Source organism: Somniosus microcephalus, chromosome 1 (genome assembly GCF_052327205.1).
Source record: "Somniosus microcephalus isolate GS21.2 chromosome 1, FLI_Smic_1.0, whole genome shotgun sequence".
In the NCBI taxonomy this organism is placed as follows: domain Eukaryota; kingdom Metazoa; phylum Chordata; class Chondrichthyes; order Squaliformes; family Somniosidae; genus Somniosus; species Somniosus microcephalus.
Window position 1 is genome coordinate 27,343,965 of NC_140987.1, and position 144,179 is coordinate 27,488,143.

Consider the following 144,179-nt stretch of genomic DNA (forward strand, 5'->3'; position numbering starts at 1 on the left):
CCAATTTGAGCAGAGGCGTAGGACCCTCTCCGTGCTTGGGATCATTTTGATTACATTGTGTAACTAAGATTGCAATATTTTGTAATAACTTATGATGTAAAAAAGTGATAGTAAATTTGGTTTACACTGTATAATTTTACAAGCGTGTAGGGGTATGAGACCCCTTGTTGAAAACTGAAGTATCTGTAAGATGCCTACCGTACCATGGTTTTTTATCTTGAATTTAAGGGGAATAGACGGGATGGGGATCAGTGGCAGATAGCTATTAGGTAAATACAGGGGATGGTTGTTTGTGAGGGGTCAGAAATTATTGCTCATTTCTTCAGGAGGATACTACAAGCAAGCTGGAAGTATCCAAGGGCGGACTGTAAGAATTCGCAATAATTTACAGTTCTGAAGATTCATTTTTTTGATTAAAGAATCCCTGGGTGTTGTGCTTTTAAATTTCCAGGGATAAAAATGGCTGTCACCACATGGCCGAAGACAAAAGACAATGCTTTGTTTGCAAAGCAATTGAATGCTATTAGCATTTGTTTGTATATTGAGTGGATACATCTAAACTGCAGAAGAGACTTTTGGACCTTGAATGAGAAACCGTTTAAGAATTGAATGGGTCTAAATCACCCAGCACTGGACAATAGGGCTGTTGCATTCTCTTTTGTTTCAGCCCAGGGAGCTCCGGAAGACACATTCACCCAGTCTAACCACTCTGAGTTAGCCAATCACAGCTTTCTCTTGTGTATTGGACCCTTTGGGCGGGGAATTTTGCACACAGCCCTTGCAGGGCAGAACAGCAGGGGGGAGGGGGGGGCTCACCAGATATATAAGATAGCTGCTGAGAAGCTATCTCTCTCTTTACTTCCTGGGACCATAGGTGAGCCTCTCTCTCTCTCTCTCTCTCACTTTGCTGGACCATAGGTGAGCAGGGTGTTCCGACTCCTCAACAAGGCAACCTAGTTAAAGAGTTTGGGGGATGGTGATTTAAGGGGATATTGCTAAGATTGTTTAACCAACATTGTAGTCACTTACCCCTCGTTTTTGCCATCTGCCTTACCCCATTTTAAGCAATTTTACTGTAATTACTGTGTTTGTGTGGGATAGTTTGATAGTGTGGCGTTGCCACATTGGGGAAACACTGTGTGTATGTAGATAAACCTGTATAATCCCCTTTTAACTGCTGTATTCCCCTCCCCCCGCAAGACAGTTGCAAGCTGAGAGGAATAAGGCATGTTCAGACTTGCCTGCTGCTGAGAGAAGGAAAACCAATCAGGTTCCAGCAGGTGACCAATCCGTGAGTCATCACAGGTTCGCGGGCTTTACGAATTCAGGACTGTATTGTGAGAGTTGGAGTAAAGACCTATTTCTTGTAGCTCGCTGTGTTGCCTATTTCTTTACGCGGGAGACCGTAGTCCCCCACATTGGTGACCCCGAATGTCGGCGGCCGAAGCCCCCGACTCACGCAGCCCTACAGAGGCCAGCAACGACCCGACGGCAACCAGCAGCAGCCCGATGTCGGCCGGCACCGCGTCCTTGAAGCTCCCCACCTTCTGGGAACACCAAGCATCAGCTTGGTTCGCGCACTCGGAGGCCCAATTCACCCTTCGCAGGGTTCAAGACGATGAAGAAAGGTACCTCCACGTAGTCTCAGCACTAGCAAGCTCCACCGCCCCCGAGATTCTCGACCGGCTGGGGAACCCACCACAGACCGGCAAGTACTCAACCATTAAGGGCTGCTTGCTGCAGGCTTACGGCCTGTCCAGGGAGGAGAGGGCCCGCGGGCTTCTCTCACTACCAGGCCTCGGCGACTCTACCCCGACCCAGTTGATGAGCCGGATGCTTGCGCTCCTGGGCTCTGAACCGCAGTGCTTCTTGTTTCGGGCCCTTTTCCTCAGCCTGCTTCCTCAGCAGGTACAGACTGCCCTCGCGGGATCCCCGATCACGGACTGCGTACAACTGGCAGCCGCCGCGGACAAAGTCTTCGCCGTCGCCCAACTCGGCTGTGCAGCCGCGAGGCTCCCCGACACCACCGAGCGCGCGCCGCCACGCCAGGCCGCAGAACTATGCTACTACCACGCGCGTTTCGGCCACAAGGCCCAACGCTGCAGAGCACCCTGCTCTTTCGATCAAACCAAGATGGCCGCCCGGCCCAACGCAATATTTTGATTATAGTTTCTTTTAGTTAATAAAACTTGATTTTTTTCTCTCATCCAAACTATGTGTCTGTTTTAATATCAATAATTATAAGTCCTGCAGTCAGAACTGGAAGGTGGGGTAGCGATTCGAAACCGCTGTTTTAAAATTGGTTTTATTGGAATTGGTCAGACTGCAGGCAAAGGTTGCAAGACCAGGAAAATTACTTTAATCCAGTTTAAAGAAGCCCCAGCCTTACACTCTGACCTGCTCTCATTGCCACATTATTTATGTGGCTGGTCCAGTTAAGCTTCTGGTCAATGGTGGCCCCCAGGATATTGATGGTGGGGGATTCGGTGATGGTAATACCATTGAATGTCAAGGGGAGGTAGTTAGACTCTCGCTTGTTGGAGACAGTCATTGCCTGGCACTTCTGTGGCGCGAATGTTACCTGCCACTTATCAGCCCAAACCTGAACGTTGTCCAGGTTTTGTTGCCTGCGGGCATGGACTACTTCATTATCTGAGGAGTTGTGAATGGCGCTGAACACTGTCATCAGTGAACATCCCCACTTCTGACCTTATGTTGGAGGAAAGGTCATTGATGAAGCAGCTGAAGATACTACCCGAGTACCTTAATTTTGCTCTAAAGCTCTGCTGCGCTTAACCTAACTCTCACCAAGTCCTGTTCACCCATCACCCCTTGTGCTCTCTGACTTACTTTGGCTCCCGTTCCACCAATGCCTCAATGTGTCAGCCATGGCTCAGTGGGTAACACTCCCACCTCTGAACCAGAAGGTGGCGTGGTTCAAGTCTCACTCCAGGGACTTAGGCACAAAAATCTAGGCTGACACGCCAGTGCAGTACTGAGGGAGTGCTACATTGTCGGAGGTGCCGTCTTTCGCATGAGTCGTTAGCCCGAGGCCCCTCAGGTGGACATAAAAGACCCCACGGCACTATTTCGAAGAAGAGCAGGGGAGCTCTCCCTGGTGTCCTGGTCAATATTTATCCCTCAATCAGCATCACTAAAACAGATTATCTGGTCATTATCACATTGCTGTTTGTGGGAGCTTGCTGTGTGCAAATTGGCCACTGTGTTCCCTACATTACAACAGTGACTACACACCAAATGTATTTGCAAAAACTCAGCAGGCCAGGCAGCATCCGTGGAGAGAGAAACAGAGTTAACGTTTCAGGCCTGGGACCCTTCATCAGAACTGATGAAGGGTCCCAGACCTGAAACGTTAACTCTGTTTCTCTCTCCACGGATGCTGCCCTGGCCTGTTGAGTTTTTCCAGCGTTTCCTGTTCTTATTTCAGATTTCCAGCATCCGCAGTATTTTGCTATTATACTCCAAAAGTATTTCCTTGGCTGTAAAGCTCTTTGAGACGTCCGGTGGTCGTGAAAGGTGCCATATAAATCCAAGTCTTTCTTTCTTTTAACATTCTTATCCTCATGTTCAAATCACTGCAACCTCCTCCAGCTCAACAACCCTCCGAAATATCAGCGCTCCTCCAATTCTTGCCTCTCGCGCAGCCCCCGCTTCCTTCGTCCCACCATTGGCGGCCGTGCCTTCAACAGTCTAGGCCCTAAGCTCTGGAATTCCCTCCCTAAACCTTTCCTCCTCGCCGCCTCCCTCTCCTCCATTAACACGCTGTTGAAAACCTACCTCTTTGACCAAGCTTTTGGTCACCTGTCCTAATGTATCTTCAGTGGCTCGGTGTCAATTTTTGTCTGATTTATGCTTCTGTGAAACGCCTTGGGATGTTTTACTACGTTAAAGGCGCTATATAAATGCAAGTTGTTGTTGTTTTTGTTGTGTAATAGTAATGGGGACGTTGCAGATGTTGGTTACTGGGTGGATCTGAATGCTAACAAATCACTTGCCCTAGACACAAGCGAAGGGCAATGTACCACAAAAACATACGACACATTGGTATGGCACGAGTACATAACAATGGGCCAGAAATTTGGGTCCCCACGGGTGAGTACGCGCTGGATACTCACGCATAGGCCCAACGAAAGTGCCGGTTTCGTGCATGCACTGCGCATGCGCGGGAAACCGGAACTTCCGTTCCCTTAAAGGAAGGGGTTCACAGGTCGAACGCCTGGAACTTCCGTTTTTTTTACAGGTTTCTCCGGGAGGGTAAGTCTCCAGCAGCTATGCTTTTAAAAAGCAGTCACAAGGCCTGCTTTTAACAAGGTAAGTGGTGAATTAAGTAAAATTAAAACATTTTTTCCACAGGTTTATTATGTTTAAATACTTTAAAGAAAGGTAAGTTTATTTTTAGCCCCGTTAAAAACTGTAATTAATTTTTTCAAAAATTTTAATTATTGTTTAAAGTAGTTATTTTATGTAATTTATAGTTATTTTAAAAATGTGATTAAAAAAAAAATTTATTTGAAGTTTTAGTTATGTTTTGGGGCCAAACTCGTTTCATAGATTTGACAGGTCTTCCTGTCAAATCTATGAATAGAGATTCCCTGCTACGATTGGCTCTCCATGACCCACGTGATCCCAGGGGACGCTTCGAACTAACTGCGCCCCTGGGATACGCAAGCACTGCGCGCTGGCAGTTGGAGCAGGCCCAGGATCGGAATCCCACGCGGGCTCACAGCACAACGGCCGGCACGCTAGGTAAGTGCAGGTCGAGGGCTTGCACCCGTGGGAAGCCTCCGACCTGAATTTCTGGCCCAGTACTATCAGCTTGGCTCATGTAAAAAGTTGTGGGTTCGAGACCCACTCCAGGTCTTGAGCGCATACATCTAGGCTGACACACCCAGGGCAGTGCTGAGGGGTGCCGCACTGCCGGACGTGCCATCTTTTGGATGAGACGTTAAACCGAGGCCCCATCTGCCCTCTCAGGCGGACGTAAAAGATCCCATGGTACTTTTTTTTGAAGGTGAGCATCGAGCTCTTCTGGTGTCCCGGCCAACATGCTTCCCTCAACCAACACCAAAAGAACTGCAATAACAACAGAAAATGCTGGAAATGCTCAGCAGGTCGGGCAGCATCCGTGGAGAGAGAAACAGAGTTAGCGTTTCGGATCTGTGACCCTTCGTCAGAGCTGGAAAAAGTTAGAGATGTAACAGATTTTAAGAAAGTGTAGGGGCAGGGAAAGGGGGGAGAGGAGGAAAGAACAAAACGGAAGGTCTGTGATAGGGTGGAAGGCAGGAGCGGTCAAATGTTGCAAATGGGGATGGCAGAATCATCAACAGCTGCCGCCCGAAAAAATAGGGGCAGAGGTTATGGTCTGAAACTGTTGAACTCAGTATTGAGTCCAGCAGGCTGTAAAGTGCCTAATCGAAAGATGAGGTGCTGTTCCTCGAGCTCACGTTGAGCTTCATTGGGCAACAGTGTAAGAGGCCGAGGTCAGAGAGGTCAGAGGAGGAAGAAGAAAAGAAGTGGTCATTCTTGCAATTGCTGCTTGTTGGATCGCGCTGTGCACAATTGGCTGTGGCGTTCGTGTAAAACAAAAAACCAATGGTGACTGCACTTCAGTTTTGGTTTACCAATCCAAAATAAATTCAGCCGTGGGCTATATGTACTGCCAGCGAGGTGCTTCGGGACATCTTGAGGGTGTGGAAGGCTTCATATAAATGTGAGGCTGTGGCAGAACCACTGAATGACTCTGGCTAACTGTATATAATTCTCTTTAACGATGTTCTAACACCAGCATAAACCTGTACCATTGTGTTAGGCATTACTGTGTTTTGTATATAGAGTTTGCATGTACGGGGCGTGGCCCCTTTAAGAGCGCGGGACAACGCGGGTAAACGCGATGACGTCACGTCGCAAACCACGGGGCTGCCCAGGCAGTCCTCGTGGCATCTCCGTTGAGTAAAGACCTGTTTAATTGTTCTCCTGTGTCGATCTCCGTTATTCGTAGGATTTCGTTAATTCCTACATTGGTGACCCCGTTTTTGTGAATGTTTTCACAAAAGAAGAGCACAGCATGGAAGCGAACGCCATTTCGTTAAAGCTACCGCAGTTCTGGGAGCAGCAAGCGCCCTCGTGGTTTATTCAGGTCGAGGCCCAGTTCGCCCTGAGGAACATCGATGCGGATCAGACCAAGTACCTTTATGTGGTCTCCGCACTCGACAGCTCTACCGCCTCTCGGATCGTCAGCCTCCTCGAAAACCCCCCAACGGAGCGCAAGTAGGAAACCCTCAAAGCGCGGTTACTGCAGGTTTTCGGGCTCACAAAATCGGAGCGCGCCCGTTGATTACTCACTATGCCCGGGCTCGGGGACTCCAAGCCTTCAGAGTTGATGAGCCAAATGCTCACACTCCTGGGCTCAGAACGGGAATGTTTCCTATTCCGCGAGATTTTCCTCAGCCAACTGCCTGAACAGGTACAAGCTGCCCTGGCCAGATCTGAAATTGAAGACTGCACAACACTCGCTGCGGAGGCTGACAAAATTTTCGCTGTAACTCGGCAGTACTGCGCCGCCATGAGGCACCCACCCCCCGCAGACACCGCCCCAGCTCGTCAGCCTGCTGGGCTGTGTTTCTACCACGCGCAGTTCGGCGCAAAGGCGAAGCATTGCCGCCCTCCCTGCAGTTTTCCCCAACAAACCAAACAGCAACTGACACTGCGACCACCAAGGAACGGGTCTAACGGGCACCCCGCGGCCGCGATGGCGATCGGCAACGCGGGAAAATTGCTGTTCATCACTGATACTCTCTCCGGTCGTCATTTTCTGTGCGACACCGGAGCGCAGTGCAGCATTTTACCTGCGTCCGCCCATGTTGTGCAGACGGGGAATCACGGCCCCGCCCTTGAAGCGGCCAATGGCGGCACAATTCGGACCTTCGGCAGACGGCGAGTGGAGTTGTGCCTCGGGGGGCAACGTTTTCACTGGGAGTTTGTTACGGCCAAAGTTTCCCAGCCCCTCCTCGGCGTGGATTTCCTGTGCGCCAACAGCCTCCTGGTCGACGTTAGGAACTGGCGGCTGATCAACACAGCAACTTTTAATTCTCTTCCGTGTTACCGCAGTAACACTTCGTCGCGCACCGTCTCCTGTGCGTTCCTGACTCCTGATGAGTTCGCTCGCCTGCTCGGTGAATTCCCCGACCTGACAAGACCCACGTTCTCCTCCACAGCCATGAAACATGGTGTGGAACACCACATCACCACCAACGGCCCCCCGGTCTACGCGCGGGCCCGGCGCCTGGAACCTGGCAAGCTGGCGGTCGCAAAGGCGGAGTTTGCAACCATGGAACGGTTAGGGATTATTTGCCGGTCAAATAGTCCCTGGTCTTCACCCCTCCATATCATCCTGAAGCCTGGCGGCGGATGGCGGCCATGCGGCGACTATCGACGCCTAAACGACGCCACCACTCCTGATCGGTACCCGATCCCCCACATTCAGGATTTCTCTGCCCATTTGGCCCCGGAGTGGAGAAACTACGCCATGTTCTTCGCAGCCTTCAACATGTCATCGATGACGATGAACACCTTGCTAAGGCCATCCCCACGCCTCCACTACTCGCTTTCAAACAGCCACCTAACCTCAAACAGACCATCGTTCGCAGCAAATTACCCAGCTTTCAGGAGAACAGCAACCACGACACCACACAACCCTGCCACAGCAACCTCTGCAAGACATACCAGATCATCAACACAGATACCATCATCACACGTGAGGACACCACCCACCAGGTACATGGTACATACTCATGTGACTCGGCCAATGTTGTCTACCTCATACGTTGCAGGAAAGGATGCCCCGGAGCATGGTACATCGGCGAGACCATGCAGGCACTGCGACAACGGATGAACGGACACCGCGCAACAATCACCAGGCAGGAGTGTTCCCTCCCAGTCGCGGAACACTTCAGCAGTCAAGGACATTCAGCCTCCGATCTTCGGGTAAGCAGTCTCCAAGGCGGCCTTCGAGACACACGACAACGCAAAATCGTCGAGCAGAAACTGATAGCCAAGTTCCGCACCCATGAGGACGGCCTCAACCGAGATCTTGGGTCCATGTCATGCTACATGTAACCCCACCTGATGCAGGGTCATCCAGACTCGAGTCGACATTGGCTTGTTCTCTCCACACAGATGCAGCCGGACCTGCTGTGATTTCCAGCAAAAAAAAATGTTTTTGTCTGTTTTTTTGTTTTTCATACAGACCCCAGCATCTGCAATATTAGACCCCTTGTGACCCCACCTCATTGTTCTTTTATGTAATGTTTTCCTGACTGACCTGTTTGGACACCATTCACACCTTTGATTGCTGTGATTATCTCTCTGCCGAGGTGTGATAAATGGCAGTTGGCAAGATTACCTGTAAACATCTGACATTATTCTCTGACTATATAAGCTGTGTCTTTATGCATTTCTCCACTTCACCTGACGAAGGAACAGCGCTCCGAAAGCTTGTGATTTCAAATAAAGCTGTTGGACTATAACCTGGTGTTGTGTGACTTCTTACATTTGGCAGGGAACACCGTGTTCTCAAAAGTCGACCTCGTCCGGGGCTACCACCAGGTCCCAGTTCATCCACAAGACGTCCAGAAGACCGCAGTCATCACCCCATTCGGCCTCTTCGAGTTTTTACTAATGCCGTTTGGGTTAAAAAACGCCGCCCAGGCTTTCCAACACCTGATGGACTCTGTGCTGCGGGACCTCAAATTCCTCTTCGTTTACCTAGATGATATTCCAATTGCCAGTCCTACTAAGGAAGAATATACCTGTCACCTACGCACCCTTTTTCGACGCCTCAGCCAACACGGCCTGATTATCAACCCGGCCAAGTGTCAGTTTGGCCTGCACCAAATTGACTTCCTGGGGCATCGCATCACCTCAGAGGGAGCGGTTCCTTTACCTTCGAAAGTAGAGGCGGTGACATCCTTTCCACGCCCGCAGAACATAAAGGCCCTGCAGGAATCCCTAGGCATGGTAAACTTTTACCACCGTTTCGTGCCTAAGGCGGCACTACTCATGCAGCCCCTGTACGAGGCCCTCAAGGGCAAGACTGGCAAGAACCCGGTAGACTTGACGGATGACATGGCCCGAGCGTTCGCCGACACCAAAAGCGCCTTAGCCAACGTGACTATGCTGGCACACCCGCTGCCAGGAGCCACCGTCGCCCTCACCACCGACGCGTCGGACTATGCAGTTGGTGCCGTGCAACAGCAGTGGGTGAACGGGACGTGGCAGCCGTTGGCATTCTTCAGCCGTCAACTACGGCAGAACGAGAGAGCATACAGCACGTTCGACCGGGAGTTGCTCGCCCTTTTTCTGGCCATCCGCCATTTTCGGTTCCTCCTGGAAGGACGTCCTTTCACCGCCTTTGTGGACCATAAGCCGCTAACCTTTGCAATGGCCAGGACTGCCGAACCGTGGTCAGCCCGACAGCAGCGTCAACTGACCTACATATCCGAATTCACCACAGATATACAGCACGTGACTGGTAAGGACAACCTGGTGGCAGACTGCCTCTCCTGCGCGATCGTCAATACGGTTCATTTGGGCATCGACTACGCCATCATGGCAGCGGACCAAGCCTCAGACCTGGAAGTCCAAGCTTACAGAACGGCCATCACTGGCCTCCAGTTGGCCGACGTCAAGTTCCATTCGGGAGGTACCACGCTGTTGTGTGACGTCTCCGTACAGGATCCTCGCCCTGTCGTGCCGGTCGTCTGGCGCCGCAAAGTGTTCGACGCCATACATAGGTTGTCACACCCAGGAATGAAGGCCTCTCAGAAACTGATGTCAGCAAAATTTGTATGGCATGGCATGCATAAAGATGTCCGCGACTGGGTCAACACCTGCGTGGTCTGCTAAAAGGCCAAGGTACAGCGCCACATCAAAGCTCCGTTGGCCACCTTCACAGTTCCGGAGCGACGTTTTGACCATGTCAACGTGGACCTGGTAGGACCACTCCCACCCTCCCATGGTTTTTCACACATCCTGACCATGGTTGACTGCACCACCAGATGGCTGGAGGTGGTCCCCCTGTCATCCACTACTTTGGCGGACGTGGCCAGGGCGTTCATTTCCTCCTGGATCGCCCGTTTCGGAGTGCCCGCAGATATTTCGTCAGACAGGGGACTGCAGTTTTCCTCCGAACTCTGGAATGCAGTGGCCCAAGGACTCGGTGTCAAATTGCACTGCACCACAGCCTACCACCCACAGGCGAATAGCCTTTGCGAAAGCTTCCACTGGCCAATGAAAGCAGCCCTGAGGGCCAGCCTCCAGGACGCTGGATGGGCAGACAAGCTACCATGGGTCGTGTTGGGCCTTCGCACAGCCCCCAAAGAAGACCTTCACTCTTCATCAGCGGAGCTTGTGTATGGTCAGCTGCCTTGAGTCTCGGGGGACTTCCTACCAATGTCGACGGAGCTTGCTAGTCACCAAGAGGCGGCCAGATGTTTCGCACCGGTGCCCACTTCGCACCACGGGCTGCAGAGGTCACACGTTCCCACGGAGCTTCACAAGGCTGAATACGTTTTTATTCGCCATGACGCACATAGGGATCCGCTGAAGGCCCCATATACCGGTCCCTTCCGCATGTTGGAAGCAGGGGACAAAACCTTCACGGTAGATGTCGGTGGTAAACCAGACCACATTTCGGTTGACCGCTTAAAGCCAGCACATTTAGACCTCAACCGCCCCATCGAGTCAGCACAACCGCCGAGACGGGGTCGGCCACCCATTGTCGTTACGGCAGACCAAGTGCGACTGCCCGCCAGACCGCCATCCGCCCTGCAGCCTCCGCCTCGAGAGTACAGGAGTCGTTCTGACAGGCTCGTCAGACCCCCTCACCGTTTGACTTTGTCCGTTAAAGCGAATTCTGGGGGGGCTCATGTGCCAGAACGACTGAATGACTCTGGCTAACTGTATATAATTCTCTTTAACGATGTTCTAACACCAGCCTAAACCTGTATCATTGTGTTAGGCATTACTGTGTTTTGTATATAGAGTTTGCATATACGGGGCGTGGCCCCTTTAAGAGCGCGGGTAAACGCGATGATGTCACGTCATAAACCACGGGGCTGCCCAGGCAGTCCTCCGTTGAGTAAAGACCTGTTTAATTGCTCTCCTGTGTCGATCTCCGTTATTCGTAGGAATTCGTTAATTCCTACAAGGCATTTTTTTTTGCTTTGCTCAACATGAATACAACAGTAAGTAAATACTGCAGCAAATGACCCCTGCCACATCGATACAGCACTGCAGTGACAGCATTGCAGTGTCAGTCTATTAAGAGAGCTCCATAGAAACAACACCCTTGTACTTCATACCTTAAGCCCACAGTCCCAAATACCTGGTCGGCAATCGTTAAAAGATCGGTCGTTCTCAGTACCTATTTTATGCATTGTAATCTGCCAGTTTATATCAATGCAGATAAGTTACTACTGCTGTCCACGTGCTAAATCAAACTGGAGGAAGTTAAGATCTGGCTGACTTTGCCTCTTTGCTTTTGTTTATGCTGAGCATTGCCAAAGCCCCTTAAATTGGCACGGAGTTCCAATTGGCCGGGGCCAATGCACGCAGAGTGTCAGGATGACCTAATTTTTATATGCAGCAGAATAGAGGCAACACAAAGTAGCTGCTGATCTACCGCAGCCCCAGAACAGGTATAGCTAATGCAACAAGCTCACAGTATCTGGGATTCCGGCAACAACACGACTATCAACTATCAGACCATGGGAGAGCCGCGTGAAGTGTGCGATCTTAAAGCTGAACTACTCTTTCACTTTGCGACACGTTTCCCTTGCTCTTTGTTCATTTTTCTTAATAGGCTTTTACTCTGTCACATCCCACCGCCTCCAATCCCCCCTCTCCACCCGCCACCCCGCCCCCCCCCCCACCCCCCCCAACCCTCACACTTTCTCTTCCCACAACTCTCTATCTGCCCCGAGAATTCTCCCCGGTGTCCTGGCCAATATTTAATCCTCAGTCAACTTCACTAGAATAGATTATCTGGTCATTATCACATTGCTGTTTGTGGGAGCTTGCTGTGTGCAATTTGGCTGCTGCATTTCCCACATTACATAAAAACTAGGAGCAGGAGTAGGCCATTTGGCCCTTCGAGCCTGCCCCGCCATTCAATAAGATCATGGCTGATCATCAACCTCATCTCCACTTTCCTGCACTATCCCCATATCCCTTGATTCACTTAATATTCAAAAATCTATCGATCTCTGTCTTGAATATACTCAACGACTGAGCCTCCACTGCCCTCTGGGGTAGAGAATTCCAAAGATTCACCACTCTCTGAGTGAAGAAATTTCTCCTCATCTCAGTCCTAAATGGCCGACCCCTTATTCTGAGACTGTGACCCCTGGTTCTAGATGCCCAGCCAGAGGAAACACCCACCCAACATCCACTCAATTCAATTCAATTCAAATCAAATCACTTTATTGGCATGATAAGGTACATCTTATGTTGCCAAAGCATCGAAAAACATTTATGGTTGAACACATAAACGCAGATCTATTCATACAGTGTATAAACAGATATATCCCTGAGTGTATAAATATACATTCATATAATTTGTATATACTCTTTTCTTAGGTTTACTGGTTGTCCCTCTGTTTATGGCAAGCTGTAACATAGTGTGCCGCTAAGGTTACACAATTTCTCTGTTCCCCTAGTAGGTATGGGAGTTTTTGGTCGTCATTCAAATTTCTGAATTCAGGGCATATTTTTGTGAATTTTTGGTAGAAATCCTCCCTGATGCCCTGATATTTTCCACAAGCTGTGAGGAAGTGCCTCTCTGTCTCCACCACTCCCTGACTGCAGTGAGAGCATATCCTGTCCTCTCTTGGCAGCCGGGTCTGTCTGTGTCTGCCTTTTTCGATGGCCAGGCTATGTTCATTAAGTCTGTACCTTGTCAAGGTTTTTCTCAGTTTGCTATCCTTTACCATGGTCAGGTATTCAGCCATGTTGTACTGTCTGTTTAGGGCCAAGTAGCAATTGAGTTTGTTTTGGGTTTTTGTTGTTTCTGCCCAATATGACAGGTATTTTTCCTTTTGCTTAGTGACAATTGTGTTGGGTCGAATTCTCTGTGCTACGATGTCACTGTCCTGGGGCTGGTTATTGTTAGTAGTGTTAGTAGTTAATTCACTGAGTCCCAGGACTAGTTGACTGAGGGTATTCTTCTTTATGGTCCTCTCTTGGCATTTCAGGGCTTCGTAATGATAGCAGTGGGGGTTGCTCATTTTTAGGTGTTTCCAAAATTTGGTGGCTCTTTTTTGGATAGTAATTATTAATGGATATTGGCCTAGTTCTGCCCTGCATGCATTGTTTACGGTTTTCCTTTGAGTCCGGAGGATACCTTTACAGAATTCTGCATGTAAGATCTCAATTGGGTGTTTGTCCCATTTTGCAAATTCTTGTTGTGTTAGCGGTCCCCACACCTCACTGCCATAGAGTGCAATTGGTTCAATTACTGATTTAAAATTTTTGAGCCAAATGCTAATTGGGATTTCTATTTGGATTGATTTTTTAATGGCATAGAAAGCCCTTCTAGCTTTCTCTTTCAGTTCATTCACAGCCAGATGAAAATTTCCCGTAGAGCTGATTTTTAAACCCAAGTATGTGTAGTTAGTGGTTTGTTCAATTTTAGTTGTTCCTAATGTGAAATTTATTCTGGGTCCCTGATGTCTGGATCTTTGCTGGAACACAAGGACTTTGGTTTTTTGGGGGTTTATTGTCAGGGCCCAGGTCTGACAGAATGACTCCAGCAGATCCAGGTTCTGCTGTAGACCCTCCTTAGTTGGTGACAGCAGAACCAGGTCATCTGCATAGAGGAGGAATTTAACCTTGGATTCATATAGGGTGAGGCCGGGTGCTGTAGATTGTTCAAGTAGTTTTGCCAATTCATTTATGTAAATATTAAAGAGTGTCGGTGAGATGGGCGAGCCCTGCGTCACACCACGCCCCTGTGGGAAGTATTTTGTTTGTTTGTCTCCAATTTTAACTGCACATTTATTGTTTGTATACATTGATTTAATTACATCATATGTTTTTCCCCCTACACCACTTTCAATAAGTTTCAAGAATAGACCGTCGTGCCAGATAGAATCGAAGGCCTTCTGGAAATCTATAAAGCAGGCAAAAATTTTGCTTTTGTTTTGATGAACATGTTTGTCAATTAGGGTCTGTAGGGTGAAGATATGATCTGATGTTCTATAGTTTGGAAGGAATCCAATTTGGCTTTTACTCAAGACATTGTGCTCCTCAAGGAAGTTTATAAGTCTTTTGTTTATGATACTACAGAAAACCTTCCCCAGGTTACTGTTTACACAGATGCCTCGATAGTTATTTGGGTCAATTTTGTCCCCACTTTTGTATATGGGCGTTATGAGTCCTTTGTTCCAGATATCAGGGAAGTAACCGACACTCAGAACCAAGTTGAAGAGTTTCAGTATAGCCAATTTCATTTTATCGTCCGTGTGTTTAATCATCTCGCTTAGGATGCCGTCTGCCCCGCAAGCTTTTCCTGGTCGCAGGTCCTTGAGTTTTTCAATTAGCTCTTTTTCAGATATTATGGGGTCTATCGGGTTTTGGTTATCTTTTATGGCAAATTCGAGCTTTTCCAGTTTTTCGCATATTTGGTATTGCTCTGGGCTTAGTGTGTTTTTCTGGTATAATTTTTCAAAATGGTTTTCCCATGTGTCTCCGTTTTGAATGGCCAATTTGTCGTGTTGTTTTTTGGGTAATGTATTCCAGTTGTCCCAGAAACAATTAGAATCAATGGATTCCTCAATGGAGATGAGTGTATTCTTAATATACTGCTCTTTCTTGGTTCTGAGTGTGTTTTTGTATTGTGTTAGTGCCTGACAATAAGTAAGGCGTAATTCCTCGTTTTCTGGTTGTCTGTGTTTTTGGTTTGATATTTTTCTGAGTTTTTTCCTCATGTTCTGGCAATCGGAGTCAAACCATTTTTCGTAGTTTTTTGTTTTGGGTTTGTTCTTGCGAACTTTCAAGTTTGACATTGATGCCAAATTATCAAAAATATTATTTAGGTTATTCACTGCCCGGTTTACGCCTTCTTTATTGTGTGTGTATGTGTTTTCCAGAAAGGTGTCCAAGAGAGCTTGAGTTGATTGATTGCTAATTGCTTTCTGGTATTTTTCCGTGCTGTTTTTGGCCCATCTGTAAGATTTTTTAATGTTGTACAGCTTACTGGGTTGTGTTTCTGTGTTGGTTGTTTCTGTCCTTTTAAGATATGCAGTAATTTGACTGTGATCTGACAGTGTTGTTTGTGGTTTGACTGTGAATGTTCTGAAAGAGGATGGGTCCAGATCTGTAATCATATAGTCTACGGTGCTGAAACCAAGAGGTGAGCAATAGGTGGATCTTCCTAGGTAGTCTCCCAATAACCTACCATGGACAATGTACAGACCCAGGCTTCGACAGAGCTGCAGGAGCTGTTTTCCATTAGCATTTGTCTGTTTGTCGCAGTTATGCCTGTGTGGATGGGAAGGGAGATCAAAGTGGTTATTCCCAAATATGTAGTTATTCCCCTGATTATTGGTGAAGTCTGGTTCTTCGCCAGTTCTTGAGTTGAGGTCACCACAGATCAACACATTTCCCTGGGCCTGGAATTGGATAATCTCCCTCTCTATGTTGGAGAAGCTGTCTTCTTTGAGGTACGGGGATTCTGTCGGGGGGATATAGAGTGTGCAAATGAAAACATCTTTCATGCTAGAGATGATGCCCCTCTTAATTTTGAGCCATAAGTGGTTTTCGCCCTTTTTTATAAATTTAATGTAATTCCTAAGCTCTGCTTTAATCCAAATCAGTATGCCTCCAGATTCTCTGCCCTGGGTTACTCCTGGCAATTTATTGGAGGGGACCACCAGCTCTGTGTACCCAATGGGATAGCCAGTGTGCCCTTCTCCTCTACACCAGGTTTCCTGTAAAAAGATAATATCTAGATCTTTAATCTCATCTAGGAACTCTGGGGTCTCACTCTTCATGCCAAGCATAGAAGAGCGTAGACCTTGGATATTCCAGGTTGAGATATATAAGGATTTCATGCTAAAATTGATCTTTTACTGTGATGGGTTAAAATATGATAAATAGTGATATGTGTTTGTCGTGTCTAAATGGGGAAAAAAGAACATTTCAATTGTCGCTAAATGCTGAGGATAATTGGTTACAACTCTTTCTAACAACTAGTCCTTATTTTTTTCTGATCCATAAGGCGGGAGTGGATGCTGCTGGTCGCCTGCACTCTGTCAAGCCCCTTAAGAATGTTATATATTTCAATGAGATCACCTCTCATTCTTCTAAACTCTAGAGAATATAGGCCTAGTCTACTCAATCTCTTCTCATAGGACTTTCAGTGATTTGTGTACAAGGACACCCAGGTCCCTATTCACAATATATATCAATGATTTGGATGAGGGAACCAAATGTAATATTTCCAAGTTTGCTGATGACACATAACTAGGTAGGATTGTGAGTTGTGAGGAGAGGCTTCAGGCGATTTAGACAAGTTGAGTGAGTGGGCAAATATATGGCAGATGCAGTATAACGTGGATAAATGTGAAGTTATCCACTTCGGCAGGAAAAACAGAGGTAGAGTATTATTTAAATGGTGCTAGATTGGGAAATGCTGATGTACAAAGGGACCTGTGTGTCCTTGTATACCAGTCACTGAAAGCAAACATGCAGGTGCAGCAAGCAGTTAGGAAGGCAAATGGTATGTTGGCCTTCATTGCAAGAGGATTTGAGTACAGAAGCAAGGATGTCTTACTACCGTTGTACAGGGCCTTGGTGACACCACACCTGGAGTACTGTGTGCAGTTTTGGTCTCCTTACCTAAGAAAGGATATACTTGCCATAGAGGGAGTGCAGCAAAGGTTCACCAGACTGATTCCTGGGATGGCAGGACTGTCGTATGAGGAGAGATTATGCTTGTATTCACTAGGGTTTAGAAGAATGAGAGGGGATCTCATTGAAACGTATAAAATTCTGACAGGGCTACACAGACTGGATGCAGAGAGGATGTTTCCCCTGGCTGGGGGGTCTAGAACGAGGGGTCACAGTCTCAGGATACGTGGTAGGGCATTTAGGACTGAGATGAGGAGAAATTTCTTCACTCAGAGGGTGGTGAACCTGTGGAATTCTCTACCACAGAAGGCTGTGGAGGCCAAGACACTGAATATATTTAAGAAGGAGATAGATAGATTTCTAGACACAAAAGGCATCAAAGGGTATGGGGAGAGAGCGGGAATATGGTATTGAGATAGAGGATCAGCCATGATCATATTGAATGGCGGAGCAGGCTCGAAAGGCCGAATGGCCCACTCCTGCTCCTATTTTTTAATGTTTTTTCTATGTTTCTAGGACAATCCCCCCATCCCAGGAGCCAGTCTGGTAAACCTTTGTTGCACTCTGTAATGTATATACCTTTAAGGGGGGAACTACTTTTTACAGCTCATGTATACTGTAGTACCGGCAGTGACCACACCTGTATATAGCACTGAGTAGTAATCTGTACAGGCAGTTCCACTGTGAGCCATGTTGAGTAAACACCTGTTGTACCATTTCTCCTGCAGTCTGTGTCTTATTATACACAGACACAACAATGGCGACAAGGCAAGTTCGAACCTACCTGCAACTCTGCATCACCTCCCGGGGATTCGTTCCTGGAGATCAGTGGATTGGAGGTCAAGGCCAGAGACTCGGGCGTCGACCATGGGCAACCGCCCAGTCATCCAGCAGAGACTCGAGAATTGCGGGGGAGGCTGTCGAGAGCCAGGCTTAGCTTTCCAGTCGAGGTGGTCCAGCGAAACGGGCTGGCAACAGGTAGTGTGCAGACCCTTCCCGGACAACGGCGGGCTAAAGCCCGACCGAGCGGCACAGCAAAGGGCCGAGCAGCATCGACGGGGGAGAGAGAGAGAGGGCAGAACACACAGGGCGCAGCCGGTGTTCAGGGGCCGAGCAGCATCGAAGAGAGGGAGAGAGAGACGCGCAGAAACCCGCGAGGCGCCGCCATTGCCATGAGGACCGCCGAGAGCGGCGTTGGCAGCAGCGCAGGAGAAGCGCGTGAAACCTACAGGGTGCCGCCATTGCCACGAGAACCGCCGGGAGCGGCATTGGCAGCAGCGGGGGAAGAAGGAAAGCGCGGGAGACGCCATTTAAGCCATTGGGAGACGCCATTTTAAACCACACCCAAAATGCCGAAGAGTGGCAGTATCACCGCATTTGACAATGAAGTCGAAGATTGGACTACATATGTCGAATGAATAGAGGTGTACTGCAAGGCAAATGAGGTGTCAGATGACAAGAAAGCGTCGGTATTGTTAAATTTAATGGGTGCAAAGACGTATGGTTTATTACGAAATCTAGTAACCCCAACGAAGCCAATGGAAAAGAGTTTTGAAGACATAGTAACGATACTACAGGAACATTTAAACCCCACACCGCTGCTGATAGCAGAAAGATTCAAGTTTCACAAACAGAACCAGCAGAAGGATGAAAGCAATGCTGATTATTTAACAGAACTGTGCAAACTATCGAAACACTGTCAGTTTGGAGCGGGACTGGCAGATACCTTAAAGGATAAGTTTGTGTGTGGGCTTCAAAGTGAAGGAACCCAGAAACGGCTTTTATCTGAAAAGGACCTTACGCTGGAAAAGGCTTTCAGCATTGCGGTATCATATGAAGCAGCAGCACGGGGCACTGCAGAGATACAACAGAGACCGCAAGAATATGGCACAAACAAAATGTCATATGGAACAGAGAAGTGCTATCGCTGCGGCAGAACAACACACGACCAGAATGATTGCTGGTTCAAAGACATGGGGCTAGATTTTCAGTATAGACAGTTTTGGGGCGCTAACCTTAGCGCCCGCCCGAAGTTAGCGCCCGCCCCAAAGTAGCGCCCCGTTGCCGGAAATTCAGTGGCTTCGCCCTAAGAGGTTGGTGGAGCGCTAAAAGAGGCGTTCCACTACTATCTTTAGGCGCTAAGCCGGCGGTGCAGAGCGCAGCGCCCGAGTTCGGGCGCAGCGCACAGCAGACACTCTGGTGCCAGTGAGCTCTTAAAGGGGAAGGGTGCATGTGTTGTTTTCAAAGGCAGAGTCTGGGGGGAAAAGAGGAGGAGGAAGAGGAAGAAGAGGAGGAGGAGGAGGAGGAGGAGGAGGAGGAGGAGGAGGAGGAGGAGGAGGAGGAGGAGGAGGAGGAGGAGGAGGAGGAGGAGGAGGAGGTGGTGGTGGTGGTGGTGGTGGTGGTGGTGTCCGGAAACATAAATACGCCATTCAGAACAACACACTGGATCCTTCCACACAACACATGCAGACTGCAGGAGGAGTGCCCTTTAATTTGCGCTCCCCAGGGTGTGTTGCGTTCCATTTTACAAACGCTCTGGACGCCAGCCGCACAATGGGGCGGTCCGACTGAAGTTTGGATTCGGGGCGGCCAAAGGGCGTTGCACGAGGATGTGACGTCATTTTCTGCGTGCGCATCCGGGCGGCCGCTAAACTTTGCGCCGGCGCTAACGGGCAACTTAATTTGGGGCGGGGCGCAAACTGCGCTGCGCCCGGGCGCTACACGCATAGCGCCCGAAAATCACTTCTCTTAAGGCGCTAACTGCTGGCGCAAGCAACTGAAAATCTAGCCCAAAGTGTGCAGACAGTGTGGAAAAGTAGGACACATAGCATGAGTCTACAGGTCGGGAAAGAAAACCAGCAATAAGAAACCTACCAAAGGAAAGTACAAGAAGGTACATAAGATGACGGAGAATAGTTCAGACGAACAAAAGAATGATAACGACTCCGAAAGCAGGGAACTGAGTTGTCTGAAACTACATAATGTGATCACAATGGAGGATCACCGAACCATTTGGGTCACTCTCAAGATAGCAGGAGTCCAGGTAAAGATGGAATTGGACACAGGATCAGCCCTAACAGTCATAAACCGATGGGACTACGAGCGGCTATTCTCACACATACCCTTGAGAGACACAAAAATTATTTTGAAGACGTACACGGGGCAAAAAGTCTACCCCAAAGGAAAAATAAGGGTGACCGTTATATATAACGGTAAGGAAACACCAAAACTAGACCTGTATGTATCACAAGATGGAGGACCACCATTACTGGGACGTGAATGGATCCGGAAAATACAACTGGATTGGCATTCCATACAGGCACTGACTGTGGCTGACAAAAAGGATGACGACGTCACACCTGGGCGACTGTCAAAGATCCTAACTGATGCGAAAGAAGTGTTCCAGCAAGGACTCGGAATACTAAAAGGCATGACAGCGACGAATAAAATTGAAGAAAACGCAAGCCCAACATTTTTTAAGGCCAGACTGGTACCTTATGCGATCCGCCCAGCCGTCGAAGCAGAGCTGGAGAGTCTGGAACGTTCAGGTGTACTGTCCAAGGTAGACTGGAGCGAGTGGGCTACACCCATCGTCCCTGTGATGAAAAAGTCGTTGAGCAGCACGCCTGAGGAACCAAGGAAGGTTCGCATCTGTGGGGACTTTAAGGTAACAGTGAACCCGGTCCTTCACACCGTACAATATCCACTTCCGCGGATTGAAGATATTTTCGCCTCGCTATCTGCAGGGAAACGCTTCACTAAGATTGATCTGGCCCAGGCGTATCTGCAAATGGAGGTAGAAGAAGCATCAAAAAAATACCTCACAATCAACACCCATAAAGGTCTTTACCAATACAACCGGCTGGTATTCGGGGTAGCATCAGCTCTGGCTATTTGGCAGAGGGCAATGGAACAAGTCCTGCAAGGGATCCCAGGGACCCAGTGTTATTTGGACGACATCCTGGTCACGGGCGAAAATGACAGTGATCACCTTGTCAACCTGGAGCAGGTGCTCACTAGATTGCAGGAATATGGGCTCCGAGCTAACCGCCCCAAATGCGAGTTTTTTAGAAAACAGATCTCGTATTGTGGCCACGTTATCAATAAAGAGGGGTTACATAAGTCCCCAGAGAAGATTGAGGCAGTAGTCAAGGCTCCAGCACCGGAAAATGTGTCACAACTGAGGTCGTTCCTCGGGCTGGTAAACTACTACCATAAGTTCTTGCCAAATTTGTCTACAATACTACACCCACTGAACACCCTACTGCAAACTGGGGTGCCATGGAAGTGGAGTGACGAATCCAGAAGAGCAAAACACTAATCACATCGAAGGAGGTATTGGCCTATTACAACCCGGCATTACCAATTCGGTTGGCATGTGATGCGTCACCCTATGGCATTGGAGCGGTGCTGTCGCACAAATTCTCGGATGGCTCAGAGAGGCCAATAGCCTTTGCGTCACGATCACTAACCTCAGCCGAGCGTAACTACGCCCAGATTGACAGGGAGGCCCTCAGCCTAGTGTGGGGAGTGAAAAAGTTCAATCACTATCTGCATGGGCAGAAATTCACCTTGCTGACTGATCACCAGCCTCGTCTCCATTTTTAATCCGAAGAAGGGCGTTGCGGTTGTTGTGTATGTACCTTTAAGAGAATAACTGGTCTCAGACTGCAGTACCGGCAGTGACCACCCCTGTATAAAAGGCGCTAGAGAGCCTCTGTTTGTTAGTTTCGCTATTGACTTCCACCAGTAAAGATCTGTTTGTTTTAACTCCTGCTGGTCCGTGTCTGAATCATTCAGGGACTTAACACTGGCGACGAGTAAGAAACGAACTTACCTGCAACTCGGCAGCACCTCCGACGACGTTGTTGAAGGTCGGAGCCAGAAAGAAAAAAAAATAGAGTCCATTGAAACTCGAGCAACGGGCGTCGACCGTCAATCATCGGGTTAAAAACTTGCAGGAGAGACTGTCCAGAGCCAGGCTGGGTTCCTCGGTCCGTGGTTTCCCAGCTAATCGGGCTGGTGGCAGGTAGTGCTCTGATCCTTCCTGGGCTGCGGCGGGCTGAAGCTCGATCGGGTGGCTTTTCAACGGGGCTGGGCAGCGAGTCGGGAAGCAAAGAGAGAGAGAGAGGGTGGAGCACACAGGGCGCGGCCGGTGTTTCGAAGCCGGGCAGCGTTCGGACCTAAGAAGAGGGAGGGAAGTGCCCCAGAGGGTCCGCTCCACGACGGGAAAATAATAAAAGAAAAAGAATACGCGCAAGAAACCGTGGAAAGCAGTGCTAACAACAGCGGGGAAGAAGGCAAAGTGCGGGAGGCGCCATTTTGTTAAATCGGGGAAGAAGGCAAAGCGCGGGAGGCGCCATTTTAGATTTTCAAGATGCCGAAGACTGGCTGTATCACTGCTTTTGATAATACATTAGAGGACTGGACCACGTATGTGGAAAGAGTCGAGGTATATGTTGAGGCAAACGATATAGCGGAGGGGAAAAAGGCATCGATATTGCTAAACTTAATGGGCGCTAGAATGTATGGCCTATTGCAGGACCTGATTACTCCAGCCAAACCGAAGGCGAAGAGTTTTAACGAAATTGTTGCTGTCCTACAGGAACACTTAAACCCTGCACCGCTGTTGATAGCAGAAAGATTTAAATTCCACAGGAGAACTCAGCACAAAGATGAGAGCAATGCTGAGTATCTTACGGAACTACACAAGCTATCAAAGCACTGCCAGTTCGGAGCAGGACTGGCAGATACCCTACGGGACAAATTTGACTGTGGACTCCTGAGTGAAGGAACACAGAAGAAGTTACTCTCAGAAAAAGAGCTGACGCTAGATAAGGCTTTCAGCGTGGCAGTATCGTATGAAGCAGCAGCCAGGGGAGCTGCAGAAATTCAACAAAAACCACAGGAATACGGCACCCACGAAATGACACGGGGATTTGCAAAATGTTATCGCTGCGGCAGAACTAACCATGACCAGAAGGACTGCTGGTCCAAAGACAAAATATGCAGACAATGCGGGAAGATTGGACACATTGCACGAGTTTGTAGGTCTGGGAAGAAGACCAGCGACAACAAAAAGGCTACTAAGGAACCGTACAAGAAAGTACAAAAGATGACGGACAGTAGTTCCGAAGACCAGATGAGCGATAGTGAATCCGGAAACAGGAGACTAAGCTGTCTCAAACTTCACAATGTAATCGCAAAAGAGGATCACCGAACCATTTGGGTCACTCTCACGATAGCAGGGTCCCAAGTTAAAATGGAATTGGATACAGGATCAGCGCTAACCGTCATGAATCGACGAGACTACGAGCGGCTATTTTCACACATACCCTTGAGAGAGACATCCATCGTCTTGACGACGTATATGGGGCAAAAAGTATACCCCAGAGGAAAAATAAGGGTGCCTGTCGAATACAATGGCAAGAAAATACGGAAATTGTATCTCTACATACTGCCAAATGGTGGACCACCGTTATTGGGACGGGAATGGATCAAGAAGATAAACTTAGATTGGCATTCCATTCATGCAATGACGGTGGACGGTAAAAAAGATGAAGACGTCACTCCTGGACGATTGTCAACAATCTTAGCTAACGCCAGAGAGGTATTTCAACAAGAACTGGGCACGCCTAAAGGCGTAACCGCCTTGATAAAAATAGAAGAGAATGCAGTTCCCAAGTTTTTCAAAGCGAGACCGGTACCATATGCAATTCGCCCAGCAGTCGAGGCAGAGCTGGAGAATCTGGAGAAGGCGGGCATGTTGTCTAAGGTCGACTGGAGCGAGTGGGTGACACCCATCATTCCTGTCATGAAGAAAACGTTAAGCAATAAGTCTGGAGAGCCAAGGAAGATTCGCATCTGTGGGGATTTCAAGGTGACGGTGAACCCTGTCCTTCACACAGTACAATATCCTCTTCCAAGGATAGAAGACATCTTCGCCTCACTGTCTGGAGGGAAGCGTTTTACAAAAATTGACCTAGCACAAGCATATTTGCAGATGGAGGTTGAAGAGTCCTCTAGGAAGTATCTCACGATAAACACTCACAAAGGTCTTTACCAGTATCATCGATTGGTATTCGGAGTAGCATCGGCTCCGGCGATATGGCAAAGAGCGATGGAACAAGTCCTGCAAGGGATTCCGGGGACTCAGTGTTACTTGGACGACATCCTTGTAACAGGTGAAGATGACAGTGAACACCTTAACAACCTAGAACAGGTGCTCACTAGACTACGGGAACATGGGCTGCGAGCCAACCGCCCCAAGTGCGAATTTTTTAAGAAACAGATATCGTATTGTGGCCACGTGATTGATGAAGAGGGGTTACATAAGTCCCCTGACAAAATTGAAGCAGTTGTTAAGGCCCCAGCGCCTGAAAATGTGTCGCAACTGACGTAATTCCTCGGGTTGGTGAATTACTATCATAAGTTTTTGCCGAATTTGTCGACAATTTTGCACCCACTGAACGCCCTGCTACGAACGGGGGTAGCATGGAAATGGAGCGATGATTGTAAACGTGCTTTTCAGAAGAGTAAGGACTTAATCACTTCAAAGGAAGTATTGGCTCACTACAACCCAGCACTGCCAATCAGGCTGGCGTGTGATGCGTCTCCCTACGGCATTGGGGCGGTACTGTCACATAAATTCCTTGATGGTTTGGAGAGGCCGATAGCTTTTGCGTCACGCTCGTTAACTTCTGCCGAGCGTAACTACGCCCAGATTGACAGAGAGGCCCTCAGCCTAGTGTGGGGGGTGAAGAAGTTCAATCACTATCTGCACGGTCAAAAATTTACTCTACTAACCGATCATCAACTTCTTGTCTCCATTTTCAACCCTCAGAAGGGCGTACCGATAATGACAGCACAACGGCTGCAGAGATGGTCCCTTTTCCTAGGGGCACACCAATATGACATCGAGTACAAAGAAACTAAACAGCATGGAAATGCTGATGGATTGTCACGTCTACCGTTGCCGACGGTGGAAGAAGAAGACCTTGCAGTGGATCCAATGGAGTTATTCCACTCGACCATAGTCGAATGTCTCCCTGTGACGAATGCAAACATAGAAAAGGAAACACGGAATGACCCGACACTATCACGGGTCTATGATTTAACGGTGAAGGGATGGCCAGCACATGGCGAACCACTGCTGCCAGCATTCTTGCCGAGAAGAGAACAGCTGTCAGTGTGCAGAGGAACCTTGATGTGTGGATCCAGAGTAGTAATTCCACCTAAGTTGACGGATAGAGTGCTCAATGAGCTTCATGAGGGTCATCTGGGTGGGGTAAAAATGAAGAGCTTAGCCAGAGCGTTTGTGTGGTGGCCGGGGATCGATAGAGAAATCGAAGAGATGACCAAGAGCTGTGCAGGATGCCAGAAGGTCCAAAACGCTCCACCACAAGCTCCTCTGCATCCATGGGAGTGGCCCTCATCTCCATGGCAAAGGGTGCACATTGATTTTGCTGGTCCCTTCATGGACTCGATGTTTTTAATTGCGGTGGATGCACATTCAAAGTGGCCAGAGGTAATAAAAATGTCCTCAACCACCACGGAAAAAACTATCACAGTTTTATGAACCATATTCACCAGGAATGGGCTGCCTGAACAGATTTGCTCTGACAATGGACCACAGTTTGTGTCTGAAGAGTTCCGGAGGTTCTTAAAGAACAATGGTGTTAAGCATTACACATCTGCCCCATATCATCCAGCCACTAATGGATGGGCTGAGAGGCTTGTCCAAACATTCAAGAAGGCTATCAAGGCAATGTGTAATGAAGATATACCCCTACAACACAAGGTGGACAACTTCTTGTTTGCCTACCGGAATGCGACACATGCGGTTACCAACCAAACTCCAGCCATGATGTTCTTCAATCGAAGACTACGATGCCGCTTGGATTTGGTTAAGCCAAACGTCCGAAGAGATGTGGAGAACAGGCAGTTTCAGAATATGAATGAAAGGCCGACCAGGAGTTTTAAGATAGGTCAACCAGTTTTGGCCTGGGACTACCGTACTGAGAAATGGCAGCCAGGAACGATTTGTACATGACAAGGACCTCTCATGTATACCGTGGACGTTGGGGAGAGCATTGTAAGACGCCATGCTGACCAGATTCTAGAGTCACTGGAAAACGTCAACTCCACACCCAGATCTGATACACCTGGTAATGAAATCGATGTTCCAATTGCAGCTACCGCAGAACCGGTAATATTGGAAGCAGATGAACCAAACAACGACATTGATCCCGACTCAACATTGCCAGAAGAACCTGATACCCCAAAGAGGCGTTATCCAGACAGAATCAGGAAGCCTCCTCAAAGACTGAACTTATAATTGCTTAAACTTAACCAATGTATCTAGCAACCGTAATTGTGATTGTAATTCGTTATCCTTTATTTGCTAAATGAATGTTATGTACTGTTTATCTAAAAGGGGAGGAATTGTTGTGTATGTACCTTTAAGAGAATAACTGGTCTCAGACTGCAGTACCGGCAGTGACCACCCCTGTATAAAAGGCGCTAGAGAGCCTCTGTTTGTTAGTTTCGCTATTGACTTCCACCAGTAAAGATCTGTTTGTTTTCACTCCTGCTGGTCCGTGTCTCAATCATTCACGGACTTAACAGCGGTGATGACTGCGCAACGACTACAGAGATGGTCACTTTTTCTAGGGGCGCACCACTATGAGATTGAATATAAGGGCACGAAACAGCATGGAAATGCTGATGGGCTATCACGCCTGCCACTGCCTACTGCGGAGGAAGCACCAGCAGTGGATCCTGTCGAAATATTCCATTCGACTATAGTTGAATACCGACCGGTAACTAACGCTTGTATCGAAAAGGAAACCCGAAATGACCCGACACTGTCTCGGGTATATGATTTGACGGTGAAGGGATGGCCAGCACATGGCGACTCACTGTTGCCAGCATTCTCGACAAGGAGAGAACAGCTGTCAGTGTGCCGGGGGTCCTTGATGTGTGGATCCCGAGTGGTAATTCCACCCAAGTTAAGGGATAGAGTGCTCAATGAGCTTCATGAGGGTCATCTGGGAGGGGTAAAAATGAAAAGCCTAGCCAGGGCTTATGTGTGGTGGCCGGGAATCGATAAACAAATCAAGGACCTGACCAAGAGCTGCTCAGGATGCCAGAGAGTCCAAAATGCACCACCACAGGCCCCTCTACACCCATGGGAGTGGCCCTCATCTCCATGGCAACGGGTGCATATTGATTTTGCTGCTCCATTCATGGACTCAATGTTTTTAATAGCCGTGGATGCGCACTCGAAATGGCCTGAGGTCATCAAAATGTCCTCCACCACCACGGAGAAAAGTATTGCAGTCCTACGGACCATTTTTGCCAGGAATGGCTTGCCAGAACAGATTTGCTCCAACAACGGACCACAGTTTTTGTCCGAAGAGTTCCGGAGGTTCTTGAAAAAGAATGGGGTAAGGCATTACACATCCGCCCCGTATCATCCAGCCACAAATGGATTGGCTGAGAGGTTCGTACAAACCTTTAAGAAGGCTATAAAGGCTATGTACAATGACAACATTCCGCTGCAGCACAAGGTGGACAATTTCCTGTTCGCTTACCGGAATGCGACACATGCAGTCACCAACCAGGCCCCAGCCATGATGTTCTTTAACCGAAGATTAAGATCTCGCCTGGATTTGCTCAGGCCAAACGTACGAAGAGATGTTGAGAGTAAGCAATTCCAGCACATCCATGAGAAGCCAACAAGGAGCTTCAATGTAGGGCAACCAGTCTTGGCCCGTGACTACCGAACAGAAAAATGGCAGCCAGGAACGATATGCACACGGCAGGGCCCACTAATGTACACAGTGGACGTTGGGGAGAGCATCGTGAGACGCCATGCTGACCAGATCCTAGAGTCACAGGAACAAGTCAACCCCATGCCTCGTCCATACGTACCTGGTGATGAACCCGATGTACAGGTTGCATCTACCCCAGAAACAGTAGCATCGGAAGCTGATGAACCAACCGGCGACAGGGGGCCAGAATCACCTCCGCACCAAGAGCAAGACACTTGGGAAAGGCACTATCCAGAAAGGATCAGGAAGCCTCCCCGAAGACTGAATATATAAATAGACTATTTTCAGCTAATGTTGCATGTTAAAAGTGTTAATTGTAATTAGTTTGATATTTAATTGTTAAATGAGTGTTATGGTACTGTTAATCTAAAAGGGGAGGAATTGTAATGTATATACCTTTAAGGGGGGAACTACTTTTTACAGCTCATGTATACTGTAGTACCGGCAGTGACCACACCTGTATATAGCACTGAGTAGTAATCTGTACAGGCAGTTCCACTGTGAGCCACGTTGAGTAAACACCTGTTGTACCGTTTCTCCTGCAGTCTGTGTCTTATTATACACAGACACAACACACTCCCTCTATGGCAAGTATATCCTTCCTTAGGTAAGGAGACCAAAACTGTACACAATACTCCAGGTGTGGTCTCACCAAGGCCCTGTGTAATTGCAGTAAGGCGTCTTTACTCTTATACTCAAATCCTCTTGTAACAAAGGCCAACATACCATTTGCTTTCCTAATTGCTTGCTGTACCTGCATGTTAACTTTCAGTGATTCGTGTACAAGGACACCCAGGTCCCTCTGAACACCAACATTTTCCAATCTCTCACCATTTAAAAAATACTCTGCTTTTCTATTGTTCCTACCAAAGTGGATAACTTCACACTTCTCCACATTATATTCCATTTGCAACAGTGACTACCCTTCAATTGGCTGTAAAGCACTTTGGGACATCCTGAGTCATGAAAGGCGCTATATAAATACAAGTCTTTCTTTCTTTAAAAGAAGCTACCACTTTGGGATGTAAATCTCACCGTTTAATATTAGTAAACAGCACATTCCACTGCAGGAAAGCCCTCCGCCTGCTATTTCACTAGTTTCTTTTAAACGGCGAGAGAAAGAGCATTAACGTTTCAGGTCGATGACCTTTGTTTTAATCCGCAATCACCATCACGAAAACAGATTATCTGGTCATTATCACATTGCTGTTTGTGGGACCTCACTGTGCGCAACTTGCCTGCTGAGTTTCCTATATTATGACAGTACTTCATTGGCTGTAAAGCGTTTGGGGCGTGCTAAGATGGTGAAAGGTGCAACACAAAAGCTTTTCTTTCTTTCTTTCTTTCTTCGTTCTTTCTATGAGGTGGATGGACAGGCAACTCCCCACCATGTTGCAACCGCAAGTAGAAAACGCCTTTATTACAAAGCTAAAGTGCCCGAAGCTAAATTCTTGCTGTTGACACCGAGCCGAAGAGTACTCCCTTTCACAAGTTGTGTCTTGCAGCCCGTAGCCAGGAATGACAGCAACTTACATTTCAAATCATCTTACATTTACGTTGGTGTCAGCTGTGGCTCAGTGGGTAGCACTCTTGCTTGTGTTCTAATTCTGTCTTAGATTTCAGGAGATGGTTTTATTCCTGTTCCTGGCTGGGGTGGAGGTTGCCTTTACAGAAGGTAAGTACTGTAGAAAATATAGGGACAGAGTGATCTCCTGGAAGAGTTTCGATCGCCTAGATGGGTCGGAGAGGAATTTCCCAGATTTTTTCTCCCAAATTGGCCATTGGGTTTTTTATCTGGTTTTTCGCCTCTCCCGGGAGATCACATGGGTTCGGGTGGGATGGAGAGTGATAGAAGATTTGAGGTTAGGATCAGATCAGCCATGATCTTATTGAATGGTGGAGCAGGCTCGAGGGGCTGATTGGCCTACTCCTGCTCCTATTTCTTATGTTCTTATGTTCTTATGTTCTTCTGTTAGATCAAGAAGGTCGTGGGTTCAAATACCCACTCCAGAGACTTGTGCACATTGGGCTGACACTCCCCGTGCAGTACTGAGGGAGAGCTGCACGCTCCTACATTACAGCAACAACTACACTTCAAAAGTACTTCATTGGCTGTGACATGCTCTGGGACATCCTGAGGTTGTGAAAGGTGCTACAGGAAACTCTTTGGTATCCGGCACCGATGGGACCGGGATGGTGCCGGTTGATCAAAAATTCTGGATGATGGAGAGGGTTATCTACCGAGGCTATTTTTAACAAAGAAAAGTAAAACAAATCAAGAAATGTGCAGTATACAGTAATTGGGTACTCACCTGGAGAAAGTTGTGTTAAATGGATGGTAGAAGATGCTTGATTAAGTACAGTACTGCCAGTTGAGGTTAAGGCAATGCAATGACTACCAGCAGCATGGGAGACACACATTACCCCTGTAAAATGGCGGATCAGAAGAGGCTACCGGCAGCGCGGGAGAGTCAGATTCCTGTTATTGAGGTGTTCTGACTTCCGACAGCGCCAAGAAGCCGAGTAGTGGCAGATTGGAGAACTACCCCCACTGACTAACTCGGCCACCGCAGGAGATTTGGACTCGGACTCGGCAACATTGCCGGTTATTGAGGTGTTGTTTTCGGAGTGAGAATTTTGCTGGTTATTTCTTTTTTTTCCCCACTCTTGGCGGGGGGTGGGGGGGTGGAGGGGGGTGGCGCCGTCTTTCGGAAGAGATGTTAAACCGACGCGCCGTCTGCTCTCTCAGGTTGACGTAAAAGATCCCATGGCCACGATTTCGAAAAAGGGCAGGTGTCCTGGCCCTCAATCAACACATAGAGCATTGAACATTTATCTGATTGCTGTTTGTGGGACCTTGCTGTGAGCAAATCGGCTGCCACGTGTCCCTGCATTACAACAGCGACTACACTTCAAAAGTAATTCATTGGTTCTGATTCACTTTGGGACATCCTGAGGCTGTGAAAGGCGCTGAATATATGCCTGTTTTCTTCTTATCCAGCTCGGATCCACCTACTCATTGGTCTACAGGATTAGCCCAACCCAGTGATTGATCCATCCCTCAAAGTTCCATCAATAGCAGCCTTGAGTAGAGTGGGTCAGCCTTGCTCAGACAAGAACTAGAGAATTATAAACCTTCTGGCCAGGCAACTATTGCAGGCACACTATTGGAATCTATTGCAAATACAATTGGAATCTATTGCAGGAACACTAATGGAATCTATTGCAGGAACACTATTGGAATGTATTGCAGGCACAATATTGGAATCTATTGCAGGAACACTACTGGAAACTATTGCAGGAACACTATTGGAATCTATTGCAGTAACACTATTGGAATCTATTGCAGGAACACTACTGGAAACTATTGCAGGAACACTATTGGAATCTATTGCAGGAACACAATTGGAATCTATTGCAGGTACAATATTGGAATCTATTGCAGGTACAATATTGGAATCTATTGCAGGGACACTATTGGAATCTATTGCAGGAACACTATTGGAATCTATTGCAGGAATACTATTGGAATCTATTGCAGGGACACTATTGGAATCTATTGCAGGAACACTATTGGAATCTATTGCAGCAACACTATTGGAATCTATTGCAGGAACAGTATTGGAATCTATTGCAGGAACACTATTGGAATCTATTGCAGGAACACTATTGGAATCTATTGCAGGAACACTATTAGAATCTATTGCAAACACTATTGGAATCTATTGCAGGAACACTATTGGAATCTATTGCAGGAACATTATTGGAATCTATTGCAGGAACACTATTAGAATCTATTGCAAACACTATTGGAATCTATTGCAGGAACACTATTGGAATCTATTGCAGGAACACTATTGGAATCTATTGCAGGAACATTATTGGAATCTATTGCAGGAACACTATTAGAATCTATTGCAAACACTATTGGAATCTATTGCAGGAACACTATTGGAATCTATTGCAGGAACACTATTGGAATCTATTGCAGGAACACTGTTGGAATCTATTGCAGGAACACTATTGGAATCTATTGCAGGCACACTATTGGAATCTATTGCAGGAACACTATTGGAATCTATTGCAGGAACACTATTGGAATCTATTGCAGGAACACTGTTGGAATCTATTGCAGGAACACTATTGGAATCTATTGCAGGAACACTGTTGGAATCTATTGCAGGAACACTGTTGGAATCTATTGCAGGAACACTATTGGAATCTATTGCAGGAACACTATTGGAATCTATTGCAGGAACACTATTGGAATCTATTGCAAACACTATTGGAATCTATTGCAGGAACACTATTGGAATCTATTGCAGGATCACTATTGGAATCTATTGCAGGAACACTATTGGAATCTATTGCAGGATCACTATTGGAATCTATTGCAGGAACACTATTGGAATCAATTGCAGGAACACTATTAGAATCTATTGCAAACACTATTGGAATCTATTGCAAGCACACTATTGGAATCTATTGCAGGAACACTATTGGAATCTATTGCAGGAACACTATTAGAATCTATTGCAAACACTATTGGAATCTATTGTAGGAACACTATTGGAATCTATTGCAGGATCACTATTGGAATCTATTGCAGGGACACTATTGGAATCTATTGCAAACACTATTGGAATCTATTGCAAGCACACTATTGGAATCTATTGCAGGAACACTATTGGAATCTATTGCAGGAACACTATTAGAATCTATTGCAAACACTATTGGAATCTATTGCAGGAACACTATTGGAATCTATTGCAGGATCACTATTGGAATCTATTGCAGGAACACTATTAGAATCTATTGCAGGAACACTATTGGAATCTATTGTAGGAACATTATTGGAATCTATTGCAGGAACACTATTGGAATCTATTGCAGGAACACTATTAGAATCTATTGCAAACACTATTGGAATCTATTGCAGGAACACTATTGGAATCTATTGCAGGAACACTATTAGAATCTATTGCAAACACTATTGGAATCTATTGCAGGAACACTATTGGAATCTATTGCAGGATCACTATTGGAATCTATTGCAGGAACACTATTGGAACCTATTGCAGGAACACTATTGGAATCTATTGCAGGAACACTATTAGAGTCATAGAGTCATACAGCACGGATAGAGGCCCTTCGGCCCATCGTGTCCGCGCCGGCCATCAAGCCCTGTCTAATCTAATCCCATATTCCTTTGCTTTGGAGAGGGTGCAGCTACAAGGCCCGACCAGTTCGGGGGAGAGCAGCAGCGGAGGAGGAGCCCGGCTTGAAAACCGGCGGCAGCTACAAGGCCCGACCAGTTCGGGGGAGAGCAGCAGTGGAGGAGGAGCCCGGCTTGAAAACCGGCGGCAGCTACAAGGCCCGACCAGTTCGGGGGAGAGCAGCAGCGGAGGAGGAGCCCGGCTTGAAAACCGACGGCAGCTACAAGGCCCGACCAACTCAGCAGCGGGGAGAGAGGTAAAAAGTAAACAGTGTGTGACGTCACCAGGGAGCAGGTAAGTGATTGGTTGGTGAGTATTTCTCTTTTTTAAACTTTAACTCTGTAGTTTAGAGTTACTAGGGTCTTTTCTGGTGTAGCAGGGACTGTTGGTAGACTATACAAGTGCCTTAGAGATAATTTTAATTGGTGATAGTAAATTAATTTAAATTAAGTAAAGGGAAGGTCATGCCAGGTGAGCCCAGCCCCGTGATATGCTCCTCTTGCTCTATGTGGGAATTCAGGGACCCCGGTGCCCCTGATGACCACGTGTGCCAGAGATGCATCCATCTGCAGCTACTAGCAGACCGCATTGAGGCGCTGGAGCTGCGGGTGGATGGGTTGTTGAGCATTCACGATGCTGAGAGGGTCGTGGATAGCACATTTAGTGAGTTGGTCACACCGCAGGGAAGGGCTGCACAGGAAGACAGGAAATGGGTGACCACCAGGCGGAGCAATAGAAGCAGGCAGGTAGTGCAGGAGACCCCTGTGACCATTCCCCTCTCAAACAAGTATACCGCTTTGGATACTGTTGAGGGGGATGACTCACCAGGGGAAGGCAGCAGCAGCCAACTTCCTGGCACTGGGGGTGCTCCTGCTGCCCAGGAAGGGGGGAAAAAGAGTGGGAGAGCAATAGTGGTAGGGGATTCTATAGTAAGGGGAACAGACAGGCGTTTCTGTGGCCATAGACGTGAATCCAGGATGGTTTGTTGCCTCCCTGGTGCCAGGGTCAAGGATATCACTGAGCGGCTGCAGGGCATTCTGGAGGGGGAGGGTGAACAGCCAGAGGTCGTGGTCCACATTGGTACCAACGACATAGGTAAAAAGAGGGATGAGGTCCTGCAGCAAGAATTTAGGGAGCTAGGTGAAGGATTAAAGAGCAGGACCTCAAAGGTTGTAATCTCTGGATTACTCCCGGTGCCACGTGCTAGTGAGTATAGAAATAGGAAGATAGAACAGATGAATGCGTGGCTAAAGGGATGGTGCAGGAGGGAGGGCTTTAGTTTCCTGGATCACTGGGTCTGCTTCTGGGAAAGGTGGGACTTGTACAAGTCGGACGGTTTATACCTGAACCAGAGGGGAACCAATATCCTTGCGGGGAGGTTTGCTAGCACTGCTGGGGGGGGTTTAAACTAACTTGGCAGGGGGATGGGGTACAGAGTGGAGCTATAGTAGGGGGTGATTTACAGCCAAATACAGAGGAAAAAACAAGTCAGCTGGGAAGGCAGAGCAAATATGTGAAGGCAAAAGGGAATATGGCAGGGCTGGAAGGCATTTATTTTAATGCAAGGAGTCTTGCAAATAAGGTGGATGAACTGAAGTTGTTGTTGAACACATGGGAGTACGATATTGTTGCCATCACGGAGACATGGTTGAGGGAGGGTCAGGACTGGCAGCTCAATATTCCGGGGTATAGAATCTTCAGGCGAGACAGAGGGGGGTGTAAAAGGGGAGGGGGTGTTGCAATATTAATTAAGGAGTCAATTACTGCTGTAAGGAGGGATGATATATTAGCGGGTTCCTCAAATGAGGCCATATGGGTAGAACTTAAAAACAAAAAGGGGGCAAGCACTTTGCTGGGAGTGTACTATAGGCCCCCAAACAGTCAGGGGGAGATAGAGGAACAGATATGTCGGCAAATCTCAGAGAAGTGTGAAAATAATAGGGTAATAATAGTGGGGGATTTCAACTTCCCCAATATAAATTGGGATAGTCAGAGTGTGAAAGGCTTAGAGGGTGCAGAATTCTTAAAGTGCATCCAGGAGAGCTTTTTGAGCCAACATGTAGAAAGTCCTACAAGAGAGGGGGCGGTACTGGACCTAATTCTGGGGAATGTAGCCGGGCAAGTGGTGGAAGTATCAGTAGGAGAGCATTTTGGCGACAGTGACCATAATTCGGTGAAATTTAAGGTGGTCATGGAAAAAGACAAAGACAGCCCGGAAATAAGGGTTCTAAATTGGGGGAAGGCCGATTTTAATATGATAAGGCAGGATCTGGCCAAAGTGGACTGGGAGCAGCTACTTATAGGAAAATCCACATCAAAACAGTGGGAGACTTTCAGAAGGGAAATAGAGAGAGTACAGCGCCAACAAGTTCCTGTAAAGGTCAAGGGTGGGACCAACAAGCAAAGGGAACCTTGGATGACAAGGGAGATACAAAAATGCATTAGAAATAAAAGGGGGGCTTTTGGCAGTTACAAAAGACTAAAGACGGAAGAAGCCCTAGAGGAGTATAAAAAGTGCAGGGGCATACTTAAAAAAGAAATTAGGAGGGCGAGGAGGGGCCATGAAATAACACTGGCGAGCAAAATAAAGGAAAATCCTAAGATGTTTTATAAGTATATTAAGGGCAAGAGGATAACCAGGGAAAGGGTAGGGCCCATTAGGGACCAAAGTGGCAATCTGTGTGTAGAGCCAGATGATGTAGGCGGGGTTTTAAATGAATTTTTTGCATCTGTGTTCACTACGGAGAAAGACGATGCAGACATAGAAATCGGGCAAGGGGACTGTGACATACTTGAACATATTAGCATCGAGAGGGAGGAGGTGCTAGCGGTTTTAGCAGGCCAAAAAGTGGATAAATCCCCAGGCCCAGACGAGATGTATCCCAGGCTGCTGTGGGAGGCAAAGGAGGAGATTGCAGGGGCTCTGACACAAATTTTCAGAACCTCTCTGGCCACAGGGGATGTACCAGAGGACTGGAGAACAGCTAATGTAGTACCATTATACAAGAAGGGTAGCAGGGATAAACCAGGGAATTACAGGCCAGTGAGCCTAACATCTGTGGTAGGGAAATTATTGGAAAAAATTCTGAGGGACAAAATTAGTCTCCACTTGGAGAGGCAAGGATTAATCGGGGATAGTCAGCATGGCTTTGTCAAGGGTAAATCATGTCTGACAAATCTGATTGACTTTTTCGAGGGGGTGACTAGGGAGGTGGATGAGGGAAATGCTGTGGATGTGGTTTACATGGACTTCAGTAAAGCTTTTGACAAAGTCCCGCATAGGAGACTGGTCAAGAAGGTAAGAGCCCATGGGATCCAGGGTGCCTTGGCGCGTTGGATCCTAAACTGGCTGAGTGGCAGGAGGCAGAGGGTGATGGTCGAAGGTTGCTTTTGTGACTGGAAGCCTGTGTCCAGTGGGGTACCTCAGGGATCGGTGCTGGGTCCCTTGTTGTTTGTGATCTACATAAATGATTTGGATGAGAATGTAAAAGGGATGATCAGTAAGTTTGCAGATGACACGAAAATTGGTGGGGTGGTAAATTGCAAGGAGGAAAGCCTCAGGCTACAGGACGATATAGACGGGTTGATCAGTTGGGCGCAAAAGTGGCAAATGGAATTTAACCCTGAAAAGTGCGAGGTGATGCATTTTGGACGGACAAATAAGGCAAGGGAATACACAATGAGTGGTAGGACCCTAGGCAGTACAGAGGGTCAGAGGGACCTTGGTGTACATGTACATAGATCTCTGAAGGCAGCGGAACAGGTAGATAAGGTGGTTAAAAAGGATATGGGATACTTGCCTTCATTAGCCGAGGCATAGAATATAAGAGCAGGGAGGTTATGATGGAGCTGTACAAAACGCTGGTGAGGCCACAGCTGGAGTACTGTGTGCAGTTCTGGTCGCCTCACTATAGGAAGGATGTGATTGCTTTGGAGAGGGTGCAGAGAAGATTCACCAGGATGTTACCTGGGATGGAGCGCCTCAGCTATGAAGAAAGACTAAACAGGCTGGGGTTGTTTTCCTTGGAGCAAAGAAGGCTGAGGGGGGACCTGATTGAGGTGTACAAAATGATGAGGGGCATAGATAGGGTAGACAAAGAGGAACTTTTCCCCTTAGTAGGGGGTCAATAACAAGGGGGCATAGATTCAGGGTAAGGGGCAGGAGATTTAGAGGGGATTTGAGGAGGAACTTTTTCACCCAGACGGTGGTTGGAATGTGGAACTCAATGCCTAAAAGGGTGGTAGAGGCAGGAACCCTCACAACATTCAAGAAGCATTTGGATGAGCACTTGAAATGCCATTGCATACAGGGCTATGGACCAAATGCTGGAAAATGGGATTAGACTGGACAGGGATGGATGGGCGGCGCAGACACGATGGGCCAAAGGGCCTCTTTCTGTGCTGTAAAACTCTATGACTCTATGACTCTATGACTCCAGCATTTGGTCCCTAGCCTTGTATGCTATGGCATTTCAAGTGCTCATCCAAATACTTCTTGAATGTTGTGAGGGTTCCAGCCTCCACAACCCTTTCAGGCAGTGAGTTCCAGACTCCAACCACCCTCTGGGTGAAAAAGTTCTTTCTCAAATCCCCTCTAAACCTCCCGCCCTTTACCTTGAATCTATGCCCCCTAGTTATTGACCCTTCTACTAAGGGAAAAAGCTCCTTAGTATCCATCCTATCTATGCCCCTCATAATTTTGTACACCTCAATCATGTCCCCCCTCAGCCTCCTCTGCTCCAAGGAAAACAAACCCAATCTGCCCAGTCTCTCTTCATAGCTGAAGCGCTCCAGCCCTGGTAACATCCTGGTGAACCTCCTCTGCACCCTCTCCAAAGCTATCACATCCTTCCTGTAGTGTGTCGACCAGAACTGCACACAGTATTCCAGCTGTGGCCTAACCAGTGTTTTATACAGCTCCATCATAACCTCCTTGCTCTTATATTCTATGCCTCGGCTAATGAAGGCAAGTATCCCATATGCCTTTTTTACCACCTTATCCACCTGTTCCGCCGCCTTCAGGGATCTGTGTACTTGCGCACCCAGATCCCTCTGACCCTCCGTCTTGCCTCGGGTCTTTCCATTCATTGTGTATTCCCTTGCCTTGTTAGTCCCCCCAAAGTGCATCACCGCGCACTTTTCCGGGTTAAATTCCATTTGCCACTGTTCCGCCCATCTGACCAACCCATCTATATCGTCCTGCAGACTGAGACTACCCTCCTCGCTATTTGCCACCCTACCAATTTTTGTATCATCCGCGAACTTACTGATCATACCCTTTACATTCATATCCAAGTCATTAATGTAGACCACAAACAGCAAGGGACCCAGCACCGATCCCTGTGGTACCCCACTGGCCACAGGCTTCCAGTCACAAAAACAACCTTCGACCATCACCCTCTGCCTTCTGCCACTAAGCCAGTTTTGTATCCAATGTGCCAAGGCACCCTGGATTCCATGGGCTCTTACCTTCTTGACCAGTCTCCTGTGCGGGACTTTATCGAAGGCCTTACTGAAATCCATGTATACCACATCCACTGCGTTACCCTCATCCACACACCTAGTCACCCCCTCAAAAAATTCAATCAAATTAGTCAGACATGATCTTCCCTTGACAAAGCCATGTTGACTATCCCTGATTAATCCTTGCCTCTCCAAGTGGAGACTAATTTTGTCCCTCAGAATTTTTTCCAATAATTTTCCCACCACTGATGTTAGGCTCACTGGCCTGTAGTTCCCCGGTTTTTCCCTACTCCCCTTCTTGAATAATGGTACTACATTAGCGGTTCTCCAGTCCTCTGGCACATCCCCTGTGGCCAGAGAGGTTCTGAATATATGTGTTAGAGCCCCCGCAATCTCTTCCTTTGCCTCACACAGCAGCCTGGGATACATTTCGTCCGGGCCTGGGGATTTATCCATTTTTAGGCCTGCTAAAACTGCCAATACCTCCTCCCTCTCGATGTTAATATGTTCGAGCATATCACAGTCCCCCCGCCCTATTTCTATGTCTACATCGTCCCTCTCCATAGTGAAAACAGATGCAAAAAATTCATTTAGAACCCCTCCTACATCTTCCGGCTCCACACACAGATTGCCACTTTTGTCCCTAATGGGCCCTATTTTTTCCCTAGTTATCCTCTTACCCTTAATATACTTATAAAACATCTTAGGATTTTCCTTTATTTTGCTCGCCAGTGTTATTTCATGGCCCTTCCTTGATCTCCTAATTTCTTTTTTAAGTATCCCCCTGCACTTTTTGTACTCCTCTAGGGCTTCCTCCGTCTTTAGCCTTTTGTATCTGCCAAAAGCCCTCCTTTTTTTTCTAATCCATTCTCGTATATCCCCTGACATCCAAGGTTCCCTGTGGTTTTGGAACCACCCTTGACCTTTACGGGAACATGTTGCCATTGTATGATCTCAATCTCCCTTCTGAAAGCCTCCCATTGCTCCGATGCGGATTTTCCTACAAGTAGCTGATCCCAGTCCATTTTGGCCAGACCCTGCCTTATCCTATTAAAATCGGCCTTCCCCCAATTTAGAACCTTTATTTCCGGCCCATCCCTGTCCTTTTCCATGACCACCTTAACTCTCACCATATTATGGTCACTGTCACCAAAGTGCTCACCTACTAGCACTTCTTCCACTTGGCCGGCCACATTCCCTAGAATTAGGTCCAGTACCGCCCCCTCTCTTGTAGGACCTTCTACATGCTGGCTCAAAAAGCTCTCCTGGATGCACTTTAAGAATTCTACACCCTCTGTGCCTTTCACACTCTGACTATCCCAGTTAATATTGGGGAAGTTGAAATCCCCCATTATTATTACCCTATTATTTGCACATTTCTCTGAGATTTGCCTACATATCTGTCCCTCTATCTCCCCCTGACTGTTTGGAGGCCTATAGTACACTCCCAGCAACGTGCTTGTCCCCTTTTTGTTTTTAAGCTCCACCCATATGGCCTCATTAGAGGAACCTGCTAATATGTCATCCCTCCTTACTGCAGTAATTGACTCCTTAATTAATATTGCGACACCCCCTCCTCTTATACCTCCCCCTCTGTCTCGCCTGAAGATTCTGTACCCTGGAATATTGAGCTGCCAGTCTTGCCCCTCCCTCAACCATGTCTCCGTGATAGCAACAATATCATATTCCCATGTGTTTATCAACACCTTCAGTTCATCCACCTTATTTGCAAGACTCCTTGCATTAAAATAGATGCCATCCAGCCTTGCCCTTGTATATTTGCCCTGTCTACCAAGCTGACTTGTTTTTTTCTCTATAATTGGCAGCACATCCCCCCCTATTTCAGCTCCCCTCTGTATCCCATCCCCCTGCCAAGTTAGTTTAAACCCCCCCCCAACAGTGCTAGCAAACCTCCCCGCAAGGATATTTGTCCCGCTCTGGTTCAGGTGCAACCTGTCCGACTTGTACAAGTCCCACCTTTCCCAGAAGCAGGCCCAGTGATCCAGGAAACTAAAACCGTCCCTCCTGCACCAACTCTTTAGCCACACATTCATCTGTTCTATCCTCCTATTCCTATACTCACTAGCACGTGGCACTGGGAGTAATCCAGAGATTACAACCTTTGAGGTCCTGTTTTTTAATCTGCTACCTAGCTCCCTAAATTCTTGATGCAGGACCTCATCCCCCTTCCTACCTATGTCGTTGGTCCCAATGTGGACCACGACCTCTGCCTGCTCACCCTCCCCCTTAAGAATGCCCTGTAGCCGCTCAGTGACATCCATGACCCTGGCCCCAGGGAGGCAACAAACCATCCTGGAGTCACGTTTGCGGCCACAGAAACGCCTATCTGTTCCCCTTACGATAGAATCCCCTACCACTATTGCTCTCCCACTCTTTTTCCTCCCTTTGTGAGCAGCAGAAGCGTGTCTGGTGCCAGGAAGCTGGCTGCTGCTGCCTTCCCCTGGTGAGCCATCCCCCTCAACAGTATCCAACTTGGTATACCTGTTTGAAATCTATTGCAGGAACACTATTGGAATCTATTGCAGGCACACAAATTGAATCTATTGCAGGAACACTATCGGAATCTATTGTAGGAACACTATTGGAATCTATTGCAGGAACACTATTGGAATCTGTTGCAGGAAGACTATTGGAATCTATTACAGGAACACTATTGGAATCTATTGCAGGAAGACTATTGGAATCTATTGCAGGGACACTATTGGAATCTATTGCAGGAACACTATTGGAATCTATTGCAGGAACACGATTGGAATCTATTGCAGAAGACTATTGGAATCGAATGCAGGGACACTATTGGTATCTACTGCAGGAACACTATTGGAAACTATTGCAGGAACAATATTGGAATCTATTGCAGGAACACTATTTGAATCTATTGCAGGAACAGTATTGGAAACTATTGCAGGAACAATATTGGAATCTATTGCAGGCACACTATTTGAATCTATTGCAGGAACACTATTGGAATCTATTGCAGGAACACTACTGGAATCTATTGCAGGAACACTATTGGAATCTATTGCAGGAACACTATTGGAAACAATTGCAGGAACACTATTGGAATCTATTGCAGGAACACAATTGGAATCTATTGCAGGAACACTATTGGAATCTATTGCAGAAAAATTATTGTAATCTATTGCAGGCACACGATTGGAATCAATTGCAGGAACTCTATTGGAATAAGAACATAAGAACATAAGAAGTAGGAGCAGGAGTAGGCCATACGGCCCCTTGGGCCTGCTCCGCCATTCAATAGGATCATGGCTGATCCGAATCTAGACTCACGTCCACTTCCCTGCCCTCTCCCCGTAACCCCTAATTCCCTTATCTGCTAGGAAACTGTCTCTCTCCATTTTAAATTTATTTAATGTTGCAGCTTCCGCAGCTCTCTGGGGTAGCAAATTCCATAGATTTACTACCCTCTGAGTGAAGAAGTTTCTCCTCATCTCAGTTTTGAAAGGGCAGCCCCTTATTCTTAGATTATGCCCCCTAGTTCTAGTCTCACCCATCAGTGGAAATGTGGTGTATGTAACCTGTTCCACCTTAAGGGAACTTAAGCCTGTTCCACCTTAAGAGATGTACTACTTTCTCTGGCTGCTGTATACGTAATACCGGTGGTGACCACCGGTATATAAGTACTGTGTAGTGATATTGTATTTAGTATAGTCCTGACCTCCAACTAGTAAAGACCTGTTGAAATTTTATTCTTGTAGTCTGTGTCAGTAATTAATCTTAATACAACTGGAACACACAGACTTAACAGTGGCGACGAGTCCGATTCTTACCCTGCGGCAGTTTATATCCACGGCGGCTTCGTCCACAGAACGGGCGTCGAAGAGAGGCATCCACCCTCATCACCCTGCTGGAAGACACGTCGCGTGGCAGGCATCGAGAACCCGGAGTGCAGAAGACATCCTGAACTCGAAGCCTCCATCAGCGGCAGTCAGCTATCTTCTTTCTACCTCGGTGGTGGGCAAGCCGGTCAGCGACGCGAGCAGAAAGTCGGCCGCGTTGGCTGTACAGACGGGGGAGGAAGATGGAGGAATAAGGGCGGTGAGATCGATCGCGACCGGAGATAAGGGCCGGACCGCATTCGGGCCGAAAGGCGCAGCGCGGGGGCATCGATCGCGGCTGGTGATAAGGGCTGGGCCGCTTTCGCGCCAAAAAAGTGCAGCGTCTGGGGCGACTGAAGGCGCGAGAGCCACGGTGAAGGCGAACGCAGCCGGTGCTAATAACCGGGCTGCAAGAAGGGCTGCGAGGCGCGACATCGGGGAAGCGCGAATGCCCGAGGGAGCCGCGGTGAAGCGGAGACAGCGTCGGGGGAGTTACTAACTGCTGGGAAAGGGGAGCAGCAGCGGCACGCCAAACGCCATTGCAGCCAGTGGGTGAAGACCGCCAAGTGCGGGAAAACCGCCATTTTGTAGGCGGAGGACGAAGACAAGAGCGGGAAGCCACCATCTTGGGATAAAATTTAAAAAATAAAATAAATTGCAACGATGCCTAAACATGGGAACATTAATACCTTTGATAGCGACATCGAAGATTGGGCCATGTATGTAGAACGCATACAAAATTATTGTAAAGCAAATAAAATCCCAGATGCAGAGAAAGCACTAACTTTATTAAACTTAATGGGTGCGAAGGCATACGGGCAATTGAAACACCTTTTATCACCAGATGAACTGGCGGATAAGACGTTCGAGGAGATTGTTACTGTCCTGAAAAATCATCTAAACCCCACGCCGCTGATGCTAGCGGAACGATTTAAATTTTACAGCAGAAGGCAGCTGAAGGACGAAAGCAATGCTGAATATTTAATGGAATTGCGTAAGCTAGCAAAGTACTGTCAGTTTGGAACGGGACTAACAGACGCGCTAAGAGATAAATTTGTGTGTGGATTATTAAAAGAAGATACACAAAAGCGACTGCTCGAGGAGAATGAGCTGACGCTTGAGAAAGCGGTCACTATGGCAGCAGCACACGAAGCCGCAGCGAGAGGCACGGCAGTAATGCAGCTACGGTCACCGGAACTCAGTACAAATAAATTGAGTTTGAGTACTGTAAAATGTTATCGTTGTGGAAAGACAACGCATGATCAGAACCAGTGTTGGTTTAAAAACCAAGAATGCAGAACGTGTGGCAGGCTTGGCCACATAGCTAAAGTATGCCGGTCAGGAAAGAAGACCAGCAACAAAAAGTCACCGCAAGGAAAATACATAAAGGTGCACAAGGTGACAAAGACCAGTTCGAATGAACAGAAGTCAGATTCAGACGCTAGCAGTAATGAACTGGGTAGCTTAAGAGTACACAACGTTGGTAAGGATGCAGATCTCCAGACAATTTGGGTCACTCTTCAGATAGCAGGAGTCCAAGTAAAGATGGAATTGGACACTGGATCGGCATTGACGGTCATGAATAAGAAAGATTACAAAAGGTTATTCCAACATATTCCCCTACGGGATACGGAGATTATATTGAAAACATACACGGGGCAAAGAGTGTACCCCATCGGAAAGATAGAGGTAAAAGTGGTCCACAAGGGTGAAGAAAGCCAAGTAATGGGCTTATATGTGCTACCTGAAGGAGGTCCACCACTACTGGGACGGGAGTGGATTAGGAAAATGAATATGGACCGGCACTCCTTAAAAGCACTAACGGTAGATTCCGGGGAAACAGATGTCAAACCTAAACGATTGTCCAGAATATTGGATGATGCTAAAGAGGTGTTCCAGCAAGGACTGGGAACACTGAAAGGAATTACGGCAAACATCAAGATTGATGAACATGCACAACCAAAATTTTTCAAAGCCAGACCGGTGCCTTATGCAATACGACTTACTGTAGAAGCGGAACTGGAAGCGCTAGAACGTTCAGGTGTACTGTCTAAGGTAGATTGGAGTGAGTGGGCTACGCCCATTGTTCCCGTTATGAAACGTCCTTCGAGCAACAAGCCAGGAGAACCAGGGAAGGTTCGCATCTGTGGAGATTTCAAGATCACCGTTAATCCGGTGCTTCACACGGTGCAGTATCCGCTTCCGCGGATTGAGGATATTTTTGCTTCGTTGTCTGGCGGGAAACACTTCACCAAGATAGACCTGGCGCAGGCATACTTGCAGATGGAGGTTGAAGAAGAGTCACGCCAGTACCTCACGATCAACACGCATAGAGGTTTGTACCGGTATAATAGGCTGGTTTTTGGAGTGGCATCGGCTCCGGCAATGTGGCAGAGGGCCATGGAGCAGGTATTACAGGGAATTCCAGGCACACAATGTTACCTGGACGATATTCTGATTACAGGTGATGGTGATGAAGAACACCTCGCAAACTTGGAACTGGTGCTCAACAGACTGAAAGAGTATGGACTTAGAGTTAATCGGCAGAAATGTGAGTTCTTTCAGAAGCGGATCTCGTACTGTGGTCATGTCATTGACCGGGAGGGGCTTCATAAGTCTCCTGACAAGATAGAGGCAGTTGTAAAGGCTCCCGCTCCGGATAATGTCTCTCTGTTGAGGTCGTTTCTGGGATTGATTAACTATTACCATAAGTTTCTACCGAATCTATCCACGGTACTGCACCCGCTGAACGCTCTTTTACAGAAGGGGGTACCATGGGAATGGAGCGAAAACTGTAAGAAGGCATTTCGCAAAAGCAAAGAATTGATCACCTCAGAGGAAGTGTTGGCTCACTTCAACCCGACACTGCCTATTCGGTTGGCTTGTGATGCTTCTCCATATGGTATTGGGGTAGTACTCTCACACAAGTTGCCAAATGGCACGGAAAGGCCAGTCGCGTTTGCATCCAGATCATTGACCTCCGCTGAGCGCAACTATGCGCAGATCGATAGGGAGGCTCTCAGCCTTGTATGGGGAGTGAAGAAGTTTAATCATTACCTGCAGGGCCAAAAATTCACACTTCTGACAGACCATCAGCCATTGGTATCCATTTTTAACCCTAAGAAGGGTGTTTCGGTGATGACAGCACAGCGACTCCAGAGATGGTCCCTTTTCCTAGGGGCACATCAATATCAAATAGAATTCAAAGGTACAAAGCAGCATGGCAATGCTGATGGGCTGTCGCGCCTGCCACTACCTGAAGCAGAAGAGACGACGAAAGTTGACCCTGTTGAGTTATTTCATTCGACCATCATCGAGTGTTTACCAGTCACCAATGCAAGTATTGAAAGAGAAACCAGGAACGACCCGACACTGTCCCGAGTTTACGAGGTGACAATGAAGGGATGGCCAACATATGGTGATCCTCTGTTACCGGCATTCTCGGCAAGGCGAGACCAGCTGTCCGTCTGCCATGGTACTTTGATGTACGGGACAAGAGTGATTATTCCTCCCAAGTTACGGGAAAGAGTTCTAAAGGAACTGCATGAAGGTCATCTGGGGGGAGTTAAGATGAAAAGTCTTGCTAGGGCTTATGTATGGTGGCCGGGCATTGACCAACAGATAGAGGAGTTGACAAAAAGCTGCGCTGGGTGCCAAAAAGTGCAAAATGCACCTCCGATCGCACCGCTACACCCATGGGAATGGCCTTCAGCCCCATGGCAACGCGTACATATTGACTTTGCTGGTCCATTCATGGACTCCATGTTCCTAATTGCAGTGGACGCACATTCCAAATGGCCAGAAGTGATCAAGATGAATACCACTACTTCAGAAAAGACAATTGCGGTGTTAAGAACAATATTCGCAAGGAACGGATTGCCAGAACAGATATGTTCGGACAACGGACCACAGTTCGTGTCGGAAGAATTCCAAAAATTCTTAAAGAAGAATGGGGTGAAACATTATACCTCTGCCCCATATCATCCGGTGACAAACGGGTTGGCCGAGAGATTTGTCCAAACATTCAAAAAGGCAATAAAGGCCATGAACGATGATCAGATTCCGTTACAACACAAGGTGGACAATTTCCTAATGGCATATCGAAACGCCGCTCATGCAGTGACTAACCAAAGTCCTGCCATGATGTTTTATAACAGGAGGTTGCGGTCCAGGTTGGACTTGTTAAAACCAAATGTGCGGAGGGAAGTGGAAAACAAACAGTTCCGGCATATTAATAACAAGTCCACTCGAAGTTTCGACATAGGACAACCAGTGTTGGCAAGGGGCTATGGAAACGAAAAATGGCAGTCCGGAACAATTCGGGCCAGACAAGGACCTCTGATGTACACAGTAGATATTGGTAACAATGTGATAAGGCGTCATGCGGATCAACTGGTAGAATCAAGAGCAAGGGTCGAACCCATGGTTGCGACAGAGACAACTGTGGAAGACGTTAATGAACCTGAAGCATCTACCTCGGCAGGGACTGTACCTGATGATGACGTCCAATACATAGGAAACCAACAAGAAGAGTCACCTCAGCAACAAGAATCAGAGACCACTGAAAGGCGTTATCCAAACCGAATCAGAAGGCCTCCTGAGAGACTGAACCTTTGAACTGTTTATACCTGAAGTTATATATGTATATATGTTATGTTATGTTAAATGGGGATATGACTGTTAAGCTAAAAAGGGAGGATTGTGGTGTATGTAACCTGTTCCACCTTAAGAGAACTTAAGCCTGTTGCACCTTAAGAGATGTACTACTTTCTCTGGCTGCTGTATACGTAATACCGGTGGTGACCACCGGTATATAAGTACTGTGTAGTGATATTGTATTTAGTATAGTCCTGACCTCCAACTAGTAAAGACCTGTTGAAACTTTATTCTTGTAGTCTGTGTCAGTAATTAATCTTAATACAACTGGAACACACAGACTTAACAGGAAACATCCTCACCGCATCCACCCAATCAAGCCCCCTCACAATCTTATATGTTTCGATAAGATCGCCTCTCATTCTTCTGAACTCCAATGAGTAGAGGCCCAACCTGCTCAACCTTTCCTCATACGTCAACCCCCTCATCTCCGGAATCAACCGAGTGAACCTTCTCTGAACCGCCTCGAGAGCAAGTATATCTTTTCTTAAATATGGAAACCAAAACTGCACGCAGTATTCCAGGTGTGGCCTCACCAATACCCTGTATAACTGCAGCAAGACTTCCCTGTTTTTATACTCCATCCCCCTTGCAATAAAAGCCAAGATTCCATTGGCCTTCCTGATCACCTGCTGCACCTGCATACTAACTTTTTGTGTTTCATGCACCAGGACCCCCAGATCCTTTTGTACTGTAGCACTTTGCAGTTTCTCTCCATTTAGATAATAACTTGCTCTTTGATTTTTTCTGCCAAAGTGCACAACCTCACACTTTCCAACATTATATTGCATCTGCCAAATCTCTGCCCACTCACCTAGCCTGTCTATGTCCTTTTGCAGGTTTTTTATGTCCTCCTCACTCACTGCTTTCCCTCCCATCTTTGTATCATCGGCAAACTTAGATATGTTGCACTCGGTCCCTTCCTCCAAATCGATAATATAGATTGTAAAGAGTTGGGGTCCCAGCACTGACCCCTGCGGAACACCACTAGTTACTGATTGCCAGCCCGAGAATGAACCATTTATCCCAACTCTTTGTTTTCTGTTAGCTAGCCAATCTTCCACCCATGCCAGTATATTACCCCCAATCCTGTGATTTCTTATCTTGATCAGTAATCTTTTGTGTGTAACCTTGTCAAATGCCTTTTGGAAATCCAAATACACTACATCCACTGGTTCCCCTTTATCCACCCTGTATGTTACGTCCTCAAAGAATTCGAGCAAATTTGTCAAACATGACTTCCCCTTCATAAAACCATGTTGACTCTGTCCTATTAAATTATGTAAGAAATCACACAACACCAGGTTATAGTCCAACAGCTTTATTTGAAATCACAAGCTTTCGGAGCGCTGCTCCTTCATCAGGTGAAGTGGAGAGATGCATAAAAACACAGCTTATATAGTCAGAGAATAATGTCAGATGTTTACAGGTAATCTTTCTAACTGCCATTTATCACACCTCGGCAGAGAGATAATCACAGCAATCAAAGGTGTAAATGGTGTCCAAACAGGTCAGTCAGGAAAACATTACATCAAAGAACAATGAGGTGGGGTTACAAGGGGTCAAATGTTGCAGATGCTGGGGTCTGTATGAAAAACAAAAAAACAGACAAAAAACATTTTTTTTGCTGGAAATCACAGCAGGTCCGGCCGCATCTGTGTGGAGAGAACAAGCCAATGACGACTCGAGTCTGGATGACCCTACATCAGGTGGGGTTACATGTAGCATGACATGAACCCAAGATCCCGGTTGAGGCTGTCCTCATGGGTACGGAACTTGGCTATCAGTTTCTGCTCTGATGCGCTATCAATTACTCAAAGACTGAGGTTAAGCGAGTAACTAACAGGCTTTTATTAACAAGAGAATGAAGGTGTGCCTCAAGTGGTCGACCAGTCCAGAATACAGAGGGACTGTGGAGCAGTCACCTTTATACCTGGACTCGTGGGAGGAGTCAGCCGAGGCATGTACAGACATGTACACAGTGGAATACAAACAGTGGTTTACCACATTCACCCCTTGTTTAAAAATGAGTCCGGTGGGGTGAAGTGTATTAAAAGTTTGTGTATTGGAGTCTCTCCGGAGGTCTTGTCTGCTGCTGTGATCGACGTGGCGATGGCAGGGGTAGTGAAGCTTCCGGCGTCGAGTCCCGCGTAGGCTGGGGCACTGGTGTGTAGTCCTCGTGGGTGTCGAACGGGTCACGGGGCCGAGGCGTGCCATCTGCTGGGGTTGGATTTTAGATCGTGGGGGGGTGTGGTAGTGGGTAGTGGGTTACTGGGGCCCCCGAGGGTGTGAGGTCTCGTATGGAGACTGTGTCCTCCCGCCCGTCCGGGTACGCAATGTAAGCGTACTGGGGGTTGGCGTGGAGGAGGCTGACCCTCTCGACCAGCGGGTCCGTTTTATGGGTCCTCACGTGTCTTCTCAGTAGGACCGGCCCTGGGGACGTCAGCCATGGCGGTAGCGATGTCCCCGATGTGGACTTCCTTGGGAAGACAAACATTTTCTCATGAGGGGTGGCATTAGTGGCAGTGCAGAGCAGTGACCGAATAGAGTGGAGCGCATCGGGGAGCACATCCTGCCAGCGGGAGGTCGGAAGGCCCCTAGACTTTAAGGCTAGCAGGGCGGCCTTCCAAACTGTCGCATTCTCTCTTTCCACCTGTCCGTTCCCCCGGGGGTTGTAACTGGTGGTCCTGCTTGTGGCAATACCCCTAGCGAGCAGGTACTGGCGGAGTTCGTCGCTCATAAACGATGAGCCCCGGTCGCTATGGATATAGCTGGGGAAACCGAACAGGGTGAAGAGGTCATTCAGACATTTAATGACCGTGGCACTGGTGATGTCCGGGCAGGGGATGGCGAACGGGAAACGGGAGTACTCATCAATAATGTTGAGGAAGTACACATTACGGTCGGAGGAGGGGAGAGGCCGTTTAAAATCAACGCTCAGGCACTCGAAGGGGCGAGTGGCTTTTATCAGGTGAGCCCTGTCTGGTCTATAAAAGTGCGGTTTGCACTCAGCGCAGACTTGGCAGTTCCTGGTCATGGCCCTGACCTCCTCAATGGAGTAAGGCAGGTTGCGGGCCTTGATGAAGTGGAAGAACCTGGTGACCCCCGGGTGGCAGAGGTCATTGTGGAGGGCCCGCAGTCTATCGATCTGCGTGCTGGCGCAGGTGCCACGCGATAGAGCATCCGGGGGTTCATTGAGCTTCCCGGGCCGGTACAAGATCTCGTAATTGTAGGTGGAAAGTTCGATTCTCCACCTCAAGATCTTGTCGTTTTTGATTTTGCCCCTCTGCTTGTTGTTAAACATAAAAGCAACTGAACGCTGGTCAGTGAGCAGGGTAAATTGTTTTCCGGCCAGGTAGTGCCTCCAATGACGCACAGCCTCCACAATAGCTTGGGCCTCCTTCTCAACAGCAGAGTGTCTGGTCTCCGGGCCCTGGAGGGTTCGTGAAAAGAAGGCCACGGGTCTCCCCGCCTGATTAAGGGTAGCGGCCAGGGCAAAGTCGGACGCGTCGCTTTCCACCTGGAAGGGGATGGATTCGTCCACTGCGTGCATGGTGGCTTTGGCAATGTCTTCCTTGATACGGTGGAAGGCTAAGCGGGCCTCTGCCGTCAAGGGAAAAGAGGTGGACTTGATCAGCGGACGGGCCTTGTCCGCATAGTAGGGGACCCACTGGGCGTAATAGGAGAAAAACCCTAGGCACCTCTTCAGGGCCTTGAGGCAGTGGGGCAGTGGGAGTTCCATAAGGGGACGCATCCGGTCGGGGTCGGGACCGATGACTCCGTGTTCCACAACACAGCCAAGGATGGCGAGGCGGGTTGTGCGGAATATGCACTTCTCCTTGTTATACGTCAGGTTCAGGAGTTGGGCGGTGCAGAGGAATTTTTCGAGGTTTGCGTCATGGTCCTGCAAGTCATGGCCGCAGATGGTCACATTGTCCAGATATGGGAAAGTGGCCTGCAACGCATTTTGAACAACCATCCGATCCATCTCCCTTTGGAAGACGGAGACCCCATTGGTGACGCCAAAGGAAACCCTAAGGAAGTGATAGAGGCGGCCGTTTGCCTCAAAGGCCGTATACTGGCGGTCCTCAGGGCGGATAGGGAGCTGGTGGTACGCTGATTTCAGGTCAATGGTCGAGAAGACGCGGTACTGCGCGATCTGGTTGACCATATCAGCTATGCGGGGGAGTGGGTAAGCGTCCAGCAGGGTGTAGCGATTTATTGTCTGGCTGTAGTCGATGACCAGGCGCTGCTTCTTGCCGGTCTTAACGACCACAACCTGGGCTCGCCAGGGGCTGGTGCTGCCCTCAATAATCCCCTCCTTCAGGAGCCGCTCCACTTCGGTTTTAATGAAAACCCTGTCCCCGGCACTGTATCGCCTGCTCTTTGTGGCGATGGGCTTACAGTCGGGGGTGAGGTTAGCAAACAGTGGGGGGGGCTGACTCTGAGTGTGGAGAGGTTGCACCTGGTGCGCGGCGGGCAATTTGGAAGCTGCTGGCTGCGGACTGTGAGTGGGGGTAGGGGTCCACCGTACGCCATCGTAACACTTTTAAGGTGGCACTGAAAATCCAACCCCAGTAGAACAGCAGCGCAGAGGTGGGGCAGGACCAGAAGTTTAAAATTATCGTACACAGTCCCGTCTACTAAGAGTGTCACCACGCAGTAGCCGCCAATGTCCGCCGACTGGGACTCGGAGGCCATAGAAATCCGCTGGTGCGCAGGCAGGACTGGGAGAGAGCAACGCCGCACCGTGTCGGGGTGGATGAAGCTCTCCGTGCTCCCAGAGTCAAAAAGGCAGATTGTTTCGTGACCATTTACCTTAATGTCCATTGTGGACCGGGCCAGTTGGTGCGGTCTCGCTTGGTCCAGCATAATGGAGGCCAGCGTAGGGGTCGGTGTGTCGTTGTGGGTATCAGATGAGGCGGTGTTGGGGGCCAAGATGGCGGCTGGCGTCCAAGATGGCGGCGTCCATGATCCCCATGTGGCTGGAGGCGTCCAAAATGGCTGCTGTTCCGGTGGTTCGCACATGGCTGGGGAAGCCCAAGATGGCGGCACGCACGGCCCACACGCGGCGCTGCTGGTGTTCGGGGTGGCTTTGGCCCTGCAGACGCTGGCGTAGTGCCCCTTCTTCCCGCAGCCCGAGCAGATCGCATTTTTTGCCGGGCAGCGCGTTCTGGGGTGTTTGGCCTGGCCACAGAAGTAGCATTTCTGGCCTTGGGACACTGCTGCGGTAGTTGGGCCGTTGCTGGGATGTGGCTGGGGTGGCACGGCGCTATGAGACGGTCCTACCGTGTCCCAGGCTGTCGTTCCCCGCGGCGTCCACGGTGCAGAGGAGTAGGCATCCATGCCCCGGTAGGCTGCGTCCAATGATAGTGCGAGTTCAGAGGCCTTGTTGAGGTCGAGGTCACTCTGCTCCAACAGTCGCTGTCGGGTGTAATTGGACCTGTGGCCCGCCACAAAAGCGTCCCGGATAAGTTCCTCTGTGTACACGGCGGCCTTTACATCCTTACAACCACAGGCCCGGCCAAGCACAGACAGTGCCTGAAGGTATTCCTCGGTCGATTCCCCAGGTTGTTGTTTACGACTCCCCAGGAGGTGCCTGGCGTACACCTCGTTCACTGGGTGCGTGTACTGGTCCTTGAGGAGCTTGAGAGCAGCCATGTACGAGGTCGCGTCCTGGATGACCGAGCACGCTCGGTGGTTCACTTTGGAGATCAGGACATCCAGTTTGTCCTCATCCGATTTGACCGTTGCAGCGGAGGCGATCAGGAATTTTTCAAAGCACTTAAGCCAGTGAGCAAACTTGGTGGATGCGTCCGCCTCCTGATGGTCTAAGTCCAGGCATGCTGGTGTGAGGATCTTCTCCATTATAAAAATCTTGTTAATAAAATTGATGCGCTATCAATTACTCAAAGACTGAGGTTAAGCGAGTAACTAACAGGCTTTTATTAACAAGAGAATGAAGGTGTGCCTCGAGTGGTCAACCAGTCCAGAATACAGAGGGACTGTGGAGCAGTCACCTTTATACCTGGACTCGTGGGAGGAGTCAGCCGAGGCATGTATAGACATGTACACAGTGGAATACAAACAGTGGTTTACCACATGCTCAACGACCGCAACATCGTCATCAAACCAGTAGACAAAGGAGGAGCCATCGTCATACAGAACAGAACGGACTATTGCAAAGAAGCATCCCGACAACTGGACAACCAGGAACACTACAGACAGTTACCCGCAGATCCGACCAAAGAACACACCCGCCAACTCAACAGACTGATCAAGACCTTCGATCCAGACCTTCAAAGCATCCTACGCGCTCTCATCCCACGTACTCCCCGCATGGGAGACTTCTACTGCCTCCGAAAGATACACAAAGCCAACACACCCGGACGTCCTATCGTATCAGGCAATGGAACCCTGTGTGAGAACCTCTCTGGATACGTCGAGGGCATCCTGAAACCCATCGTACAGGGAACCCCCAGCTTCTGTCGTGACACTACAGACTTCTTACAGAAACTCAGCACCCACGGACCAGTCGAACCAGGAACACTCCTCGCCACGATGGACGTCTCGGCACTCTACACCAGTATCCCCCACGATGACGGCATCGCTGCTACAGCCTCAGTACTCAACACCAACAACAGCCAATCTCCAGACGCCATCCTACAACTCATCCGCTTCATCCTTGACCACAATGTCTTCACCTTCGACAACCAGTTCTTTACCCAAACACACGGAACAGCCATGGGGACCAAATTCGCACCCCAATATGCCAACATCTTCATGCACAAGTTCGAGCAAGACTTCTTCGCTGCACAGGACCTCCAACCAACGCTATACACCAGATACATTGACGACATTTTCTTCCTAATGACCCACGGCGAAGAATCACTGAAAAGACTACACGATAACATCAACAAGTTCCATCCCACCATCAAACTCACCATGGACTACTCCTCAGAATCGGTTTCATTCTTGGACACACGAATCTCCATCAAAGACGGACACCTCAGCACTTCACTCTAGTGTAAGCCCACAGACAACCTCACGATGCTCCACTTCTCCAGCTTCCACCCTAACCACGTTAAAGAAGCCATCCCCTATGGACAAGCCCTGCGAATACACAGGATTTGCTCAGATGAGGAGGAACGCGATGGACACCTACAGACGCTGAACGACGCCCTCGTAAGAATGGGATATGACGCTTGGCTCGTCGATCGACAGTTCCGACGAGCCACAGCGAAAAATTGCATAGACCTCCTCAGAAGACAAACACGGGACACAACCAACAGAGTACCCTTCGTCGTCCAGTACTTCCCCGGAGCGGAGAAACTACGCCATGTTCTTCGCAGCCTTCAACATGTCATCGATGATGATGAACACCTCGCTAAGGCCATCCCCACGCCTCCACTACTCGCCTTCAAGCAGCCGCCTAACCTCAACCAGACCATCGTTTGCAGCAAATTACCCAGCTTTCAGGAGAACAGCGACCATGACACCACACAACCCTGCCACAGCAACCTCTGCAAGACATGCCAGATCATCAACACAGATACCATCATCACACGTGAGGACACCACCCACCAGGTACATGGTACATACTCATGTGACTCAGCCAACGTTGTCTACCTCATACATTGCAGGAAAGGATGCCCCGGAGCATGGTACATCGGCGAGACCATGCAGACACTGCGACAACGGATGAACGGGCACCACGCAACAATCGCCAGGCAGGAGTGTTCCCTCCCAGTCGGGGAACACTTCAGCAGTCAAGGACATTCAGCCTCCGATCTTCGGGTAAGCATTCTCCAAGGCGGCCTTCGAGACACACGACAACGCAAAATCGTCGAGCAGAAACTGATAGCCAAGTTCCGCACCCATGAGGACGGCCTCAACTGGGATCTTGGGTTCATGTCACGCTACATGTAACCCCACCTGATGTATGGTCATCCAGACTCGAGTCGTCGTTGGCTTGTTCTCTCCACACAGATGCGGCCGGACCTGCTGTGATTTCCAGGAAAAAAAATGTTTTTTGTCTGTTTTTTTGTTTTTCATACAGGCCCCAGCATCTGCAACATTTGACCCCTTGTAACCCCACCTCATTGTTCTTTGATGTAATGTTTTCCTGACTGACCTGTTTGGACACCATTTACACCTTTGATTGCTGTGATTATCTCTCTGCCGAGGTGTGATAAATGGCAGTTAGAAAGATTACCTGTAAACATCTGACATTATTCTCTGACTATATAAGCTGTGTTTTTATGCATCTCTCCACTTCACCTGACGAAGGAGCAGCGCTCCGAAAGCTTGTGATTTCAAATAAAGCTGTTGGTCCATAACCTGGTGTTGTGTGATTTCTTACATTTGTCCACCCCAGTCCAACACCGGCATCTCCACACCATGGCTATTAAATTATGTTTATCCAAATGCTCTGTTACTGTTTCCTTAATAATGGACTCCAACATTTTGCCAACCACAGATGTTAGGCTAACTGGTCTATAGTTTCCAGCTTTTTGTCTACTTCCCTTCTTAAATAAGGGTGTTACATTAGCAGTTTTCCAATCTGCCGGGACCTTTCCTGAGTCCAGGGAGTTCTGGAAAATAATCACCAATGCATCCACAATCCCTACCGCCACTTCTCTCAAGACCCTAGGATGTAGGCCATCAGGTCCAGGGGATTTATCCGCCTTAAGTCCCATTATTTTACTGAGTACCATCTCCTTAGTGATTTTAATCGTGTTTAGCTCCTCCCCCCCCATTGCCCCCTGTTTGTCCAGTGTTGGGATATTTTTAGTGTCCTCTACTGTAAAGACTGATACAAAATATTTGTTCAGCGTCTTTGCCATCTCCATGTTCCCCACCACTAGTTTCCCGGTCCCATCCTCTAAGGGACCAACGTTCACTTTAGCCACCCTTTTCTTTTTATATAGCTGTAGAAACTCTTGCTATCTGTTTTTATATTTTTTGCTAGTTTACTTTCATAATCTATCTTCCCTTTCTTAATTGATCTTTTAGTTATTGTTTGCTGGCTTTTAAATGCTTCCCAATCTTCTATCCTCCCACTAGATTTGGCTACTTTATATGCCCTTGTTTTAAGTCGGATACTATCCTTTATTACTTTACTAAGCCACGGATGGCTATCTTTTCTTTTATTCCCCTTTTTCCTCAGTGGAATATATTTATCTTGAAAGATGTGAAATATCTCCTTGAATGTAGACCACTGCTCTTGTACCGTCTTACACTTTAATCTGTTTTCCCAGTCCACTTTAGTCAATTCTACTCTCATACCTTCATAGTCTCCTGTATTTAAGCTCAGTACGCTGGTTTGAGATCCAACTCTCATCCTCAAACTGAATTTGGAATTCAACCATATTATGGTCACTCATTCCAAGGGGATCCTTTACTAGGACATTTTTTATTAATCCTGTCTCATTACACAGGACCAGATCTAAGATTGCCTCCCCCTGGTTGGTTCAGTTACATACTGCTCAAGGAACCCTTCCCTAATACACTCTATGAACTCTTCCTCAAGGCTGCCATGCCCAATTTGATTAGTCCAGTCAATATGAAAGTTAAAATCCCCCATGATTATAGCTGTTCCCTTATTACAAGCCCCAACTATTTCCTGATTTATACTCCGACCAACAGAGTTGCAACTGTTAGGAGGCCTATAGACTATGCCCACTAGTGACTTTTTCCCCTTATTATTCCTTATCTCCACCCAAACTATTTCACTATCCTGATCCTTTGACCCAATATCATTTCTGACTATTGCAGTGATTCCATCCTTGATTAACATAGCAACCCCACCTCCCTTTCCTTCCTGTCTGTCCTTCCTAATTGTCAAATACCCTTGTATGTTTAGTTCCCAGTCATGATTATCTTGCAGCCATGTTTCCGTAATGGCCACCAGATCATACCCATGCATAGTTATTTGTACCGTCAACTCGTCAATTTTGTTACGAATGCTGCATGCATTCAGATAAAGAACTTTCAAATACGTTTTCTGACAATTTATTCCTGCTTTTACCCCTTTTACTACTTTACCTTTATCATTATACATTCTGTCCCTTCCTGACACGCTCTGGTTTTTAATTCCCCCACTGCTACCTTGCTCTATTGCCTTCTCCGCTGTCATTTTTATTTTTCGCTCTCTTAAAACCTCCCCCCCACTAATTAGTTTAAAGCCCTCTCTACAGCCCTAGTTATTCGATTCGCCAGGACTCTAGTCCCAGCACTGGCCAAGTGAAGTCTGTCCCAACGGAACAGCTCTCTCCCATCCCAGTATTGATGCCAGTGTCCCAGGAAGCAAAACCCATTTCTCCCACACCAGTCTTTGAGCCACGCATTTAACTCTCTCATTTTATTTACCCTAGCCAAATTTGCACGTGGCTCAGGTAGTAATCCAGAGATTATTACCCTTGTGGTTCTGCTTTTTAATTTGGCCCCTAGCTGCTCAAACTCCCTCAGCAGAACCTCCTTCCTTGTCCTATCTATGTCGTTGGTACCAACATGGACCTCGACAACTGGATCCTCCCCCTCCCACTCCAAGTTTCTCTCCAGCCCAGAGGAGATGTCATTAACCCTGGCACTGGGCAGGCAACACAGCCTTCGGGACTCTCGCTCTCGGCTGCAAAGAACTCTATCTATCCCCCTAATGATACTATCCCCTACCACTACAACATTTCTTTTCACTCCCCCCGCTTGAATGGCCCCCCGCTCCACGGTGCTGTGGCCGGGTTGCTCATCCTCCCCGCAGTCCCCGTTCCCATCCTCACAGGGAGTAAGAGCCTCAAACCTGTTGGACAAGAGCAAGGGCTGCGGCTCCTCCAACACTACCTCCTGGATCCCCGTACCTGCCTCACTTCTAGTCACACCATCCTGACCCTGGCCACGGACTACATCTGAATTAATTAATCTAATTGGTGTGACTACCTCCTGATACACAGAGTCCAGGTAACTCTCCCCCTCCCTGATGTGTCTCAGTGTTTGAAGCTCGGACTCCAGCTCTTCAACACGGAGCCGGAATTCCTCGCGCAGCCAACACTTACTGCAAATGTGATCACCGTGAGCATCAATGGTGTCCACCAGCTCCCACATATTGCAGCAGCAACACATCACCTGCTCTCCCATTCTATGTAATTAATTAAATTTATTAATATTATTCTTAAATACCCTCTGCCCCGATTCTAGATGATGAATATTGCATCTTAGAAACTATAAACCACAGAGTTTAAGCTTAAAAAAGAGAGAAATACTCACCAACCAATCACTTACCCGCTTTCTGGTGATGTCACACTTGGATTACTTTTTACCTCTCTCCTTCCCCCTGAGTTCCAAGATTGGAGATTGGTAAACATTACCTGGGTCTCTGGAGCCTTTATACAGCCGCTCAGCCCGCGATTCTCACACTGAGGCCTTACCTGGGTCTCTGGAGCCTTTATACAGCCGCTCAGCCCGCGATTCCCGCCGATTCTCACACTGAGGTCTTACCTGGGTCTCTGGAGCCTTTATACAGCCGCTCAGCCCGCGATTCCCGCCGATTCTTGCACTGAGGCCTTACCTGGGTCTCTGGAGCCTTTATACAGCCGCTCAGCCCACGATTCCCGCTGATTCTCACACTGAGGCCTTACCTGGGTCTCTGGAGCCTTTATACAGCCGCTCAGCCCGCGATTCCCGCCGATTCTTGCACTGAGGCCTTACCTGGGTCTCTGGAGCCTTTATACAGCCGCTCAGCCCATGTTTCCCGCCGATTCTCACACTGAGGCCTTACCTGGGTCTCTGGAGCCTTTATACAGCCGCTCAGCCCGCGATTCCTGCTGATTCTCACACTGAGGCCTTACCTGGGTCTCTGGAGCCTTTATACAGCCGCTCAGCCCGCGATTCCCGCCGATTCTCGCACTGAGGCCTTACCTGGGTCTCTGGAGCCTTTATACAGCCGCTCAGCCCGCGATTCCCGCCGATTCTCACACTGAGGCCTTACCTGGGTCTCGGGAGCCTTTATACAGCCGCTCAGCCCGCCCATTCTCACACTGAGGCCTTACCTGGGTCTCGGGAGCCTTTATACAGCCGCTCAGCCCATGATTCCCGCCAATTCTCGCACTGAGGCCTTACCTGGGTCTCAGGAGCCTTTATACAGCCGCTCAGCCCGCGATTCCCGCTGATTCTCGCACTGAGGCCTTACCTGGGTCTCTGGAGCCTTTATACAGCCGCTCAACCCGCGATTCCTGCCGATTCTCGCAATGAGGCCTCACCTGGGTCTCTGGAACCTTTATACAACCGCTCAGCCCACGATTCCCGCCAAATCTATTGCAGGAACACTATCGGAATCTATTGTAGGAACACTATTGGAATCTATTGCAGGAACACTACTGGAATCTATAGCAGGAACACTATTGGAATCTATTGCAGGAACACTATGGGAATCTATCACAGGAACACTATTGGAATCTATTGCAGGAAGACTATTGGAATCTATTGCAGGAACACTATTGGAATCTATTGCAGGGACACTATTGGAATCTATTGCAGGGACACTATTGGAATCTATTGCAGGGACACTATTGGAATCTATTGCAGGGACACTATTGGAATCGATTGCAGGAACACTATTGGAATCTATTGCAGGAACACTATTGGAATCTATTGCAGTGTAGCGGTTCGTGTAGATCGCCACTAAATAAGAGAGTTTGACTTCGACGAACTATAAATAAGTTGTTTATTTACAGGAGCAGGTTAAATACATCAGGTAAGGTAGCCGGTAAGATGGCTGACTGTAGGAGCAGCGTGGTGTAGGTCTTTCCCCAGCAGGGACGCCACGAGGACTAACTAGAAGTTTCCCAGCTCAACTGCCAGCAGGTTCCGAACCCAACTGCCAGCCGGTTCCGAACCCAACTGCCAGCAGGTTCCGAACCCAACTGCCAGCAGGTTCCGAGCCCAACTGCCAGCAGGTTCCGAGCTCTACTGTTGGAAGGTTCCGAGCTCTGATGTCATGACGTCAGAGTACAGGAGAGAAGCCTGAGTATAGTAACAGACACATACAGTAAGGTAAGTTAAAGGGAATTATGTATCTCAATGTAAGGGACAACCAGTGGTACCGCCACATAGGCCCCCCCAGAATTCGCTTTAACGAAAGTCCAAGGATGAGATGGTCTGACGAGCTGGTGGTCTCGGTGGTCGTGCTGTCTCGGCTTGGCGAGCGAGTTCCGAAGATGCTGCTCTTGAGGGGATCTGTACGCGCGTCGTGGCGAATAAAGTGTATCCGTCAGGCGAAGGACCGTGGAGACGTGCAAAACAGCAGGCCTTGTCAGAGTGACGGGCAGGTTGGGCGGACGCGGGCGATGTCTCCGTTGATTGGTGAGCGAAACCCTCAGGAGGCTGGAACGCACGGAACAGTGCGTGCCATAATGCTACGACATTAACAGAACGGAGGGTGAAGAGTTGCTGTGTTGATCTGTGATCAGAGCAACTTCCATGTGTTGATCGCGGCCGCAGGATGCCCGTTGGGCCCGTCCTCGATGTGTGCAGCTTCAGTAGACGTTTGCATTTGTTAAAGGGAAAACTGGAGAAAGGGCGGCAACGGTCCAGGTTGTTGTTGCTTTCGGGAGGGGTAAACTCTGCCTGGAGGGCGGCAACACTTGTAGTTGTTGTAGATTTAGGAGAAAACAGCCGTGAGGGCGGCAACGCTTTTCGTTCGCGCTGAAATGTGTAGTAGGTAACACAACCAGCAGGCTGACGGGCTGGTGCGTCGTCGGCGGGGAACGAATCTTCATGTTTCATGAGGGCAGGGTCCTCGTGGTTCGCGAGGGATGGATCCTCGTGGTTCGCGAGGGATGGGTCCTCGTGGTTCGCGGGGGTGAGTCCTCATGGTATCCCCGCTGGGTGCGCTCCGATCCTGTGGGCCCGAACATGCTGTACCCCGCGCTTGGAGAGATGTATACTTGCTGTTGCTATAGGCGTAGAGGCAAACGATCCGTGAGGCAGTAGAAGAATCGAATACGGAGACCGTGTGCACTTGCGTGGTCTGTACCGCATCGCTGTTCACAGCGAACAGGGCTTCTTCCTTCAAAAAGCACGAGGGAGTCCGTGGCTCCCTGAATTGCGGTAGCGACAGCAAAACGGCTGATGCTTCCATTGCATGCTTCGTTTGTGAAAAACGTTCACAAACCTACCAATTGTAGCGCTGGTGGACGACTGTTGCCGTTGGTCGTGCTCTACTTTTATGAAATTATTCATGAAAAACAGGCTCACCTCCAAGCTGCGCTTCCATTGCGAAGACGTATGCAAAAACGGGGTCCCTTTTAGTAGAATCTGTATTAAGCGGTTGCTGTTCCGTGTTGTTCGTCGGTTATGCGTTGGTCATCTCGAGTAAAGACAAGGTTCAGGCGTGCGTTGCTACCGTGAAAATCGTTCATGGATACGGGTTCACCAATTGTAGCTTTGGAATTGGTGAGCTCCAGTACTCACGTTGTAGGATCACCAATGTAGCGTTGGAATTGATGTACTCCCGTACTCACGTCGTAGGGTCACCAATGTAGCGGTTCGTGTAGATCGCCACTAAATAAGAGAGTTTGACTTCGACGAACTATAAATAAGTTGTTTATTTACAGGAACAGGTTAAATACATCAGGTAAGGTAGCCGGTAAGATGGCTGACTGTAGGAGCACCGTGGTGCAGGTCTTTCCCCAGCAGGGACGCCACGAGGACTAACTAGAAGTTTCCCAGCTCAACTGCCAGCAGGTTCCGAACCCAACTGCCAGCAGGTTCCGAGCCCAACTGCCAGCAGGTTCCGAGCTCTACTGTTGGAAGGTTCCGAGCTCTGATGTCATGACGTCAGAGTACAGGAGAGAAGCCTGAGTATAGTAACAGACACATACAGTAAGGTAAGTTAAGGGAATTATGTATCTCAATGTAAGGGACAACCAGTGGTACCGCCACAGCAGGAACAATATCGGAATCTATTGCAGGGACACTACTGGAATCTATTGCAGGAACACTATTGGAATCTATTGCAGGAACACTATTGGAATCAATTGCAGGAACATTTTTGGAATCTATTGCAGGAAGACTATTGGAATCTATTGCAGGAAGACTATTGGACTCAATTGCAGGAAAACGATTGGAATCTATTGCAGGAACACTATTGGAATCGATTGCAGGGACACTATTGGAATCTATTGTAGGAACTCTATTGGAATCTATTGCAGGAACACTATTGGAATCTATTGCAGGAACATTATTGGAATCAATTGCAGGAACACTATTGGAATCTATTGCAGGAACACTATTGGAATCTATTGCAGGAACACTATTGGAATCTATTGCAGGAACACTATTGGAATCTATTGCAGGCACACTATTTGAATCTATTGCAGGAACACTATTGGAATCTATTGCAGGAACACTATTGGAATCTATTGCAGGAACACTATTGGAATCTATTGCAGGAACACTATTGGAATCTATTGCAGGAAAAGTACTGGAATCTATTGCAGGAACACTATTGGAATCTACAGCAGGCACAATATTGGAATCTATTGCAGGAACACGATTGGAATCTATTGCAGGAACACTGTTGGAATCTACAGCAGGCACAATATTGGAATCTATTGCAGGAACACTATTGGAATCTATTGCAGGAACACTATTGGAAACTATTGCAGGAACACTATTGGAATCTATTGCAGGAACACGATTGGAATCTATTGCAGGAACACTGTTGGAATCTATTGCAGGAACACTATTGGAATCTATTGCAGGAACACTATTGGAATCTATTGCAGGAACACTATTGGAAACTATTGCAGGAACACTATTGGAATCAATTGCAGGAACACTATTGGAAACTATTGCAGGAACACTATTGGAATCTATTGCAGGAACACTATTGGAAACTATTGCAGGAACACTATTGGAATCAATTGCAGGAACACTATTGGAAACTATTGCAGGAACACTATTGGAATCTATTGCAGGAACACCATTGGAATCTATTGCAGGAACACTATTGGAATCTATTGCAGGAACACTATTGGAATCAATTGCAGGAACACTATTGGAATCTATTGCAGGCACACTATTGGAATCTATTGCATGCATACTATTGGGATCTATTGCAGGAACACTATTGGAATCTATTGCAGGATCAATATTGGAATCTATTGCAGGAACAGTATTGGAATCTATTGCAGGAATACTATTGGAAACTATTGCAGGAACATTATTGGAAACAATTGCAGGAAAACTATTTGAATCTATTGCAGGAACACTATTGGAATCTATTGCACGCACACTATTGGAATCTATTGCGGGAACACTATTGGAATCTATTGCAGGAACACTATTGGAATCTATTGCAGGAACACTATTGGAAACTATTGCAGGAACAGTATTGGAATCTATTGCAGGAATACTATTGGAATCTATTGCAGGAATACTATTTGAATCTATTTCAGGGACACTATTGGAATCTATTGCAGGCACACTATTGGAATCTATTTCAGGGACACTATTGGAATCTATTGCAGGAACACTATTGGAATCTATTGCAGGAACACTATTGGAAACTATTGCAGGAACACTATTGGAATCTATTGCAGGAACACGATTGGAATCTATTGCAGGAACACTGTTGGAATCTATTGCAGGAACACTATTGGAATCTATTGCAGGAACACTATTGGAATCTATTGCAGGAACACTATTGGAAACTATTGCAGGAACACTATTGGAATCAATTGCAGGAACACTATTGGAAACTATTGCAGGAACACTATTGGAATCTATTGCAGGAACACTATTGGAAACTATTGCAGGAACACTATTGGAATCAATTGCAGGAACACTATTGGAAACTATTGCAGGAACACTATTGGAATCTATTGCAGGAACACCATTGGAATCTATTGCAGGAACACTATTGGAATCTATTGCAGGAACACTATTGGAATCAATTGCAGGAACACTATTGGAATCTATTGCAGGCACACTATTGGAATCTATTGCATGCATACTATTGGGATCTATTGCAGGAACACTATTGGAATCTATTGCAGGATCAATATTGGAATCTATTGCAGGAACAGTATTGGAATCTATTGCAGGAATACTATTGGAAACTATTGCAGGAACATTATTGGAAACAATTGCAGGAAAACTATTTGAATCTATTGCAGGAACACTATTGGAATCTATTGCACGCACACTATTGGAATCTATTGCGGGAACACTATTGGAATCTATTGCAGGAACACTATTGGAATCTATTGCAGGAACACTATTGGAAACTATTGCAGGAACAGTATTGGAATCTATTGCAGGAATACTATTGGAATCTATTGCAGGAATACTATTTGAATCTATTTCAGGGACACTATTGGAATCTATTGCAGGCACACTATTGGAATCTATTTCAGGGACACTATTGGAATCTATTGCAGGAACACTATTGGAATCTATTGCAGGAACACTATTGGAATCTATTGCAGGCACTATTGGAATCTATTGCAGGAACACTATTGGAATCTATTGCAGGAACACTATTGGAATCTATTGCAGGAATACTATTGGAATCTATTTCAGGGACACTATTGGAATCTATTGCAGGCACACTATTGGAATCTATTGCAGGAACACTATTGGAATCTATTGCAGGAACACTATTGGAATCTATTTCAGGGACACTATTGGAATCTATTGCAGGAACACTATTGGAATCTATTGCAGTAACACTATTGGAATCTATTGCAGGAACACTATTGGAATCTATTGCAGGAACACTATTGGAATCTATTGCAGGCACAATATTTGAATCTATTGCAGTAACACTATTGGAATCTATTGCAGGAACACTATTGGAATCTATTGCAGGAACACTATTGGAATCTATTGCAGGAACACTATTGGAATCTATTGCAGGAACACTATTGGAATCTATTGCAGGAATACTATTGGAATCTATTGCAGAAGACTATTGGAATCAATTGCAGGAACACTATTGGATTCTATTGCAGGAATACTATTGGAATCTATTGCAGGAACACTATTTGAATCTATTGCAGGAACACTATTTGAATCTATTGCAGGAACACTGTTGGAATCAATTGCAGGGACACTATTGGAATCTATTGCAGGAACACTATTGGAATCTATTGCAGGAACACGATTGGAAGCTATTGCAGGAACACTATTGGAACCTATTGCAGGAACAGTATTGGAATCGATTGCAGGAAAACTATTTGAATCTATTGCAGGAACACTATTGGAATCAATTGCAGGGACACTATTGGAATCTATTGCAGGCACAGTATTGGAATCGATTGCAGGAAAACTATTTGAATCTATTGCAGGAACACTATTGGAATCTATTGCAGGAACACTATTTGAATCTATTGCAGTAACACTATTGGAATCTATTGCAGGAACACTATTGGAATCTATTGCAGGAACACTATTGGAATCTATTGCAGGAACACTATTGGAATCTATTGCATGCACACTATTGGAATCTATTGCAGGAACACTATTTGAATCTATTGTAGGAACACTATTGGAATCTATTGCAGGAACACTATTTGAATCTATTGCAGGAACACTATTGGAATCTATTGCAGGCACACTATTGGAATCTATTGCATGCACACTATTGGAATCTATTGCAGGAACACTATTGGAATCTATTGCAGGAACACTATTTGAATCTATTGCAGGAACACTATTGGAATCTATTGCATGCACACTATTGGAATCTATTGCAGGAACACTATTGGAATCTATTGCAGGAACACTATTGGAATCTATTGCAGGCACACTATTGGAATCTATTGCATGCACACTATTGGAATCTATTGCAGGAACACTATTGGAATCTATTGCAGGAACACTATTGGAATCTATTGCAGGCACACTATTGGAATCTATTGCAGGAACACTATTGGAATCTATTGCAGGAACACTATTGGAATCTATTGCAGGCACACTATTGGAATCTATTGCATGCACACTATTGGAATCTATTGCAGGAACACTATTGGAATCTATTGCAGGAACACTATTGGAATCTATTGCAGGCACACTATTGGAATCTATTGCAGGCACACTATTGGAATCTATTGCATGCACACTATTGGAATCTATTGCAGGAACACTATTGGAATCTATTGCAGGAACACTATTGGAATCTATTGCAGGCACACTATTGGAATCTATTGCAGGAACACTATTGGAATCTATTGCAGGCACAATATTGCAATCTATTGCAGGAACACTATTGGAATCTATTGCAGGAACACTATTGGAATCTATTGCAGGAACACTATTGGAATCTATTGCAGGAACACTATTGGAATCAATTGCAGGAAAACTATTGGAAACTATTGCAGGAACACTATTGGAATCTATTGCAGGAACACTATTGGAATCTATTGCAGGAACACTATTGGAATCTATTGCAGGAACACTATTGGAATTTTTGCAGGAACACTATTGGAAACTATTGCAGGAACACTATTGGAATCTATTGCAGGAACACTATTGGAATCTATTGCAGGAACACTATTGGAATCTATTGCAGGAACACTATTGGAATCAATTGCAGGAACACGATTGGAATCTATTGCAGGAACACTATTGGAATCTATTGCAGGAACACTATTGGAATCAATTGCAGGAACACTATTGGAATCTATTGCGTGAACACTATTGGAATCTATTGCAGGAACGCTATTGGAATCTATTGCAGGAACACTATTGGAATCTATTGCATGCACAGTATTGGAATCTATTGCAGGAACACTATTGGAACCTATTGCAGGAACACTATTGGAATCTATTGCAGGAACACTATTGGAATCTATTGCAGGAACACTATTGGATTTTATTGCACGCACACTATTGGAATCTATTGCAGGAACACTATTGGAATCTATTGCAGGAGCACTATTGGAATCTATTGCAGGAACACTATTGGAAACTATTGCAGGAACACTATTGGAATCTATTGCAGGAACACTATTGGAAACTATTGCAGGAACACTATTGGAATCTATTGCAGGAACACTATTGGAATCTATTGCAGGAACACTATTGGAATCTATTGCAGGCACACTATTGGAATCTATTGCAGGCACAATATTTGAATCTATTGCAGTAACACTATTGGAATCTATTGCAGGAACACTATTCGAATCTATTGCAGGCACAATATTTGAATCTATTGCAGGAACACTATTGGAATCTATTGCAGGAACACTATTCGAATCTATTGCAGGCACAATATTTGAATCTATTGCAGTAACACTATTGGAATCTATTGCAGGAACACTATTCGAATCTATTGCAGGCACAATATTTGAATCTATTGCAGTAACACTATTGGAATCTATTGCAGGATTACTATTGGAATCTATTGCAGGAACACTATTGGAATCTATTGCAAACATTATTGGAATCTATTGCAGGAACACTATTGGAATCTACTGCAAACACACTATTGGAATCTATTGCAGGAACACTATTGGAATCTATTGCAGGAACACTATTGGAATCTATTGCAGGAACACTGTTGGAATCTATTGCAGGAACACTATTGGAATCTATTGCAGGGACACTACTGGAATCTATTGCATGCACACTATTGGAATCTACTGCAAACACACTATTGGAATCTATTGCAGGAACACTATTGGAATCTATTGCAGGCACACTATTGGAATCTATTGCAGGCACACTATTGGAATCTGTTGCAAGAACACTATTGGAATCTATTGCAGGAACACTGTTGGAATCTATTGCAGGAACACTATTGGAATCTATTGCAGGAACACTATTGGAATCATTTGCAGGAACACTATTTGAATCTACTGCAGGAACACTATTGGAATCATTTGCAGGAACACTATTGGAATCATTTGCAGGAACACTATTTGAATCTATTGCAGGAACACTATTGGAATCTATTGCAGGAACACTATTGGAATCTATTGCAGGCACACTTTTGGAATCTATTGCAGGAAGATTATTGGAATCGGTTGCAGGAACACTAATGGAATCATTTGCAGGAACACTATTTGAATCTACTGCAGGAACACTATTGGAATCATTTGCAGGAACACTATTGGAATCATTTGCAGGAACACTATTTGAATCTATTGCAGGAACACTATTGGAATCTATTGCAGGAACACTATTGGAATCTATTGCAGGAACACTATTGGAATCTATTGCAGGAACACTATTGGAATGTATTGCAGAAGACTATTGGAATCAATTGCAGGGACACTATTGGAATCTATTGCAGGAACACTATTGGAATCTATTGCAGGAACACTATTGGAATCTATTGCAGGAACACTATTGGAATCTATTGCAGGAACACTATTGGAATCTATTGCAGGAACACTATTGGAATGTATTGCAGAAGACTATTGGAATCAATTGCAGGGACACTATTGGAATCTATTGCAGGCACAGTATTTGAATCTATTGCAGGAACACTATTGGAATCAATTGTAGGGACACTATTGGAATCTATTGCAGTAACACTATTGGAATCTATTGCAGGAACAATATTGGAAACTATTGCAGGAACACTATTGGAAACTATTGCAGGAACACTATTGGAAACTATTGCAGGAACACTATTGGAATCAATTGCAGGGACACTATTGGAATCTATTGCAGGAACACTATTGGAATCTATTGCAGGCACACTATTGGAATCTATTGCAGGAACACTATTGGAATGTATTGCAGAAGACTATTGGAATCTATTGCAGGCACAGTATTTGAATCTATTGCAGGCACACTATTGGAATCTATTGTCGGAACATTATTGGAATCTATTGCAGGAACACTATTGGAACCTATTGCAGGAACACTATTGGAATCTATTGCAGGAACATTATTGGAATCTATTGCAGGAACACTATTGGAATCTATTGCAGGAACAATATTGGAATCTATTGCAGTAACACTATTGGAATCTATTGCAGGAACATTATTGGAATCTATTGCAGGAACACTATTGGAACCTATTGCAGGAACACTATTGGAATCTATTGCAGGAACACTATTGGAATCTACTGCAGGAGCACTATTGGAATCTATTGCAGGAACACTATTGGAATCGATAGCAGGAACACTATTGGAATCTACTGCAGGAGCACTATTGGAATCTATTGCAGGAACATTATTGGAATCTATTGCAGGAACACTATTGGAACCTATTGCAGGAACAATATTGGAATCTATTGCAGTAACACTATTGGAATCTATTGCAGGAACATTATTGGAATCTATTGCAGGAACACTATTGGAACCTATTGCAGGAACACTATTGGAATCTATTGCAGGAACACTATTGGAATCTACTGCAGGAGCACTATTGGAATCTATTGCAGGAACACTATTGGAATCGATAGCAGGAACACTATTGGAATCTATTGCAGGAACACTATTGGAATCTATTGCAGGAACACTATTGGAATCGATAGCAGGAACACTATTGGAATCTATTGCAGGAACACTATTGGAATCTATTGCAGGAACACTATTGGAAACTATTGCAGGAACACTATTGGAAACTATTGCAGGAACACTATTGGAATCGATAGCAGGAACACTATTGGAATCTATTGCAGGAACACTATTGGAATCTATTGCAGGAAAACTATTGGTATCTATTGCAGGAACACTATTGGAATCTATTGCAGGAACAGTATTGGAATCTGTTGCAGGAACACTATTGGAATCTATTGCAGGGACACTATTGGAATCTATTGCAGGAACACTATTGGAATCTATTGCAGGAAGACAATTGGTATCTATTGCAGGAACACTATTGGAATCTGTTGCAGGAACACTATTGGAATCTATTGCAGGAACACTATTGGAATCTATTGCAGGAACACTATTGGAATCTATTGCAGGAAGACTATTGGTATCTATTGCAGGAACACTATTGGAATCTATTGCAGGAACAGTATTGGAATCTATTGCAGGAACAGTATTGGAATCTATTGCAGGAACACTATTGGAATCTATTGCAGGGACACTATTGGAATCTATTGCAGGAACACTATTGGAATCTATTGCAGGAACACTATTGGAATCAATTGCAGGGGCACTTTTGGAATCTATAGCAGGAACACTATTGGAATCTATTGCAGGAACACTATTGGAATCAATTGCAGGGGCACTTTTGGAATCTATAGCAGGAACACTATTGGAATCTATTGCAGGAACACTATTGGAAACTATTGCAGGCACACTACTGGAATCTATTGTAGGAACTCTATTGGAATCTATTGCAGGAACACTATTGGAATCTATTGCAGGAACACTATTGCAATCGATTGCAGGAACACTATTGGAATCTATTGCAGGAACACTATTGGAATCTATTGCAGGAAGACCGTTGGAATTGTAAGGGGTTTTCTCTCTGAGATTGCAGAGGTTTCTCTTGCCAGAGGCCTCTCTCTCTCTCTTTTGCACAGTATAACCATGAGTGGTTCGACCCACTCGCCCCTTAGGTTCTAGACACTGGACTTAGTTGCAGGAACTACAATGCAGAGAAGACTCTTATAGACCAAGTTTAATGAATCAAAATGGAATTTATTGCATATGGAAAAACAAATCAAATGCAAGCAAATAAGAGGGTACATGGGAGGGAAAAACAAATCATATCAATACAGTACTAGCTAAAATAGATACAGGCACATTATACCTTACAACAGTCATCATGAAATGGGGAAACACACGGAACATCGAGGGACAACAACTGATGTTAATTATACCCATAATGACCACCCCCTTTATCCTATCTAAATCCGATTATGAAGGGCCAGAAACATGCTCACCAATCCAGTTGGAAAAGTATAGAGTTTGGAAACAGGTCTGCGTTTTGATCCCCTCAGGCGTCCTGTTTCCTCATGGTCAGTGGAGCCACAGAGGGCTGCGCCACACCTCTCTCTCTCTCTCTCTCTCTCTCGAGGTGAAGATCATGGACAGGCTGGACACTGATGGGCCTGGATGTCGGCGGAGATCATCTGCTTGACCACGGTTGGAAGCCCCTAGCCGGCTTTCATATAGGTTTCTGCTGTAGTTTTACTACCCTCCCATTTCGTCAACGGCCCGGGGTTGGTCGATGATCTCCCAATGTTTTACCCCAGGACGGGACGCCGGCTCGAACCGTCTTCTTCTCCGAACTCCAGCTGCTATCAGAGGTAACGGCTATTACCGAAGGTCCTACGAAGATTCTCTAAGATGAAGCTCTTTTCGCTACCCTGGGTGTCTCCAATTATACTTTTCAGATGAGGCCTTTATCTCCCGACAAATCAAGGTTAGTCTTTGTTTAACTTTTGGCGGGCTTATGGCACAGCGGGGTAGTTATTATATTTAAACGGCTTTCGGGATGGCCGGTGATGGCCATCTTGGGTCTGGAATGACCTGGAAATTTTTTAATGTCTTCTTGATGTCTTTAACGGGTCCTTGATGCGTTCTTTATGAATATGGAACTGTTCCCCTTTGTCTGGGTAAACATTTAGATGGCCTTAATTTACAGGCCGATCTGACTGGATCTGCATCCAATCTTTATGAATGTGTTACAGTCTGGTGTCGTTTTCTCAGAAACGGCTTCCAGAACTTACTGTGGGTTGAATCCACACAGGCTGTCTGGGGACTGCAGGAACAATTTTAAAGTGTCCAAAAAGCTAGTCACGGGGTCTGGTGGCCATTTTGTATGCCCCTTTTTCCTGGGCTTCTTTTAAAAACAGTCTTTAAAACAGGGCCTCTACTGCCAAAGGACCCTTATTATACAATGTCCAATTTTGCGAATCTTACACAATCTATTGCAGGAATACTATTGGAATCTATTGCAGGAACACTATTGGAATCTATTGCAGGCACAGTTTTGGAATCTATTGCAGGAACACTATTGGAATCTATTGCAGGATCACTATTGGAATCTATTGCAGGCACAATATTGGAATCTATTGCAGGAACACTATTGGAATCTATTGCAGGATCACTACTGGAATCTATTGCAGGAACACTATTGGAATCTATTGCAGGAACACTATTGGAATCTATTGCAGGAAAACTATTGGAATCTATTGCAGGAACACTATTGGAATCTATTGCAGTATCACTATTGGAATCTATTGCAGGAACACTATTGGAATCTATTGCAGGAACACTATTGGAATCTATTGCAGGATCACTATTGGAATCAATTGCAGGAACATTATTGGAATCTATTGCAGGATCACTATTGGAATCTATTGCAGGAACACTATTGGAATCTATTGCAAGAACACTATTGGAATCTATTGCAGGGACACTATTGGAATCTATTGCAGGAACACTATTGGAATCTATTGCAGGAACACTATTGGAATCTATTGCAAGAACACTATTGGAATCTATTGCAGGATCACTACTGGAATCTATTGCAGGAACACTATTGGAATCTATTGCAGGAACACTATTGGAATCTATTGCCGGATCACTATTGGAATCTATTGCAGGAACACTATTGGAATCTATTGCAGGATCACTATTGGAATCAATTGCAGGAAAACTATTGGAAACTATTGCAGGCACACTACTGGAATCTATTGTAGGAACCCTATTGGAATCTATTGCAGGAACACTATCGGAATCTATTTCAGGGGCACTATTGGAATCTATTGCAGGAACACTATTGCAATCGATTGCAGGCACTATTATAATCTATTGCAGGCACACTATTGGAATCAATTGCAGGAACACTATTGGAATCTATTGCAGGAGCACTGTTGGATTCTATTGCAGGAAAACTATTGGAATCTATTGCAGGCACTATTGGAATCTTTTGCAGGAACACTATTGGAATCTATTGCAGGAACACTATTGGAACCTATTGCAGGAAGACCGTTGGAATTGTAAGGGGTTTTCTCTCTGAGATTGCAGAGGTTTCTCTTGCTAGAGGCCCCTCTCTCTCTCTTTTGCACAGTATAACCATGAGTGGTTCGACCCACTCGCCCCTTAGGTTCCAGACACTGGACTTAGGTGCAGGAACTACAATGCAGAGAAGACTCTTATAGACCAAGTTTAATGAATCAAAATGGAATTTATTGCATATGGAAAAACAAATCAAATGCAAGCAAATAAGAGGGTACATGGGAAGGAAAAACAAATCATATCAATACAGTACTAGCTAAAATAGATACAGGCACATTATACCTTACAACAGTCATCATGAAATGGGGAAACACACGGAACATCGAGGGACAACAACTGATGTTAATTATACCCATAATGACCACCCCCTTTATCCTATCTAAATCCGATTATGAAGGGCCAGAAACATGCTCGCCAATCCAGTTGGAAAAGTATAGAGTTTTGAAACAGGTCTGCGTTTTGATCCCCTCAGGCGTCCTGTTTCCTCATGGTCAGTGGAGCCACAGCGCGCTGCGCCACACCTCTCTCTCTCTCTCTCTCTCTCTCTCTCTCTCTCTCTCTCTCTCGAGGTGAAGGTCATGGACAGGCTGGACACTGACGGGGCTGGATGTCGGCGGAGATCATCTGCTTGACCACGGTTGGAAGCCCCTAGCCGGCTTTCATATAGGTTTCTGCTGTAGTTTTACTACCCTCCCATTTCGTCAACGGCCCGGGGTTGGTCGATGATCTCCCAATGTTTTACCCCAGGGCGGGACGCCGGCTCGAACCGTCTACTTCTCCGAACTCCAGCTGCTATCAAAGGTAACGGCTATTACCGAAGGTCCTACGAAGATTCTCTAAGATGAAGCTCTTTTCGCTACCCTGGGTGTCTCCAATTATACTTTTCAGATGAGGCCTTTATCTCCCGACAAATCAAGGTTAGTCTTTGTTTAACTTTTGGCGGGCTTATGGCACAGCGGGGTAGTTATTATATTTAAACTGCTTTCGGGATGGCCGGTGATGGCCATCTTGGGTCTGGAATGACCTGGAAATTTTTTAATGTCTTCTTGATGTCTTTAACAGGTCCTTGATGCGTTCTTTATGAATATGGAACTGTTCCCCTTTGTGTGGGTAAACATTTAGATGGCCTTAATTTACAGGCCGATCTGACTGGATCTGCATCCAATCTTTATGAATGTGTTATAGTCTGGTGTCGTTTTCTCAGAAACGGCTTCCAGAACTTACTGTGGGTTGAATCCACACAGGCTGTCTGGGGACTGCAGGATCAATTTTAAAGTGTCCAAAAAGCTAGTCACGGGGTCTGGTGGCCATTTTGTATGCCCTTTTTCCTGGGCTTCTTTTAAAAACAGTCTTTAAAACAGGGCCTGTTCTGCCAAAGGACCCTTATTATACAATGTTCAATTTTGCGAATCTTACACAATCTATTGCAGGAATACTATTGGAATCTATTGCAGGAACACTATTGGAATCTATTGCAGGCACAGTTTTGGAATCTATTGCAGGAACACAATTGGAATCTATTGCAGGATCACTATTGGAATCTATTGCAGGATCACTATTGGAATCTATTGCAGGATCACTATTGGAATCTATTGCAGGAACACTATTGGAATCCATTGCAGGATCACTATTGGAATCAATTGCAGGAAAATTATTGGAATCTATTGCAGGATCACTATTGGAATCTATTGCAGGAACACTATTGGAATCTATTGCAGGCACAATATTGGCATCTATTGCAGGAACACTATTGGAATCTATTGCAGGGACACTATTGGAATCTATTGCAGGAACACTATTGGAATCTATTGCAGGAACACTATTGGAATCTATTGCAGGCACAATATTGGAATCTATTGCAAGAACACTATTGGAATCTATTGCAGGATCACTACTGGAATCTATTGCAGGAACACTATTGGAATCTATGGCAGGAGCACTATTGGAATCTATTGCAGGATCACTATTGGAATCTATTGCAGGAACACTATTGGAATCTATTGCAGGAACACCATTGGAATCTATTGCAGGCACAATATTGGAATCTATTGCAAGAACACTATTGGAATCTATTGCAGGATCACTACTGGAATCTATTGCAGGAACACTATTGGAATCGATTGCAGGAACACTATTGGAATCCATTGCAGGGACACTAGTGGAATCTACTGCGGGAACACTATTGGAAACTATTGCAGGAACACTATTGGAGTCAATTGCAGGAACACTATTGGAATATATTGCAGGCACACTATTGGAATCTATTGCAGTAACACAATTGGAATCTATTGCAGGAACACTATTGGAATCTATTGCAGAAAAGTACTGGAATCTATTGCAGGAACACTATTGGAATCTATTGCAGGAACACTATTGGAAACTATTGCAGCAACACTATTGGAATCTATTGCAGGAACACTATTGGAATCTATTGCAGGCACACTATTGGAATCTATTGCAGGGACACTATTGGAATCTATTGCATGCACACTATTGGAATCTATTGCAGGAACACTATTGCAATCGATTGCAGGCACTATTATAATGTATTGCAGGCACACTATTGGAATCAATTGCAGGAACACAATTGGAATCTATTGCAGGAACACTATTGGAATCTATTGCAGGCACACTATTGGAATCTATTGCAGGAAGACCGTTGGAATTGTAAGGGGTTTTCTCTCTGAGACTGCAGAGGTTTCTCTTGCCAGAGGCCTCTCTCTCTCTCTTTTGCACAGCATAACCATGAGTGGTTCGACCCACTCGCCCCTTAGGTTCTAGACACTGGACTTAGGTGCAGGAACTCCAATGCAGAGAAGACTCTTATAGACCAAGTTTAATGAATCAAAATGGAATTTATTGCATATGGAAAAACAAATCAAATGCAAGCAAATAAGAGGGTACATGGGAGGGAAAAACAAATCATATCAATACAGTACTAGCTAAAATAGATACAGGCACATTATACCTTACAACAGTCATCATGAAATGGGGAAACACACGGAACATCGAGGGACAACAACTGATGTTAATTATACCCATAATGACCACCCCCTTTATCCTATCTAAATCCGATTATGAAGGGCCAGAAACATGCTCACCAATCCAGTTGGAAAAGTATAGAGTTTTGAAACAGGTCTGCGTTTTGATCCCCTCAGGCGTCCTGTTTCCTCATGGTCAGTGGAGCCACAGCGGGCTGCGCCACACCTCTCTCTCTCTCTCTCTCTCTCTCTCTCGAGGTGAAGATCATGGACAGGCTGGACACTGATGGGCCTGGATGTCGGCGGAGATCATCTGCTTGACCACGGTTGGAAGCCCCTAGCCGGCTTTCATATAGGTTTCTGCTGTAGTTTTACTACCCTCCCATTTCGTCAACGGCCCGGGGTTGGTCGATGATCTCCCAATGTTTTACCCCAGGACGGGACGCCGGCTCGAACCGTCTTCTTCTCCGAACTCCAGCTGCTATCAGAGGTAACGGCTATTACCGAAGGTCCTACGAAGATTCTCTAAGATGAAGCTCTTTTCGCTACCCTGGGTGTCTCCAATTATACTTTTCAGATGAGGCCTTTATCTCCCGACAAATCAAGGTTAGTCTTTGTTTAACTTTTGGCGGGCTTATGGCACAGCGGGGTAGTTATTATATTTAAACTGCTTTCGGGATGGCCGGTGATGGCCATCTTGGGTCTGGAATGACCTGGAAATTTTTTAATGTCTTCTTGATGTCTTTAACGGGTCCTTGATGCGTTCTTTATGAATATGGAACTGTTCCCCTTTGTCTGGGTAAACATTTAGATGGCCTTAATTTACAGGCCGATCTGACTGGATCTGCATCCAATCTTTATGAATGTGTTATAGTCTGGTGTCGTTTTCTCAGAAACGGCTTCCAGAACTTACTGTGGGTTGAATCCACACAGGCTGTCTGGGGACTGCAGGAACAATTTTAAAGTGTCCAAAAAGCTAGTCACGGGGTCTGGTGGCCATTTTGTATGCCCCTTTTTCCTGGGCTTCTTTTAAAAACAGTCTTTAAAACAGGGCCTCTACTGCCAAAGGACCCTTATTATACAATGTTCAATTTTGCGAATCTTACACAATCTATTGCAGGAATACTATTGGAATCTATTGCAGGAACACTATTGGAATCTATTGCAGGCACAGTTTTGGAATCTATTGCAGGAGCCCTATTGGAATCAATTGCAGGAACACTATTGGAATCTATTGCAGGAACACTATTGGAATCTATTGCAGGAACACTATTGGAATCTATAGCAGGCACATTATTGGAATCTATTGCATGCACACTATTGGAATCTATTGCAGGGACACTATTGGAATCTATTGCAGGAACACTATTGCAATCTATTGCAGGAACACTATTGGAATCTATTGCAGGAACACTATTGGAATCTTTTGCAGGAACACTATTGGAATCTGTTGCAGGAACACTATTGCAATCTATTGCAGGAACACTATTGGAATCTATTGCAGGAACACTATTGGAATCTTTTGCAGGAACACTATTGGAATCTGTTGCAGGAACACTATTGGAACCTATTGCAGGAAGACCGTTGGAATTGTAAGGGGTTTTCTCTCTGAGACTGCAGAGGTTTCTCTTGCCAGAGGCCTCTCTCTCTCTCTTTTGCACAGCATAACCATGAGTGGTTCGACCCACTCGCCCCTTAGGTTCTAGACACTGGACTTAGGTGCAGGAACTCCAATGCAGAGAAGACTCTTATAGACCAAGTTTAATGAATCAAAATGGAATTTATTGCATATGGAAAAACAAATCAAATGCAAGCAAATAAGAGGGTACATGGGAGGGAAAAACAAATCATATCAATACAGTACTAGCTAAAATAGATACAGGCACATTATACCTAACAACAGTCATCATGAAATGGGGAAACACACGGAACATCGAGGGACAACAACTGATGTTAATTATACCCATAATGACCACCCCCTTTATCCTATCTAAATCCGATTATGAAGGGCCAGAAACATGCTCACCAATCCAGTTGGAAAAGTATAGAGTTTTGAAACAGGTCTGCATTTTGATCCCCTCAGGCGTCCTGTTTCCTCATGGTCAGTGGAGCCACAGCGGGCTGCGCCACACCTCTCTCTCTCTCTCTCTCTCTCTCGAGGTGAAGATCATGGACAGGCTGGACACTGATGGGCCTGGATGTCGACGGAGATCATCTGCTTGACCACGGTTGGAAGCCCCTAGCCGGCTTTCATATAGGTTTCTGCTGTAGTTTTACTACCCTCCCATTTCGTCAATGGCCCGGGGTTGGTCGATGATCTCCCAATGTTTTACCCCAGGACGGGACGCCGGCTCGAACCGTCTTCTTCTCCGAACTCCAGCTGCTATCAGAGGTAACGGCTATTACCGAAGGTCCTACGAAGATTCTCTAAGATGAAGCTCTTTTCGCTACCCTGGGTGTCTCCAATTATACTTTTCAGATGAGGCCTTTATCTCCCGACAAATCAAGGTTAGTCTTTGTTTAACTTTTGGCGGGCTTATGGCACAGCGGGGTAGTTATTATATTTAAACTGCTTTCGGGATGGCCGGTGATGGCCATCTTGGGTCTGGAATGACCTGGAAATTTTTTAATGTCTTCTTGATGTCTTTAACGGGTCCTTGATGCATTCTTTATGAATATGGAACTGTTCCCCTTTGTCTGGGTAAACATTTAGATGGCCTTAATTTACAGGCCGATCTGACTGGATCTGCATCCAATCTTTATGAATGTGTTATAGTCTGGTGTCGTTTTCTCAGAAACGGCTTCCAGAACTTACTGTGGGTTGAATCCACACAGGCTGTCTGGGGACTGCAGGAACAATTTTAAAGTGTCCAAAAAGCTAGTCACGGGGTCTGGTGGCCATTTTGTATGCCCCTTTTTCCTGGGCTTCTTTTAAAAACAGTCTTTAAAACAGGGCCTCTACTGCCAAAGGACCCTTATTATACAATGTTCAATTTTGCAAATCTTACACAATCTATTGCGGGAATACTATTGGAATCTATTGCAGGAACACTATTGGAATCTATTGCAGGCACAGTTTTGGAATCTATTGCAGGAACACTATTGGAATCTATTGCAGGATCACTATTGGAATCTATTGCAGGCACAATATTGGAATCTATTGCAGGAACACTATTGGAATCTATTGCAGGATCACTACTGGAATCTATTGCAGGAACACTATTGGAATCTATTGCAGGAACACTATTGGAATCTATTGCAGGAACACTATTGGAATCTATTGCAGGATCACTATTGGAATCTATTGCAGGAACACTATTGGAATCTATTGCAGGAACACTATTGGAATCTATTGCAGGATCACTATTGGAATCAATTGCAGGAACATTATTGGAATCTATTGCAGGATCACTATTGGAATCTATTGCAGGAACACTATTGGAATCTATTGCAAGAACACTATTGGAATCTATTGCAGGGACACTATTGGAATCTATTGCAGGAACACTATTGGAATCTATTGCAGGAACACTATTGGAATCTATTGCAAGAACACTATTGGAATCTATTGCAGGATCACTACTGGAATCTATTGCAGGAACACTATTGGAATCTATTGCAGGAACACTATTGGAATCTATTGCAGGATCACTATTGGAATCTATTGCAGGAACACTATTGGAATCTATTGCAGGATCACTATTGGAATCAATTGCAGGAAAACTATTGGAAACTATTGCAGGCACACTACTGGAATCTATTGTAGGAACTCTATTGGAATCTATTGCAGGAACACTATCGGAATCTATTTCAGGGACACTATTGGAATCTATTGCAGGAACACTATTGCAATCGATTGCAGGCACTATTATAATCTATTGCAGGCACACTATTGGAATCAATTGCAGGAACACTATTGGAATCTATTGCAGGAACACTGTTGGATTCTATTGCAGGAACACTATTGGAATCTATTGCAGGCACTATTGGAATCTTTTGCAGGAACACTATTGGAATCTATTGCAGGAACACTATTGGAACCTATTGCAGGAAGACCGTTGGAATTGTAAGGGGTTTTCTCTCTGAGATTGCAGAGGTTTCTCTTGCTAGAGGCCCCTCTCTCTCTCTTTTGCACAGTATAACCATGAGTGGTTCGACCCACTCGCCCCTTAGGTTCTAGACACTGGACTTAGGTGCAGGAACTACAATGCAGAGAAGACTCTTATAGACCAAGTTTAATGAATCAAAATGGAATTTATTGCATATGGAAAAACAAATCAAATGCAAGCAAATAAGAGGGTACATGGGAAGGAAAAACAAATCATATCAATACAGTACTAGCTAAAATAGATACAGGCACATTATACCTTACAACAGTCATCATGAAATGGGGAAACACACGGAACATCAAGGGACAACAACTGATGTTAATTATACCCATAATGACCACCCCCTTTATCCTATCTAAATCCGATTATGAAGGGCCAGAAACATGCTCGCCAATCCAGTTGGAAAAGTATAGAGTTTTGAAACAGGTCTGCGTTTTGATCCCCTCAGGCGTCCTGTTTCCTCATGGTCAGTGGAGCCACAGCGCGCTGCGCCACACCTCTCTCTCTCTCTCTCTCTCTCTCTCTCTCTCTCTCTCTCTCTCTCTCGAGGTGAAGGTCATGGACAGGCTGGACACTGACGGGCCTGGATGTCGGCGGAGATCATCTGCTTGACCACGGTTGGAAGCCCCTAGCCGGCTTTCATATAGGTTTCTGCTGTAGTTTTACTACCCTCCCATTTCGTCAACGGCCCGGGGTTGGTCGATGATCTCCCAATGTTTTACCCCAGGGCGGGACACCGGCTCGAACCGTCTTCTTCTCCGAACTCCAGCTGCTATCAAAGGTAACGGCTATTACCGAAGGTCCTACGAAGATTCTCTAAGATGAAGCTCTTTTCGCTACCCTGGGTGTCTCCAATTATACTTTTCAGATGAGGCCTTTATCTCCCGACAAATCAAGGTTAGTCTTTGTTTAACTTTTGGCGGGCTTATGGCACAGCGGGGTAGTTATTATATTTAAACTGCTTTCGGGATGGCCGGTGATGGCCATCTTGGGTCTGGAATGACCTGGAAATTTTTTAATGTCTTCTTGATGTCTTTAACAGGTCCTTGATGCGTTCTTTATGAATATGGAACTGTTCCCCTTTGTCTGGGTAAACATTTAGATGGCCTTAATTTACAGGCCGATCTGACTGGATCTGCATCCAATCTTTATGAATGTGTTATAGTCTGGTGTCGTTTTCTCAGAAACGGCTTCCAGAACTTACTGTGGGTTGAATCCACACAGGCTGTCTGGGGACTGCAGGAACAATTTTAAAGTGTCCAAAAAGCTAGTCACGGGGTCTGGTGGCCATTTTGTATGCCCCTTTTTCCTGGGCTTCTTTTAAAAACAGTCTTTAAAACAGGGCCTCTACTGCCAAAGGACCCTTATTATACAATGTTCAATTTTGCGAATCTTACACAATCTATTGCAGGAATACTATTGGAATCTATTGCAGGAACACTATTGGAATCTATTGCAGGCACAGTTTTGGAATCTATTGCAGGAACACTATTGGAATCTATTGCAGGATCACTATTGGAATCTATTGCAGGATCACTATTGGAATCTATTGCAGGAACACTATTGGAATCCATTGCAGGATCACTATTGGAATCAATTGCAGGAAAATTATTGGAATCCATTGCAGGATCACCATTGGAATCTATTGCAGGAACACTATTGGAATCTATTGCAGGCACAATATTGGCATCTATTGCAGGAACACCATTGGAATCTATTGCAGGGACACTATTGGAATCTATTGCAGGAACACTATTGGAATCTATTGCAGGAACACTATTGGAATCTATTGCAGGCACAATATTGGAATCTATTGCAAGAACACTATTGGAATCTATTGCAGGATCACTACTGGAATCTATTGCAGGAACACTATTGGAATCTATGGCAGGAGCACTATTGGAATCTATTGCAGGATCACTATTGGAATCTATTGCAGGAACACGATTGGAATCTATTGCAGGAACACCATTGGAATCTATTGCAGGCACAATATTGGAATCTATTGCAAGAAAACTATTGGGATCTATTGCAGGATCACTACTGGAATCTATTGCAGGAACACTATTGGAATCTATTGCAGGAACACTATTGGAATCAATTGCAGGGACACCAGTGGAATCTACTGCAGGAACACTATTGGAAACTATTGCAGGAACACTATTGGAATCAATTGCAGGAACACTATTTGAATCTATTGCAGTAACACAATTGGAATCTATTGCAGGAACACTATTGGAATCTGTTGCAGAAAAGTACTGGAATCTATTGCAGGAACACTATTGGAATCTATTGCAGGAACACTTTTGGAATCTATTGCAGGGACACTATTGGAATCTATTGCAGGAACACTACTGGAATCTATTGCAGGGACACTATTGGAATCTATTGCAATGACACTACTGGAATCTATTGCAGTAACACTACTGGAATCTATTGCAGCGAAGCTATTGGAATCTATTGCAGGAACACTATTGGAATCTATTGCAGGAACACTATTGGAATCTATTGCAGGAACTCTATTGGAATCTATTGCAGGAACACTTTGGAATCTATTGCAGGAACACTATTGGAATCTATAGCAGGCACAATACTGGAATCTATTGCAGGCACAATACTGGAATCTATTGCAGGAACACTATTGGAATCTATTGCAGGCACACTATTGGAATCTATTGCAGGAAAACTATCGGAATCTATTGCAGGAACACTATTGGAATCTATTGTCGGAACACTATTGGAATCTATTGCAGGAACACTCTTGGAATCTATTGCAGGAACACTATTGCAATCTATTGTAGGAACACTATTGGAATCTATTGCAGGAACACTACTGAAATCTATTGCAGGAACACTATTGGAATCTATGGCAGGCACACTATTGGAATCTATTGTAGGAACACTATTGGAATCTATTGTAGGAATTCTATTGGAATCTATTGCAGGAACACTATTGGAATCTACTGCAGGAACACTATGGGAATCTATTGTAGGAATTCTATTGGAATCTATTGCAGGAACACTATTGGAATCTATTGCAGGAACACTATTGGAATCTATTGCAGGCACACTATTGGAATCTATTGCAGCAAAACTATTGGAATCTATTGTAGGAATACTGTTGGAATCTACTGCAGGAGCACTGTTGGAATCTACTGCAAGCACGTTATTGGAATCTATTGCAATGACACTACTGGAATCTATTGCAGCGAAACTATTGGAATCTATTGCAGGAAAACTATTGGAATCTATTGCAGGAAAACTATTGGAATCTATTGCAGGATCACTACTGGAATCTACTGCAAGCACACTATTGGAATCTATTGCAGGAACACTATTGGAATCTATTGCAGGAACCCTTTTGGAATCAATTGCAGGAACACTATTGGAATCTATTGCAGGAACACTATTGGAATCAATTGCAGGAACACTATTGGAATCTATTGCAGGAACACTATTGGAATCTATTGCAGGAACACTATTGGAATCTATTGCAGGAACACTATTGGAATCTATTGCAGGAACATTTTTGGAATCTATTGCAGGAACACTATTGGAATCTATTGCAGGAACACTATTGGAATCTATTGCAGGAACACGATTGGAATCTATTGCAGGAACACTATTGGAATCTATTGCAGGGACACTACTGGAAACTATTGCAGGGACACTACTGGAATCTACTGCAAGCACACTATTGGAATCTATTGCAGGAACACTATTGGAATCTATTGCAGGAGCACTATTGGAATCTATTGTAGCAACACTATTGGAATCTATTGCAGGAACACTATTGGAATCTATTGCAGGAACACTATTGGAATCTATTGCAGGAACACTATTGGAATCTGTAGCAGGCACAATATTGGAAACTATTGCAGGCACTATTGGAATCTATTGCAGGGACACTGTTGGAATCTATTGCAGGAACACTACTGGAATCTATTGCAGGCACACTATTGGAATCTATTGCAGGATCACTATTGGTATCTATTGCAGGATCACTATTGGTATCTATTGCAGGAACATTATTGGAATCTATTTTAGGAACACAATTGGAATCTATTGCAGGAACACTATTGGAACCTATTGCAGGGACACTATTGGAATCTATTGCAGGATCAACATTGGAATCTATTGCAGGAACACTATTGGAATCTATTGCAGGAACACTATTGGAATCTATTGCAGGAACACTATTGGAATCTATTTCAGAATCACTATTGGAATCTATTGTCGGAACGCCATTGGAATCTATTGCAGGAACATTATTGGAATCTATTGCAGGCACACTATTGGAATCTATTGCAGGAACACTATTGGAATCTATTGTAGCAACACTATTGGAATCTATGGCAGGAACACTATTGTTATCTATTGCATGAACGCTATTGGAATCTACAGCAGGCACTATTGGAATCTATTGTAGGAACACTGTTGGAATCTATTGTCGGAACACTATTGGAATCTATTGCAGGCACTATTGGAATCTATTGTAGGAACACTATTGGAATCTATTGCATGAACGCTATTGGAATCTACAGCAGGCACTATTGGAATCTATTGTAGGAACACTGTTGGAATCTATTGTCGGAACACTATTGGAATCTATTGCAGGAACACTATTGGAATCTATTGCAGGAACACTGTTGCAATCTATTTCAGGAGCACTATTGGAATCTATTGCAGGAACACTATTGGAATCTATTGCAGGAACACTGTTGCAATCTATTTCAGGAGCACTATTGAAATCTATTGCAGGAACACTATTGGAATCTATTGTAGGAACACTATTGGAATCTTTTGTAGGAACACTCTTGGAATCTATTGCAGGAACACTATTGGAACCTATTATAGGAACACTATTGGAATCTATTGCAGGAACTCTATTGGAATCTATTGCAGGAACACTATTGGAATCTATTGCAGGAACACTATTGGAATCTATTGCAGGAACACTATTGGAATCTATTGCAGGAATACTATTGGAATCTATTGCAGGCACACTATTGGAATCTATTGCAGGAACACTATTGGAATCTATTGTAGGAACTCTATTGGAATCTATTGCAGGAACACTATTGGAATCTATTGCAGGATCACTATTGGAATCTATTGCAGGAACTCTATTGGAATCTATTGCAGGAACACTATTGGAATCTATTGCAGGAACACTATTGGAATCTATTGCAGGAATACTATTGGAATCTATTGCAGGCACACTATTGGAATCTATTGCAGGAACACTATTGGAATCTATTGTAGGAACACTAATGGAATCTATTGTAGGAACACTATTGGAATCTATTGTAGGAACACGAATGGAAACTATTGCAGGCACACTATTGGAATCTATTGTAGCAACACTATTGGAATCTATTGCAGGAACAATATTGGAATCTATTGTAGCAACACTATTGGAATCTATTGCAGGAACAATATTGGAATCTATTGTAGCAACACTATTGGAATCTATTGCAGGAACAATATTGGAATCTATTGTAGCAACACTATTGGAATCTATTGCAGGAACACTATTGGAATCTATAGCAAGCACACTATTGGAATATATTGTAGCAACACTATTGGAATCTATAGCAGGAACACTATTGGAATCTATTGTAGGAACACTATTGGAATCTATTGTAGGAACACTATTGGAATCTATTGCAGGAACACTGCTGGAATCTATTGCAGGAACAATATTGGAATCTATTGCAGGAACACTATTGGAATTTTTGTAGGAACACTAATGGAATCTATTGTAGGAACACTAATGGAAACTATTGCAGGCACACTAATGGAATCTATTGCAGGAACACTATTGGAATCTATTGCAGGAACACTATTGGAATCTATTGCAGGAACAATATTGGAATCTATTGCAGGAACACTATTGGAATCTATTGTAGGAACACTATTGGAATCTATTGCAGGAACACAATTGGAATCTATTGCAGGAACACTGTTGGAATCTATTGCAGGAACATTATTGGAATCTGTAGCAGGCACAATATTGGAATCTATTGCAGGAACATTATTGGAATCTATTGCAGGAACACTATTGGAATCTATAGCAGGAACACAATTGGAATCTATTGCAGGAACACTGTTGGAATCTATTGCAGGAACATTATTGGAATCTGTAGCAGGCACAATATTGGAATCTATTGCAGGAACACTATTGGAATCTATAGCAGGAACACAATTGGAATCTATTGCAGGAACACTGTTGGAATCTATTGCAGGAACACTATTGGAATCTATTGCAGGAACACCATTGGAATCTATTGCAGGAACACCATTGGAATCTATTGCAGGAACACTATTGGAATCTATTGCAGGAACACTATTGGAATCTGTAGCAGGCACAATATTGGAATCTATTGCAGGAACACTATTGGAATCTATTGCAGGAACACTATTGGAATCTATTGCAGGAACATTATTGGAATCTGTAGCAGGCACAATATTGGAATCTATTGCAGGAACACTATTGGAATCTATTGCAGGAACACCATTGGAATCTATTGCAGGAACACTATTGGAATCTATTGCAGGAACATTATTGGAATCTGTAGCAGGCACAATATTGGAATCTATTGCAGGAACATTATTGGAATCTATTGCAGGAACACTATTGGAATCTATAGCAGGAACACAATTGGAATCTATTGCAGGAACACTGTTGGAATCTATTGCAGGAACACTATTGGAATCTATTGCAGGAACACTATTGGAATCTATTGCAGGAACACCATTGGAATCTATTGCAGGAACACTATTGGAATCTATTGCAGGAACACTATTGGAATCTATTGCAGGAACACTATTGGAATCTATTGCAGGAACACCATTGGAATCTATTGCAGGAACACTATTGGAATCTATTGTAGGAACACTATTGGAATCTATAGCAGGAACACAATTGGAATCTATTGCAGGAACACAATTGGAATCTATTGCAGGAACACTATTGGAATCTATTGTAGCAACACTATTGGAATCAATTGCAGGATCAATATTGGAATCTATTGCAGGAACACTATTGGAATCTATTGTAGGAACACTATTGGAATCTATTTCAGGATCACTATTGGAATCTATTTCAGGATCACTATTGGAATCTATTTCAGGATCACTATTGGAATCTATTGTAGGAACGCCATTGGAATCTATTTCAGGATCACTATTGGAATCTATTGCAGTAACACTATTGGAATCTATTTCAGGATCACTATTGGAATCTATTTCAGGATCACTATTGGAATCTATTGTAGGAACACTATTGGAATCTATTGCAGGAACACTATTGGAATCTATTGTAGGAACACTATTGGAATCTATTGCAGGAACACGATTGGAATCTATTGCAGGAACACTATTGGAATCTATTGCAGGAACATTATTGGAATCTATTGCAGGAACACTACTGGAATCTATTTCAGGATCACTATTGGAATCTATTGTAGGAACACTATTGGAATCTATTGCAGGAACACTTTTGGAATCTATTGCAGGCACATTATTGGAATCTATTGCAGGAACACTATTGGAATCTATTTCAGGAGCACTATTGGAATCTATTGCAGGAACACTGTTGGAATCTATTGCAAGAACACTATTGGAATCTTTTGTAGGAACACTCTTGGAATCTATTTCAGGAGCACTATTGGAATCTATTGCAGGAACACTATTGGAATCTATTGCAGGAACACTGTTGGAATCTATTGCAAGAACACTATTGAAATCTATTGCAGGAACATTATTGGAATCTATAGCAGGCACAATATTGGAATCTATTGTAGGAACACTATTGGAATCTATTGCAGGCACACTGTTGGAATCTATTGTAGGAACACTATTGGAATCTATTGCAGGCACATTATTGGAATCTATTGCAGGAACACTATTGGAATCTATTTCAGGAGCACTATTGGAATCTATTGCAGGAACACTGTTGGAATCTATTGCAAGAACACTCTTGGAATCTATTATAGGAACACTATTGGAATCTATTGCAGGACCTCTATTGGAATCTATTGCAGGAATGCTATTGGAATCTATTGTAGGATCACTATTGAAATCTATTGTAGGAACACTGTTGGAATCTATTGCAGGAACACTCTTGGAATCTATTATAGGAACACTATTGGAATCTATTGCAGGACCTCTATTGGAATCTATTGCAGGAATGCTATTGGAATCTATTGCAGGAATACTATTGGAATCTATTGCAGGCACACTATTGGAATCTATAGCAGGAACACTATTGGAATCTATTGTAGGAACACTGTTGGAATCTATTGCAGGAACACTATTGGAATCTTTTGTAGGAACACTCTTGGAATCTATTGCAGGAACACTCTTGGAATCTATTATAGGAACACTATTGGAATCTATTGCAGGACCTCTATTGGAATCTATTGCAGGAATGCTATTGGAATCTATTGCAGGAATACTATTGGAATCTATTGCAGGCACACTATTGGAATCTATAGCAGGAACACTATTGGAATCTATTGTAGGAACACTAATGGAATCTATTTTAGGAACACTAATGGAAACTATTGCAGGCACACTATTGGAATCTATTGCAGGAACACTATTGGAATCTATTGCAGGAACAATATTGGAATCTATTGCAGCAACACTATTGGAATCTATTGCAGGAACAGTATTGGAATCTATTGTAGGAACACTAATGGAAACTATTGCAGGAACACTGTTGGAATCTATTGCAGGAACAATATTGGAATCTATTGCAGGAACACTATTGGAATCTATTGCAGGAACACTATTGGAATCTATTGCAGGAACAATATTGGAATCTATTGCAGCAACACTATTGGAATCTATTGCAGGAACAGTATTGGAATCTATTGTAGGAACACTAATGGAAACTATTGCAGGAACACTGTTGGAATCTATTGCAGGAACAATATTGGAATCTATTGCAGGAACACTATTGGAATCTATTGCAGGAACACTATTGGAATCTATTGCAGGAACAATATTGGAATCTATTGCAGGAACAATATTGGAATCTATTGCAGCAACACTATTGGAATCTATTGCAGGAGCACTATTGGAATCTATTGCAGGAACAATATTGGAATCTATTGCAGCAACACTGTTGGAATCTATTGCAGGAACACTATTGGAATCTATTGTAGGAACACTGTTGGAATCTATTGCAGGAACACTATTGGAATCTATTGCAGCAACACTGTTGGAATCTATTGCAGGAACACTAATGGAAACTATTGCAGGAACACTGTTGGAATCTATTGCAGGAACAATATTGGAATCTATTGCAGGAACACTATTGGAATCTATTGCAGGAGCACTATTGGAATCTATTGCAGGAACAATATTGGAATCTATTGCAGCAACACTATTGGAATCTATTGCAGGAGCACTATTGGAATCTATTGCAGGAACAATATTGGAATCTATTGCAGCAACAATATTGGAATCTATTGCAGCAACAATATTGGAATCTATTGCAGCAACACTGTTGGAATCTATTGCAGGAGCACTATTGGAATCTATTGCAGGAACAATATTGGAATCTATTGCAGCAACACTATTGGAATCTATTGCAGGAACACTATTGGCATCTATTGCAGGAACACTATTGGAATCTATTGCAGGAACCCTATTGGAATCTATTGCAGGAACACTATTGGAATCTATTGCCGGAACACTATTGGAATCTATTGCAGGAACAATATTGGAATCTATTGTAGGAACACTAATGGAAACTATTGCAGGAACACTACTGGAATCTATAGCAAGCACACTATTGGAATATATTGTAGCAACACTATTGGAATCTATTGCAGGAACACTATTGGAATCTATTTCAGGATCACTATTGGAATCTATTTCAGGATCACTATTGGAATCTATTGTAGGAACGCTATTGGAATCTATTGCAGGAACACTATTGGAATCTATTGCAGGAACACTATTGGAATCTATTGCAGGAACACTATTGGAATCTATTGCAGGAACACTATTGGAATCTATTGCAGGAACATTATTGGAATCTATTGCTGGCACAATATTGGAATCTATTGCAGGAACACTATTGGAATCTATTGCAGGAACATTATTGGAATCTATTGCAGGAACACTATTGGAATCTATTGCAGGAACATTATTGGAATCTATTGCAGGAACACTATTGGAATCTATTGCAGGAACACTATTGGAATCTATTGCAGGAACATTATTGGAATCTATTGCAGGAACACTATTGGAATCTATTGCAGGAACACTATTGGAATCTATTGCAGGAACACTATTGGAATCTATTGCAGGAACATTATTGGAATCTATTGCTGGCACAATATTGGAATCTATTGCAGGAACACTATTGGAATCTATTGCAGGAACACTATTGGAACCTGTTGCAGGAACACTATTGGAATCTATTGCAGGAACACTATTGGAATCTATTGCAGGAACACTATTAGAATCTATTGCAGGAACACTATTGGAATCTATTGTAGGAACACTATTGGAATCTATTTCAGGATGACTATTGGAATCTATTGCAGGAACACTGTTGGAATCTATAGCAGGAACACTATTGGAATCTATTTCAGGATGACTATTGGAATCTATTGCAGGAACACTGTTGGAATCTATTGTAGGAACACTATTGGAATCTATAGCAGGAACGCTGTTGGAATCTATTGTAGGAACACTATTGGAATCTATTTCAGGATCACTATTGGAATCTATTGTAGGAACATTATTGGAATCTATTGCAGGAACACTGTTGGAATCTATTGTAGGAACACTATTGGAATCTATTGCAGGAACACTGTTGGAATCTATTGTAGGAACACTCTTGGAATCTATTGCAGGAACACTATTGGAATCTATTGCAGGAACACGATTGGAATCTATTGTAGGAACACTATTGGAATCTATTGCAGGAACACTATTGGAATCTATTTCAGGATCACTATTGGAATCTATTGTAGGAACACTATTGGAATCTATTGCAGGAACACTATTGGAATCGATTGCAGGAACACGATTGGAATCCATTGCAGGAACACTATTGGAATCTATTGCAGGAACACTATTGGAATCTATTGCAGGAACACTGTTGGAATCTATTGCAGGAACACAATTGGAATCCATTGCAGGAACACTATTGGAATCTATTGCAGGAACACTATTGGAATCTATTGCAGGAACACTGTTGGAATCTATTGTAGGAACGCTATTGGAATCTATTGTAGGAACGCTATTGGAATCTATTGTAGGAACACTATTGGAATCTATTGCAGGAACACTGTTGGAATCTATTGCAGGAACACTGTTGGAATCTATTGTAGGAACGCTATTGGAATCTATTGTAGGAACGCTATTGGAATCTATTGCAGGAACACTATTGGAATCTATTGCAGGAACACTATCGGAATCTATTGTAGGAACACTATTGGAATCTATTGCAGGAACACTATTGGAATCTATTGCAGGAACACTATTGGAATCTATTGCAGGCACACTATCGGAATCTATTGAAGGAACGCTATTGGAATCTATTTCAGGATCACTATTGGAATCTATTGCAGGAACACGATTGGAATCCATTGCAGGAACACTATTGGAATCTATTGCAGGAACACTATTGGAATCTATTTCAGGATCACTATTGGAATCTATTGCAGGAACACGATTGGAATCTATTGCAGGAACACTATTGGAATCTATTGCAGGCACATTATTGGAATCTATTGCTGGCACAATATTGGAATCTATTGTAGGAACACTGTTGGAATCTATTGTAGGAACACTATTGGATTCTATTGCAGGAACACTATTGGAATCTATTGCAGGAACACTGTTGGAATCTATTGCAGGAAAACTATTGGAATCTATTGGAGGAATACTATTGGAATCTACTGCAGGAACACTATTGGAATCTACTGCAAGCACATTATTGGAATCTATTGCAATGACACTACTGGAATCTATTGCAGCGAAACTATTGGAATCTATTGCAGGAACACTACTCGAATCTACTGCAAGCACACTATTGGAATCTATTGCAGGAACACTATTGGAATCTATTGCAGGAACACTATTGGAATCTATTGCAGGAACACTACTCGAATCTACTGCAAGCACACTGTTGGAATCAATTGCAGGAACACTATTGGAATCTATTGCAGGAACACTATTGGAATCTATTGCAGGAACACTATTGGAATCTATAGCAGGCACATTATTGGAATCTATTGCAGGAACACTATTGGAATCTATTGCAGGAACACTATTGGAATCTATTGCAGGAACATTATTGGAATCTATTGCAGGAACACTATTGGAATCTATTGCAGGGACACTATTGGAATCTATTGCGGGAACACTATTGGAATCTATTGCAGGAACACTATTGGAATCTATTGCAGGAACACTATTGGAATCTATTGCAGGGACACTACTGGAATCTATTGCAGGAACACTATTGGAATCTATTGCAGGAACACTATTGGAATCTGTAGCAGGCACAATATTGGAAACTATTGCAGGAACACTATTGGAATCTATTGCAGGAACACTATTGGAATCTGTAGCAGGCACAATATTGGAAACTATTGCAGGAACACTATTGGAATCTATTGCAGGAACACTATTGGAATCTGTAGCAGGCACAATATTGGAATCTATTGCAGGAACACTATTGGAATCTGTTGCAGGAACACTATTGGAATCTATTGCAGGCACACTATTGGAATCTATTGCAGGAACACTATTGGAATCTGTTGCAGGCACAATATTGGAATCTATTGCAGGAACACTATTGGAATCTGTTGCAGGAACACTATTGGAATCTATTGCAGGCACACTATTGGAATCTATTGCAGGATCACTATTGGTATCTGTTGCAGGAACACTATTGGAATCTATATTAGGAACACAATTGGAATCTATTGCAGGAACACTATTGGAATCTATTGTAGCAACACTATTGGAATCTATTGCAGGATCAATATTGGAATCTATTGCAGGAACACTATTGGAATCTATTGCAGGAACACTATTGGAATCTATTGCAGGGACACTATTGGAATCTATTGCAGGAACACTATTGGAATCTATTGCAGGAACACTATTGGAATCTATTGTAGGAACACTATTGGAATCTATTGCAGGAACACTATTGGAATCTATTGCAGGAACACTATTGGAATCTATTGCAGGAACATTATTGGAATCTATTGTAGGAACACTATTGGAATCTATTGCAGGAACACTATTGGAATCTATTGCAGGAACATTATTGGAATCTATTGCTGGCACAATATTGGAATCTATTGCAGGAACACTCTTGGAATCTATTGCAGGAACAGTATTGGAACCTGTTGCAGGAACAATATTGGAATCTATTGCAGGAACACAACTGGAATCTATTGTAGGAACAATGTTGGAATCTATAGCAGGCACACTATTGGAATCTATTGTAGCAACACTCTTGGAATCTATTGCAGGAACACTATTGGAATCTATGGCAGGAACACTATTGTTATCTATTGCATGAATGCTATTGGAATCTATAGCAGGCACAATATTGGAATCTATTGTAGGAACACTATTGGAATCTATTGCAGGCACTATTGGAATCTATTGTAGGAACACTGTTGGAATCTATTGTAGGAACATTATTGGAATCTATTGCAGGAACACTATTGGAATCTATTGCAGGCACATTATTGGAATCTATTGCAGGAACACTATTGGAATCTATTGCAGGAACACTATTGGAATCTATTGCAGGCACATTATTGGAATCTATTGCAGGAACACTATTGGAATCTATTGCAGGAACACTATTGGAATCTATTGCAGGAACACTATTGGAATCTATTGCAGGAACACTATTGGAATCTATTGCAGGAACACTGTTGCAATCTATTTCAGGAGCACTATTGGAATCTATTGCACGAACACTGTTGGAATCTCTTGCAAGAACACTATTGAAATCTATTGCAGGAACACTATTGGAATCTATTGTAGGAACACTATTGGAATCTTTTGTAGGAACACTCTTGGAATCTATTGCAGGAACACTATTGTAATCTATTGTAGGAACACTATTGGAATCTATTGCAGGATCTCTATTGGAATCTATTGCAGGAACACTATTGGAATCTATTGCAGGAACACTATTGGAATCTATTGCAGGATCACTATTGGAATCTATTGCAGGAACATTATTGGAATCTATTGCAGGAACACTATTGGAATCTATTGTAGGAACACTATTGGAATCTATTGCAGGACCTCTATTGGAATCTATTGCAGGATCACTATTGGAATCTATTGCAGGAACATTATTGGAATCTATTGCAGGCACACTATTGGAATCTATTGTAGGAACACTATTGGAATCTATTGCAGGAACATTATTGGAATCTATTGCAGGCACACTATTGGAATCTATTGCAGGAACACTATTGGAATCTATTGCAGGAACATTATTGGAATCTATTGCAGGCACACTATTGGAATCTATTGTAGGAACACTAATGGAATCTATTTTAGGAACACTAATGGAAACTATTGCAGGAACACTATTGGAATCTATTGCAGGAACACTATTGGAATCTATTGCAGGAACACTATTGGAATCTATTGCAGGAACACTATTGGAATCTATTGCAGGAACAATATTGGAATCTATTGTAGGAACACTATTGGAATCTATTGCAGGAACACTATTGGAATCTATTGTAGGAACACTATTGGAATCAATTGCAGGAACAATATTGGAATCTATTGCAGGAACACTAATGGAAACTATTGCAGGCACACTATTGGAATCTATTGCAGGAACACTATTGGAATCTATTGCAGGAACAATATTGGAATCTATTGTAGGAACACTATTGGAATCTATTGCAGGAACACTATTGGAATCTATTGTAGGAACACTATTGGAATCAATTGCAGGAACAATATTGGAATCTATTGCAGGAACACTAATGGAAACTATTGCAGGAACACTATTGGAATCTATTGCAGGCACACTATTGGAATCAATTGCAGGAACAATATTGGAATCTATTGCAGGAACACTACTGGAATCTATTGCAGGAACACTATTGGAATCTATTGCAGGAACACTATTGGAATCTATTGCAGGAACACTATTGGAATCTATTGCAGGAACATTATTGGAATCTATTGCAGGAACACTATTGGAATCTATTGCAGGAACACTGTTGGAACCTGTTGCAGGAACACTATTGGAACCTGTTGCAGGAACACTATTGGAATCTATTGCAGGAACACTATTGGAATCTATTGCAGGAACACTGTTGGAACCTGTTGCAGGAACACTATTGGAACCTGTTGCAGGAACACTATTGGAATCTATTGCAGGAACACTATTGGAATCTATTGCAGGAACACTATTGGAACCTGTTGCAGGATCACTATTGGAATCTATTTCAGGATCACTATTGGAATCTATTGCAGGAACACTATTGGAATCTATTTCAGGAACACTATTGGAATCTATTGCAGGAACACTATTGGAATCTATTGCAGGAACACTATTGGAATCTATTGCAGGAACACTATTGGAATCTATTGCAGGCACACTATTGGAATCTATTGCAGGAACACTATTGGAATCTATTGCAGGAACACTATTGGAATCTATTGCAGGAACACTATTGGAACCTGTTGCAGGAACACTATTGGAATCTATTGCAGGAACACTATTGGAATCTATTGCAGGAACACTATTGGAACCTGTTGCAGGAACACTATTGGAATCTATTTCAGGATCACTATTGGAATCTATTGCAGGAACACTATTGGAATCTATTTCAGGAACACTATTGGAATCTATTGTAGGAACACTATTGGAATCTATTGCAGGAACACTATTGGAATCTATTGCAGCAACAATATCGGAATCTATTGCAGGAACACTATTGGAATCTATTGCAGGAACACTATTGGAATCTATTTCAGGAACACTATTGGAATCTATTGCAGGAACACTATTGGAACCTGTTGCAGGAACACTATTGGAATCTATTGCAGGAACACTATTGGAACCTGTTGCAGGCACACTATTGGAATCTATTGCAGGAACACTATTGGAATCTATTGCAGGAACACTATTGGAATCTATTGCAGGAACACTATTTGAATCTATGGCAGGATCACTATTGGAATCTATTGCAGGAACACTATTGGAATCTATTGCAGGAACACTATTGGAATCTATTGCAGGAACACTATTGGAATCTATTTCAGGATCACTATTGGAATCTATTTCAGGAACACTATTGGAATCTATTGCAGGAACACTATTGGAATCTATTTCAGGATCACTATTGGAATCTATTTCAGGATCACTATTGGAATCTATTGCAGGAACACTATTGGAATCTATTTCAGGAACACTATTGGAATCTATTGCAGGAACACTTTTGGAATCTATTTCAGGATCACTATTGGAATCTATTTCAGGAACACTATTGGAATCTATTGCAGGAACACTGTTGGAATCTATTGTAGGAACACTATTGGAATCTATTGTAGGAACACTATTGGAATCTATTTCAGGATCACTATTGGAATCTATTGCAGGAACACTATTGGAATCTATTGCAGGAACACTATTGGAATCTATTGCAGGAACACTATTGGAATCTATTTCAGGATCACTATTGGAATCTATTGCAGGAACACTATTGGAATCTATTTCAGGATCACTATTGGAATCTATTTCAGGAACACTATTGGAATCTATTGCAGGAACACTATTGGAATCTATTTCAGGATCACTATTGGAATCTATTTCAGGATCACTATTGGAATCTATTGCAGGAACACTGTTGGAATCTATTTCAGGATCACTATTGGAATCTATTTCAGGAACACTATTGGAATCTATTGCAGGATCAATATCGGAATCTATTGCAGGAACACTATTGGAATCTATTGCAGGAACACTGTTGGAATCTATTTCAGGAACACTATTGGAATCTATTGCAGGAACACTATTGGAATCTATTGCAGTAACACTATTGGAATCTATTTCAGGAACACTATTGGAATCTATTTCAGGATCACTATTGGAATCTATTGCAGGAACACTATTGGAATCTATTGCAGGATCAATATCGGAATCTATTGCAGGAACACTATTGGAATCTATTGTAGGAACACTATTTGAATCTATTGCAGGAACACTATTGGAATCTATTTTAGGAACACTATTGGAATCTATTGCAGGAACACTATTGGAATCTATTGCAGGAACATTATTGGAATCTATTGCAGGATCAATATTGGAATCTATTGCAGGATCAATATCGGAATCTATTGTAGGAACACTATTTGAATCTATTTTAGGAACACTATTGGAATCTATTGCAGGAACACTATTGGAATCTATTGCAGGAACACTATTGGAATCTATTGCAGGATCAATATCGGAATCTATTGCAGGAACACTATTGGAATCTATTGTAGGAACACTATTGGAATCTATTGCAGGATCACTATTTGAATCTATTGCAGGAACACTATTGGAATCTATTGCAGGAACACTATTGGAATCTATTGTAGGAACACTATTTGAATCTATTGCAGGAACACTATTGGAATCTATTGTAGGAACACTATTTGAATCTATTGCAGGAACACTATTGGAATCTATTGTAGGAACACTATTTGAATCTATTGCAGGAACACTATTTGAATCTATTGCAGGAACACTATTGGAATCTATTGTAGGAACACTATTTGAATCTATTGCAGGAACACTATTGGAATCTATTTCAGGAACACTATTGGAATCTATTGCAGGAACACTATTGGAATCTATTGCAGGATCAATATCGGAATCTATTGCAGGAACACTATTGGAATCTATTGCAGGAACACTATTGGAATCTATTGCAGGAACACTATTGGAATCTATTACAGGAACACTATTGGAATCTATTGCAGGAACACTATTGGAATCTATTGTAGGAACACTATTGGAATCTATTGCAGGAACACTATTGGAATCTATTGCAGGAACACTATTGGAATCTATTGCAGGAACACTATTGGAATCTATTGCAGGAACACTATTGGAATCTATTGTAGGAACACTATTTGAATCTATTGCAGGAACACTATTGGAATCTATTTCAGGAACACTATTGGAATCTATTGCAGGAACACTATTGGAATCTATTGCAGGATCAATATCGGAATCTATTGCAGGAACACTATTGGAATCTATTGCAGGAACACTATTGGAATCTATTTCAGGAACACTATTGGAATCTATTGCAGGAACACTATTGGAATCTATTGCAGGATCAATATCGGAATCTATTGCAGGAACACTATTGGAATCTATTGCAGGAACACTATTGGAATCTATTGCAGGAACACTATTGGAATCTATTTCAGGAACACTATTGGAATCTATTTCAGGATCACTATTGGAATCTACTGCAGGAACACTATTGGAATCTATTGCAGGATCACTATTGGAATCTATTGCAGGAACACTATTGGAATCTATTTCAGGATCACTATTGGAATCTATTGTAGGAACACTATTGGAATCTATTGCAGGAACACTATTGGAATCTATTGCAGGATCACTATTGGAATCTATTGCAGGAACACTATTGGAATCTATTGCAGGAACACTATTGGAATCTATTGCAGGAACACTATTGGAATCTATTGCAGGAACACTATTGGAATCTATTGCAGGAACACTATTGGAATCTATTTCAGGAACACTATTGGAATCTATTGCAGGAACACTATTGGAATCTATTGCAGGCACACTATTGGAATCTATTGTAGGAACACTATTGGAATCTATTGCAGGAACATTATTGGAATCTATTGCAGGAACATTATTGGAATCTATTGTAGGAACACTATTGGAATCTATTGCAGGAACACTATTGGAATCTATTTCAGGAACACTATTGGAATCTATTGTAGGAACACTATTGGAATCTATTGCAGGAACATTATTGGAATCTATTGTAGGAACACTATTGGAATCTATTTCAGGATCACTATTGGAATCTATTGCAGGAACACTATTGGAATCTATTGCAGGAACACTATTGGAATCTATTGCAGGAACACTATTGGAATCTATTTCAGGATCACTATTGGAATCTATTGCAGGAACACTATTGGAATCTATTGCAGGAACACTATTGGAATCTATTGCAGGAACACTATTGGAATCTATTGCAGGAACACTATTGGAATCTATTGCAGGAACACTATTGGAATCTATTGCAGGCACACTATTGGAATCTATTGCAGGAACACTATTGGAATCTATTTCAGGATCACTATTGGAATCTATTGCAGGAACACTATTGGAATCTATTGCAGGAACACTATTGGAATCTATTGCAGGAACACTATTGGAATCTATTGCAGGAACACTATTGGAATCTATTGTAGGAACACTATTGGAATCTATTTCAGGATCACTATTGGAATCTATTGCAGGAACACTATTGGAATCTATTGTAGGAACACTATTGGAATCTATTGCAGGAACACTATTGGAATCTATTTCAGGATCACTATTGGAATCTATTGCAGGAACACTATTGGAATCTATTGCAGGAACACTATTGGAATCTATTGCAGGAACACTATTGGAATCTATTGCAGCAACACTATTGGAATCTATTGCAGGAACACTATTGGAATCTATTGCAGGAACACTATTGGAATCTATTGCAGGAACACTATTGGAATCTATTGCAGGAACACTATTGGAATCTATTGCAGGAACACTATTGGAATCTATTGCAGGAACACTATTGGAATCTATTGCAGGAACACTATTGGAATCTATTGCAGGAACACTATTGGAATCTATTGCAGGAACACTATTGGAATCTATTTCAGGATCACTATTGGAATCTATTGTAGGAACACTATTGGAATCTATTGCAGGAACACTATTGGAATCTATTTCAGGATCACTGTTGGAATCTATTGCAGGAACACTATTGGAATCTATTGCAGGAACACTATTGGAATCTATGGCAGGATCACTATTGGAATCTATTTCAGGATCACTATTGGAATCTATTGTAGGAACACTATTGGAATCTATTGCAGGAACACTATTGGAATCTATTTCAGGATCACTATTGGAATCTATTGCAGGAACACTATTGGAATCTATTGCAGGAACACTATTGGAATCTATTGCAGGAACACTATTGGAATCTATTGCAGGAACACTATTGGAATCTATTTCAGGATCACTATTGGAATCTATTGCAGGAACACTATTGGAATCTATTGCAGGAACACTATTGGAATCTATTGCAGGAACACTATTGGAATCTATTGCAGGAACACTATTGGAATCTATTGCAGGAACACTATTGGAATCTATTTCAGGATCACTATTGGAATCTATTTCAGGATCACTATTGGAATCTATTTCAGGATCACTATTGGAATCTATTGCAGGAACACTATTGGAATCTATTGCAGGAACACTATTGGAATCTATTGTAGGAACACTATTGGAATCTATTGCAGGAACACTATTGGAATCTATTGCAGGAACACTATTGGAATCTATTGCAGGAACACTATTGGAATCTATTGCAGGAACACTATTGGAATCTATTGCAGGAACACTATTGGAATCTATTGCAGGAACATTATTGGAATCTATTGCAGGAACACTGTTGGAATCTATTTCAGGAACACTATTGGAATCTATTGCAGGAACACTATTGGAATCTATTGCAGGAACACTATTGGAATCTATTGCAGGAACACTATTGGAATCTATTGCAGGAACACTATTGGAATCTATTGCAGGAACACTATTGGAATCTATTGCAGGAACATTATTGGAATCTATTGCAGGAACACTGTTGGAATCTATTTCAGGAACAGTATTGGAATCTATTTCAGGAACACTATTGGAACCTGTTGCAGGAACACTATTGGAATCTATTGCAGGAACACTATTGGAATCTATTGCAGGAACACTATTGGAATCTATTGCAGGAACACTATTGGAATCTATTGCAGGAACATTATTGGAATCTATTGCAGGAACACTGTTGGAATCTATTTCAGGAACACTATTGGAATCTATTGCAGGAACACTATTGGAATCTATTGCAGGAACACTATTGGAATCTATTGCAGGAACACTATTGGAATCTATTGTAGGAACACTATTGGAATCTATTGCAGGAACACTATTGGAATCTATTGTAGGAACACTATTGGAATCTATTGCAGGAACACTATTGGAATCTATTGCAGGAACACTATTGGAATCTATTGCAGGAACACTATTGGAATCTATTGCAGGAACACTATTGGAATCTATTTCAGGATCACTATTGGAATCTATTGCAGGAACACTATTGGAATCTATTGCAGGAACACTATTGGAATCTATTTCAGGAACACTATTGGAATCTATTTCAGGAACACTATTGGAATCTATTTCAGGATCACTGTTGGAATCTATTTCAGGATCACTATTGGAATCTATTGCAGGAACACTATTGGAATCTATTGCAGGAACACTATTGGAATCTATTGCAGGAACACTATTGGAATCTATTGCAGGAACACTATTGGAATCTATTGCAGGAACACTATTGGAATCTATTGCAGGAACACTATTGGAATCTATTGCAGGAACAATATTGGAATCTATTTCAGGATCACTATTGGAATCTATTGTAGGATCACTACTGGAATCTATTGCAGGAACACTATTGGAATCTATTGCAGGAACACTGTTGGAATCTATTTCAGGATCACTATTGGAATCTATTGCAGGAACACTATTGGAATCTATTGCAGGAACACTATTGGAATCTATTGCAGGAACACTATTGGAATCTATTGCAGGAACACTATTGGAATCTATTGCAGGAACACTATTGGAATCTATTGCAGGAACACTATTGGAATCTATTGCAGGATCACTACTGGAATCTATTGCAGGAACACTATTGGAATCTATTGCAGGAACACTGTTGGAATCTATTTCAGGATCACTATTGGAATCTATTGCAGGAACACTATTGGAATCTATTGCAGGAACACTATTGGAATCTATTGCAGGAACACTATTGGAATCTATTGCAGGAACACTATTGGAATCTATTGCAGGAACACTGTTGGAATCTATTTCAGGATCACTATTGGAATCTATTGCAGGAACACTATTGGAATCTATTTCAGGATCACTATTGGAATCTATTTCAGGATCACTATTGGAATCTATTGCAGGAACACTATTGGAATCTATTGCAGGAACACTATTGGAATCTATGGCAGGATCACTATTGGAATCTATTTCAGGATCACTATTGGAATCTATTGTAGGAACACTATTGGAATCTATTGCAGGAACACTATTGGAATCTATTTCAGGATCACTATTGGAATCTATTGCAGGAACACTATTGGAATCTATTGCAGGAACACTATTGGAATCTATTGCAGGAACACTATTGGAATCTATTGCAGGAACATTATTGGAATCTATTGCAGGCACACTATTGGAAACTATTGCAGGCACACTATTGGAATCTATTGCAGGAACACTATTGGAATCTATTGCAGGAACACTATTGGAATCTATTGCAGGCACACTATTGGAAACTATTGCAGGAACATTATTGGAATCTATTGCAGGAACATTATTGGAATCTATTGCAGGAACACTATTGGAATCTATTTCAGGATCACTATTGGAATCTATTTCAGGATCATTATTGGAATCTATTTCAGGATCACTATTGGAATCTATTGCAGGAACACTATTGGAATCTATTGCAGGAACACTATTGGAATCTATTGCAGGAACACTATTGGAATCTATTTCAGGATCACTATTGGAATCTATTTCAGGATCACTATTGGAATCTATTTCAGGATCACTATTGGAATCTATTGCAGGAACACTATTGGAATCTATTTCAGGAACACTATTGGAATCTATTTCAGGAACACTATTGGAATCTATTGCAGGAACACTATTGGAATCTATTGCAGGATCACTACTGGAATCTATTGTAGGAACACTATTGGAATCTATTGCAGGAACACTATTGGAATCTATTGTAGGAACACTATTGGAATCTATTGCAGGAACACTATTGGAATCTATTGCAGGAACATTATTGGAATCTATTTCAGGATCACTGTTGGAATCTATTGTAGGAACGCTATTGGAATCTATTGCAGGAACACTATTGGAATCTATTGTAGGAACGCTATTGGAATCTATTGCAGGAACACTATTGGAATCTATTGCAGGAACACTATTGGAATCTATTGCAGGAACACTATTGGAATCTATTGCAGGAACACTATTGGAATCTATTTCAGGATCACTGTTGGAATCTATTGCAGGAACACTATTGGAATCTATTGCAGGAACACTATTGGAATCTATTTCAGGATCACTGTTGGAATCTATTGCAGGAACATTATTGGAATCTATTTCAGGATCACTGTTGGAATCTATTGCAGGAACACTATTGGAATCTATTGCAGGAACACTATTGGAATCTATTGCAGGAACATTATTGGAATCTATTGCAGGAACATTATTGGAATCTATTGCAGGAACACTATTGGAATCTATTGCAGGAACACTATTGGAATCTATTGCAGGAACATTATTGGAATCTATTGCAGGAACATTATTGGAATCTATTGCAGGAACACTATTGGAATCTATTTCAGGATCACTATTGGAATCTATTGCAGGAACACTGTTGGAATCTATTGTAGGAACATTATTGGAATCTATTTCAGGATCACTGTTGGAATCTATTGCAGGAACACTATTGGAATCTATTGCAGGAACATTATTGGAATCTATTGCAGGAACATTATTGGAATCTATTGCAGGAACACTATTGGAATCTATTTCAGGAACACTATTGGAATCTATTGCAGGAACACTGTTGGAATCTATTGCAGGAACATTATTGGAATCGATAGCAGGAACACTATTGGAATCTATTGCAGGAACACTATTGGAATCTATTGCAGGAACACTATTGGAATCTATTGCAGGAACATTATTGGAATCTATTGCAGGAACACTATTGGAATCTATTGCAGGAACACTATTGGAATCTATTGCAGGAACACTATTGGAATCTATTGCAGGAACACTATTGGAATCTATTGCAGGAACATTATTGGAATCTATTGCAGGAACACTATTGGAATCTATTGCAGGATCAATATCGGAATCTATTGCAGGAACACTATTGGAATCTATTGCAGGAACACTATTGGAATCTATTTCAGGAACACTGTTGGAATCTATTGCAGGAACGCTATTGGAATCTATTGCAGGATCACTATTGGAACCTGTTGCAGGAACACTATTGGAATCTATTTCAGGAACACTATTGGAACCTGTTGCAGGAACACTATTGGAATCTATTTCAGGATCACTATTGGAATCTATTTCAGGATCACTATTGGAATCTATTTCAGGATCACTATTGGAACCTGTTGCAGGAACACTATTGGAATCTATTTCAGGATCACTATTGGAATCTATTGTAGGAACACTATTGGAATCTATTGCAGGAACACTATTGGAATCTATTGCAGGCACACTATTGGAATCTATTGCAGGAACATTATTGGAATCTATTGCAGGAACACTATTGGAATCTATTGCAGGAACACTATTGGAATCTATTGCAGGCACACTATTGGAATCTATTGCAGGAACATTATTGGAATCTATTGCAGGAACATTATTGGAATCTATTGCAGGAACATTATTGGAATCTATTGCAGGAACACTATTGGAATCTATTGCAGGAACACTATTGGAATCTATTGCAGGCACACTATTGGAATCTATTGCAGGAACATTATTGGAATCTATTGCAGGAACATTATTGGAATCTATTGCAGGAACACTATTGGAATCTATTGCAGGATCACTATTGGAATCTATTTCAGGATCACTATTGGAATCTATTTCAGGAACACTATTGGAATCTATTTCAGGATCACTATTGGAATCTATTGCAGGAACACTATTGGAACCTGTTGCAGGAACACTATTGGAATCTATTGCAGGAACACTATTGGAATCTATTTCAGGAACACTATTGGAATCTATTGCAGGAACACTATTGGAATCTATTGCAGGAACATTATTGGAATCTATTGCAGGAACATTATTGGAATCTATTTCAGGATCACTGTTGGAATCTATTGTAGGAACGCTATTGGAATCTATTGCAGGAACACTATTGGAATCTATTGTAGGAACGCTATTGGAATCTATTGCAGGAACATTATTGGAATCTATTTCAGGAACACTATTGGAATCTATTGCAGGAACACTATTGGAATCTATTGTAGGAACGCTATTGGAATCTATTGCAGGAACACTATTGGAATCTATTGCAGGAACATTATTGGAATCTATTGCAGGATCACTATTGGAATCTATTGCAGGAACACTATTGGAATCTATTTCAGGATCACTGTTGGAATCTATTGCAGGCACACTATTGGAATCTATTGCAGGAACATTATTGGAATCTATTGCAGGAACATTATTGGAATCTATTGCAGGAACACTATTGGAATCTATTTCAGGAACACTATTGGAATCTATTGCAGGAACACTGTTGGAATCTATTGCAGGAACATTATTGGAATCGATAGCAGGAACACTATTGGAATCTATTGCAGGAACACTATTGGAATCTATTGCAGGAACATTATTGGAATCTATTGCAGGAACACTGTTGGAATCTATTGCAGGAACATTATTGGAATCTATTGCAGGAACACTATTGGAATCTATTTCAGGAACACTATTGGAATCTATTGCAGGAACACTGTTGGAATCTATTGCAGGAACATTATTGGAATCGATAGCAGGAACACTATTGGAATCTATTGCAGGAACACTATTGGAATCTATTGCAGGAACATTATTGGAATCTATTGCAGGAACATTATTGGAATCTATTGCAGGAACACTATTGGAATCTATTGCAGGAACACTGTTGGAATCTATTGCAGGAACACTATTGGAATCTATTGTAGGAACACTATTGGAATCTATTGCAGGAACACTATTGGAATCTATTGCAGGAACACTATTGGAATCTATTGTAGGAACACTATTGGAATCTATTGTAGGAACACTATTGGAATCTATTGCAGGAACATTATTGGAATCTATTGCAGGAACACTATTGGAATCTATTTCAGGAACACTATTGGAATCTATTGCAGGAACACTATTGGAATCTATTGCAGGAACATTATTGGAATCTATTGCAGGAACACTATTGGAATCTATTTCAGGAACACTATTGGAATCTATTGCAGGAACACTGTTGGAATCTATTGCAGGAACATTATTGGAATCGATAGCAGGAACACTATTGGAATCTATTGCAGGAACACTATTGGAATCTATTGCAGGAACATTATTGGAATCTATTGCAGGAACATTATTGGAATCTATTGCAGGAACACTATTGGAATCTATTGCAGGAACACTGTTGGAATCTATTGCAGGAACACTATTGGAATCTATTGTAGGAACACTATTGGAATCTATTGTAGGAACACTATTGGAATCTATTGTAGGAACACTATTGGAATCTATTGTAGGAACACTATTGGAATCTATTGTAGGAACACTATTGGAATCTATTGTAGGAACACTATTGGAATCTATTGCAGGAACACTATTGGAATCTATTTCAGGAACATTATTGGAATCTATTGTAGGAACACTATTGGAATCTATTGCAGGAACATTATTGGAATCTATTGTAGGAACACTATTGGAATCTATTGTAGGAACACTATTGGAATCTATTGCAGGAACATTATTGGAATCTATTGTAGGAACACTATTGGAATCTATTGCAGGAACATTATTGGAATCTATTGTAGGAACACTATTGGAATCTATTGCAGGAACACTATTGGAATCTATTGTAGGAACACTATTGGAATCTATTGCAGGAACATTATTGGAATCTATTGTAGGAACACTATTGGAATCTATTGTAGGAACACTATTGGAATCTATTGTAGGAACACTATTGGAATCTATTGCAGGAACACTATTGGAATCTATTTCAGGATCACTGTTGGAATCTATTGCAGGATTACTATTGGAATCTATTGCAGGAACACTATTGGAATCTATTGCAGGAACATTATTGGAATCTATTTCAGGATCACTGTTGGAATCTATTGCAGGAACACTATTGGAATCTATTTCAGGATTACTATTGGAATCTATTTCAGGAACATTATTGGAATCTATTGCTGGCACAATATTGGAATCTATTGCAGGAACACTATTGGAATCTATTGCAGGAACACTATTGGAATCTATTGCAGGAACACTATTGGAATCTATTGCAGGATCACTATTGGAATCTACTGCAGGAACACTGTTGGAATCTATTGCAGGAACACTATTGGAATCTATTGCAGGAACACTATTGGAATCTATTTCAGGATCACTGTTGGAATCTATTTCAGGAACACTATTGGAATCTATTGTAGGAACACTATTGGAATCTATTGCAGGAACACTATTGGAATCTATTGCAGGAACACTATTGGAATCTATTGTAGGAACACTATTGGAATCTATTGCAGGAACACTATTGGAATCTATTGCAGGAACACTATTGGAATCTATTGTAGGAACACTATTGGAATCTATTGCAGGAACACTATTGGAATCTATTGCAGGAACACTATTGGAATCTATTTCAGGATCACTGTTGGAATCTATTTCAGGAACACTATTGGAATCTATTGTAGGAACACTATTGGAATCTATTGCAGGAACACTATTGGAATCTATTGTAGGAACACTATTGGAATCTATTGCAGGAACACTATTGGAATCTATTGCAGGAACATTATTGGAATCTATTGCTGGCACAATATTGGAATCTATTGCAGGAACACTATTGGAACCTGTTGCAGGAACACTATTGGAACCTGTTGCAGGAACACTATTGGAATCTATAGCAGGCACACTATTGGAATCTATTGCAGGAACACTATTGGAATCTATTACAGGAACACTATTGGAACCTGTTGCAGGAACACTATTGGAATCTATAGCAGGCACACTATTGGAATCTATTGCAGGAACACTATTAGAATCTATTGCAGGAACACTATTGGAATCTATAGCAGGAACGCTGTTGGAATCTATTGCAGGAACACTGTTGGAATCTATAGTAGGAACGCTATTGGAATCTATTGCAGGAACACTATTGGAATCTATTGCAGGAACACTATTGGAATCCATTGCAGGAACACTATTGGAATCTTTTGCAGGAACACTATTGGAATCTATTGCAGGCACACGATTGGAATCTATTGCAGGAACACTATTGGAATCTATTGCAGGAACACTATTGGAATCTATAGCAGGCACAATACTGGAATCTATTGCAGGCACAATACTGGAATCTATTGCAGGAACACTACTGGAATCTATTGCAGGAACACTGTTGGAATCTATTGCAGGAACACTATTGGAATCTATTGCTTGAAAACTATTGGAATCTGTTGCAGGAACACTATTGGAATCTATTGCAGGAACACTATTGGAATCTATTGCAAACACTGTTGGAATCTATTGCAGTAACAGTATTGGAATCTATTGCAAACACTTTTGGAATCTATTGCAGGAATACTATTGGAATCTATTGCAAACACTACTGGCATCTATTGCAGGAACACTATTGGAATCTATTGCAAACACTATTGGCATCTATTGCAGGATCACTATTGGTATCTGTTGCAGGAAAACTATTGGAATCTATTGCAGGATCACTATTGGAATCTATTTTAGGAACACAATTGGAATCTATTGCAGGAACACTATTGGAATCTATTGCAGGAACACTATTGGAATCTATTTTAGGAACACAATTGGAATCTATTGCAGGAACACTATTGGAATCTATTGTAGCAACACTATTGGAATCTATTGCAGGATCAATATTGGAATCTATTGCAGGAACACTATTGGAATCTATTGCAGGAACACTATTGGAATCTATTTCAGGATCACTATTGGAATCTATTGTAGGAACGCTGTTGAAATCTATTGCAGGAACACGATTGGAATCTATTGCAGGAACACGATTGGAATCTATTGCAGGAACACTATTGAAATCTATTGCAGGAACATTATTGGAATCTATTGCTGGCACAATATTGGAATCTATTGCAGGAACACTCTTGGAATCTATTGCAGGAGCCCTATTGGAACCTGTTGCAGGAACAATATTGGAATCTATTGCAGGAACACAATTGGAATCTATTGTAGGAACAATGTTGGAATCTATAGCAGGCACACTATTGGAATCTATTGTAGCAACACTATTGGAATCTATAGCAGGAGCACTGTTGGAATCTATTTCAGGAACACTATTGGAATATATTGCAGGAACACTATTGGAATCTATGGCAGGAACATTATTGTTATCTATTGCGTGAACGCTATTGGAATCTATAGCAGGCACAATATTGGAATCTATTGTAGGAACACTATTGGAATCTATTGCAGGCACTATTGGAATCTATTGTAGGAACACTGTTGGAATCTATTGTAGGAACACTATTGGAATCTATTGCAGGCACATTATTGGAATCTATTGCAGGAACACTATTGGAATCTCTTGCAAGAACACTATTGAAATCTATTGCAGGAACACTATTGGAATCTATTGTAGGAACACTATTGGAATCTTTTGTAGGAACACTCTTGGAATCTATTGCAGGAACACTATTGGAATCTATTGCAGGCACATTATTGGAATCTATTGCAGGAACACTATTGGAATCTATTGCAGGAACACTGTTGCAATCTATTTCAGGTGCACTATTGGAATCTATTGCACGAACACTGTTGGAATCTCTTGCAAGAACACTATTGAAATCTATTGCAGGAACACTATTGGAATCTCTTGTAGGAACACTATTGGAATCTTTTGTAGGAACACTCTTGGAATCTATTGCAGGAACACTATTGTAATCTATTGTAGGAACACTATTGGAATCTATTGCAGGACCTCTATTGGAATCTATTGCAGGAACACTATTGGAATCTATTGCAGGAATACCATTGGAATCTATTGCAGGCACACTATTGGAATCTATAGCAGGAACACTATTGGAATCTATTGTAGGAACACTAATGGAATCTATTTTAGGAACACTAATGGAAACTATTGCAGGCACACTATTGGAATCTATTGCAGGAACACTATTGGAATCTATTGCAGGAACAATATTGGAATCTATTGTAGGAACACTAATGGAAACTATTGCAGGAACACTATTGGAATCTATTGCAGGAACACTATTGGAATCTATTGCAGGAACAATATTGGAATCTATTGCAGGAACAATATTGGAACCTATTGTAGCAACACTATTGGCATCTATTGCAGGATCAATATCGGAATCTATTGCAGGAACACTATTGGAATCTATTGCAGGAACACTATTGGAATCTATTGCAGGAACAGTATTGGAATCTATTTCAGGATCACTATTGGAATCTATTTCAGGATCACTATTGGAATCTATTGTAGGAACGCTATTGGAATCTATTGCAGGAACACTATTGGAATCTATTGCAGGAACATTATTGGAATCTGTTGCAGGAACACTATTGGAATCTATTTCAGGATCACTGTTGGAATCTATTGCAGGAACACTATTGGAATCTATTGCAGGAACACTATTGGAATCTATTGCAGGAACATTATTGGAATCTATTGCTGGCACAATATTGGAATCTATTGCAGGAACACTATTGGAATCTATTGCAGGAACACTATTGGAACCTGTTGCAGGAACACTATTGGTATATATTGCAGTCACTATTGGAATCTATAGCAGGCACACTATTAGAATCTATTGCAGGAACACTATTGAAATCTATTGTAGGAACGCCATTGGAATCTATTGCAGGAACACGATTGGAATCTATTGCAGGAACACTATTGAAATCTATTGCAGGAACACTATTGGAATCTATAGCAGGAACGCTGTTGGAATCTATTGCAGGAACACTGTTGGAATCTATAGTAGGAACGCTATTGGAATCTATTGCAGGAACACTATTGGAATCTATTGCAGGAACACTATTGGAATCCATTGCAGGAACACTTTGGAATCTATTGCAGGAACACTATTGGAATCTATAGCAGGAACGCTGTTGGAATCTATTGCAGGAACACTGTTGGAATCTATAGTAGGAACGCTATTGGAATCTATTGCAGGAACACTATTGGAATCTATTGCAGGAACACTATTGGAATCCATTGCAGGAACACTATTGGAATCTTTTGCAGGAACACTATTGGAATCTATTGCAGGCACACGATTGGAATCTATTGCAGGAACACTATTGGAATCTATTGCAGGAACACTATTGGAATCTATAGCAGGCACAATACTGGAATCTATTGCAGGCACAATACTGGAATCTATTGCAGGAACACTACTGGAATCTATTGCAGGAACACTGTTGGAATCTATTGCAGGAACACTATTGGAATCTATTGCTTGAAAACTATTAGAATCTGTTGCAGGAACACTATTGGAATCTATTGCAGGAACACTATTGGAATCTATTGCAAATGCTATTGGAATCTATTGCAGTAACAGTATTGGAATCTATTGCAGGAACACTGTTGGAATCTATTGCAGGAACACTATTGGAATCTATTGCAGGAACACTGTTGGAATCTATTGCAGGAACACTATTGGAATCTATTGCTTGAAAACTATTAGAATCTGTTGCAGGAACACTATTGGAATCTATTGCAGGAACACTGTTGGAATCTATTGCAGGAACACTATTGGAATCTATTGCTTGAAAACTATTAGAATCTGTTGCAGGAACACTATTGGAATCTATTGCAGGAACACTATTGGAATCTATTGCAAATGCTATTGGAATCTATTGCAGTAACAGTATTGGAATCTATTGCAGGAACACTATTGGAATCTATTGCAGGAACACTATTGGAATCTATTGCAGGAACACTATTGGAATCTATTTCAGGATCACTATTGGAATCTATTGTAGGAACACTATTGGAATCTATTGCAGGAACACTATTGGAATCTATTGCAGGAACACTATTGGAATCTATTTCAGGAACACTATTGGAATCTATTGCAGGAACACTATTGGAATCTATTTCAGGATCACTATTGGAATCTATTGTAGGAACGCCATTGGAATCTATTGCAGGAACACTATTGAAATCTATTGCAGGAACATTATTGGAATCTATTGCTGGCACAATATTGGAATCTATTGCAGGAACATTATTGGAATCTATAGCAGGCACAATATTGGAATCTATTGTAGGAACACTATTGGAATCTATTGCAGGCACACTGTTGGAATCTATTGTAGGAACACTATTGGAATCTATTGCAGGAACACTATTGGAATCTATTGCAGGCACATTATTGGAATCTATTGCAGGAACAGTATTGGAATATATTGTAGGAACATTACTGGAATCTATTTCAGGAGCACTATTGGAATCTATTGCAGGAACACTGTTGGAATCTATTGCAAGAACACTATTGGAATCTATTGTAGGAACACTCTTGGAATCTATTGCAGGAACACTCTTGGAATCTATTATAGGAACACTATTGGAATCTATTGCAGGACCTCTATTGGAATCTATTGCAGGAATGCTATTGGAATCTATTGCAGGAATACTATTGGAATCTATTGCAGGCACACTATTGGAATCTATAGCAGGAACACTATTGGAATCTATTGTAGGAACACTAATGGAATCTATTTTAGGAACACTAATGGAAACTATTGCAGGCACACTATTGGAATCTATTGCAGGAACACTATTGGAATCTATTGCAGGAACAATATTGGAATCTATTGCAGCAACACTATTGGAATCTATTGCAGGAACAGGATTGGAATCTATTGTAGGAACACTAATGGAAACTATTGCAGGAACACTGTTGGAATCTATTGCAGGAACAATATTGGAATCTATTGCAGGAACACTATTGGAATCTATTGCAGGAACACTATTGGAATCTATTGCAGGAACAATATTGGAATCTATTGCAGGAACAATATTGGAATCTATTGCAGCAACACTATTGGAATCTATTGCAGGAGCACTATTGGAATCTATTGTAGGAACACTAATGGAAACTATTGCAGGAACACTGTTGGAGTCTATTGCAGGAACCCGATTGGAATCTATTGCAGGAACACTATTGGAATCTATTGCAGGAACACTATTGGAATCTATTGCAGGAACAATATTGGAATCTATTGCAGCAACACTGTTGGAATCTATTGCAGGAACACTATTGGAATCTATTGTAGGAACGCTAATGGAAACTATTGCAGGCACACTATTGGAATCTATTGCAGGAACAATATTGGAATCTATTGTAGCAACACTATTGGCATCTATTGCAGGAACACTATTGGAATCTATTGCCGGAACACTATTGGAATCTATTGCAGGAACAATATTGGAATCTATTGCAGCAACACTATTGGAATCTATTGCAGGAACCCTATTGGAATCTATTGCAGGAACACTATTGGAATCTATTGCCGGAACACTATTGGAATCTATTGCAGGAACAATATTGGAATCTATTGCAGCAACACTATTGGAATCTATTGCAGGAACACTATTGGAATCTATTGTAGGAACACTAATGGAAACTATTGCAGGCACACTATTGGAATCTATTGCAGGAACAATATTGGAATCTATTGTAGCAACACTATTGGCATCTATTGCAGGAACACTACTGGAATCTATAGCAAGCACACTATTGGAATATATTGTAGCAACACTATTGGAATCTATTGCAGGATCAATATCGGAATCTATTGCAGGAACACTATTGGAATCTATTGCAGGAACACTATTGGAATCTATTGCAGGAACACTATTGGAATCTATTGCAGGAACACTATTGGAATCTATTGCAGGAACAGTATTGGAATCTATTTCAGGATCACTATTGGAATCTATTTCAGGATCACTATTGGAATCTATTGCAGGAACACTACTGGAATCTATTGCAGGAACACTATTGGAATCTATTGTAGGAACACTATTAGAATCTATTGCAGGAACACTATTGGAATCTATTGCAGGAACACTATTGGAACCTGTTGCAGGAACACTATTGGAATCTATTGCAGGAACACTATTGGAATCTATTGCAGGAACACTATTGGAATCTATTGCAGGAACACTATTGGAATCTATTGCAGGAACACTATTGGAACCTGTTGCAGGAACACTATTGGAATCTATTGCAGGAACACTATTGGAATCTATTGCAGGAACACTATTGGAATCTATTGCAGGAACACTTTTGAATCTATTGCAGGAACACTATTGGAATCTATTGCAGGAACACTTTTGAATCTATTGCAGGAACACTATTGGAATCTATTGCAGGAACACTATTGGAATCTATTGCAGGAACACTTTTGAATCTATTGCAGGAACACTATTGGAATCTATAGCAGGAACGCTGTTGGAATCTATTGCAGGAACACTGTTGGAATCTATTGTAGGAACGCTATTGGAATCTATTGTAGGAACACTATTGGAATCTATTGCAGGAACACTTTGGAATCTATTTCAGGATCACTATTGGAATCTATTGCAGGAACACTATTGGAATCTATTGCAGGCACACGATTGGAATCTATTGCAGGAACACTCTTGGAATCTATTGCAGGAACACTATTGGAATCTATTGCAGGAACACTATTGAAACCTGTTGCAGGAACACTATTGGAATCTATTGCAGGAAAACTATTGGAATCTATTGCAGGAACACTATTGAAACCTGTTGCAGGAACACTATTGGAATCTATTGCAGGAAAACTATTGGAATCTATTGCAGGAACACTATTGGAATCTTTTGCAGGCACACTATTGGAATCTATTGCAGGAAAACTATTGGAATCTATTGGAGGAATACTATTGGAATCTATTGCAGGAACACTAATGGAATCTATTGCAGGAACACTATTGAAACCTGTTGCAGGAACACTATTGGAATCTATTGCAGGAAAACTATTGGAATCTATTGCAGGAACACTATTGGAATCTTTTGCAGGCACACTATTGGAATCTTTTGCAGGCACACTATTGGAATCTATTGCAGGAAAACTATTGGAATCTATTGCAGGAACACTAATGGAATCTATTGCAGGAACACTATTGGAATCTATTGCAGGAACACTATTGAAACCTGTTGCAGGAACACTATTGGAATCTATTGCAGGAAAACTATTGGAATCTATTGCAGGAACACTATTGGAATCTTTTGCAGGCACACTATTGGAATCTATTGCAGGAAAACTATTGGAATCTATTGGAGGAATACTATTGGAATCTACTGCAAGCACATTATTGGAATCTATTGCAATGACACTACTGGAATCTATTGCAGCGAAACTATTGGAATCTATTGCAGGAAAACTATTGGAATCTATTGCAGGAACACTACTCGAATCTACTGCAAGCACACTATTGGAATCTATTGCAGGAACACTATTGGAATCTATTGCAGGAACCCTATTGGAATCAATTGCAGGAACACTATTGGAATCTATTGCAGGAACACTATTGGAATCTATAGCAGGCACATTATTGGAATCTATTGCAGGAAAACTATTGGAATCTATTGCAGGAACACTATTGGAATCTATTGCAGGAACACTATTGGAATCTATTGCAGGAATACTATTGGAATCTATTGCAGGCACACTATTGGAATCTATAGCAGGAACACTATTGGAATCTATTGTAGGAACACTAATGGAATCTATTTTAGGAACACTAATGGAAACTATTGCAGGCACACTATTGGAATCTATTGCAGGAACACTATTGGAATCTATTGGAGGATCACTATTGGAATCTATTGCAGGAACAATATTGGAATCTATTGTAGGAACACTAATGGAAACTATTGCAGGAACACTATTGGAATCTATTGCAGGAACAATATTGGAACCTATTGTAGCAACACTATTGGCATCTATTGCAGGAACACTATTGGAATCTATTGCAGGAACGCTGTTGGAATCTATTGCAGGAACAATATTGGAATCTATTGCAGGAACACTATTGGAATCTATTGCAGGAACACTATTGGAATCTATTTCAGGAACACTATTGGAATCTATTGTAGGAACACTATTGGAATCTATTTCAGGATCACTATTGGAATCTATTGCAGGAACACTATTGGAATCTATTGCAGGAACATTATTGGAATCTGTTGCAGGAACACTATTGGAATCTATTTCAGGAACACTATTGGAATCTATTGCAGGAACACTATTGGAATCTATTGCAGGAACACTGTTGGAATCTATTGCAGGAACACTATTGGAATCTATTGCAGGAACATTATTGGAATCTGTTGCAGGAACACTATTGGAATCTATTTCAGGATCACTATTGGAATCTATTGTAGGAACACTATTGGAATCTATTGTAGGAACGCTATTGGAATCTATTTCAGGATCTCTGTTGGAATCTATTGCAGGAACATTATTGGAATCTGTTGCAGGAACACTATTGGAATCTATTGCAGGAACACAATTGGAATCTATTGCAGGAACACTATTGGAATCTATTGCAGGAACACTATTGGAATCTATTTCAGGATCACTGTTGGAATCTATTGCAGGAACACTATTGGAATCTATTGCAGGAACACTATTGGAATCTATTGCAGGAACATTATTGGAATCTATTGCTGGCACAATATTGGAATCTATTGCAGGAACACTATTGGAATCTATTGCAGGAACACTGTTGGAATCTATTGCAGGAACACTATTGGAATCTATTGCAGGAACACTATTGGAATCTATTGCAGGGACACTATTGGAATCTATTGCAGGAACACTATTGGAATCTATTGCAGGGACACTATTGGAACCTGTTGCAGGAACACTATTGGTATATATTGCAGGAACACTGTTGGAATCTATTGCAGGAACACTATTAGAATCTATTGCAGGAACACTGTTAGAATCTATTGCAGGAACACTATTAGAATCTATTGCAGGAACACTTTGGAATCTATTGCAGGAACACTATTGGAATCTATTGCAGGAACACTATTGGAATCTATTGCAGGAACACTATTAGAATCTATTGCAGGAACACTTTGGAATCTATTGCAGGAACACTATTGGAATCTATTGCAGGAACACTATTAGAATCTATTGCAGGAACACTATTGGAATCTATTGCAGGAACAGTATTGGAATCTATTGTAGGAACACGATTGGAATCTATTGCAGGAACAGTATTAGAATCTATTGCAGGAACACTTTGGAATCTATAGCAGGAACGCTGTTGGAATCTATTGCAGGAACACTGTTGGAATCTATAGTAGGAACGCTATTGGAATCTATTGCAGGAACACTATTGGAATCTATTGCAGGAACACTATTGGAATCCATTGCAGGAACACTATTGGAATCTTTTGCAGGAACACTATTGGAATCTATTGCAGGCACACGATTGGAATCTATTGCAGGAACACTATTGGAATCTATTGCAGGAACACTATTGGAATCTATAGCAGGCACAATACTGGAATCTATAGCAGGCACAATATTGGAATCTATTGCAGGAACACTACTGGAATCTATTGCAGGAACACTGTTGGAATCTATTGCAGGAACACTATTGGAATCTATTGCTTGAAAACTATTAGAATCTGTTGCAGGAACACTATTGGAATCTATTGCAGGAACACTATTGGAATCTATTGCAAATGCTATTGGAATCTATTGCAGTAACAGTATTGGAATCTATTGCAGGAACACTATTGGAATCTATTTCAGGATCACTATTGGAATCTATTGTAGGAACGCCATTGGAATCTATTGCAGGAACACGATTGGAATCTATTGCAGGAACACTATTGAAATCTATTGCAGGAACATTATTGGAATCTATTGCTGGCACAATATTGGAATCTATTGCAGGAACATTATTGGAATCTATAGCAGGCACAATATTGGAATCTATTGCAGGAACACGATTGGAATCTATTGCAGGAACACTATTGAAATCTATTGCAGGAACATTATTGGAATCTATTGCTGGCACAATATTGGAATCTATTGCAGGAACATTATTGGAATCTATTGCAGGAACACTATTGGAATCTATTGCAGGCACATTATTGGAATCTATTGCAGGAACACTATTGGAATCTATTGCAGGCACACTGTTGGAATCTATTGCAGGCACATTATTGGAATCTATTGCAGGAACACTATTGGAATCTATTGCAGGCACATTATTGGAATCTATTGCAGGAACACTATTGGAATCTATTTCAGGAGCACTATTGGAATCTATTGCAGGAACACTGTTGGAATCTATTGCAAGAACACTATTGGAATCTTTTGTAGGAACACTCTTGGAATCTATTGCAGGAACACTCTTGGAATCTATTATAGGAACACTATTGGAATCTATTGCAGGACCTCTATTGGAATCTATTGCAGGAATGCTATTGGAATCTATTGCAGGAATACTATTGGAATCTATTGCAGGCACACTATTGGAATCTATAGCAGGAACACTATTGGAATCTATTGTAGGAACACTAATGGAATCTATTTTAGGAACTCTAATGGAAACTATTGCAGGCACACTATTGGAATCTATTGCAGGAACACTATTGGAATCTATTGCAGGAACAATATTGGAATCTATTGCAGCAACACTATTGGAATCTATTGCAGGAACAGGATTGGAATCTATTGTAGGAACACTAATGGAAACTATTGCAGGAACACTGTTGGAATCTATTGCAGGAACAATATTGGAATCTATTGCAGGAACACTATTGGAATCTATTGCAGGAACACTATTGGAATCTATTGCAGGAACAATATTGGAATCTATTGCAGGAACAATATTGGAATCTATTGCAGCAACACTATTGGAATCTATTGCAGGAGCACTATTGGAATCTATTGTAGGAACACTAATGGAAACTATTGCAGGAACACTGTTGGAGTCTATTGCAGGAACCCGATTGGAGTCTATTGCAGGAACACTATTGGAATCTATTGCAGGAACACTATTGGAATCTATTGCAGGAACAATATTGGAATCTATTGCAGCAACACTGTTGGAATCTATTGCAGGAACACTATTGGAATCTATTGTAGGAACGCTAATGGAAACTATTGCAGGCACACTATTGGAATCTATTGCAGGAACAATATTGGAATCTATTGTAGCAACACTATTGGCATCTATTGCAGGAACACTATTGGAATCTATTGCAGGAACCCTATTGGAATCTATTGCAGGAACAATATTGGAATCTATTGCAGGAACACTATTGGAATCTATTGCAGGAACACTATTGGAATCTATTGCAGGAACACTATTGGAATCTATTGCAGGAACACTATTGGAATCTATTGCAGGAACACTATTAGAATCTATTGCAGGAACACTTTTGAATCTATTGCAGGAACACTATTGGAATCTATTGCAGGAACACTATTGGAATCTATTGCAGGAACACTATTAGAATCTATTGCAGGAACACTTTTGAATCTATTGCAGGAACACTATTGGAATCTATAGCAGGAACGCTGTTGGAATCTATTGCAGGAACACTGTTGGAATCTATTGTAGGAACGCTATTGGAATCTATTGCAGGAACACTATTGGAATCTATTGCAGGATCACTATTGGAATCTATTGCAGGAACACTATTGGAATCTATTGCAGGAACACTATTGGAATCTATTGCAGGAACACTATTGGAATCTATTGCAGGAACACTATTGGAATCTATTGCAGGATCACTATTGGAATCTATTGCAGGAACACTATTGGAATCTATTTCAGGATCACTATTGGAATCTATTGCAGGAACACGATTGGAATCCATTGCAGGAACACTATTGGAATCTACTGCAGGAACACTATTGGAATCTATTGCAGGCACACTCTTGGAATCTATTGCAGGAACACTCTTGGAATCTATTGCAGGAACACTAATGGAATCTATTGCAGGAACACTAATGGAATCTATTGCAGGAACACTATTGGAATCTATTGCAGGCACACGATTGGAATCTATTGCAGGAACACTCTTGGAATCTATTGCAGGAACACTAATGGAATCTATTGCAGGAACACTAATGGAATCTATTGCAGGAACACTATTGGAATCTATTGCAGGAACACTATTGAAACCTGTTGCAGGAACACTATTGGAATCTATTGCAGGAAAACTATTGGAATCTATTGCAGGAACACTATTGAAACCTGTTGCAGGAACACTATTGGAATCTATTGCAGGAAAACTATTGGAATCTATTGCAGGAACACTTTTGGAATCTTTTGCAGGAACACTAATGGAACCTGTTGCAGGATCACTATTGGAATCTATTGCAGGAACACTATTGAAACCTGTTGCAGGAACACTATTGGAATCTATTGCAGGAAAACTATTGGAATCTATTGCAGGAACACTATTGGAATCTTTTGCAGGCACACTATTGGAATCTATTGCAGGAAAACTATTGGAATCTATTGCAGGAACACTAATGGAATCTATTGCAGGAACACTATTGGAATCTATTGCAGGAACACTATTGAAACCTGTTGCAGGAACACTATTGGAATCTATTGCAGGAAAACTATTGGAATCTATTGCAGGAACACTATTGGAATCTTTTGCAGGCACACTATTGGAATCTATTGCAGGAAAACTATTGGAATCTATTGGAGGAATACTATTGGAATCTACTGCAGGAACACTATTGGAATCTACTGCAAGCACATTATTGGAATCTATTGCAATGACACTACTGGAATCTATTGCAGCGAAACTATTGGAATCTATTGCAGGAACACTACTCGAATCTACTGCAAGCACACTATTGGAATCTATTGCAGGAACACTATTGGAATCTATTGCAGGAACCCTATTGGAATCAATTGCAGGAACACTATTGGAATCTATTGCAGGAACACTATTGGAATCTATTGCAGGAACACTATTGGAATCTATAGCAGGCACATTATTGGAATCTATTGCAGGAACACTATTGGAATCTATTGCAGGAACACTATTGGAATCTATTGCAGGAACATTATTGGAATCTATTGCAGGAACACTATTGGAATCTATTGCAGGGACACTATTGGAATCTATTGCGGGAACACTATTGGAATCTATTGCAGGAACACTATTGGAATCTATTGCAGGAACACTATTGGAATCTATTGCAGGAACACTATTGGAATCTATTGCGGGAACACTATTGGAATCTATTGCAGGGACAATATTGGAAACTATTGCAGGAACACTATTGGAATCTATTGCAGGATCACTATTGGTATCTGTTGCAGGAACACTATTGGAATCTATTGCAGGAACACTATTGGAATCTATTGCAGGAACACTATTGGAATCTGTAGCAGGAACACTATTGGAATCTATTGCAGGAACACTATTGGAATCTATTGCAGGAACACTATTGGAATCTATTGCAGGAACACTATTGGAATCTATTGCAGGAACACTATTGGAATCTATTGCAGGAACACTATTGGAATCTATTGTAGGATCACTATTGGAATCTATTTCAGGATCACTATTGGAATCTATTGCAGGAACACTATTGGAATCTATTTCAGGATCACTATTGGAATCTATTTCAGGATCACTATTGGAATCTATTGTAGGAACACTATTGGAATCTATTGTAGGAACGCCATTGGAATCTATTGCAGGAACACGATTGGAATCTATTGCAGGAACACTATTGGAATCTATTGCAGGAACACTATTGGAATCTATTGCAGGCACACTATTGGAATCTATTGCAGGATCACTATTGGAATCTATATTAGGAACACAATTGGAATCTATTGCAGGAACACTATTGGAATCTATTGTAGCAACACTATTGGAATCTATTGCAGGATCAATATTGGAATCTATTGCAGGAACACTATTGGAATCTATATTAGGAACACAATTGGAATCTATTGCAGGAACACTATTGGAATCTATTGTAGCAACAATATTGGAATCTATTGCAGGATCAATATTGGAATCTATTGCAGGAACACTATTGGAATCTATTGCAGGATCACTATTGGTATCTGTTGCAGGAACACTATTGGAATCTATATTAGGAACACAATTGGAATCTATTGCAGGAACACTATTGGAATCTATTGTAGCAACACTATTGGAATCTATTGCAGGATCAATATTGGAATCTATTGCAGGAACACTATTGGAATCTATTGCAGGAACACTATTGGAATCTATTGCAGGAACACTATTGGAATCTATTTCAAGATCACTATTGGAATCTATTGTAGGAACGCCATTGGAATCTATTGCAGGAACACGATTGGAATCTATTGCAGGAACACTATTGAAATCTATTGCAGGAACACTATTGGAATCTATTGCTGGCACAATATTGGAATCTATTGCAGGAACACTCTTGGAATCTATTGCAGGAACAGTATTGGAACCTGTTGCAGGAACAATATTGGAATCTATTGCAGGAACACTCTTGGAATCTATTGTAGGAACAATGTTGGAATCTATAGCAGGCACACTATTGGAATCTATTGTAGCAACACTATTGGAATCTATAGCAGGCACACTATTGGAATCTATTGTAGCAACACTCTTGGAATCTATTGCAGGAGCACTGTTGGAATCTATTTCAGGAACACTATTGGAATATATTGCAGGAACACTATTGGAATCTATGGCAGGAACACTATTGTTATCTATTGCGTGAACGCTATTGGAATCTATAGCAGGCACAATATTGGAATCTATTGTAGGAACACTATTGGAATCTATTGCAGGCACTATTGGAATCTATTGTAGGAACACTATTGGAATCTATTGCAGGCACACTATTGGTATCTATTGTAGGAACACTGTTGGAATCTATTGTAGGAACACTATTGGAATCTATTGCAGGAACACTATTGGAATCTATTGCAGGCACATTATTGGAATCTATTGCAGGAACACTATTGGAATCTATTGCAGGAACACTGTTGCAATCTATTGTAGGAACACTATTGGAATCTATTGCACGAACACTGTTGGAATCTCTTGCAAGAACACTATTGAAATCTATTGCAGGAACACTATTGGAATCTTTTGTAGGAACACTCTTGGAATCTATTGCAGGAACACTATTGTAATCTATTGTAGGAACACTATTGGAATCTATTGCAGGACCTCTATTGGAATCTATTGCAGGAACACTATTGGAATCTATTGCAGGAATACTATTGGAATCTATTGCAGGCACACTATTGGAATCTATTGCAGGAACACTATTGGAATCTATTGCAGGCACATTATTGGAATCTATTGCAGGAACACTATTGGAATCTATTGCAGGAACACTGTTGCAATCTATTGTAGGAACACTATTGGAATCTATTGCACGAACACTGTTGGAATCTCTTGCAAGAACACTATTGAAATCTATTGCAGGAACACTATTGGAATCTATTGTAGGAACACTATTGGAATCTTTTGTAGGAACACTCTTGGAATCTATTGCAGGAACACTATTGTAATCTATTGTAGGAACACTATTGGAATCTATTGCAGGACCTCTATTGGAATCTATTGTAGCAACACTATTGGCATCTATTGCAGGAACACTACTGGAATCTATAGCAAGCACACTATTGGAATATATTGTAGCAACACTATTGGAATCTATTGCAGGATCAATATCGGAATCTATTGCAGGAACACTATTGGAATCTATTGCAGGAACACTATTGGAATCTATTGCAGGAACAGTATTGGAATCTATTTCAGGATCACTATTGGAATCTATTGCAGGATCACTATTGGAATCTATTGTAGGAACGCTATTGGAATCTATTGCAGGATCAATATCGGAATCTATTGCAGGAACACTACTGGAATCTATAGCAAGCACACTATTGGAATCTATTGTAGGAACACTATTGGAATCTATTGCAGGAACAGTATTGGAATCTATTTCAGGAAAACTATTGGAATCTATTGCAGGATCAATATCGGAATCTATTGCAGGAACACTATTGGAATCTTTTGCAGGCACACTATTGGAATCTATTGCAGGAAAACTATTGGAAACTATTGGAGGAATACTATTGGAATCTATTGCAGGAACACTAATGGAACCTGTTGCAGGATCACTATTGGAATCTATTGCAGGAACACTATTGAAACCTGTTGCAGGAACACTATTGGAATCTATTGCAGGAAAACTATTGGAATCTATTGCAGGAACACTATTGGAATCTTTTGCAGGCACACTATTGGAATCTATTGCAGGAAAACTATTGGAATCTATTGCAGGAACACTAATGGAATCTATTGCAGGAACACTATTGGAATCTATTGCAGGAACACTATTGAAACCTGTTGCAGGAACACTATTGGAATCTATTGCAGGAAAACTATTGGAATCTATTGCAGGAACACTATTGGAATCTTTTGCAGGCACACTATTGGAATCTATTGCAGGAAAACTATTGGAATCTATTGGAGGAATACTATTGGAATCTACTGCAGGAACACTATTGGAATCTACTGCAAGCACATTATTGGAATCTATTGCAATGACACTACTGGAATCTATTGCAGCGAAACTATTGGAATCTATTGCAGGAACAATATTGGAATCTATTGCAGGAACCCTATTGGAATCAATTGCAGGAACACTATTGGAATCTATTGCAGGAACACTATTGGAATCTATTGCAGGAACACTATTGGAATCTATAGCAGGCACATTATTGGAATCTATTGCAGGAACACTATTGGAATCTATTGCAGGAACACTATTGGAATCTATTGCAGGAACATTATTGGAATCTATTGCAGGAACACTATTGGAATCTATTGCAGGGACACTATTGGAATCTATTGCGGGAACACTATTGGAATCTATTGCAGGAACACTATTGGAATCTATTGCAGGAACACTATTGGAATCTATTGCAGGAACACTATTGGAATCTATTGCGGGAACACTATTGGAATCTATTGCAGGAACACTATTGGAATCTATTGCAGGAACACTATTGGAATCTATTGCAGGAACACTATTGGAATCTATTGCAGGAACATTATTGGAATCTATTGCAGGAACACTATTGGAATCTATTGCAGGAACACTATTGGAATCTATTGCAGGAACACTATTGGAATCTATTGCAGGAACACTATTGGAATCTATTGCAGGATCACTATTGGAATCTATTGCAGGAACACTATTGGAATCTATTTCAGGATCACTATTGGAATCTATTGTAGGAACGCTATTGGAATCTATTGTAGGAACACTATTGGAATCTATTGTAGGAACACTACTGGAATCTATTGCAGGAACACTATTGGAATCTATTGTAGGAACACTATTGGAATCTATTGTAGGAACACTATTGGAATCTATTTCAGGATCACTATTGGAATCTATTGTAGGAACACAATTGGAATCTATTGCAGGAACACTATTGGAATCTATTGTAGGAACACTATTGGAATCTATTGTAGGAACACTATTGGAATCTATTGCAGGAACACTATTGGAATCTATTGTAGGAACACTATTGGAATCTATTGTAGGAACACTATTGGAATCTATTGTAGGAACACTATTGGAATCTATTGCAGGAACACTATTGGAATCTATTGTAGGAACACTATTGGAATCTATTGTAGGAACACTATTGGAATCTATTGCAGGGACACTATTGGAATCTATTGTAGGAACACTATTGGAATCTATTGTAGGAACACTATTGGAATCTATTGCAGGAACACTATTGGAATCTATTGTAGGAACACTATTGGAATCTATTGTAGGAACACTATTGGAATCTATTGTAGCAACACTATTGGAATCTATTGTAGGAACACTATTGGAATCTATTGTAGGAACACTATTGGAATCTATTGTAGGAACACTATTGGAATCTATTGTAGGAACACTATTGGAATCTATTGCAGGAACACTATTGGAATCTATTGTAGGAACACTATTGGAATCTATTGTAGGAACACTATTGGAATCTATTGTAGGAAAACTATTGGAATCTATTGCAGGAACACTATTGGAATCTATTGTAGGAACACTATTGGAATCTATTGTAGGAACACTATTGGAATCTATTTCAGGATCACTATTGAAATCTATTGTAGGAACACTATTGGAATCTATTTCAGGATCACTATTGGAATCTATTGCAGGAACACTATTGGAATCTATTGCAGGAACACTATTGGAATCTATTGCAGGAACACTATTGGAATCTATTGTAGGAACACTATTGGAATCTATTGCAGGAACACTATTGGAATCTATTGCAGGAACACTATTGGAATCTATTGTAGGAACACTATTGGAATCTATTGTAGGAACACTATTGGAATCTATTGTAGGAACACTATTGGAATCTATTGTAGGAACACTATTGGAATCTATTGTAGGAACACTATTGGAATCTATTGTAGGAACACTATTGGAATCTATTGTAGGAACGCCATTGGAATCTATTGCAGGAACACTATTGGAATCTATTGCAGGAACACTATTGGAATCTATTGCAGGAACACTATTGGAATCTATTGCAGGAACACTATTGGAATCTATTGCAGGAACACTATTGGAATCTATTGCAGGAACACTATTGGAATCTATTGTAGGAACACTATTGGAATCTATTGCAGGAACACTGTTGGAATCTATTGCAGGAACACTATTGGAATCTATTGTAGGAACACTATTGGAATCTATTGCAGGAACACTATTGGAATCTATTGCAGGAACACTATTGGAATCTATTGTAGGAACACTATTGGAATCTATTGTAGGAACACTATTGGAATCTATTGTAGGAACACTATTGGAATCTATTGTAGGAACACTATTGGAATCTATTGTAGGAACGCCATTGGAATCTATTGCAGGAACACTATTGGAATCTATTGCAGGAACACTATTGGAATCTATTGCAGGAACACTGTTGCAATCTATTGTAGGAACACTATTGGAATCTATTGCACGAACACTGTTGGAATCTCTTGCAAGAACACTATTGAAATCTATTGCAGGAACACTATTGGAATCTATTGTAGGAACACTATTGGAATCTTTTGTAGGAACACTCTTGGAATCTATTGCAGGAACACTATTGTAATCTATTGTAGGAACACTATTGGAATCTATTGCAGGACCTCTATTGGAATCTATTGCAGGAACACTATTGGAATCTATTGCAGGAACACTATTGGAATCTATTGCAGGAACACTATTGGAATCTATTGCAGGCACACTATTGGAATCTATTGCAGGCACACTAATGGAAACTATTGCAGGCACACTATTGGAATCTATTGCAGGAACACTATTGGAATCTATTGCAGGAACACTATTGGAATCTATTGCAGGAACAATATTGGAATCTATTGTAGGAACACTGTTGGAATCTATTGTAGCAACACTATTGGCATCTATTGCAGGAACACTACTGGAATCTATAGCAAGCACACTATTGGAATATATTGTAGCAACACTATTGGAATCTATTGTAGCAACACTATTGGAATCTATTGCAGGAACACTATTGGAATCTATTGCAGGATCAATATCGGAATCTATTGCAGGAACACTATTGGAATCTATTGCAGGAACACTATTGGAATCTATTGCAGGAACAGTATTGGAATCTATTGCAGGAACAGTATTGGAATCTATTTCAGGATCACTATTGGAATCTATTGCAGGATCACTATTGGAATCTATTGTAGGAACGCTATTGGAATCTATTGCAGGATCAATATCGGAATCTATTGCAGGAACACTATTGGAATCTATTGCAGGAACACTATTGGAATCTATTTCAGGATCGCTATTGGAATCTATTGCAGGATCACTATTGGAATCTATTGCAGGATCACTATTGGAATCTATTGCAGGATCACTATTGGAATCTATTTCAGGATCACTATTGGAATCTATTGCAGGAAAACTATTGGAATCTATTGCAGGATCACTATTGGAATCTATTTCAGGATCACTATTGGAATCTATTGCAGGATCACTATTGGAATCTATTGCAGGATCACTATTGGAATCTATTGCAGGAACACTATTGGAATCTATTTCAGGAACACTATTGGAATCTATTGCAGGAACACTATTGGAATCTATTTCAGGAACACTATTGGAATCTATTGCAGGAACACTATTGGAATCTATTGCAGGAACACTATTGGAATCTATTGCAGGATCACTATTGGAATCTATTGCAGGAACACTATTGGAATCTATTGCAGGAACACTATTGGAATCTATTGCAGGATCACTATTGGAATCTATTGCAGGATCACTATTGGAATCTATTGCAGGAACACTATTGGAATCTATTTCAGGATCACTATTGGAATCTATTGCAGGAACACTATTGGAATCTATTTCAGGATCACTATTGGAATCTATTGCAGGATCACTATTGGAATCTATTGCAGGAACACTATTGGAATCTATTTCAGGATCACTATTGGAATCTATTTCAGGATCACTATTGGAATCTATTGCAGGAACACTTTTGGAATCTATTGCAGGAACACTATTGGAATCTATTTCAGGATCACTATTGGAATCTATTGCAGGAACACTATTGGAATCTATTGCAGGAACACTATTGGAATCTATTGCAGGAACACTATTGGAATCTATTGCAGGAACATTATTGGAATCTATTGCAGGAAAACTATTGGAATCTATTGCAGGAACACTATTGGAATCTATTGCAGGAACACTATTGGAATCTATTGCAGGAACACTATTGGAATCTATTGCAGGAACACTATTGGAATCTATTGCAGGAACACTATTGGAATCTATTGCAGGAACACTATTGGAATCTATTGCAGGAACATTATTGGAATCTATTGCAGGAACACTATTGGAAACTATTGCAGGAACATTATTGGAATCAATTGCAGGAACACTATTGGAATCTATTGCAGGAACACTATTGGAATCTATTGCAGGAACACTATTGGAAACTATTGCAGGAACACTATTGGAATCTATTGTAGGAACACTATTGGAATCTATTGTAGGAACACTATTGGAATCTATTGCAGGAACTCTATTGGAATCTATTGCAGGAACACTATTGGAATCTATTGCAGGAACACTATTGGAATCTATTGTAGGAACACTATTGGAATCTATTGCAGGAACACTATTGGAAACTATTGCAGGAACACTATTGGAATCTATTGTAGGAACACTATTGGAATCTATTGCAGGAACTCTATTGGAATCTATTGCAGGAACACTATTGGAATCTATTGCAGGAACACTATTGGAATCTATTGCAGGAACAGTATTGGAATCTATTGCAGGAACACTATTGGAATCTATTGCAGGAACACTATTGGAATCTATTGCAGGAACACTATTGGAATCTATTGCAGGAACAGTATTGGAATCTATTGCAGGAACACTATTGGAATCTATTGCAGGATCAATATCGGAATCTATTGCAGGAACACTATTGGAATCTATTGCAGGAACAGTATTGGAATCTATTGCAGGAACACTATTGGAATCTATTGCAGGAACACTATTGGAATCTATTGCAGGATCAATATCGGAATCTATTGCAGGAACACTATTGGAAACTATTGCAGGCACACTATTGGAATCTATCACAGGAACAGTATTGGAATCTATTGCAGGAACACTATTGGAACCTGTTGCAGGAACACTATTGGAATCTATTTCAGGAACACTATTGGAACCTGTTGCAGGAACACTATTGGAATCTATTTCAGGATCACTGTTGGAATCTATTGCAGGAACACTATTGGAATCTATTGCAGGAACATTATTGGAATCTATTGCAGGAACACTCTTGGAATCTATTGCAGGAACACTATTGGAATCTATTGCAGGAACACTATTGGAATCTATTGCAGGAACACTATTGGAATCTGTAGCAGGCACAATATTGGAATCTATTGCAGGAACACTATTGGAATCTATTGCAGGAACACTATTGGAATCTGTAGCAGGCACAATATTGGAAACTATTGCAGGAACACTATTGGAATCTATTGCAGGATCACTATTGGTATCTGTTGCAGGAACACTATTGGAATCTGTTGCAGGAACACTATTGGAATCTATTGCAGGAACACTATTGGAATCTATTGCAGGAACACTATTGGAATCTATTTTAGGAACACAATTGGAATCTATTGCAGGAACACTATTGGTATCTATTGCAGGAACACTATTGGAATCTGTTGCAGGAACACTATTGGAATCTATTGCAGGCACACTATTGGAATCTATTGCAGGATCACTATTGGTATCTGTTGCAGGAACACTATTGGAATCTATTTTAGGAACACAATTGGAATCTATTGCAGGAACACTATTGGAATCTATTGTAGCAACACTATTGGAATCTATTGCAGGATCAATATTGGAATCTATTGCAGGAACACTATTGGAATCTATTGCAGGATCAATATTGGAATCTATTGCAGGAACACAATTGGAATCTATTGCAGGAACACTATTGGAATCTATTGTAGCAACACTATTGGAATCTATTGCAGGATCAATATTGGAATCTATTGTAGCAACACTATTGGAATCTATTGTAGGATCAATATTGGAATCTATTGTAGGAACATTATTGGAATCTATTGCAGGATCACTATTGGAATCTATTGTAGGAACACTATTGGAATCTACTGCAGGAACACTGTTGGAATCTATTGTAGGAACACTATTGGAATCTACTGCAGGAACACTGTTGGAACCTGTTGCAGGAACACTATTGGAATCTATTTCAGGAACACTATTGGAATCTATTGTAGGAACGCTATTGGAATCTATTGTAGGAACACTATTGGAATCTATTGTAGGAACACTACTGGAATCTATTGTAGGAACACTATTGGAATCTATTTCAGGATCACTATTGGAATCTATTGTAGGAACACTATTGGAATCTATTGTAGGAACACTATTGGAATCTATTGCAGGAACACTATTGGAATCTATTGTAGGAACACTATTGGAATCTATTGTAGGAACACTATTGGAATCTATTGTAGGAACACTATTGGAATCTATTGCAGGAACACTATTGGAATCTATTGTAGGAACACTATTGGAATCTATTGTAGGAACAGTATTGGAATCTATTGTAGGAACACTATTGGAATCTATTGTAGGAACACTACTGGAATCTATTGTAGGAACACTATTGGAATCTATTGTAGGAACACTATTGGAATCTATTGCAGGAACGCTATTGGAATCTATTGTAGGAACACTATTGGAATCTATTGTAGGAACACTATTGGAATCTATTGTAGGAACACTATTGGAATCTATTGTAGGAACACTACTGGAATCTATTGTAGGAACACTATTGGAATCTATTTCAGGATCACTATTGGAATCTATTTCAGGAACACTATTGGAATCTATTGTAGGAACACTATTGGAATCTATTGTAGGAACACTATTGGAATCTATTGTAGGAACACTACTGGAATCTATTGCAGGAACACTATTGGAATCTATTGCAGGAACATTATTGGAATCTATTGTAGGAACACTATTGGAATCTATTGTAGGAACACTATTGGAATCTATTGCAGGAACACTATTGGAATCTATTGTAGGAACACTATTGGAATCTATTGTAGGAACACTATTGGAATCTATTGTAGGAACGCCATTGGAATCTATTGTAGGAACACTACTGGAATCTATTGTAGGAACACTATTGGAATCTATTGTAGGAACACTATTGGAATCTATTGTAGGAACACTACTGGAATCTATTGTAGGAACACTATTGGAATCTATTTCAGGATCACTATTGGAATCTATTGTAGGAACACTATTGGAATCTATTGTAGGAACACTATTGGAATCTATTGCAGGAACACTATTGGAATCTATTGTAGGAACACTATTGGAATCTATTGTAGGAACACTATTGGAATCTATTGTAGGAACACTATTGGAATCTATTGCAGGAACACTATTGGAATCTATTGTAGGAACACTATTGGAATCTATTGTAGGAACACTATTGGAATCTATTGTAGGAACACTATTGGAATCTATTGTAGGAACACTATTGGAATCTATTGCAGGAACACTATTGGAATCTATTGTAGGAACACTATTGGAATCTATTGTAGGAACACTATTGGAATCTATTGTAGCAACACTATTGGAATCTATTGTAGGAACACTATTGGAATCTATTGTAGGAACACTATTGGAATCTATTGTAGGAACACTATTGGAATCTATTGTAGGAACACTATTGGAATCTATTGCAGGAACACTATTGGAATCTATTGTAGGAACACTATTGGAATCTATTGTAGGAACACTATTGGAATCTATTGTAGGAACACTATTGGAATCTATTGCAGGAACACTATTGGAATCTATTGTAGGAACACTATTGGAATCTATTGTAGGAACACTATTGGAATCTATTGTAGGAACACTATTGGAATCTATTGCAGGAACACTATTGGAATCTATTGTAGGAACACTATTGGAATCTATTGTAGGAACACTATTGGAATCTATTGTAGGAACACTATTGGAATCTATTGTAGGAACACTATTGGAATCTATTGTAGGAACGCCATTGGAATCTATTGCAGGAACACTATTGGAATCTATTGCAGGAACACTATTGGAATCTATTGCAGGAACACTATTGGAATCTATTGCAGGAACACTGTTGCAATCTATTGTAGGAACACTATTGGAATCTATTGCACGAACACTGTTGGAATCTCTTGCAAGAACACTATTGGAATCTATTGCAAACACTATTGGAATCTATTGTAGGAACACTATTGGAATCTTTTGTAGGAACACTCTTGGAATCTATTGCAGGAACACTATTGTAATCTATTGTAGGAACACTATTGGAATCTATTGCAGGACCTCTATTGGAATCTATTGCAGGAACACTATTGGAATCTATTGCAGGAATACTATTGGAATCTATTGCAGGCACACTATTGGAATCTATTGCAGGCACACTAATGGAAACTATTGCAGGCACACTATTGGAATCTATTGCAGGAACACTATTGGAATCTATTGCAGGAACACTATTGGAATCTATTGCAGGAACAATATTGGAATCTATTGTAGGAACACTGTTGGAATCTATTGTAGCAACACTATTGGCATCTATTGCAGGAACACTACTGGAATCTATAGCAAGCACACTATTGGAATATATTGTAGCAACACTATTGGAATCTATTGCAGGATCAATATCGGAATCTATTGCAGGAACACTATTGGAATCTATTGCAGGAACACTATTGGAATCTATTGCAGGAACACTATTGGAATCTATTGCAGGAACAGTATTGGAATCTATTGTAGGAACGCTATTGGAATCTATTGCAGGATCACTATTGGAATCTATTTCAGGATCACTATTGGAATCTATTTCAGGATCACTATTGGAATCTATTGCAGGATCACTATTGGAATCTATTGTAGGAACGCTATTGGAATCTATTGCAGGATCAATATCGGAATCTATTGCAGGAACACTATTGGAATCTATTGCAGGAACACTATTGGAATCTATTGCAGGAACACTATTGGAATCTATTTCAGGATCACTATTGGAATCTATTGCAGGATCACTATTGGAATCTATTGCAGGAACACTATTGGAAACTATTGCAGGAACACTATTGGAATCTATTGTAGGAACACTATTGGAATCTATTGCAGGAACAGTATTGGAATCTATTGCAGGAACACTATTGGAATCTATTGCAGGATCAATATCAGAATCTATTGCAGGAACACTATTGGAATCTATTGCAGGAACAGTATTGGAATCTATTGCAGGAACACTATTGGAATCTATTGCAGGAACACTATTGGAATCTATTGCAGGATCAATATCGGAATCTATTGCAGGAACACTATTGGAAACTATTGCAGGCACACTATTGGAATCTATCACAGGAACAGTATTGGAATCTATTGCAGGAACACTATTGGAATCTATTGCAGGAACACTATTGGAATCTATTTCAGGATCACTGTTGGAATCTATTGCAGGAACACTATTGGAATCTATTGCAGGAACATTATTGGAATCTATTGCAGGAACACTCTTGGAACCTGTTGCAGGAACACTATTGGTATATATTGCAGTCACTATTGGAATCTATAGCAGGCACACTATTGGAATCTATTGCAGGAACACTATTAGAATCTATTGCAGGAACACTATTGGAATCTATTGCAGGAACACTATTGGAATCTATTGCAGGAACACTATTGGAACCTGTTGCAGGAACACTATTGGTATATATTGCAGTCACTATTGGAATCTATAGCAGGCACACTATTGGAATCTATTGCAGGAACACTATTAGAATCTATTGCAGGAACACTTTGGAATCTATTGCAGGAACACTATTGGAATCTATAGCAGGAACGCTGTTGGAATCTATTGCAGGAACACTGTTGGAATCTATAGTAGGAACGCTATTGGAATCTATTGCAGGAACACTATTGGAATCTATTGCAGGAACACTATTGGAATCCATTGCAGGAACACTATTGGAATCTTTTGCAGGAACACTATTGGAATCTATTGCAGGCACACGATTGGAATCTATTGCAGGAACACTATTGGAATCTATTGCAGGAACACTATTGGAATCTATAGCAGGCACAATACTGGAATCTATTGCAGGCACAATACTGGAATCTATTGCAGGAACACTACTGGAATCTATTGCAGGAACACTGTTGGAATCTATTGCAGGAACACTATTGGAATCTATTGCTTGAAAACTATTGGAATCTGTTGCAGGAACACTATTGGAATCTATTGCAGGAACACTATTGGAATCTATTGCAAATGCTATTGGAATCTATTGCAGTAACAGTATTGGAATCTATTGCAAACACTTTTGGAATCTATTGCAGGAATACTATTGGAATCTATTGCAAACACTACTGGCATCTATTGCAGGAATACTATTGGAATCTATTGCAAACACTATTGGCATCTGTTGCAGGAACACTATTGGAATCTATTGCAAACACTACTGGTTTGTTGTAGCATCTTTAATGTAATAAGATTTTCCAAGAGTTAAACATAAAATTGCATGAAATGGGACTCTTCAGAGACAGTTGAAAAAATAGGATTTGAAGAGACTGTTAAAGGTGGGGAGAAATATAGCGAGACAAAGATATTGAGGGAGGGATTTCCAGAGAGTTGAGAGTGAATTTCCTTGTGGGTACTCCTGCTCTGCCGCTGTATCTTTGGCAGAAACCCCGTCTCTGCTCGTGAACGAAAGTGTCCGCTGAAGTTACGGGTGATGCCAAGGAAATTCACCCCCTCCGTCTGAGGCTACTGAAAACTATGCAACCAATGAAGGAGGGAGGATGCACAGGAAGACAGAAATGGTTGATCAGTGCTGTTGAAATTAGAGCTGGGCCATATGGGAGTGAAATCAGAAAGCACTTTTCACACAAAGGGTAGTGGAAATCTGGAACTCTCTCCTCCCTAAGGCTGTGGATAAAGTGTCAATTGAAATTCTCAAGACATAGATGTATCGATTTTTGTTGGTTAAGGGTATCAATGGGTATGGAGCAAAAGCAGGTAAATGGAGTTGAGGTGCAGAGCAGCCGTGATCTAATTGTATGATGGAACAGGCTTGAAGGGCTGAATGGCCTACTCCTGTTCCTATGTTCCTATAACAGGCTCGAAGGGCTGAATGGCCTACCCCTGATGTAGGGCTGGAAGAGGTTGCCGAGGTAGGATGGGGCAAGAGCACGAAGGAGTTCGTAGACAAGGACAAGTACTTTGAATTCGATGTATTGGAGGACAAGGAGCCAGGGAACGTTGGTGAGGGCAGGGTGACGGGGAGGTGGGACTTGGTGCAGGACAGGATGTGGGTGGTGGAGTATTGGATGAGCTGGATTTTGTGTAGAGTGGTGTGCACTGTCTGGGAATGGAGTAGTGGGCAATAAGGTGGAGTTGGTGAAAGGGTATAGAGGCTTTGATGGGAACCTAATAAGTTGGATTTGGTTTTCTCAATGGCCGGAAGGAGAAAGTTTTGGTTCATTCATGACTTGATGTCAGATAGGCAGTCTGACACAACAGAGATGGTCATGGAATTGAGGATGAACATAAGAACATAAAAACATAAGAATTAGGAGCAGCAGTAAGCCATACGGCCACTCGAGCCTGCTCCGCCATTCAATATGTTCATGGCTCAACTTGATTGAGAAACTGTCCGGATACACATGGGGAGCAGACGCTCCAACCCTCCGTACGGCAGCACTCGCCCTGGTTTACTCTACAGCAGAGTACTGCTCTCCGGCATGGGCTGCTCTCCGGCGTGGCTATCAAGTCCGCATGTCAAATTCGTTGATGTCCAGCTGAATTCTACCATGAGAATAATCACTGGTACGTTTTTATCGACACCAACACCTTGGCTGCCTGTGCTTGCAAACATCGCACCACCACATCTACGCTGCGAGTATGCAGTCTCCAGAGAATACAACCGCTACACCGGCAAAGACATGCCAATCCAGGCCGACTTGAACAACCAACCACCAACCCGTCTCAAATCTAGAAGGCCATTTTGGACCGTCGCCGTAGCCCTTCAGCGATCTCCCCTCAGCCTTGATGACCGATGGCGAAATGCTTGGAAGAACTATGACATACGGAATAGATTCCTTATAGAGGACTCCACAGTACAACCTGCAGGATCAAACCTTCCTCACAAGCAGTGGACAACCATCAACTGCCTCAGAACTGGTCATGATAGATGCTGCCACCTTCTCCATGGATGGAAGATTAAAGCATCCGCATCATGCGACTGTGGAGCTCCTAATCAGACCCTGGAGCACATCATTGAGCACTGCCCTCAGAGAAAATTCGCAGGCAGCCTATAAGATGTCCACGCTGTTACACCGGAAGCTTTGGCCTGGATATCTGACTTAGATATTGACATTTCATTTGCTTTGATACTACCATACGAAAGAAGAAGATGGTTGATCTTCCACTTTCACGCCCGATCTCCATATCCCTTGATTCCCCTAGAGTCCAAAATCTATGTATCTCAGCCTTGAATATACTCAATGATTCAGCATCCACAGCCCTCTGGGGTAGAGAAGTCCAAAGATTCACAACCCTCTGAGTGAAGAAATTCCTCCTCATCTCAGTCTTAAATGGCCGACCCTGTATCCTGAGACTATGCCCCCTAGTTCTAGACACTCCAGCCAGGGGAAACAACCTCTCAGCATCTACCCTGTCAATCCCCTTCAGATTAGAGTCATAGAGTCATAGAGTTTTACAGCACAGAAAGAGGCCCTTCGGCCCATCGTGTCTGCGCCGCCCATCCATCCCTGTCCAGTCTAATCCCATTTTCCAGCATTTGGTCCATAGCCTTGTATGCAATGGCATTTCAAGTGCTCATCCAAATGCTTCTTGAATGTTGTGAGGGTTCCTGCCTCTACCACCCTTTCAGGCAGTGAGTTCCAGCTTCCAACCACCCTCTGGGTGAAAAAGTTCCTCCTCAAATCCCCCCTAAATCTCCTGCCCCTTACCCTGAATCTGTGCCCCCTTGTTATTGACCCCCCTACTAAGGGGAAAAGTTCCTCTTTATCTACCCTATCTATGCCCCTCATCATTTTGTACACCTCAATCAGGTCCCCCCTCAGCCTCCTTATATGTTTCAATGAGATCACCTCTCATTCTTCTAAAATCTGGAGAGTATAGGCCCAATCTACTCAATCTCTCCTCATAGGACAGCCCTCTCATCCCAGGAATCAATCTAGTGAATCTTTGTTGCACTGCCTCCAAGGCAAGTATATCCTTCCTCAGATAAGGAGACCAAAACTGTGCACAGTACTCCAGGTGTGGTCTCACCAAGGCCCTGTACAATTGTAGTAAGACTTCCTTACTCTTATACTCCAACCCCCTTGCAATAAAGGCCAACATGCCATTTGCCTTCCTAATTGCTTGCTGTACCTGCATGCTAACTCTCCGTGTTTCCTGTATGAGGACACCTAAATCTCTCTGAACACCAACATTTAATAGTTTTTCACCATTTGAAAAATATTCTGTTTCTCTATTGTTCCTACCATAGTGAATATCCTCACATTTCCCCACATTATACCCCATCTGACACCATATTATCCACTCACGTAACCTGTCTATATCCCTTTGCAGGCTCTTTGTGTTCTCCTCACAGCTTACTTTCCCACCTAACTTTGTATTGTCAGCAGACTTGGATGGCGGTGGAGAAGCAAACTGGTTGTCCTCATCATAAGGAAACTGACCCATGCCGGCGGTTAATGTCTCTGGTGGGGGGGGAAAGGAGAGGGAGGGCGGCGGCATGGAAATAAGGGAAAGGAAAGCACCGAAGCCACAATCTTTTTATACTCCAGCGGTCACGGTGCTAGCGACAGGAGAAGGCATTGCCGGAGATGTGCTGGCTCTGTTGGCATGGGTAGTGATGTAAGAAAACTACTAGGCACTTGGTCTAAGCATTAAACAAAGCTTTAATCAACTGTTTGACAACATGGAAGTCTAATTGTGTCTTTCACTAGTTCCTGTTAAGAATGTCCTGCGCAAGCTGGGCCCGCGTCCGAGTATTTATACTCTCCCTGGACAGCGCCACCCGTAGGCCGCGCAGTTTTATTTCATAAGTCTTTCTTTCATGAATGACTGATTCATGTCAGGTGGGGGGGGTAGTACCAAGTGAAGGTGGACCGCGAAAGAGAGGCAACGGAGGACAATACAGTGGCCAAGTGTGCTGAATGCTGCAGAGCGTTCCGCGAAAGACAAGGGATGTCACGGTTGCAGTCAGTGAGGCAACCTTAACTGGGATGACTTTAGTGTTGTGCGCAGGGTGCACAGAAGAGAGAAAGAAAAGAAAGACTTGGCATTTATATTTATTCATGGGATGTGGGTGTTACTGGCAAGGCCAGCATTTAGTGCCCTTGAGAAGGTGGCGGTGAGCCACCTTTTTGAACCACTGCAGTCCATGGGAGTGAAGGTACTCCCACAGTGCTAGTTAGGGTTTTTATGACAATCCAGTAGTTTCATGATCACCATTACTGATACTAGTTTTTTCATTTCAGATTTATTTAATTGAACTTAAATCCCCCAACTGCTGTGGTGGGAATTAGAATTCACATCTCCAGATTTATTAGTCCAGGCCTCTGGATTATTAGTCCAGCAATGCTATGCTACTGTACCCACCCAGTGTCAGCTGTGGCTCAGTTGGTGACTCACACTTGCCTCTGAGTCAGAAGGTTCTAGCTTCAAGTCCCACTCCAGGAACTTGAGCACATAAATCCAAGCTGACACTCCAGTGCAGTACTGAGGGAGTGCTGCACTGTCGGAGGTGCCATCTTTCAGATGAGACGTTAAACCGAGGCCCCGTCTGCTCTCTCAGGTGTTTGTAAAAGATCCCATAGCAACTATTCGACAAAGAGCAGGAGAGTTCTCCCTGGTATCCTAGCCAATATTTATCCTCAACCCACTTCCGAGTGTGATGTTTCCAAGTTTGCTGACGATACAAAGCTTGATGAGACATAGACAGGCTAGGTGAGTGGGCAGAGATTTGGCAGATGGAATATAATATTGGAAAGTGTGAGGTTATGCACTTTGGCAGAAAAAATCAAAGAGCAAGTTATTATCGAAATGGAGAGAAACTGCAAAGTGCTACAGTACAAAGGGATTTGGGGGTCCTGGTGCATGAAACACAAAAAGTTAGTATGCAGTTAGTATGCAGGTACAGCAGGTGATCAGGAAGGCCAATGGAATCTTGGCTTTTATTGCAAGGGGGATGGAGTATAAAAACAGGGAAGTCTTGCTGCAGTTATACAGGGTATTGGTGAGGCCACACCTGGAATACTGCGTACAGTTTTGGTTTCCATATTTAAGAAAAGATATACTTGCTCTCGAGGCGGTTCAGAGAAGGTTCACTCGGTTGATTCCGGAGATGAGGGGGTTGACGTATGAGGAAAGGTTGAGTAGGTTGGGCCTCTACTCATTGGAGTTCAGAAGAATGAGAGGCGATCTTATCGAAACATATAAGATTGTGAGGGGGCTTTGTAAAGTCTGTGGTTTGTGCAGTTAATAAATACACAGACTTCAGAAGTAACAAACAAACAGGTCTTTACTATTCGAAGGTCCGGGCGAATCTGCCCCAGCAATCCTGCCACAACACTTATATACTGGTGTGGTCACTATCGGTATTACAGTATACAGAAGCCAAACAAATAGTGCCACACCTAAAGTAGTTCCCTTAAAGGTGAACGGTTACATTCAATAGTTCCCTTAAAGATAGATGGGTACATACACTACAATCCTCCCTTTTTAGCTTATTACTTACAGAGTCCCCGTTAAACATACATATCTTCAACTTCCTATAAAACAAATTACAGATATAATCTCGGTGGAGTCAATGTCATATAAAACAATTTACAGATATAATCTCGGTGGAAACAGTTCACAGGTTCAGTCTCTGCGGAAACAGTTCATAGATTCAGTCTCTGATCTTGACTCGTTCCGAACAACATTTCTTGGTGTAGCCGGTTCACCTGGCTAGCGTGACTCCTCCATAGCCTTTTTCTTGACGTAACAGCTTGAACTTTCGTCCTGTTGAACCAGCAGTGCGGACCTTTACAGCCAACTGGCTGTCTTGACATTTTCCAGTTTTTCAACTAATTTAGCTCCTTTCGTAATGTCCCGCCTGGAATGGTAGAAGTGCTAATATTTTAGACAGTTATTATCTTCTGCTTCTTCTTTTTCTTTTCTGCCTTTTTGAAACTCTCGGAGCTCCTTTCTCGGCTGCCAGCTGTAGCGCCACCAACTCTCTATGTTCCTTAGACCTTAAGTGCTTCATCCGGATTTCAGCACTTTGAGAGTTTTCATCACAAGCTGGGCAGACCACATCCTCGTAATATTCAGTGTCACTCAACAGGTCATGGTAATATTCGGGTTCATCCTGAGTTAGGCCAGCGAGAGAGCCTTCTTCTTCCTCCTCACCCGTCTGGACGTTAGCTGACGGTGGTTCCTTCCCTAGACATCTTTCTTGAAAAGCCTTCTTCATGCATTCATATTCATCCCGCTCTTCCTGGGTTATCTGCCATTCCTTCACGACGGACCTCATTTGTGAGTTCAATACCTTCCCTTCCATCGGTAATTGCGTTATCAGGCTATTTAACCCTTCTACTGAAGTAACGGTTTCCCCATTCTTCTGTTCACCTTGACGTGATTCAACGTACTTTTGGCATCCTTGTAAAATTTGTGTTGCCACCTCAGCTATCTCCGTGACTTTTGAGAGCTCCGAACTCGTTCCCCCTGAAGATTGAAGCTCGTGTTCAGATTGTTCCCCTTGCAGAGTCTTGTCCTTCAGCATATGAAGGAGTTGGCTGACCGTTAACTCTTCCCTGGGAACACGGTGGATCAGAGTCTTCTCCATTTCATCCACCTCTTTCTCCAATACTTCCACCTTACGTTCCTCTTGAACTTTGGCTTTCAGCGCTCGGAAAAGTTGCGCCCTGATGCTTTCTAGTTCATGTTCAGGGACCATTCTTACAGTTTCCTTTTCTTCCACTGAAAGGATTCCCAGTTGAATCTGTTCTTCAAGTTGTTGAACCTCGGTCATTGCCGCCTCATATTTGTCTTGGGTGTCCTTCAATGTTTTTATAAGTTCTTGGACATCCTGTCTTTCATGCTCTGCCATGATTTCCACCTCTAATTTCTCATCTATGGATGGAACTTCTACCGATGAGTCTGTCTTGGCCTTGAGCTCATCAAGAATTTCCTGCAGCCTTTGGACTTCTTGCTCATGTTCAACCTTTAGTTGTTCATATGCTTCTACTGAAACTAGCTTTTCGGAGGCTGCCGAGTTAACCCCCTCCAGAATTGTAGCCTGGGCCTGTTCATACTGTTCTTTCAACTTCTCACACTCTGCTTGTAAGGAGTCGTAGAGAAGAACTGGAATAAAATCCTGGCTCCCTGAAGATTCCTCTTCCTTTGGTTCGTTCTGTAAATATTCTAGTTCCTGAACAGCATCAGGGGAATGTGATTGGTATTTGACCACGATGGCTCTATGGTCGCTCTCTGCTTGAGCTAGCTGTCTCTGTTGTCTTTCCAGGTTCTCCCATTCGGTGTCCCAGAACTTTTCCATATTTTTCATCTCTTGTGCGAGACGGTCACTCAACTGTTCTAATTGTTGTCGTACTTTGACATAAGTTTGCGTCCGAGCTCGGTGTTCTTCCGTTGTGGATGAATCCTTTGCTTGAACAGGCTCAGAATTCTCTGTCAACCTGGAGTTCTGCTCTGCAGCTTTATTCTTCTTGGTACCATAAGTCCTTCTGCATGTCTTCGTTTTCTTCCCCATCGTCGGCAAGTCCCTTTTAGCCTTGTCTTCCATATTCGACTTGGTCTTATCATCATCCATTTCAGAATCTGAGCTAATAGCTTGCACCGAGTCCTCCCTCATTATGGCTTTTAGGTAATGCCATTCCATGTCTATTTTCTTAATCCACTCCCGTCCTAGAAGTGGTGGTCCTCCCTCAGGTAATACGTACAAGTTCATTCTTGGGTGTTCTTTACCCCTATCTCTCACCTTGACTCTTATTTTCCCCATGGGGTATACGTTATGCCCCGTGTATGTCTGTAATACGAACTTGGTATTTCTTAAAGGTATGTGAGAGAATAGCCGGTGGTAGTCCCTTCGGTTGATGACTGATAGAGCTGATCCAGTGTCCAGCTCCATTCTTACTTGGACTCCAGCTATTTTTAGTATGACCCAGATGGTCTGTAGATCCGTTTCTTTACCCACATTGTGGATTCTCAGACTACCCAGCTCCTGGTTGTTTGGGTCTGAGTCTGAATTCTGTTCGTCTGAACTCTTCTCAGCCACCTTGTGTACCTTGTTGTACTTTTCTTGTGGTGGCTTCCTTTGATTGTTGGTCTTTTTCCCGGACCGGCATACCTTCGCGATGTGACCCAGTTTGCCACATTTCCTACACTCTTGGTTCTTAAACCAGCATTGATTCTGGTCATGCGTTGTCTTCCCACAACGGTAGCATTTTGTTGTGCTTGAAGTAATTTGGTCCACCCCGAGTGCCGCCGCCTTTAGTTGCATTTCCGCCGTTCCTTTCGCTGCGGCTTCGTGCGATGCAGCTATAAGGACAGCCCTGTCCAGTGTGAGGTCGTTCTCTTCCAGTAGTCGCTTCTGCGTCCCTTCTTTGGACAATCCGCATACGAACTTGTCCCGCAGCGCTTCTGTCAGATTCCCTCCGAACTGGCAGTATTTCGCTAGCCTACGCAGTTTGACCAAGTATTCCGCATTGCTTTCATCTTTCTTCTGCGTTCTTGCGTAGAATTTGAATCGTTCAGCCAGCATCAGCGGTGTGGGGTTCAAGTGGTCCTTCAGCACAGCCACAATCTCTTCGAAGGTCTGATCCGCTGGTTTATTTGGTGCTATTAGATGCTTCAAGAGCCCGTATGTTTTTGCCCCCATCGAGTTTAGCAATGTTATCGCCTTGTCGTCTTCCTCTATTTTGTTGGCTACGCAATAGATTTCTATGCGTTCCACGTACGTGGCCCAGTCTTCTATTTCAGAATTAAAGTCGTTAATATTCCCTCGCTTAGGCATCTTTCTTCCCTTGGGAGCAGCACCCGTATTTCTTTAAGTATTCTTATTTATTTGTTTATTTCTAAGATGGCGGGTTTCCCGCGAAATCGGCAGTTTCCCGCTCTTTCCTTCTCTCCCCGCCCACTTCAATGGCGGTATGTCCGTTAAGATGGCGGTTTTCCCGCGAAAATGGCAGTTTCCCGCTCTTCCTTTCTCGCCCCGCCCACTTCAATGGCGGTTT